Below are 114,334 nucleotides of genomic sequence, written 5' to 3' on the forward strand. Positions count from 1 at the left end.
TTTTTACCCATGCTGCCATTTCCAGCTTGGATAGCTGCTTTAACTCTCCCTGAGATGATAGGTTGAACTGTGAGAAGGTTGAATTGAATCACACAAACAGGCTGGTCCTGTCTGTAGAGAGTTTTTTCCTTCCTCTTTTTATGCTTTAAAAATATTTTGGTTTTATTTTTCAACTTCCCTGAAAAGTATTCTTGACATTTTCCATTTATTAAATAGCTTCCCCCCCTGGATGTTTCTACTTGCTTGTGGCCATCTTTTGGTGTTTTTTGTAGCTGTTGATGTTGTTCTTGAATTCACTTGAGTCTTCTGGCATTAGCGGCTGTTGACAGCTCAGCTAATGGAGGACTTGATGATTAGTGGGTCTGCACCGAGAAGCCCGGAGTTCTCTGGATGTACAGAACACTGGAATTTTTACGTGTTGCCTAGCAACAGTGTGAACAGGGGCAGGCCTGAGCGGGGTTCCTGCCTCACGGAGAGAGGGGAGGGATGGCTCTCCGAGAGGGCGCCTCACCTTTTTATTTGTAGCATTAGACAGAAGCCACTGCGGAGGTGACGGCTGGACGTTTTAGGGAGCAGCGGACTGCTCGTGATCTCTGCGTGGTTTTAGCAGCCACGAGAGGGTTGTTGGAAACAACAACAAGCCATCTAAAACGTGTCTTTGTAGCTCTGCGTCAGTCATTATTTCACTTCTCATTCCTGCCTTGTGCTATAAACAAGCTCCATTTGGTTTCAATACACGGCCGTCATTTCACAGGTTCTCTCTTGCTCGTTTTTGACAGACAGACTTGTTTTGTTGTACATATCCTTCCTCATAAAACTGTTTATTAGAAATCCCCTAAAAGAATGTTACTGAAGCAAAACAGTTTGTTTGTGTGAAGTTGCCTATGATGGCGTAAGTTATTGACTGAATTCTGTATTTGTTATTGTCATACTTTCTTTAAGTCTTTATTTAAATAAATATGTCTGAAGTTCACTTACAAGTCAGTGTTTATTTCTGCATTAAACCCATAAAAATAGACTTTTGATGGATTTATTGATGACGGAGTTAAGACAGACAGAAGAAATACACATTGTGAGGAAATACGAATAGCATTGTAAGACAAACAGGACAGCTTTGTCCATTTAAGTCAGTTTTTAAAATTCTGTATTGTCTTACAAACAGCACTTTGCAGCTGTATCAAATTAGAACAAAAGATTATTTGGGTAATTTGATCAAATACAGGCTCCCTGAGAGAAAGAGACTGATAGCTTGGCAGCACATCGTCTATTTTGTCTTAATAAAGAATGATAACGTATACTTATTTCTCATGTCAAGGGCACAGTCGTTCACACTCTTACTAATAAGTCCATGATACAGATAACACATTATGTCCTAATGAAAGACCAACTGATTTAACCTACAGTATAATTCCTGGTGGTTCTTAATTGTAGCTCAACAAAATAAGATAAATGGCACCAATATTTATACAGATTTCTGGGCATCAAACTGAACTTTTTTTTTCAGTCCTGAAGTCTGTGGCCTACAATTAGATGATGACGGCAGCGACACAGTATGGTGTCAAAACAAGCCTATGGATGTTATACCACTGAAGCATGAACACAGCCTTAAGGGATCAACCCTTCCCCCAACACACATACACACACACACACGTCCAATGCCATATACATACATCATGTTACATACATGATTATTTTTGAAAACTTGCCACTTTCTATTGTTTTGTTTGAAAAAAGGGGATTTGTTGTTGGATACCGTGTTGTCCTACTTGAGCAGCCCAGGATTGCCTTGCACCAGTCCTGAATCCTTCATTAAGTCCTTCTTAAGGTCTTAAACTACTATGGTAGATAGGCAAACTAGTGATTTACTAAATTGTGTCGCACCTTTCGTAACTATGTAAACGGGAATTCACTGTAGCATCACAAGCTATCATCTCCAAAAATAAACATTTTAGGAGGGCAAATTATATATCAAACTATATTAACAATATTAAATAAACTTAACTGCTAATCTGTAGGTATGACTTTGCTTTATTCATATATAGATATATTTCTCAGACATATGTGTGCCTCAGAGTTAGTATTATGTTATTTACAGTGAGAGGGAAATCCGATTAAGCTAATGTTATTTGGGCACGTTTAGTATTTTGAGGTATACTGTGTTTTTTGTCAAATGTAATTTAATGTTTTCCAGTTTATATCATTATTAAATCTATAGTCTATCTATCTATAATATGTTTATTTATAATTTATCTATAATGTTACTTTTATCCTCCTATCCCATGATTTAGAGAGATATTCAGAAAATGCAAAAACATTATCTAAAAGTATATCAAAAAGGGTAATGCAACGTTAGCCATGCAGCAAGCTAATGTTCTGTCAGTTAACTAGTTCAGTTAGCTAACAGTGTGTAACAGTTATACCTGAGAGTTGGCGGGTGTAAATATTTTATAACAATGTTTATCTCCACTTAGTTAACACTTGTGTAATGACTAGGCTAATTTGAACTTGATGCAATAGGCTCAAGCAGGGTATGCTTATATCTTAGACTTTGTGTTATGCTATGGGTAAAGGGTAAGGTAAAGCTCACTTGTGATTGGGACCATGAAAGATTCAGTTGAGTCATTTGAGAGTCTGAACAAAGTACACCAACAAGGATATTAAAACTTGAGCATTTCCTTTTCTCTCCTCTGCTACTGCTGTCTTTGCCGTTTCCTTTTCTCTTTCTTTTTCTTATGTAACCAACCATCCTCCCTGACCTCCATTACTATATTTGCTTAGTCTTTAACTTGACTGATATCGGCTTTTATCAGGATCTCCCTGGCTACGTCCTGCTGTCACACTCTGCCCACTGATGATACGACACGGACGAAGTGGCTGAATGTTTGCCATTCCTGAACTATCACACACAGGATACAGCAGTGACTCATGTCATGACCTCCTTATCCATTACCTTTGTACAGTAGGTGACGAGGGATTTGTGAGAATATACTCTGCATCACCAGTCTCAGATAAATTTAATCTCTTGTCTGCTCCAACATTGATTTTCTACAGTTGGAAATGGACTAGTGGTTTGATCATCTTTTGGATAAACAGGGCTGCCAGCCTGTCTGTCTACGATGTTGCTCTCTCTTATCTTTCTTCACAGTTTCTCGGTCTCCCGGTCTCTCTCACACGGATACATACATTTATCAAAAATTGGCCCATGTACATTACATGTCTCTGGAAATCAGATAAACCTCTGGGAAAGGCGTATTGAGCCTGTCATCCAAGGCAGTTTGCTCCAAGGCATGATTATACTGCACGGCCATAGTGGATGTGGAACTGCTGTGGTCCTTTGACAAAGACAAAGCTTTTTTGTGCTGGTGTTGCTGCAGACTATATTTAAAGGGATAGTTCAAAATACACGTATTGGCTTTCTTGAAGAGAGTTAGATGAGATGATTTACACCATGTCTCATGTCTTAGCTTAGTATAAAGAAACGTTTCTTGGCCAGGAGCAGAGCAAGGCTAGCTATTTCCCCCTTTTTCCAGTCTTTATGCTAAGCTAAGCTAACCGACTGCTGGTTGTAGTTGTATATTTACCATACAAACATGAAGGTGGTGTCAATCTTCTCATGTAACTCTTGGCAAGAAAGTGAATACGTGCATTTAGCAAAATGTCGTACAATTCCCAAAAAGTTGCTTTTTGCCACCTGACCCATTTAACAAGTTAAATGAATAGTTGAACAACATTTTGACTGTGTTTTCACTGGGAGTTATGTGTCTGATTATTTCTTGGCCGAGCACATACTTACCCGACAGATATGAGAGTGATTTCGATCTTCTTATTTGTATTTCCCAAAATGTCAAATTATTCCTTTAAATCAAGTTCATCTTTACGCTACATTGTCCCACACTTGATGAGAGATATATTGTTTTTATTTTGCTTTAATTTTGAAATTACATATTATAATTGTGTTATTGTTTTTATGTACTGAATTTTATGTACTGAATTTTTATGTACTGAATTTTCTTTCTTTTTTTTACTTGAGTATGCATAAAGAAAATAAAACCTTGAATCACAAAAAAGAAACAGAGGGCTGCTCTGCTGATTTATTGATAAAATTACCTTTCTGTCCAGGACAATTTCTGAACATCAGTCCATGCTTGAAAATAGATTTGTACGAGCCAACAATGACACATGTATGGCACTGACATATTTGATGTAAACTAATGAGCTGGTCAGCAGCAAGTGATCTGTACGATCTAGACATTTGTCCCTTCCTCCCTGGATGGATAGGTGCCTGCAGCAGAGACGGTGAGACTGTTGAGGATCAGGATCAGGAACCAGAGGGAGGATGATTTAGGGAAGAGTGCCGCCATCTGAAACCCTCTCGGGGGAGTCAGGGAAAATGGTTGCAGCGCAGTGTGGCTCATTACCACATAAGCACATCATCTATCAGACATGGCAGCGCAGACACACATAAAAACACACACATGATGCAGTCTCACACACGTTCACACAATCAACCTATCAGACCTCTGCAGCACGGCAGCAGCAGAGAAGGAAGCAAAGGAGCTGATGAGAGGATGGGGGGTTTGCGAAGATGCTGCCTGGTTACTGATGAGCTATCTGCAGACTGACATATAGGTTACATTCCCTTATATGCCCGCGCACACTGAACACACACACACACACACACACACACAAATCCACTATAACAGTGAGCTTTGCTATAGCTGCACTGACAGTATCATAACTCCTGTCTCCGGATGGAAAATGAGGTTATATGTCAAAGGCTCAGCTGGCTGAGGAGTGACATTCTCCAATGTCCCATGTGGGCATCTGCCTCTCTGTGGTTCAGTCCAGCAGACATGGCCACTATGATGTTTTTCCACATATTGTTTTTGTATAATTTTCCTATCTGCTGTATGTCTGCATCTATGTACTATAAAGCCATTGTTTCTGGAAAATACGTGTATTTGCTTTCTTGCAGAATGTAAGACGAGAAGATCAACACCACTCATATGTTTCTATGGTGAATATGTAGCTACAGCCAGCAGCTGCTGAGCTTAGCATAAAGACAGGAAACAGGGAAATAGCGAGCCTTGGCTTTGTCAGAAGGTTACAAAATCCACCTACCAGCACCTCTAAAGCTCACAAATTAACACTTTACAGTGGATTTTTTCTTGGCTGTGAGAATTGCGTGTTAATTAGTGAGCTTTAAAGGTGATGGTAGGTGTATTTGTTTTTACCTTTGGACAGAGCCACGCTAGCCGTACATTTACCTGACAGATTAAAAAGTGGTATTGATCTTCTCATCTAACTCTAGGCAAGAAAACAAACTGTTCCTTTAAATGACCCATTTATCTTCTCAAATACAAGCTGTCATCGTACTATATCGTCACCATTATGTTTATTTCTACAAAAGATTCTTTGTATGTCTGTCATCTGTCTTCCACACAAAAGACCAGACTGCAGCAGCCAGAACCGGCACAAAAATAATAAGAAAAAAAAACAGCTGAATTTGTCTGATTGTACCGGACTTATTGAAGTGAAGTTTCTTTCGATCAATCCGCCCCTCCCTGACTGATTGCTCAGTCCAAAGCTGTTCTGATGTGAAAGGTTCAGGCAGCAGGGCAGCTCTCAGTCTGTGTACGTCTCTGTGCTTTGGGCTACTCAATGAGGCACACAGACATCACCAGACAGCATACACCACAGCCTTTCTACAGCCCCGAACCCTGAGGACTGACTCTCATTAATATTAACCATATTACGCTGTATTAGCATTAGCATTACAGTGCTTAACGTCCTGAAAATCAAATATTCAATAAATATAAGGCTCCATCTTTATCTATTTTTTAATCAAATATATTTATTACTGCTGTAAATTCTTTCATTCGACCAAGTTTCTTTGTCTCATTTGTGTGGTAGTCGGTCAGTTGTGCCAGTGCAGTCCCGTTATCTGTTTGTGTGTGTGTGTGTGTCTGTGAGTGCTGTATTTGCAGTTAAGGGCATCCATGCGTGACGCTGTACATGTGAATTGGTGTATGAATGTGTGTCAGTGTGTGCTGTGTATGCTAAACAGTTTATCTCGTCTGCTCTGCATATTTTCTCGTTCCCAAGTGCAGCGAGGTGAGCCAGGTTCACACACACACACACACACACACACTGGTGCTCGAGCTCAGGTCTGATGGAATGATAAGACCTCTTGTGTCCCAGCCAGAGGTAAATAGAGTCCCCTGGTACAATGATCCTGCCCCCCCTCCCCTCATCCACCATATTATGACACCCCCAGAAACCCCCATTTACCCACAATGTTCACCTTCACCAGACCCCCCCCCTCCCTTCATGCCCACATGCCCTGCTTGGCACACCCTGAGGGCATGTCAAGAGTGAGTGCTCTTCCAGTGGTTTAATTAGGGAATATGGGGGGAAGGGCGCCAAGGCTGGGGCACATGAGGTGCTTGGGATGGGGGTCGAACCGTAGTTAGGAGTTGGGGGAGAGGGTTATTGTTGGAGATGTGTGTGTACATCTGGATAACAGCTAAACACAGTCATATCTGTGCCATCCAATCATGAGAGCCCAGGAAAAGGCTGTTTCTAGGGCTTCAAAACTGGTAAATATTTGCTGATCAGCGCAGTCATTTCCATGTTATGTCTTCAAATCGAAAGTGTTTTTAGCACAAGAATTGACCCTAACCAACATGATTTGTCAGTCCTCTAATATTGATCTATTTGCTTGCACAAGGCCTAACTTTAACAGTTATCAATACTCAGCTGTTAGTGGTCAGAATTAGGTAATCGTCATCATTACACAACAGCTGGTTCAAAGCAGGTCAGCTTCTGGACCTGAAGAATCTCTAACTGGCTGTGACGCAAACAAAACGTTTCGACACTTTGGTGGTAAAAATGCATTAAAAGTTGCATCAAGGTAAAATTTTAATATTTTTTAGCTTGTTTACAGAAATAATATATTTTTTCTTTTTCATTTTCCCCGGCTTTTAAGACTAAATGTTCTCCTCAAGCACATTAAACACACCTAATTAATTAAAAGATTAAAAAGAAAGTAGTTGAATGTGCTGGAAAATCTTTAATAAATTGTGCCTGTGTGTGTTTACCTCATGTCATGCCACGTCTCTCCTCATCTTGCAGCCTCTTGTCGTTGTACTTTTGCTGAATTTTCACTGTAGAAAACAACCAAAAATAAATGATGACAGAGTAACGATAATAAGCATATTTTCTGAGATCCAACTGGTGTAATAAATCCTCACTAACTCGCTAGGGGCAACTGTAGACATATTGTATAAGACAAGCTCCTAATGGCAAAACGTAGGGTAGTCATGGCAACGGTGAAGCACAAATGTATCAAGACAGTGTGTTTGTGTGTGAGTGAGGTATGTCAGCACTCGGCAGAGACACAAAATGTCATGCGCATTGAATAGAAATAACACCACCTTGATATTTCCGGTGCATGTGCAATTTTACCTTACGCTTCTGGCAAAATTATATAAATCATACACTTTCATGACTCATTCTTTAGTTGTGAATAAACATAATGCATAGTAAATCCACAAGAATAAGGTAATAGAAATTGTAAAAAAGTGCAATTCACTGTCTATATTAATGAACAATGTTTCTGTATTTTGTTTACATGAAATGCAGGAAATTTGTAACCATAAGTAATGCACAAATATCATAACATTACAAACAATATCATCATACAAAACTATGCTGTTTCTGTGCATATTATTCTCATATCAACATAAGCATTTGAAACGACCAAGGCCCTGCACACCCTCACAAGTGTTTTATTCTGGCTCATTAGGCCTCTACTTGTGTTAAGGTTGGGCAGGAAATATTATATCAAATATCATGCAAGGTCACCAAAGTCGATGCACTAAAAGGAATGATAAAGGTGTAAGTTGTCCCGCCCCTAACAGGTGTTACAAAACTGGAGAGTGAAGGAGATGTCAATCAAACACTCTCTGGACACGCCCACGGTCTTGAAAAGGGGTCTAAAAGTGAAAACACTGTGGATGTTATGGGTGTGTAGGGCCTTTAAGCGCTAGTGTATGTACTCAGTTATGAGCCACTGGTCAGGCTGTCTATTAACGCCTTAGTGGTCCAGTCATAGTTCTGTTCTGTCTGCCTTTTTCTAATAGGACATTTTCACAGAAGACATTTCCATTTTGCTGCTTCTGTTTCAGGCTCCTGGTATTGTGCATGCTGGCTCACTTTCACACTGTCACGTCTTACTGGGACACTTGAATAGCACAGAGCCACCGTTAATGTTATTAGTAACACCTGTGCTTGATCGTCAAAATGTCTGCTGTGAAAAAGGCCGGTTGGATTTGTTTGCTCAACCTTTAAGTTGCCTATTGTTAGCCTGCCTATAGCTGCTTATCAAACAACTCAAGACTGTTTTATCTCTGTTAGACTGTAACAAAATGGGTACAGTCAATCAGATCATAGTGAATAGTTAGTCCCTGGCAAGAGACAGCATATCACTTCTATCTTGTTGTTGGGAAGTCTCCAGCCAAGTGTTCAGAGGCCCTGAAAAATAATATCTTTAATATGTCAGTTTATCTAGTGAAATTAAGAAAAAGATTTTAAAAAGGATCCACAGAATAGACCCTTTTCATGGCAGATGTTTTGACATATCATAGCGAGAAAAGCACAGGTGTAATTAATGACATTAATAATGGCCGTATGACATTTAGGTGTTCAAGTTTCAGGGCCATGGTATTGTGCAAGCTGGCTCTCTAACATGGCCTAATGGGACACTTGAATAGATCCATCGTTAATGTTATTAGTTGCATCTGTGCTTTTCCTGCTATGACAAGTCAAAATATCTGCTGTGAATAGGGTGTGTGAGAGTAACCCTGAAACAGATTCCCTCCATGAAAGAACATAATAGCTCTTTGCACATTAGTAGTTACTGCATGAGATAGACGGAATTCATGATTTATTTCGTGTGCAGCTTGTTTTATCCTTAGACTTTTATTCAAACTTGTGTAGAATTATTTAATAAAAGCCAATCAGGGAAAACAAAAAAATGTTAATGACCACAGTTCAGTTTGGTTCTCTTACTGTCTAACCAGTCTATTGTTTTCTTCCTCTGTATCTTTCCCCTTTGTGTTTTTTTTATTTTTTCATGCCATCAACTTTGATCTTTTCCTACTGAAACTGTTTCACCTTCAGAAGGGCTCCATAAATCTCTCTTGATCTCCCCGTGGATAAAAAGGCAGGTCCGGAATATGAATCAGCATCGAGCCAATCCGGCCTGTAGTCAAGCATAGCAGCATCTAAAAAATGTCTTTTATCTGTCTGCAGGAGCATCATGTACACACACACGCACGCACACATGCACACCAGAGGATGGTTTAGATTACAGGAAAAACATAGTCTGGTCTCTGCACTAACAGCACTTCTTGAATGTTAATCTGCTGCAGTGATTTTAAGTGGTACTGAGCAGACAGACCTATTTCATCATGGCTGCACTGTACTCTATGATCAACAGTAGACTGATAGGTCTGGCTCCAAGTGCAGACCTTTTAGTCTTTTTCTTACGAATGCATTTCACAGTTTTCATTGTTTAAAAGTTTTTGTCTTTCTGTAAAGCCTCCAGATACGTGCTATTAATTATTATCTCCTTGCTGTTGTTATATGACAGACATAGATAGATAAAATGATAGACAGCTGCAATAACGAGCCATTAACTTGACAAAATCTGCTGACTACAGGAGGAAGGGGAGTGGGAATTTTAATTTACTAAGGTGGAGCAATGCAGGTCAGGCACAGAGGCTCGTCATTTCAGACTGAAGACATAGGCACAAGTTACGAAAAAACATCCTAAAGCCTAAAGCATCACGTTACTTCATCCATATTTAAAACACCCTGAATTGTCAACTGTAAAATGCACCAAAGTACTGATTTAGGCCAACAACATTGAGCGGTTAACTAAAATACGCTGAATAAACTGTGTGGCCCTTAAGTGTAAATTGACGATTATTCTATTTCATTTGTAAAAATCTAGACCTACTGTGTAGTGGCATGAAATTCTGCTAAAATTAATATAAAACTCAGTATTGTGCTAACTTGTAACACGGTTGCCACCTTGTGCCTAAAATGGGATACAGACAGCAGGCTGAGGCTGATAAAATTATTTTTGGTCAGGCACTTAGGTGTTCATGTGCCAAACAATAGGGGGCCTGAGAAAAAAAATCATCACTTTTGCCGGGAAATGTAGTATAAGAAGCCGTTGTCACCACTCTGTATGGAACGCTCAGTACTACGACTCCCACAAACCCTTGCTCGCATTAGCTCGTGTAGGGCGATATGGCGTCTTCTTGAAGCGTACATGAATCGCAAGTGTTTTGTTGACAAGTGATTACGGTAAGTTTTAAATGTTGTAAACCTCTCACACCACTGCTTTATAATGTGTAAAGGTTTGACTGGAATGAGGATTCAGTGTTGCATGTATGGGCAGTTTCTTGAACATGATTAGCCTTTTTGCTACGTTGTTAGCTAACGTAAGGAGCTAGGTTAGTTAGCTTGTTCACTCTATCCCATACGGCAAGGAAAGTTTTTTCTTAATTGATGTAGAACTTTTATGAAACGTTTACCTTAAAACAACGTTTCCTTCAAGCACTCGTAGGAGAAACTGTTTCATTAATGTAAAATAAAAGCGGATAAGCCAAGAACCTTATGGATAAAAGCTGTCATACATATGTCCAAGACTGTGGAGTCATTCGATTTTTCTATTTGAAAGACTGAGTGTTATTTATCGTGTTTTTTAGCTCTGCATTCTGCTCCGCCACTTTAATTGTATGGACTTGAGGGTTCAATAAAGCTGGAAGATAGAAAAACTATTGCATTTTGGGATGCTGACTGAGCAATGCAGTGAATATTATTGGTGGACTACAACAAACAAAGCAATACACCTTTCACTAACCAGACACAAACTGACCTAAATTGTGTCCAGTGTCTTATCTGTAAAAGGTACTCAGAGATGATCTTATAAAGAAAAACAGTTCAAAACAAATTCAAATGAAATGTAATGTCCCCCTACAGTTATGCTTATATGGCACTGTGCCGTATAAGCATAACTGTAGGCTGTTCATGTCCTCCCAAAAGTAATAAGGCTTATAGCAAAACCTACCTAAGTGAATGTCAAATAACTGACTGCACCAAAAGTATAAGTTCATGACAAAGTGCTCATTGTGTTTTCAGATGGCAGCCGACTCCACAGACAAGAAGGATGCTGAGTCCTCAGGGACCAAAGACAGGGAGAGGAAACGCAGCCGTTCACGAGAGCGGGACCGTAAACGCCATCGTTCTCGTGAACGAAATCGCTCTAAATCTGCAGAAAGGTAACAAAAATGCAAGGGCACAAACCCGTCTTCATCACTAGAACTTCTAATTTCTGTATACTTACAAACATGGATTTTGTCTCATTTTTGTTTTTTTTGCATAACTAAGCTTCAGTTTGTTGATGATGTTGGAGAAAACATTTTGTTACATTTGATCTCATTTGTTTTATAATAACAGAGACCGACGCATGAAAGACAAGGAGAGAGACAAGGAACGTGACAGAGATAAGGACAGAGACAGGAGCCGCAAGGACAGAGATGGCCATCGACGTGATAAAGATCGCAGCAAGAGGTCCAGGTATGTGAATGCAGAAATATATAGCTTTGTGAGATGAAGAAGGATCACGTAACGTGTAAATGCTAAACCAAAAAGAAGAGTTTTCATTGCTATAATATATTTAACTTTAAGTTATGATGTTTTTCTGAACTAATAAATATATGTATATATATATGTATGTGTATATATATATATATATATATATATATATATATATATATATATATATAGCATTGACATGTATGCTGCACTTATGTCATGTCAGAGTCATTACTAGTTTCCAACTTGTAAACAACATTCGCGCCAACCCCCAAGTTGTAGTTATGACTGGGAAACTGACAGCTCTGATATATCTGTCTTGCCGCTTAACAATGCAGAAGGGCCTTAAAACCAAACAAATATGGATCCCTCATGTGAGCCAAAGTCTGTCATTGAAGGTCATTCAACAAAATTGAATGTGCATATTGTTATGTTGTCAGTGCACAGTATTTTTCACCCTCACGTGACCAACCACCTTGTCTGGTCCGATGACGTGAGCGACGTCATAAACATGGGAATAGATCTCATCTCTGCCGTCTATCCTCTTTGACATGAATGCTGCATTACTTCACAAAATGGTAACAAGGCCGACTGCCAGCTGTGAGTTTTAGGAAGCACTTTGAGACTTCGTGAATAATAACCTGGCCAAATGTCATCACATTCATGACAAAAACATACAATACAGAAGTTATTACAGCCCAGTCAGTTAGGTTTCAGGATTCAGTCTTCTCGATTTGTTTACTTTTTATTAAACAATAAGCAATTTGTTTTTCATTCTTGTTTGTCATTTTAGAATTTTACCCTGAAATAAGAAAGTAAACAACGAATGAATGATTGTCATTTTACAAGAGATTGATAATGCCTGATTTAAATTCAGTCTGCCACTTCTGTTTATAGAAGTCTCTCACCCAAGTCGAAGGATGCCAAATTAAAGCGGGAGAGGGATATAAAAACAGAAGAAGAGGAAGATGAAAAAAAGAAGAAAGAGAAGGTAAGAATCTGGTCTGGTGGAATTTTTCACAGCATTACTTTGTTTCTTAGGTTGTTATTTTGGGTGTTTGACCTGTGTTGCTTTTGCCCAGGTCCAACCTTTGTCTTTGGAAGAGCTCCTTGCCAAGAAGAAGGCAGAAGAGGAAGCAGAGGCAAAGGTGAGAACTTTCTTGAGGTTCCCATTTTCTTTCTTTTTTTAAACCCAAGATAATTTTTTCCTCACTACTTTTTAAAATTACTTTTGTCCTTTTCAGCCCAAGTTCCTCTCCAAGGCAGAGCGAGAAGCGGAGGCTCTGAAACGGAGGGAGCAACAGACAGAGGAGAGGAGGAGGATGGTGGAAGAGGAGAGAAAGAAGAGAAGGATGTTCCAGGACATGGGGAGAAAAATGCTGGGTGTGTATCAGCGTCTGGTTCAGTCAGTTTGAAACGATCTGCATGCCGTTTGTAGAAGCGTGATGTAACTGAGAATGTTTGTTGCAGAGGACCCCCAAGAGAGGGAGAGACGAGAGCGAAGAGAGCGAATGGAGCGAGAAAACAACGGGAATGAGGAAGACGATGGGCGACAAAAGCTCAGAGAGGAGAAAGATAAAAGCAAAGAACTCCACGCCATCAAGGTTAGTCTCGAGAAATTGTACTATTGTGTGGAGCCGATGTGGCGGCTGTGACCGGCATCAAACTGAGTATTTATTTCTCTAGGGGAGGCGGGTGATTTTAACATTACTTGCGTTGGTCAGTGATTTTAATCCCATCCAGAGCGCATATTTTTCACCCCCACCCTGTTAATAATTACAGCCGCAATTTCCTTCTGTTTTTCACCAAACTCGTTGGTCCTCCCGTTGTTTAAATCCCACCCAGAGCGACATCCTTGTGTTTATAGACCAACCATCTCCTTTCTTATATTTTGAATTAGATTTGTGCCAACTCCATGAATGAAATGCTTACATACAGCTCACATGCTGTTATTTAAATTAAATGTGTCCCCATTGTCTTATCATTTACTGCCTCTGCACTGTCGGACGTTATAAAATAAGCAGAAGAATTTTGACAGATGAAATCGATGAGAACATTTATTTATTGTAAAGAAAAGCCAGGGCAAGCGTCTCTCACGATGAATAAATTAAGATACATTTTCTCAGTAGTGCCACCTCTCCATCTCACGCACCAGGTACCAAATATCGAGTGAGCATTGTGGCTTTTTCCTAAAAAGTCCTGTCATTAAACCATAACAAAGATTTACATAGCAGACAGCAGTGCCTGAACGACAAAAAGCCAATACAATGTAAAGTATTCCATGTGCTAATAGTAAACACTGTCGACCTTCAATAAAATAAAAAACAATAAAAACATTTAAATGATAATCGACAAATGAAATACCTGATCTTTACAGGAGCGTTACCTCGGTGGGCTCAAGAAACGCCGGAGAACTCGTCACCTGAACGACAGGAAGTTTGTTTTTGAGTGGGATGCTTCTGAAGACACTTCAGTCGACTACAACCCGATGTGAGTCAACAAGAACACATTTATCTTTTGAATTGCAGCAGGTCTTTGTTTTGTCAGAATGGGTACAAAGTCTGAACAATGTGATTTTTGTCTACCAGTTACAAAGAAAAGCATCACGTACAGCTGTACGGACGAGGCTTCATCGCTGGCATCGACCTGAAGCAGCAGAAAAGAGAGCAGTCACGTTTCTATGGTGACCTGATGGAGAAAAGGCGCACACTGGAAGAGAAGGAGCAGGAAGAGTGAGTAAAACATAGAAATGGTCAGCTCAGTTTGGGGCTTTAAGGAGTGTGCTGGTGATTTTCAAAAGCAACTTAAAGCTTTCAAACCTAATCCAAAAAGTATAGAGTGTATATTAAATAAAACTGACTGGAAGGCAGCAGTAGGGATTAGGAAGGCACCATTTAATCTTTATTCTCGACTCCTCTCAGGACAAGACTGAAGAAGATGCGTAAGAAGGAAGCCAAGCAGCGTTGGGACGACAGACATTGGTCACAGAAGAAGCTGGACGAGATGACAGACAGAGACTGGCGAATCTTCAGAGAGGACTACAGCATCACCACCAAGGGTGGAAAGATCCCGAACCCCATCAGGAACTGGAAGGAGTACTCGCTGCCCGCACACATCCTGGAGGTCATCGACAAATGTGGCTACAAGGTCAGTTCATTGAGTCTACATGTTGAAGTTTTCACCAGAGGAATACAGAGTGGTGGAGGTCCACTGTGAGAGCTTTGTAACTTTGATAAGCAAATACATGTAAATATTTTGTTTATATTGTTTTGGTTTTAGTTGTGCACAGAGTTAAATAAGATGTACATGATTGAAATAGTTGCAGTTAATTTATTTTTGACCTACTGATATCTCTTCACTGTCTAAGTCAATTTAATCACTAATAATGACTTTATTTCTCTTAACATAAAGGATCCGACACCTATTCAGAGGCAGGCCATTCCTATTGGTTTACAAAACCGTGACATCATTGGTGTGGCCGAGACAGGTAGCGGTAAAACAGCTGCTTTCCTGATTCCACTGCTGGTCTGGATCACCACCCTGCCAAAGATTGACAGGTAACGGGCTCTAATAATCTCAAATAAAGCCATTAATAACGTCTCAAAGAGTTTCTAACGGCCTGTACTACATTTATATTACTCACATAACTATCTGTTACATTCCTCTACTCTCTCTGATTGGCTGTTTGTGCAGGATTGAAGACTCTGACCAGGGTCCCTATGCTGTGATCCTGGCCCCGACTCGTGAGTTGGCGCAGCAGATTGAAGAGGAGACCATAAAGTTCGGTAAACCCCTCGGCATCCGCACGGTGGCTGTGATTGGAGGAATCTCCAGAGAGGACCAGGGCTTCCGTCTCAGGATGGGCTGTGAGGTGAAACATCCAGCATTGTGTTTCTTGGAAGAGTAGAAAAGCCACTGAAACAGTATCTAGACATCCGGCTAACATCAAATACCATTAAAATCTGACTGATTTTGACACAGTAACATCCAACCTCAGTTAAACTGAATTTATTTATACTGAAACATATATAATTACATTGCAAACACAAACTGCTAATAGCTAGTTAAGCATATTTGTAATGGTTTCAAATTTGACAAAATGTGAACAAATATTGGCTTGAAAACAGGGTTTAAGGTGTAGCCCACAGCTACTCCCTGACTCCATGGCAACATTATGCTTACTGTTTGCATCCTTTTTTGTAGTTGTAGTTCCAAAACATAGAACATGATCATCTCAAAAATGAGTAAGAAAAAGTCACAAAATCATTGATATCTAGGTTTTAAATGGCAAAGAACATGTCACATGCAAATTGATGACATTTCTAAGTATCTTAATTTAGTAATTTATTCAGAAAACAACCCTATTGGATTACCATGTGGTCTGTATCTGGATATCCTATTTAGATTACGAAAAACGCATGTTAATGCACCCAGAATGCATTGTGATTGGAATCCAATCACATGGTCGATCACAATGCGGGCAGAATCACTCTTAATAATACCAGGAGCAAATGCAGAGGCCCGTGGATCAGCTATAATCCAGGTAACACTCTAGCTAGACAGACATGTTAATACCAGGTGTAAATGGAGCCTATATGATGTGCCTGGCCAAGACATGGAGTGACTCTAAAAGCCTATAATGTGTATGAGTGTTCAAAAGGTTAAATTAATGTGACACTTCAATAGAAAATGTGAAAGGATTTTGGTTGGTAAAAGTGTTTCTTCGGCAATTTATTCATTGTTTCTAATGCAGCGTCTCTTGGCAGGAAGCCCACTCTGTCAGTACATTAATAACGATGCACAAAACACACACCTTCACCAACTGTGTGTTTTCCCTGTCTAACAGATTGTGATCGCCACCCCCGGTCGTCTGATCGACGTGCTGGAGAACCGTTACCTGGTCCTGGGCCGCTGCACCTACGTGGTACTGGATGAGGCCGATCGTATGATTGACATGGGCTTCGAGCCCGACGTCCAGAAGATCCTGGAGTACATCCCGGTGACCAATCAGAAACCAGACACAGAGGAAGCAGAGGACCCCGAGAAGATGATGATGAACTTTGAATCTGGAAAACATAAATACAGACAAGTATGTTTATCTGATGTCTCCAAACGTCGTTTTATAAACAAGACTGCTGTGTAGGTGCCGGCTGCCCTCTCTGTTTATTTGTGTTTTCAAACTCTTTTTTTTTTTTTTGCACCTTTCAGACGGTCATGTTCACAGCTACTATGCCTCCAGCTGTGGAGAGACTGGCCAGGAGCTACTTGAGACGTCCTGCCGTGGTGTACATCGGCTCTGCTGGCAAACCTCACGAGAGAGTCGAACAGAAGGTCTTGTTGATGTCCGAGGGAGAGAAGAGGTCAGACAAACGTGTAACTGTAAACATCAAACATCCAGTTTGTTTCTGTCAAAGTGTCTTACTGAGTGTTTTTTTTTTTTTTGATTATGTGTGGTGCAGGAAGAAGCTGCTGGAGGTGCTGTCGCATGGCTTCGAGCCTCCCATCATCATCTTTGTCAACCAGAAGAAGGGTTGTGACGTGCTGGCTAAGTCTCTGGAGAAGATGGGGGTAAGTCACAGTAGACTAGACCAGTGGTTGCAAAACAAAGCAACATTATTAGTTATTATTTATCAGAGTTTATCACTCGTAAACTCTGCCAATCTTCAATCTCTTTGTCCTGTTTTAATGTAGTGAACTACACTCTCATAAATGCCTCTCAGCGAACTGGATTTCCTTAAATACTGTAAATATATATCTCTTCTTCCCACAGTACAATGCTTGCACGCTGCACGGCGGCAAAGGCCAGGAACAGAGAGAGTTTGCGCTTTCCAATCTCAAGGCGGGAGCCAAAGACATCTTGGTGGCTACGGACGTTGCTGGTCGAGGTATCGATATCCAGGACGTCTCCATGGTTCTTAACTATGACATGGCTAAGAACATCGAAGGTAAGATGAGTTTCCTCTGTTTTTTTTCTTCACTCCCAACCTATTTATTTTGTGAGTCTTGTTACAATACATGTGACTAAATCAAATCTTCCTCCTCCCTGCAGACTACATCCATCGTATCGGTCGTACGGGTCGTGCCGGTAAGAGCGGTGTGGCCATGACCTTCCTCACTAAAGAGGACTCGGCGGTGTTCTACGACCTGAAGCAGGCCATCCTCGAGAGCCCGGTCTCCACCTGCCCTCCAGAGCTGACCAACCACCCGGATGCTCAGCACAAACCTGGAACCATCCTGACCAAGAAGAGACGCGAAGAGACAATCTTTGCCTGATATACCCCGGACTGTACCCACTGAACCCACACACACACCAACAAACACACACCTGGGTTTCAAACAGTTTTATATGTAGGATTATTTCTTTTTTTCTTTTTCCATCATTGCTAAGTGGTGCAGAAATCATCGCAGCATTGATGTTTGGGATTGTGAGGCTTCAATGTGGCCAGTTCTCATCGATGTGCGTGAATTTGAACATTTTTGCTCTGTTCAAAGATAAATGTAGATGTTTGTTTTGCTTCTATAAACAAGAGCCAGGATCAGTGAGCAGGAGCCCGATGATGTAACTGATCTGCACTGTGTAAATGCTACTCTTCAATTATCAAATGTGATAAATAACCTGCCGGGATGTGAGTGTAGATGAGTAGCAAGTGCATTTTTATTCATTTTCTGTGACCATAAGTAGAGTTTCCTGACTGTTAAAGAGACCAATGCCAGAAGTGATGCATCATCTGACTAAATTGCAATTCATTGTTTTCAATATAAACATTTGTATGAAGTGAATACAGCAAATTTGTCAAATTTCTCTGTAGTAAGAAGTTGTTGTTTTTTTGTCTAAAACAATAGTGGTGTGTTCAGTGGGTAAATGCTGGGATGCAGAAAAAGGGGTTGAAATCTTCAAACGTACAAAAGAGCAAACTTTCAGGCACTCGCATGTAGAGGAGCAGAAGTAGAGTTTTCATTAAAAATCCTTTATCGGTGGCGTGGCTTGCTCATGAAACAATTTTAAAAAACCGACCCGGTTTTGATGTTGGAAGCTTTTCATCAAAATTCAAAACAGGAGGTAATACTTGAGTCTGACCTTTTTTTTTTATGCATCATTTTTATATATATATATATTAATCATTCAGGTGTGTGTCCTGCTTTGTGTACTGGATCAATACTTCTGCTCCTACATGTGAGCGCCTGAAGTTTGCTCTTATGTACATGTTTCAAGGGTGGTTGTTTTGTGTTTTTACCTCTGTGTTACCAAATGTATGAATAACCAGTCCGTTTGTCTCCTTTTCATGGACAGCAGCCACAGCCACTATCTTTGTGTTTTAAAAGCCCTGAAAACACATTTTGTTGAAACCGTTATCGTTATTTCAAATGAGAGATTTTCATATTTGTCCTTTCTCAGCCATTTGGGGAAAATGTGATGTCAGAAAAGTAGATCAGATGAGCTTGACTTGATTTTTGCTTATTTTGCCATGAATACATATAAATACTTGAGATTTGAATGACCAGTAGGTATTCCCTGAAGCCAATGACATAATCAGAGTACAATTTTTGAACAGACAATATTAAGTATTACGAGCCCACCAAGCTCGTGGCTCAGTGAGGCTAACATGCTCACTCACTGACGTTTAGCACCATCTTAGTGTAGCATTTTAGCATGCTAACATTTGCTAATTAGTGGAAAACACAAATCACAGCTGAGGCTGATGGGAATGTCATTACCTCTGCAAGAATTTAGTCATAAAACAAAGTACTGTACAAATTGAAATTTTGAATCTATGATGGAAAAAAATTAAAAATCAGGGATCACCAAATACAATTTATCCTAAAGGGGAACATGTATGTCTATCAAATTTAGTGTCAATCCGTCCAATAGTTATAGTAATATTTCACTAAAAACCACAAATGTCAACTTCATGGTGGCGCTAGAGGGAAAAAACCCAGTCAGTGGTATTTAGCTTCTGGGGACCATGAACATGTGAACTAAAGTGTATTACAGTGAAACACAAAAAATGGACACAAACAATTAAAAGTACATAAAATGTCATGTTTATTTTGTTTAAGTCATATTTTACTTAGCATTGTAAATCTATTTTCAAATAGAAAGCATTCTATACAGCATCAGGCAGGAAATGTCTCACTTTTTACACATTTGCTGTCTCTTTTGATAAATAGAGGGAAGAGGCGTGTTGGGTCACGCTAGCACGCTGTGGTAGTCTGGTGGATACACGGTTATATTTAGTGCAGTTATTGCATTACAAAGCAACCATCCCAAAAAAAAGTAGTGCAATTTTTTTTTCTCTACTCACACAAAAGTCGAAGTCCAGATGGTCTAAGGCGTTTTAAAGTTTTTCAATGTTAGGCTTAGTATTGCATACAGAATAAGACAGAGGAAACTAAATTATAACCCTTGTAAAAATTGTGCTTCATAAATTGAAAAACCTCAACTGCTTTATCAGTTGCTAAATTGGTCCGCTTTGAAAAACATACTCTGCCAAAATATAATGGAAATAGCTAATTGGTGAACTAAGACATGCAGGGCTGAAATAATTCACTCATTCATTTTTATCACAAATTAAAAAAAACCCAAAAGAAATCGTAGGCCTGATCTGGGACCGGGACAATTCTTTAGTGAGTAACTTTTAAAAGTGCGTCAACCAAAATCCAGCTAATATTGTGGGAAAAACAAAATGTCCCCAATATTAAGGTTTGTGGATAAATCAACTGATGCATTCTGATTTTTAGTAATAGTGTTGTTAGTGGTGTGAGGAGTGAGTAGCCCCAAAGACAAGACTATCACTACAAGACAACGAGGAGAATCAGAATCAATGCATTACTAAAATACTTAACTGTAAAAAGAAACAATCAGATTTTCATGCAACACTTGCATAGATTTTTTTTCTTTTTTTTTTTCCCCAATCATGCTGATTTTTTTTTTGTCTCTTCAAAATATACAGAACACTAGATAAGAGAGATACCTGTGAGACATGGAAGCAGTAAACCAGTGATTTCCTAAAGCCGGCTGTTATCGACACGTGCGTGAACAGAAGCAGGTCGCTGCTCGTCAGCATCATTGCGTCCACACTCTTCATCGGCTCACGGACTGATAATGGTGCAGGAACAGAATGACGTTGTGTCACGGGTGCTACGAGTCCTTCGGGAGCACGACACGTTTGTAACGTGGAGTCAAGCGCGATGAGTGTGTAGGACTTAACACCTGAGGATCTGCCATGGTTAAAAACCTAATCAACTGTAAAACTGCAGTACACAAACAATGTTTGGCAAAGACGTATAAGAGGGGAGGAGGGTGAGATAAGTGTAGAAACTGTGGATGCTACAATCAATAACGTGCTACAATCGAATTACAGGGCGATCGGTTGGGTTGGAGACACCGGGTGGTGCTTTGGAGGTGCAAAAGGCATGCAAGCTTACATTCTCTGAAGCCTGGATTCGAAGAGGAGCTGCGGCTGTGCAGCGTGTGCTTGATATATGTGAATGACTCAATGTAAACAAGCAGTTTGGCAAATAATTCACCCTTTTTAAAAGATAACATTCCCTTTCTTTAATTGTGTTTACATTCTCTGTGCCCGTTTTTAGTTCGTTTTTTTTGTCGTTTTTTTTTTAGAGGTGTTAAGAGAGTGATTGTGCAACAGCAAAGACAAGCGATGCACAGTACTGTACTGTACTGTACTGTAGGTGACACTGACGCTGTACTGCAGCTCCGTACCAGCTTACACCGTGTGTGTGTGTGTGTGTGTGTGTGTGTGTGTGTGTGTCTCCCACATGCCAATCACCGTCTTCAGAGCACAAACTGACTGAACACATGGATGGCAACATTTCTCTGAAACAACAAACAAAGTCCATATTAACAAAGTCAAACAAATATAGTAGCAATGAAACAAAACCAGGTGCCCATTCAGTATATACACTGTAATCAAATGCATTACTATTTCCCATAAATGGATTCAACAGTAGACATTCCTACATTAGTTTATCTGTAAAGATCATTCAGTTCCTGTTCTTACATTAATGTGCAAATAGTCTTAAAATAATTATACTCATACATGCAATAATAAAGATAGTTTAAAAGTCTTAGGAATTTTAAGGCCAGTATATAAGACATCCTACAATAGAGAAACCTTAGGCAAAGCAGCTAAAGTTTGAGTTTGCGTACAGCTGGTAGCCTGAAACCTTTCCATTGCAGAGGTGAGTAGCCCTGTTGACTTTTATCTGAATCTGGAGAGGTCGTTACATCCCCTCGGTTTAGATAAACTGGGAGTCTGGAAGAGTGCGACTGGAAATACTTTAAAAATAGACCTACAGTTGTCTGCTTAATAAACTGGGTGTCTGATTAAAGTTTGGAGCTGATTTTGGGAAGTTTTTTCATCTCTAAATCGTTTATTTGGGAACGTACGGTGGTCGGAGGGTTCGGGGTGATCTCGGTGCTGATCTGTAGGCCGGGGGGTGGGGGTGGGCTTGTTCCTCAGTAGGTGTCTCGGGGCCAGGGGCGGCTGCGCTGGCGGTTGTTCCTCTGGTTGTGACCTTGCTGAGCTTCGCGTTGGAGCAGTCTGTCCTGTGACTCGTGCCCGTTGGCACTGTGGGCACTGCCTGTGTGCCCACGGTGAGGGGGGTACATGTCCCTGTATGTGCGAGCATGGCAGGGGGAGGCATACTCATCCTCCTCCTCCTCTTCCTCCTCCTCCTCTTCTTCTTCTTCTTCCTCCTCCTCCTCCTCCTCCTCCTCACCCCCCCTTTGGCACGGACTCCCCCTCCGGCCACGAGACAGGGAGTCGCTGGCCTCGTCAGATGGCATAAGACTGTCCTGCTCCAAGGGGGAGTGGGCCTCCTCGCCTGCCTCTTCGTCGCCCTCCAAGCCCACCGCCTCACGAGGCTGCGACTGGTTCTTGTTCTGGAGGATTCATGGAGGGAAAAAAAAAGAAAGAAAGAAAGAGAGTCAAAAGAAAAGTAAAGTAGCTTTACACTCTCTGGTAACAGCACAGACAGTTTTTCTGCCACAGCTAGACAGCAAATACACAGAGGGTGGACAAAATAATGCAAACACTACATCAAGAAGGACTTTGAAGGAAAGGTTCAAATCTATCTTAAAACAACACTCACATGCCCGTATATAGACTGAAAATGTTACTGGTTGCTGCACTTGTTCCTCCCGTCCACGCTGTCTACAAAGAGATTCCTTCTTAAAGGGTTTGCTGTGTAAGAGATGTGAGAATAAACCTGAAGTCCTGAAGTTAATACGAGGTTTCAGCAGACTTAATTAGTAAAATCAAGCAGGTAACTTACAGACTTTTATGCAAGAATTTCTCTTTTTGAGTTTTCAGACGGTGCTTCCTTGCTGAGCTGTAGCAGAGAGATATTTACACAAATATTTAATTTTATTATAAATTATCATTAATGTCTCTTATATTGGAATCGTGTTAGGAAGGGATCTTTTTACACCCAGTACAACCAGCAGGAACAACCACAGCCACCAGTAACTGTTTCAACCTAGATATGGGCAAGTCAGAACTGTTTTAAGACAGACTTGAAGTAAATATATCCTTTAACTCTTAAATTACAAACACTGCAACAAATATCACTTATGATGCCAAAATATACAATATAAAGGGGGTTGAGGATGTTATTAACTGGCGTGCAGCGGTGTTGGTCCTTTTTTAGTGAAGTGTTTACAGTGTTTTGTTTGTGTTGGTTAAACTAGACACCGAACAAAAGAAATGCCAGTGAAACAGTTGAATGGATGGTCACGAGGTTACTCTCGGACATAAACTGTTATTGTGCTGATGTTATGGTCTCTACTTATTGTTAAGTAAATTATGCATTTAGTTCAGGTGAATACATTATTTAAGCATTGATTTTATGCCTTTAATTAGCACTGTCATTCAAGATAGCACTGTGTGCCACTGTGAGCGGCGGGCACCATTCACAAAGCATGCTTGGAAAAGGATCAACGTCCAATGAAAATAGAGGTTTCATACAAACGTTTTATAATTTTCAAACATAACTTTCTCTATGATGATGTTAAATTGAAGCTGCTTTGTGAATTTTCTCCCAGGAAGCTTGTGGGGCAGCAATTCACCTGAGACCATCGACGGAAAGGAAAGGAGGCAGGATGCAATGAAGAAAAACACGTCATCTTTTCTGTGGCGAGATCTAAATGAACACAATGCTGTTCATTCATTGTCTCAGCCGCTGTGTCGTGTTCAGGTGTCAGGAGGTGTGTAAGACGGGATTGTTGGGGTTGAGAGTGCAAATATAAATATACATATATATATAAATAAATACATATAAACCCTACTACTCACCCCATTATGTAAGCGATCATTCAATTAATTCCTGTGTTTCAGAAAACTGCAAGAATGTTAAGCATGGATGAGTGAGAGGACAGACAAGACAACTGGAGACAATCAAATCAAAACAAAGGAGTGAGTATCTGAGATGGTAAACATAGTGACAACATACAACATGTTCAACAGGATTCCTACTCATTCCTGCTCTACTTAAAACAGTATCGAAACAGTACTTTCATGCTCTCCTGCTTTTCAAAAAGATGAAGACAAACTCACCTGTAGGCTAGAGATGGCAGAAGGCGGGGTCATCAGACTCTGCTCCAATAAGGGGTTGAGAGGGGTGTTTTCTGGGAGGTGAGTGGCACGCCAGTAGACCTCCATGTATTCAGCCAAATGCTCACAAGCATCTTCCAGCTGATTCTCATCCAAAATGACATCAAACATATCCTGCAAGTGAACAGGTGTACAACAGGCAAACAGTGTACCATGTTAATGGTAAACAAAAGGAATTTTTTTTTCATAATGTGTGTAAAGGATCATAGTTTCTTACACTATCTCACACAAACCAGCAACAAAATCTAATTTATGCCTCCCAGGGTGATGTCACTGGTGCATCTTACTGAACCTCGAGCGGATGTACAGTACATATCGTTGTCATGACAAAATGACCACTGTGGGGACCACTCAAGCACCTCGTATATATGATATGATATACTAGCTTCTCTGTGAGGCTGTACTTAAGCACAGCGGTGCTTTGAGCTAAAGGCTAACGCCATCATGCTAAGGAGGTATAATGTTATTAGCAACATTTAAAGTATGTACCAAATTTCATAGCAACCCATTCAATAGTTGAGTTATTTCAATCAAGATCAAAGGTTGATTAAGAACAACCAAACATTACTGTACGCTAGAAAGAAACCACTCACAGGGGGGCACTGAGAGAGTTTGTCTGCAGCCATCATCTGCACATTCAGGTGCTTGCTCTGAGACTTCCCCCTGGATTTGACCAGCCTCTGGAGCACCTGAGAGACAGGTAAAGGTAAAGGTCACGGAGGATGAGGCAGCCTGAATCCAACGTTAATGAGTGAGGTAACCTCCTGTACCTTTGGCGAGGAAACTTTCACATAGACAATGATGGGTGCGAGGGAGGTTTTGGCTAGCTGTGCGGGATGGTTGATGGTGTCCGCATCCAGAATCACCAGCTGCAGGGTTTTGGCGAGCTCAAATATCCTCTCGATCTCACTCTGAACCTCCGCTACACAGACAAGACACATTCCATTTTGTAAGTTTAAACTCATCACTTCCTCATACTAAAAGATTATTTTCATGCTGACGTTAGCATGGTCACCTAGGCTGGAGCGAGTGTTGGATCTCTCCATTATGGGTCTTTTGTTGAGGACAGATCTCTTGGCTAAAGACAGGTCGGCAGTTACACGGGTGATTGAGATCCTGTGGACAGTCGCAGATAAAAAGAAGAAAAAAAATATGCTGTGAAACCTTTTGATCAGATTTGCAGTCCTGACTTTCCGCAACTACAGAGATTATTCTGTAATCTCTCCATTTTACTGACCTTCCCTCAAATCTGTGTTTCAGGAAGTCAAAAAGAGCTTTCTGCATCATGTCCGTCACCTGAGAGGAAAGAAGCTTGTTTGACTTGTTTGAACAGACAAAACACAAACAGAACACACTTTTTTCTTTTTCTTTGGTTCTTAATATCCATTGTCAAAGGTCAACCTAAGCAGGCTGTATTAGTGTGTATGTGTGTATATATATATATATATAAAAACGTGGGTGGGTAGAGTAGCCAAAAGTGTAAAAGTTATTTGATCATCCAATAAAGTCAATTCTCATTCAAACAACAAATGCAGCAGAGCAGGAACAGTTTTAACAGAGAAGAGAGTGCAGTGTGAGGCAGTTATTTGGCCTGCTGGAGGTGAAATGGAAAGAGGCTGACCTCATAGCCCTTCAGCGATGGTCCCACGAGGACCACCGGCCTCATAGAGGGCACCACGTCGTAGGGAGGGACGTGTTCCTGACGAGGGGAGAGGGATGAAGAACAGAGAGAGAAGGTGTAAGGAACAATGGGGTTCGGGTTTGTTTGTAAAAAACATAATCTGGGTTTCTGCAGAGTTCCTTTTTCACATTCATAACAGTCAAAGAATGATGGAAAACCAACAGGGACAACAGGCCTACAATTATTCATTATGTACATGAATTAAATTTTTATCAATCACATTTTTGTCAGTACTTTCCAGATGAAAATTGTTTTTAGTAATATCATAAATCGATTGGCTGGATTGACCAATTAAAATATAATACATTTACTTTATTTAAGTTTTTCTAAAATTGACACTTGTTATTATGAGACAATGAGCTTCCTAGCTACTGCGGAAAGCAGTAATAATAATAATAATAATAATAAATAATATTAATATATAATACCGCCACACATGTACAATCCACTGTCACAACGGTTTCACTTGTAGTTTATAGAAGGTATAAAATCTCCCAACAGCTCGTTTATTAAATATATAACTAATGTTATATCAGAAGAAAAGATATTCAAGACTTAAATTAAATTCAAAATGTTTTAATACCGTATGTGACCATTTTTTTTGAGGGAATTGAATTCAATGTTTTTTAAGACTTTAAGACCTGCAGGTAACCCGATAATGTCCCTTAAAATCAAAAACAATTATTATGAGCACATGCTGTGTCAACATAAAGTACCAAAACCTACCTGTTTTTGCTTCTGTTTGGCTTGTGAAAACAAGAAAATAGCAATCAATGAAAGAAAAAAGATAGAAGACAGCAGAGGGAAAAGTTGGTTTCTGTTCCAGCATAAATGAGAAAAAGATTTGTAGTACTTACATTCACCTGCAGATGGCGGTGTGGTCCTCCAACTCCCAGTCACCATGTCGCCTAAACTAGAGGAGTTACCCCCTGTTTTCCTGTAACAACACACTAAATTATCAAACTTATACTGTGGAAATGAGTCCTCTGAGGAGCTTGATACTATTAACTGACCTTTGTTTCTGCTCCTGTTTGAGTCTCATTGACTCCAGTCGTAGAGGGCTGGGGATGAAGGTGATGTCTGCTCCCTCTTTTACTAACCGGCCGATCCACCAGTCATTATTATACTTCTGTTAAGTTCAGCACAACAACAGAACCGTGTCACGTATATCTGTCTTGTTTTAATGGGGGGTTCATCATCATTAACAACGACTCACTTCTTTGATGTGCAGGAAGTCTTTGGCATCGAAATTGACTGCAGCTCCTTGGACGGGACAGTCCTCATCCAGAGCTCCACAGTAACTCACATTTGTCTTTACTGCAAACGCTACAGGTTTGGACTGTAGCAACAATAAATAAGAACAAGAAAAACACTCGTCAGTGATGGAGACAAAGATATAAGACAGTGTGCACCTCGAGTCATGAAGCTGGTGACTTTAGACTCAACTTTGACTTTAACACCACTGACTCGTGACTTCACTTGGACTTGAATGACTTGATAACCTCCCCCATCCTTATTTTCCTGACGACATATACGCTTTAATTCAATCTGACAGCAGCCGACAGATGAGACCTCCCATATAAAGACATCTTGTGGACGCCAGCGTGCCAAACATTTGAGGCTACACAAAGAGCGTTAAGTTGAGGTTAGCGTTAATGTTCTTCAGACAGCTATGGCTTAAGCTAATGTTAGCTAAGAGCTTAAGTACTTAACTTTGCAAACGTCAATCAATGAGCCCTCAACACAGCCAGTGTGGCAACACGATCTTTGCATCCAAGATTTCTAAATGTTGTCTTTTAAAATCAATATGATTTTTCATCGATGTGTGGCCAAAAGTAAAATGACAACAGACAAAGTAACTTTTTTAGGACTTGGACTTGACTTGGGACCTGTTGGTCTAGACTTGGAGCTTGACTCTTGACTTTATAGCAGAGACTTGAGATTTACTTGCAAATTTTTATTGAATTGACAATTAGCATTTGTCACACCTCTGTGTTTTACTTGTGTAAATGAGTGTGTGATCTATGCATGGCGTGCGGAGGATACAGAACGGACCAAAAACTTTTGCATGTGCTCCTGACTGGGGCACAGCTGTTGTGTTCACTGTTGCTGGTTGATATGAACACCAACATGAAGCAGGACGAATTCAGTGAGTGCTGTTAATCCAGAATTTATTGGAGTCAATTTAACACTGAATATTGAGGGAGAAAATGAGTTTTCTAGATTTGATGACATGTCAAATATTTGGGGGGACAATTTGGAAACTTATTAAAACTGTTAAAACACTACAGTATGTAGTAGTATAAATCCCTTTATGACGTACCTTAGCTCTGTCGAGCTGCAGTTGTGCCTGGCGCTCGGCTTCACGCCGATACGCCTCGCGGTCCTCCTCTGCTGACAGGTCTGAATCCGACGGTCTACTGGTGTAGGAATCAGCCGACCCCTGTCAGGAGAGAGTCAGAGGTGGATATTATTTGTGGTACTGGAATTATTAACATTAATTCTTAACTTACATTAAGATCATCTCGTCATGCCAAGATTACTGTGGCGTATTACTGAGGTTAGATCTGCTGTTTCTGTTTATACTTCTGCTTTCATCTATCTTTCTGTTCCGCAGTCTTTGTGTGCAGGTGTGCATGCAAATACGTGTCTGTATTCATGAACACAATCATGTGTGAGCCTGTGTGTATCGACAACACAATGCTTTGCTCTCCCACACCAGCCATCTTCTGGTAGACCAAATATAGCACAAAGGAGGCAACTGCTTCCTCTTCTCTCCTGCTTGGCCCCAATCCATTCCATCATCCCCCACAGTGCAGCACATATACATCCTTTATTCCCCTGTTTATTCTCCAAGGACACCTCCTCATTAGCAAAATATATGCTGGCTATCATTTTTCACTGTAAGCAGTTTAAGGACATATCCCAGGGACGGCTAGCATGTTCTGCTGAAAGCGACAGATAAAGCACACAAAGAGACATTTTACATAAAGTAAAATGGTGTAAATTGCTTAATAAGTGCTGCTTCATTCAATTCCTGTGATTATTTTAAATGTTTGTGTCATATACTGTAGAGCTGGAACTATTAGTTGTTTAAATGATCAGTTGATCAACTGAAAAATCTATCACCAACTATTTTGATTCTTTTGATAATTTAAATATTTTCTAAAGCAAAAATGGCTAAATTTAACTGGTTCCAGCTTCTTCTCCAGTTTTTCCACTTTTATTTGTCTTATATAATGATAGCCTTTAGGTTTTGGACTGACATCTGATAACGACACCTTTGCATTTTACAAAACATTTTATATCCAAAACGAATAATCAATTAATGGAGAAAGGAATCGCAAAGTCAATCCTTAATGAAAAGAATTGTTAATTGCAGTTAAAATAATCATATTGCCGATACAGACATTAACCATGATGCTGATTTCCAAAGACAGAAACATGAAAAAACGAATACGAAGAATACGGTGCTCTAGATGCAGTTTGGATACTGAGTGTGTGTGTGTGTGTGTGTGTGTGTGTGTGTGTGAGAGCCCTCCTATATTTGGTATCTATTTGGCTTCCCTGAAGGAACTCCTGAATCTGTCAGTAAAGAGAACCACTGCAGCAAAAACAAGTCCAAGTCAGGCAAGAGAGACAAGTGAGACAGGAGACAAACAAAAAATAAAAAGAATAAAAGAAGTGACGAATGAGACAGACAAGAAAACACTCGGATAAACCTCTCACAGGTAACTCCAGTGTTCATAATGACATTCATATATACTGAGACGATCAAGCATGATGTAAAGGAACTATAACAACAGCACATAATACAGTTTTCACTTTGGGTTTCCTCTCCTCCAGAGTGCAGTGACTTGGTCCTGGTCATCCATCTTGCCAACATATACAAACGAATCCTCTGGAGGACCAATTAGCAACAGCATAACAAAACGAAATTCAGGCTCAAAATACAAAAAAAGTGCTCAGATATGAAAAACAACCGCCACCTTTGCGTTCTCTGCACTTCAGAATGCATACATATAATCCAAAATAAAATGTTATCTACAGTACCGCTTAAAGCCCCAGAGAAACAGCCAGCGAACACCTCTCCTCGTTTATTTTTTTGTGTATGTGTCTACGTTAGATAACTAGATCTGATTTCTAGCACTCACAAGCTCTGCAAGGCAACACTGCACCAGCGCCAGAGCAGCACAGAGAGAGAGAAAAGGAGGGTGAGGAAGAACGGGATAGATAGAAAGAGAGACTGAGAGGGGGGGGGGGGGGGAATATCGTTGACAAGATATACTGAAAAGAGAAGGATGTTTACGAGGACGGAAAGTGACTGAAGGATGGTTGGAGAGACGAGAGAGGTATAAACGATTTATACGACAAGATAAAGCGAGGCTATCTCAAGGGGAAGATGAGATTAGAACATAATAAAATGCCATGAAGGAGTGGAGTGAGACCTAGATATCTATCCTCATCGCAGATAGAAGAAAAGAGGGGAAACACAGCAGGAGGGAGGTGGGGGTGGGGGGGGGGGGGGGGGGGGGGGGGTGGAGGAAGAAAAAAGGACCGTGACCACGAGAGACAGAGACACACAGATAGAGACGGTCAGAGAGAGTTGCATACCTGGCTGATTAGGAGGACGGCGCTAGAGCCGGATAAAGACATGAATCTGAATTTCTCACTGTAACGGCTTCCCTGTCTTCACTGGGAGCGCACTCAAACACACACAGACATAAAAGTGGAATAAATATGGTGGTGGGCGCAGGGGAAAGGCGTTATGTCAGAGAGCTGTTTAATGATGTTAGAACACCGTGAGCTGCCTGGGCTATGATTGCTGTTTTACATTATTAATGTTTGGACATGAGGCTGCGGACCCCTGCCATACACACTCTCTGTCCCGGCAAACTGTCAAATCCTTCCCAAAAAAAAACCCCCAATGAAACAGAAATCAGTGTATTTTGCAGGTGAAGCTAAGCTGCAATGCAGAGTGTATCGGTGTGAGTACGTCTTTATCGTCTGGTCTGAGGATGTCTTGTTTTCGTTTTTTTACTGCTAATGTCCCCGTCTGGGGGCTAAATTTAACTGTTCCTTCCTATTCTGTTTCTGTGATTATTCTTCACACACTGCAACACTGATGGCCTCTACTCCACAGGGAGGGGCCAACAAGGAAGTGTGTCATCCAGTTAGTTGAGTCCTCAAGAGGGCCTCGAGTCATCTTACAGTCTAGGGACAGAACAGCAGGGAATTTTAGATTTTACTGATACATGGTTCAGTGGTTTAACAATTCACATTCAAATGTGTTCCCATTTTCTTTTGGCAAGACATGTAGAGATGTCTTCACCACTGCCACAAAATGTAGAGAAAACCCCACGAATGAAAATCTAAGTGCAAGAGTGGAATGTACCACTCTCAAATTGATTGACGGATCTTTTAAGGCAATGAATAACTCTAGACAACAAATCTGTTATTGTTTTCTGATGTTATTAAACGTGCGTAAAATTACTTTACAAAGTTGATATGGTGAAAGTGTTAGCAAACAGTTAATCACTTACACATTTAGCAGACACGGAGCAACGTTAGCATTCATTTGAAGACAAGATATGAACTCTCCTTTTAGTTCTGTTTTGGTCTCCACCAACCTCTGAGGGAAATCTGGCGCTGCTTTATGCTCCACTATGTTCACCAGCTAGTAGCTCTGAAAGCTGAAGAGTTGGGTGATAATTCTCTGTGGGTTCATCACTACAGTATGAGTAGTAATTTGATCCATTATTAATATAAATATATTGATAAAGTTAAGTTAGTTTATATTCATTATGTTTGTAAACCCTTTCATTTCTAACTCAAACTCTTTACTCAGTTATATACAGTATATAAGTACCTCCGATTTCTATAGTCAAAAAATGTCTTATTGGATACTACTGTACCAAAAGGGGCCCCAGGGACAGGTCTAGGTGGACATGTTGTCATTCACTTCCCTTAAGCTCACCTAAGTTCGATGTCACTGTGAAACCTCAGACAGACATGCAGCATTACATGGAGATGAATGTGTTTAAGTTCTCTACTTGTAGCACCAGCAGCACGTCTCTCCAGACAATTTCTAGATAATTCGAAAGTAGGAAACTTGTTGCTTTATAAACAAAAAGTTAATAATCACACTCTGTGAACAAAAGCTGCTCGTTGGAGGGCCACAACACTCTTGTTTCTTCTAGATAATGTTTTGTTCACAAACAAAAGGTTAAAATGATAACAGACAGCTAAAGAGAGAAGATCAAACTCTGCTTACTGTGTCACCTCCACACAGCTGGTCAATCGCAGTGCGACGTGGGATTGAATGTCGCATTGTCAGTTTTGGAAAGTTACAGACATTATCGAATGCAGCCCCCCGTTTCTGACGTTGCAAAGTTGTGGGGTTTTGAGGATGTTCGACCATCTGACAAGCACTTTTGACAAGCACACCGGTGCTTTGAGCTAAATGCATGCATGCTATGAATGCAAATTTGTTCTTAATGACAACGCTAACATGCTGATGTTTAGAAGGTATGTTTACCATGTCCCTCATCTTAGTATAGCATGTTAGCATGCTAACATTTGCTAATTAGCCCAAAAGACAAAGTAGAGCTGAGGCTGATGGGTATGTGCAAAGTATTGGACAAATTTAAAGTTTGACGTGATGATGGCACTGAATTAACAATTACAGGATCACCAAAGTTATTACAATTCATCCTCTGGGGACTATGAATGTCTGAAAATTTCATGGTAATCAACAGTTGTTCAGATATTTCAGTCTGGACCAAAGTGGGGGAGTGACCGACAGATGTTGCCATCCCTAGAGCCACGACGCTAGCATAGGCAAAACAATGGGTACCTGGATAGCAGGAAAACATGACTCAAAAATCTACTGCACGCCTGAAAGATTGTTGGTATCAATGTTGAGGATACATGATTTGCAACAAATGGATTCAAAATGCAAAACATTTGCTCCTCTGAAATGATGTAAAATAAAGTGCGGGGAGTGCATGCTAATGCTAAAATCAAATTTCTCTGGCTTTATTCGCAGGAAGGAGATTCTGCACAACAGCAGAATATATTATTCAGGAGGCTGAAACACCTTTCCCTCAGAGCAGAAAACAAAACAAAAAAAACCTGCAAGCTCCAGCGGTTTGGAGATCCAGTAGCCAAATATCCAATTTCAAAAAGTGTTCGATTAACTGTGCAGTCGTAATTCAATGTCAGCAAGTTACACATGCACAGAGCTCTCTGATACACAAAGCAATAAATCACTCTGCGGTTACATCAATATCAAAGTCAAGATCAGGCATACTGTATGTTAAATTGATCAATCACAAGACTCCGCGAGTAACTGTGAAGAGTGCACATGGGTAATCTAAAAGTACAGCAGGTGAAGGAATGACAGAAACAAAAGCGTTTGTTGAAGAGGGGAGGCGAGGTGGAGGAGGAAGACAAAGGAAAACAGAGAGAGGAGCAGCGACAATACGATGATGGAAACGCCACAAAGAGATGTGGAGGAGACAGGAGGAGTTTCAGACAGGGAGAAGAAGGAGCCGACTGTCAGGAGTCATTTGTACTTACTCAGTTAATGTGGTGATGCTGCTGCTGCCGGTCCCTCCCTCTCTCTATATACTACATGCTGTAAAATGCAGACAGACCATACTGTGTCCCATCCCCTAACCAGGGACGACCTGCACTGGAGCCGGCAACACCTTCTTTTCTATTCTTACCCCACCTCATCCCATCCCAACACACACAACAACCAACGCAGCTTTTGCGTCACTTCAAACCACCTCTGTAAATTTGCATCACATTCTTATTTATTTCCATTTAAGTCCAGTTCAACGTGCACAGAGTAGAGAGGAAACCGGGAAGAAACTGCTGTTTTATAGCTCAAGATTTCTCCTCCTGTTTCAAAGCCTCATGTCCTACATATCACACATACATCCACACTTATGGCAGCATACTGCTTATTGTATCCTGCTGCAGAAATGAGTCATACTCCACTGCTCCTCCATAGACACCCCACCCCTATCACAGACAAGAAACTATCTGCTCTGTTTGTGAAATTTACTCCTTCTGCATGAAACACTTTGTCGTATCACCTATGGGGGGGGGTGCCTGTTGTGCGTGCAGAGAGAAGGTAATGATTGAAAAGAAACTTAAAAAGGTGCTCGTGTGAACAATGAACCCACACATCACATCGCCTGAGGCCATCAAAATGAGCATCATGAATATTTTAAGCCATGCAATATTCTCAGGGAATCTGGAGATTGTCATTAAGCCCCCCGATCAGGATAACTAATGTCCCCTCCTGAAGAAGATGTCTGCTCAGCCCTTTTTTCCCCCCCTTCTCGCTAACATCTTTCAGTTACACTGCTCCACATTCCCTCACGGTAACAGTGTTTTGCATGAAACAGAGATATTATGTCTGAATCGCATGTTTGCTTTTAAACTGTTTTGTTTAAACTACTTTCTTTTCTACTACATTTTGATTAGCGCGGCAACGATAAGTCGATCAAAATAAAACTGATTGGCTTCTGTGAGCTGTTATAATCGATTCATTGTTTGAGTCATTTTTCAAGCAAGAATGCCAAATATTTGCTGGTTACAGCTTCTCAAACATGAGGATTTGCGGCTTGTTTGCGTCATATATGTAGGAGCCATAATATAACTGATAGACGGATGGTGCATCAGGTCTCATTGGGTTAATTAGCGCTCAGTTCTATAAATAGGAACCAATCTTTTTCTGGTCAGATGTTCTGCCAGGAAGGCAAACAGTTTCTGACCGCTGAGGCAGCTTGTTGCTGCAGTAGTTACTTGTGTTCTGTATGCTACTGTTTGTTATTGGAAATATGTTCGAGTTTAATGGACACTAAGATGTTTAACAGAAGACTGAGTGTTCAACTGGAAAGTTTGGACTATGATTCATCAGATACAGTAATCAGCGCGTCAATTAGGTAATCCGTGGTGCAGCATCAGTGGCCTCTACAATATATGATAGTAAATAAAGAGTTTTTTTGGTTTTGGACTGTTTGTTGGATAAAATAAGAAATTTAAGGACGTCACTTTGGGAAGTTGTGATGGGTGTTTTTCCACTACTTGTTGACGTTTCATAGACTAAACAATAAATCAAGAAAATAATCAGCAAATAAATCGTTGAAAATAATAATAATGAAAATAATCAATAGATGCAGTGGATAAAATGTATTTCATATGCATCAGTTTTGAATGTTGAATACAACAGGCTTGGCTAACGTTAACATTAGCTAACATTAGCCACGATTAGCTAAGGGTCATACCGAACTAAGTGAAGCTGGAGCAACAAAACATCAGAGTGTGCTGAACTGAGTTGAAATGAGTTTTATAGCTTATGAGCTCTGGTATTATTTCTCTATAAAGAAAACTGAACAATTAATCGACTAACCGTTTCAGGACTACTTTATTTTATTGAAGAGGCATTTCAACTTCTTCCCTATCAACGACATTTTTAGATTTTCAGTTTAGGCAAAAGCTGGTTTAAACACTTTAGGGCTTCAACTAACACGATCAATTAATCTACTGATTACTTTCTCGATTAATCGATTAATAGTCTGGTCTACACAAAGTCATAAAACAGTGAAAAATATCGATCGCATTTTTACTTAAGTGCAAGTTGATGTCGTTAAAGTGCATGTTTTGTACAACTAGCAGTCCAAAACCCAACAACTGATCAGTTTACTATCATATATGGCAAAGAGTGTTTGGTATATTTACTTGAAAAATTTCTGCAACTAATTGATTAATCAACTACTTCATGCCGTCAGTGTTGTTATGTGATGTGTGTGTATGTTTTAATGTTTTCATGAACTGCCTGACAATTTCCCACCTTGGCGAACAATAAAGTTTTATTCTATTCTAATCTATTCTATCCTGTTCTACTGGATCATTTCAGCTCTAGATGAATTAATCGGGACTAAATGGATACTTGGAACATATTCTACAGATGGTGTAAACGCCTGCAGGACTGTAAAGAGAGAGCCTTGTAGTATATCATTAGTATATTAGGCTCTTTTTGAGAAGGAATATTTGAAACCTTCCCAACTCCTGACTTTCCCTCTTTGATGAGGCTCATGAACCTTGGGAGATCTAGCGGTTTGGGATGAACTCTGCATGCACAGTGTCCGTCTGTGGCCCGGTGAAACCTCTTGACTCCTCACACCCTGATCTGTACAGGGATCAAGTTCTCCCCTCTGCTGGACTCTCTGTGAAACTACAACCAGCCACCTTTACACTGACACCCAAATCAAATACGCCTTCAGAAACAACACAGAATTGTTTTGATTACAAACCATCAAATCAGCCGATCTAGGTGAGAGGGTATGATTCACAACAGCCACGCAGTAACAGCATGAGGGGAATCTGAAGCTCAGAAATCTCTCCCCCACCCCCCCCAGTTAAAGATGGTCTTAAATAACATCAAATCTCCATCAGAGTCTTCCACACGTGCTTGACCTGAAAACATTAATTAAAAAAAGTGGGCTGTGTTGGGATTTTGATGTAACACTGCCACTTTGAAGCATTTTGCTGCTCTCTACTGGCCAAAACGACAACTGAAACTGTGGAGAGGAGCTCTGAGGATGAAGATGCAGAGCAGAAACATTTCATGTGTTGCAGAAAAGAATAACAGATGTCGTTTTGTAAATATTGTGAGTCCAAAAGAAGAGGAACCTTGATTCACCACAATAGCTTATACCTGAAAAATGATATGGGCGCTGCACCAACACAAGCAAAACAATGCAGAAACATCTGTTCTGATGAAAAAGCACATTTTAACCTTTATATTCACTTTATAGCACAATGTTCCTACAGTTTCCAGAGAAGCTACAATCCTTCCCTCCGACTGAAAATCAGTGTGATAATCTGCCTGTGACTGTGATGCATCAGGGCATGATGCAGCCTTCAATGCATGCGTAAATAAGGGAGGAGAAGCCAACAAATGGCTCAGAGGGCTTTTACCTGCCGTTTGATGAAGCTGGATGTTGTGTCAGAAGACGTGCTGCCATCTGAGCGTTTGAAGCGGCTCTTGCGTTTAGGCAACTTCCTGGGCAGCTGTGATGAGAGACACACACAAGTGATGGGGGAAAAAAAGACAGATAAATATAAAGATAAAGAAACCAGCTTGCACTATGCTGACCTTTAAGGCCTTTCTTTGTGATTTTGACAAACTATAAACCTCCATTTAGGGAGAACTGGTGTGAAAGAGCTGCTGTGTACCACAGTGACTACAATCAGCTGCAGCTTTGCCAATATCACAAATATTTCAGGACTGAATTCATCTAGCTGCACATACTGATCTGTGTAATGCAGTAGACTGATTTCCTCGGGCCTCTTGTAACATAGTCCATTAATAAGAAAGCGTGGATGTTGCGGTGTGAGAGCTGGCAGGCCCTGTAGATTCAGGCTACAGGTGAGTCAGAGTCATGGTCTGTCTGTGCCTTTACACCAGTAAAATCCAGCATCCTGTATCCAATCATGTTACTGGTTTTTCCTACATTGGTGTAGATAAATCGCAGGAGGAAATGCGATTGAAATAAATAATAAAACATTAATACAGAATCCACAAAAGGCCTGATTTCAAACAGCAAATGTATCAACATTTTGGGGAGATTTATTTATCCTGTTGGTGTTCATATGTGTGAATGAGAGGCAAAATAAGCATATGTGAGCCTACTTTATGATCGCACACGCTGGCTTTTCACCGATCAATCTGCAGTTTCAGTGAAGGCAGCGGTAATAAATTAAAGAAAGAAAGAAAAAGTACCTCGCTGCCAAAACGCGACGCCTCAATTTCAACAACAAGTAGCAAGACGTTAGCTAACCGTTTTTCTCCGCCGCTCTTTAACTCGGCGGTGGTGGTAGTTAAAGTGTGTGAATAAAGGAGTAAAGTGTGTGGATTTACCTGAAAATAGTGCGATTGAGAGCCTGTTTCCACAGCAGACAGTGGGTCTACGGGCGATTTGGACATTTTGACTTGCACCATCTATTGAGAGCGCAGGGAGGCGGGATACACACAGACATGGGTTACTGGAGGAACCAAGGGACACAAAATACATCTATATGCAGTGAAGACAGCGGGGAAGCGGCATGGCAGGAGCGAAAATATGTCGGAAAAGGCGATTAATATCCAAGCTGAGGTGATGGGAAGGCTAGCTTATCCTCCCGGGTGAAAACAAAATGTGTGTAACATCAGGGGGTGGGGGGCATTTAAAGCGGAGCAGGAAAAACACCGGAGCTAAAATAAACCGTTGAGACTGAAGCGTCATCGCTCGAGCAACCGTTCGGGTCCGTACTAACTGTGTGTCTCTGCCGGGGGTGTCAAGGTTGGGTTCACTGGCACAAAGATCTGTTCATACTGGGATACGGGAAGACAATTTGAATTTTCCCTTTTTTTAAAGGTGTGTTGCTTCATACAAACAGTGTTCCTTCACGTTTGTGAATAATATTTGTTTGATAAATGAGGATTCAAACAGAAAACCACTGTGGAATATTCAAACGGTGGATCTTTTAATTCATTTTACAGGGGAGATGGGGGTGAAACATTTTTCTGCACTTTTGGAAAACACAAGTGAGTAGAAAGCACAGATTTTTTTTATTTTTTGTTAACAGAGACACACATATAGACATACAAAATCATGAAAAACGTAACATTTCTTTACATTTATATTTAATAAATTATCTATGGGATGTAACTAAGTACATTTACTCAAGTGCTGTATTTAAGTACAATTTTGAGGTACTTGTTCTGTACTATAATATTGTACTTTCTTGCTCCACTACATTTATTCTGACAGCTGTAGTCACTTTGTAGGTTCAGATTATTAATACAAAATATAATTAATGAGTAAATGATGTAATATTATAGATTAAGCTACCCAGCAGTATATACAGTAGTTCAAATTAGCTCCACCTCTACCAGCTGCAACATTTAAGTGAGTACACATTACTCTGAAATAGGACATTTTGCAGGAGTTCTTTTACTTTTAGTACTTTAAGTATATATTGATGCTAATACTTTTGTACTTTAACTTAAGAAAGGTTTGAATGCAGGACTCTTTCTATACTGTGGTATTGCTACTTTTACTTGAGTTATTACACCACTGGAGTTAATTAATGTATTTGTCAACTAGAACTTCTCCTGTGGGTAGCAATGATGCAATATAAAAATAGCCCAGTATGAGCCTTTAAATTGTATTCCTTAAGTAAAAGTACATACTGGAAGTGAAAAGTAGTTGAAGTGTCAAAAGTTATAGTACTCATTATGCAGAATGGGTCCTTTTAATGTGTTATTATATTTAAGCAGCATTTTAATGTTGTAGCTGTTTGGAGTGGAGTTGATTTTATGAACTTTGTATAGTATTGATTATTCGTATCTATAGCAATGGAAGACATGTGTTTCATGTGTTTTGTATGTAAAATCCTTATCTGCAAAGTAGTTGTCAGGTATATGTAGTGGAGTAAAAAGTGAACTATTTCCCACTGAAATGTAGTGGAGTAGAAATATAAAGTAGAGGTAAAGTGAAGTACAAGCCTTCATAACTGTACTTAAGTGCAGAACTTGAGTAAATATACTTAGTTTCTTTCCATCACTGATGTGTGTATATTAAGTAGTGGGCTCTCTTTGTCAGACTCTGTACAGTGCAGCTAATGAGTGCTTTTGTTTGGGTGGCTTAATGTAGATGTAATTCTCTAACAAGTTAAAGAGAAAATGGTGTGAAGAAAAATTAGCTATGTATTCTTCTGTAGATATATTTAGAGGCTCTGTGCACCCATACAGGTGTTTTTTCATCTTCATTTAAAGAGAAAATGGCATATAAGCTATTCAGGCCATAATTAAATGTTAAAAAGGAAAAAGGGAACTGGAAAAGTTAATTGTACATTGAAATGGCAAATTGATATTGTGATAGAGCAATTTGTAATTACATATATTATATAATTATTTATAATAAATATCTGAGTATCCAGAGTACATTTTTCATTTTCCCTTTTGATTTGAATTTTGGGTAAAATGATCCTCCATACAAGTCAGCAATATAGTGAAGCAGAGAAATAACTAAGATATGTTTAGAAACATGGCAAGTTTGTTCACCAACGAGCACTGATGAGTTGATTTTTCAGCTATAAAAGATACCGCACAGTATCACTGAATCAAATCATTATAGTTTTGGTTTTACAGTCCACACTTGCTGTACGGTTGGGTCTCGCTCTTATAAACCCCATTCCCAGCAGCAAACGGCAGCTGTTTTCGGCAAAGAAGTTACTGTACGCTACCTGCCCACCACAACAGAAAGTAAGCGACTAGCTAGCTGGTGGAGAAAATCAAATGTCTAGCTAGCCAAAACCCCAGATATTTCCTCAGGGGCTTCTTGGAGATCAAAGAGCTAAAGGAGAGTGAATATTGGACTTACATTCATCAAGTGACCAGAAACGCAATGACAATGTTGATTCGTGTATGTTGAATATAAGTAACGGGAATTATTTGCTTACCTGTTAGCATAACAACTTTTAAGGCTATAATATGTCAGGACTGTCTGTCAGCTCGTTTTTGAGTTCTGCTGCCCCTGTTGGCCGAATGTGTATTAATTCACCTTTAGTGTCAGCAGTTAGGCTGTGTATAAAGTGAAAATACAACGTCCACCAACTCCAGAATCTGTCATGCACTTGTTAGCTAGCTAGCCAACACGACCACAACTGAAGTGCTAACATTACTGCAGTCACTAACTTAAGTCTAGAGTTGGTCTGGAAATAGCTCCAATGGGTAAGCAACTAGCTAACTGCTCTTCACACCATGTCTCGACTTTCATTTCTACACTTATAAAATGCACAAAACACGTGTAAACACGTGTGTTTAGTATTGTAGTTTTGACTGTGGTAGCTTAGTTGTTTCTTTATTCTAGTCAACTGTTAAGCTAGGCTTAACACGGACCAGACCTACTGTATCAATTTCAAGACAGCATTTAAGCACATTTCCAGCATTTTTCCCTATTTGTAACATTGTGTGGGGTCAGCTGTTTATTACCCTTCCTGACACCTGCTGTACATTACCTTGTAAATTTCTGTATATACCATCCAGTCTATTATAGTTAAACCTGAATTTTCTAAGCCTGACTGGTACACTATCAGAGGAGGGTGACATGGACAAATAAACATTTAGCCACAGACCTTGCTGATCGTCCTGCTGTAACTTGATTTTGATTTTTCGCATTCCTCTGGAAATCCTCTTAACTAATTTCCACAGGAATGTAGATGAGTATAAGAACATAACATCAGTTGCTCTGTGAATTGTTATGGCCACATCTAGTGATCCGTGCTGGGATGCAGCTGTCTGCATCACCATTCAGATGGTATCACTGAACAAATTGGAGATGTGGGCGTTGATTCAGAGGTCTGGAACCAGGCTACCTTTGTGCCATCTTCCTGAGTAACCCCACCTGTTGCTCGAGCATCTGGGCAGACCTCTGAATGGTCCAGCGTCCATGGCTCAAACTGCTTTCCTGAGCAGTCCAGCCTGTCTCGCCAGTCCCCTGGCTGCCCCCCCAAGCAGACAGGTTGTTCACCCTTGACCTGCCTCACAGCTTGACACCCCAGTTTGTGATATTCCTCATTACTAATGTTGTCAACCCTGCTACTGTGCACTTTCTTTGATCCGTGCACACTAATCTGTCCATTTTCCTGGCTCATGATGGGGTGGGGGTGGTCTTGTCAATAGTCACACCTGCAATGCCTCTCCCCCTTCTTCAGTCTCAGACTGGTGGGTCTGAACTGGAGACGAAAACAAACGTAAACATACTACATATAAGAATAAAATAAACAGCCACACTAACAAATACCCCTGTGCATGTTTGCCTTTGTGCAAACCAGAAACACTCAGGACATACCTGTCCACCAGATGTCCTCAGTGAGTTTTCTTTCTCTGTTGGTCAGCTGACCGCTTTTGTTATCTGCCACCTGCCTGAACACCTGTTGTTCGATTATTCATTACCCCCCCTGTAAATATAATGGGCAGTTTTCCAAATCCATTTACTAGATTGTCAATTTTGCTCTACTGCCACAGGAATGAAAGTGTTGGCCTGTTGTGTAGTTATTTAAATTACACCATCTGAGAAGTTTAGAGGGGAAATGGCCATCATAGACAAAATTAAACCAGGAGCCACTGGTTTCTTATTTTTTTTAACAATGCGTTGTATTTATAAGCTTATTACATATACATATAATAAGGTAAAATCTCCATCTGAACGCTAACTTGTAATTCCAGCTGTGACGTGTAATGGAGTAAAAAGTACAACATTTCTCTCTGAAATATTTTAAGTGGCAGAAAATATAAATACTCAAGTACAAGTCCCACAAAATTGTCCTTAAGTACAGTAGTATTCGGTGGATAAAAATGAGGGCCTAAACTGACTTTACCCTCTTCCACATCACTGTGCTTTCCTTCTGGGACGCATGCTGGAGATCACAGCTGGTAGTGTTTGACCGGCCGGGCTCACCGCAGACACGGTTTCACCTCTAGAGGGAGTGCCGAGTTACTAAAAGTGGGAATGAGAGAGTGGTGTGAGCAACGGCGCGCCTGGGCTGAGGAGAGCTGCGTCAAACCACCAAAAGTTATACAAACAACACCGGAAGTACGTGGTATTCGATTTCAAAATAAAAGCAGAACAATTAAGGAGAATATGGTGAACAGCACAGAAACTCCTGCTGTAAAAATATAAAGATGTATTAATCATATGGCTGTGCAGAGTAAACCTGTGCACTTAGTTTAGTCTCATTTTTATCTGTGAATTAGTGATAAACAATTGTATCATATAAACCAGAGTCTCATTAGTAAAATAAAAATAAACAATATGTAAAATGAAACGTTGATTTTCCATGAACAAATGGCAGCATAATAATACATTTCTATAGATACCCAAAGAAACACATAATAAAGAATTACTTACAATATATATAATATAACCATGTAATTATGAAATGTTATTTCATAGTAATGTATTTATGTTGTTAATTCTAGCACTTTTTATTGTAAAATGTCCTTTTTCCAAAGTGTGCTCGTCAAAGCCATACAAACACCAAAGTATAAAAACTACTAGTCGCAGTATTGTGGGGGGGCGTCATGTGCTGAACTATTTCTTGACTCTGGGCAGTTACCAGGCAACCAACATAAACATCAGAAAGTTACTGGTCCTGGCCAAAAAATAGTCCAACACAAACCCTACTGTAAAAAGTGTAGTTTTTACACTTCGGTTTTTGGTTGGACGTTTCCCCCTACTTCCAGTATTTGTGCTAAGCTAAGCTAATTGGCTTCTTGCTATAGCCTTTAATTCAACAACAGACGTGAAAGTATCAATACAATCCAACACATAACCCCCCATAAAATGGCAACGTTTAGTTTTTACATTTTGATTTCCCCTGTTTCCAATCTGTGCTAAGCTAAGCTAACCGGCTGCTAGCTGTTGCTAGCAGCTAGCAGCCTGTTGCCTTATATTTAGACTGACATGAAAGCATTGATCTTTTCATTAACTCTTTTTAAGTGACATTTTAATGCAAGCCTTTTACTCACGATCGAGCAGTTTTTTATATTGCAGTAGTTTTTACTTTAGGAGTACTTCATCCACCACTGATGGCTGCGAGGGTTTTAATTTGAAAACAACAACCGGAAGTCTGATTTCTGTATTTCCCCCACGTCTTGACAGTGGTGCTTGGAGCCGAGAGGGTCAGGGGGAGGAGAGGAAAGGGAGTGGAGCGAGAAGACGACAGGAGGAGATCCACCACAGGGTGACCAATTTAACCGGACCATCCTTGGACAGCTGAGCTACAAATGGTGCTCCACCCTGGCCGCTCCGACCGACAACCACACCGAATCGGATTGTCTGCTGCGGTCCAGTCGGGGAACAGAAACAGAAGATGATCACGGTGAGTCCGTCTTTCTGACTGTAACTGCTGCTGCACACTGCAGGCCGACATATATAATATATGTTCTCCTGTCACACGAACGTCTCAAACGCTGTTGCATTGAACCGTAGACGCCTCTGCCACTTCTCTGTCAATACACCATTTCTGCCGGAGTGAATGACATAGCTGGCGACAGTTGCTGTAAGGCCTCCGCTTCACACTGGTGGTGGTGGCAAAGGATACACGGTCGGTACATGTTTTCCACTGGCGGCCAACATTTCTGTGTGGGGGAAAAAGAGGATGAGCTGCATCACAGTGCGTTTATGTTTCGTATTACAGCTGACAGTCCTGAGGGGTGTTACAGGGGCTACAGTCAGAGGCTGGAGCCGTTTGCAGGTCGCATCTGACGCTCATAATGATTCACAACAGCCGCAGATAATATTTGATAACATAACTTAAAACTTAAACACCTCTATTTTTACCCCACTGACCAGTGTTCGCACACATGGGGTGTTGTAATGGTTTCTAGAGTATTATCTACTGCTAGTCCTTCATCCACTGACTGATGCTGAGGAATGTGCAGCAGCAATAACGTGTGTATATCTGTTTATTTACCCAAGACTCATGTTTGTCAATACACAAATCCTGCAAGCTGCAGGCTGAAGGACATTTGCTAAAAGAAAAATTCCAAATAAATCGCTGTCAGAGGCGTGTTTGAGTCTTAACTTGGCCTATAGGACGCAACGGAATGGTTTTGTGGTCCCCGCTATGGTTGTCACATAGGCCATGGTGTTATGTAACAAGAAGCCTACGCTGTTTGAATGCGGGCCCTCACAGACGGCCTGCCTGTGCATGGCACTTATACACCGGATCGCAAACATATCATCCGCACATGATTAAAACAGGGGCCGCAGTAAATGCAAAAATGCCCATTCAACGCGTTGCATACCTTTGATTTCCCCTAATTGCTTGATCTATTTTCGCATCTGTATCATCTGGATGACAACTGAGGCACAGAGAGCGAGAGAGGGAGAGGGAGATGCATGCACAGCTTTGGACTTGTTTAACTGGAACAAGCTCACAATGAATGACTTTATGCTTTGTTGTTTTGCTGTTTGTGGCTGTAACGCCAGTGTAGCTGCTGTCCGGTTGAAAATGTCCCCTAGGAATAGTCAGTCACCCCCGCCTTCCCTTCTCCGCTTCCCCGCCCCTCTCCTAACGCTTGTGGGGGAAACCGGAGAGTACAGCCAAGCACCATGCAAACACACACCAAGCGACTGGCAGCACCGCGACGTTTGCAAATGGGTACAAGCTGGTCGACCTTGTGCAGGGGAGTGAGGGACGCAGCCGGGGAGGTGGAGGTGGGAGGAGGTGGTGGAGGGTGGTGTGTGTGAGAGAGAGAGAGAGGGGGGGGGCTGGTTCTCCTTGAATCTTGTCGATCCACTGCCAGGGAGGAGGGATACGGCTTGGACGGATACGTGCCAGAGAAGGCGCATGCAGGCAAGATATAGCGAGGAAATGCTATTTTTGCTTCAACAACACAGCATGCCTCTCCGGTGAAAATGCCGGTCGAGGAGGCGGCGGCAGCGGCAGCAGAAGCGGCTGCAGCAGCGGCGGCGTTGCGGTTGCGCGTCTCTCTGAGCTGTGTGGAGCTCAGGGCGTCTGGAGGCCTGGTAAGATCAGCTGGTAGCAGTTGCTGAGGCATATGTGGACGTTTTATAATTAAATCAGGCCGAAAACGAACAGTGCTTACAATGAATATACTACTATTATTGTATTAAAAATGCTGTAGGGTTATTATAGTAAAACTGGAGATAAAAATACTATAAAATGTGACCACGTACAACTGAATATCAAAGAAATGCCCACTTAAAGTCTCTAGAGACTATTTGGGGAATATTTTAGAGATTTTCTGTCAGGACTATAACCACAATTACAATGTAGGGATGCACCGATACCAGTGTTGTCTTACTCCCAAATTTAAAATCTGTTTACCTCACTGTGTGGAAGTCGGGATCATTCTCTTGTCAGATAACGTGAAGGCAGGAACATTGCTGCAGCACTAAAAACAGAGTCAGCAGCCCACCATGACCGAATGAATGTAACACGAACAAACTGTTGGATTGGTCACGTCTGGTCAATACCCAGTCCACTTAATAAGGGCAGTATCGGCTCTCATACATACATGAATGAATGAATGAATGAATGTATGTCATACATCCAAAGGTGCCCAGCCCACATAGACTTACAAGACAGTACTTACATTACGCATACAGTGGCAAGATATCCATATGTCTCAAAACATAGTATATCACATAACAAATTAAACACACTTTCATACACTGATGGTATGCCTTTAAAAGTCAAACATGTGTATGTATGTCTGTGATGTATATGTTATAATACGCTAAAAGGGAAGTATTGGTAGCTTGGTCATTTCTAAACATCTTTTGGTTTAGTGCTGCAGGGCCCACAGATCCTGTCATGTTGTGTCTCCCATTACTATCTTGATATTTGTCTTGACAGTGTCCTGTTGTCCAGTGGCATTTATCTGTATTTATTGCTCGTCCTTTATCATTGATTGTGATAATAAACAGAGCTTGAAGGAGTCGTTCTTTATCTTCAGCCCAACTGACTCCAAAACGCTGTTGTGTGTTTATACCAGAGGGTGTGTTTTTGCACAGGGGTCAAATGAGAAAGTTCTGGTTCACCTTAAAAAACCATGCCTTCAAGCTATTTTGGGTCCTATCCCTCCCCCTCTCTCCGTCCTCATCCCCCATAGTTTTGGAAGTTGCATGTTCCTGTCCTATGAATCTGTCTCCGTTGTCAGACATGAGAAGAAATCTGTCTGTCTGAAGTGTGTCTGGTTATCCAGGAAATGAGGTTCATGTGCATTTAGTGGACAATGATGTATTTTATTCATTCAGATTTGGGGTGAAGGAGATCTTTGCTAACAAGTTATCAATGGAGGTAAATGTGAATCAGGCCTGTTCATTAATGTGAGCATTATTATCAACGATAGACTTGACAAGACAGCCACATTACTATCATGGGGTGTCTCACCTGAACTACTCACTGCTTAAATTTCTGCCATGACACCATCGCAGGTCTATTTGTGCACTGGATTTTCCTGTTTGTCACTCTACAATATGTGTGTGTTTGATTTTTCCTGTAGACCCAGCTGAAGCCTTGGAGATAGGCCTGGCAGCAGAGACTGGTCTTCTCATTAACCTCGGTCTCTGATCACTGGCTCGGACAGAAACATCTGGGGCTTTGTGAAGCGACTGGTGCACCTTTTGACCCCATCCAGTCCTGTGGCCCTGCGGTGTGGCCTCTACATACCCCTCCTCACTTCTTCAAAATTTTGTCCACGTGGATAAATGAGTGAACCGGCTGCAAGGGAAAGGGCTGGGACATGTACCAGAACCCCAACAGGTAAATGTGCAACTCCTACAGGTGGAAAGAGTGGATAGAAGGAAATGGTCCTCCCACATGATATCAGTGCTGTTATCTGTCTTTGACCTGTTCCTGTACTGAACGTTCCTCTCTCTACGCACACAGAATGTCCTGGTTCAGTGGTTTCCTAGTCGCCAGAGTGGACGACCGCAAGACTGCGTGGGGGGAGCGCAATGGCAAGAAGTCCAAACGGAAGGGAGGCTCATCTCTCTGCAACCCGCGTTACATGAGCTGTCTGCGGGACCCAGATGCTATGGAGCCCCCCTCTGGAGCCCCCCTCCATCAGCACCACCGCGGAGGGGTGGCGGGGGCTGTGGGAGGCGGGGGCAACTTCGGCGTCCGTTGCGGATGGCAGGAGGACCACTACGGCAAAAGGGGAGGGGCTCCCGGGGAAGGGGTGGGGCTGAAATCGGTCGACTTGGGCTTTGAGGACGGAGAGTTGAAAGGGAGGAAAGGGGGATGTAACGGAGGAAGCGGGGACATGGGCGATGATGGTCCCAACGGCGCAGCAGGAGTGGTGACGGCTGCGGACTGCTGGCTTAGGGTGGTGCGGGTGTTCCAGTCGAAAAAATTCCAGTCCCGCAAACTGGAGCGCCTATACCAGCGTTACTTCTTTAGGCTGAACCAGAGCTCCTTGACCATGCTCATGGGGGTACTTGTGATCGTGTGCGGCATCATGCTGACCTTCCACTGTGTCCACGCCGCCCCTCACGTGGCCTACTCGTCAGCCCTGTCGGTGGCCATGGCGCTCTTCATGGCTCTTATGGTAGTGTGCAACCGCAACGGCTTCCACCAGGACTACATGTGGATGGTCAGTTACCTGGTGATCGGAGTCTTGGTGTCAGTACAGGTGTTCGGGGTGCTCATGGTGGCGCCCAGGAGCGCTTCAGAAGGCATCTGGTGGTCTGTGTTCTTCATCTACATCATCTACACTCTGCTGCCTGTGAGGATGAGAGCAGCGGTGCTGAGTGGAGCAGTGCTGTCCATCATACACGTAGTCACCACCTGGCAGATCAACCAGGAAGACAAGTTCCTCTGGAAACAGGTAAGACTGTTTGACTGTTCTCTTTGCTTGTCTTGGTTGACCTGAACTGACACTGATGGTGAACAGGGCGGAAACTGTTTTGACAGTTCTACATTCTACATTCCCTTTCTGTTATTTCTGTTATGTTATTTCTCAAACAGCATGTGGCCATTTTATTCTGCAGTTTTTTAATGAATGAAGTTCAACATACTTTCATCAAGTTATGTTTAACCTTTTTTAACTCGGATACCCTTTGGTGGGTCAATCTGCACAAATGCATGTTGGTTAGCTAAGCATTCAAATCCAGATAACAATACTTTAGGTCTAGAGCAGACGGTTTTTAATATGATGTAGCAACTAACTTGCTTTCATGAGAGTAAGAAGAGGCAGTGGAAACATTTGAATAGCCTGCGTCCCACTGATAGCTGTCTCTCATAGGATCAACGGGTTCTAAGCATTGTGTGCGTCTTGCTGATGCCATATTGGAAATATACATGAAATACATAGAAAATAAGATAGATTCATCTCTCCATGTAGTCCACATGGTTCAGTTGTTAAACATCCAGCAGACACAGAGCAACATTAACATTCCTTTGGAGTCGTCTTTCTGGCCACCTGATGAATGTAAGTCCAATCTTTACTCTCCTTTTAGCTATGTTTTTGGTCTCCACCAACTCCTGAGGGAAATATCTGGCTCTTTAGCTGCGAAATCCTTCACTATGTTCACCAGCTAGGTACTAGCTTTGTCTGCCGTTTGGTGCTGGGCAGTACAATACAGTGTACAGTTGGTTTATCAAAGCTTTTTTGCTGAAAATAGCTGCCATCTGTGGCTGGAAACAGGGTCGATGAGAGCTGTGAAACAGAGCCAAAACATTAAAGTTGCGGGCCGAAAAAAAACAAAGCAATGAGCTGAAAGATGCTAAACGCACTGCTGAGCTGAGAGGGACTTCAGAGTCAGGTGATAATTCTCTGTGCGTCACTACAGGCGACACCTTTCACATACACATCTAAAAATATTTCATAGTGCAGCTTTAAATTCCTGCCAACTAAGATACAAATATGTCATGTAAGAAAATATACACTTAATCACTTAACATCAACCATAAACAAATGGCATCCAGAATATGGATTTTGAACTCACTAAGAAGTGTGATGTAGTCTCCAAAGTCATATTTCAAGCAAAAACACCAAACATTGCTTAGTTTAAGCTTCTTAGTTGGCAGGATTTGCTGCTTGATCGGACAAAACAAGACATTTGAAGTCGTTGTGATGGGCTTTAGTAAATTGTAACAGGTATTTTTTATGACTTTCGGTAGATCAAACGATTAATTGATTAATCGCCAAAATAGTCTTCAGATTAATTGATAATGAAAATAATTTGTTGCAGGCCTAAAAAATGTTTAATCAAAATTTGAAGCTGCTTTAAGTGGTACATTGGAAACATTGAGGTTAAAGTAGTTGATAAGTAATTAAATACATCAGGAAACTGAAAGTTGTGATATACAGTTATAAATTATTGCTGTAATTTGGCTGAACTTGACACAGTGTTGCTGCACGTCGCTGCAGGTTTGGGGGCATTTAAAATGTCTCCTCTGTCAAGATGTTTATTATAGGGTGATGTTATACCATGTGAATCGTCATCGCAGCCACTGCAGTGCTCTACTGTCACCATGCCACCATGTTGTATCTGTGTATTCACATGTACTTTGGGGCTTATGTTGTTCAGTGTGTTGTTTGTGCGTCATGCCAAGGACCAAGGGGCTCGCTGAAGGTCAGTGGGCTGAATGAACCGCCCTGGCTGGACGGCTCTGTGTGTGTATGTGTGTGTGTGCTGTTGTGTGACAGTGGGAGAATACCATGATATAAAGCAGTATCACTCAGGTCTCTGTGCTCTCACACAAGGGACGCTTTGTACTTTTCTCCAAGGGTGGGGTGACGGGTGAGGCAGAGATGGTGGGGGGTGGGCACAGTATGGTGGCTGCTTGATTTCTGTACTGGCATAGCTGTTCCACAACTGTCATCTCCTTGGGGAAAAGTTATGGAGAACATAATGGGAAGGCCATTACATGAAAACAATAGGGGGATATAGTACTTAATTATGAATCACTGATTGTCACTGCATTGTCTCTGCCATCACTATAAGGTATGCAATCAGTAACACATCCTTTCACGTGTTAGCAGAATCTATTCTCAGACAACAACCCAAACACAGATCACTTTGTTTTAATATTGTGATTGTTTATTATAAGTGAATTACTGAAGTACAGGACTAGGTTAGGGATTCGTGGGAACTACTGTGTGCTCTGTAACATCATGCATGATAAACCATAGTGCAATCCATCACGGGCTCCAACATTGTTTGCCATCGTTAAGTGAATGAATGTCATGAGATAGCTGCAGCCCGGCAATGCTGTTTATTCCTAAGGTCGTCTGTGTACTATGTGAAACAGTGTCATCCATCACTGCTTCACGCTTGTGTGCAAGTATTTCCTCTTTCTCCAATAACTCATTAACCTCACTGTTTTTTTTTCTGTTGGTGTTGATGGGTACAAGTTGTGTACGAGGAATGATGTAAATGCAGATCTTCTTTTTCTGTCTATCTTTTCGTTGCCGTCTTCTGTTTGCTGGCACTGCGGATTTAAACTGGGGATTGAGAAGGAGTTGAGTTGGGTTGAGCGGTTACTGTTGACTGGGACAGTAACTAGATTCTGGATGTCTGATTCTCTTCTCAAATGTGTGTTGATTTCTGAAAAAGTACAAGAAGCTGATTAATGAGGTCAATGGGTTAGGGTTAATTTCAGTGTCGCCCATGATCACCACATCTGGTGCTCGGCAGTTCTGTGAGACGATGTCACGTATGGTTGTGCACCAATCAGTTTAGAAAACATTTGTGATGACAGTTATGTGGTACCTTGCTTATGTTGCCAGGTCACTGTCAATCAAACCACACTCACAGCGGATTAACTAGAGCTGCAACGATTACTCGATATTTGATCGAAAGAGAATGAGTCAACTATTTTGATAATCGATAAATCGATTCAGTCATTTTTCAAGCGAAAATGTAAAACATTTGCAATTTGCAATTTGAAGGTGTCACTTTGGACTCTGGGAAATTGTGATGAGCATTTTTCACAATTTTATAGACTAAACAAATAATCAATTAATCGTGACAATAATCGGCAGATTAATCGATAATGAAAATAATCGTTAGTTGCAGCCCTAAGATTAACTGAGTTTTTGACTGTTAAACTTTTAATACATTCATCAGGATGTTTATTAACTTCAATTTTGACTGTTGTTTATCTAGTCATAAACATTTTATCCTACAGAGAAATATTTAAGATTTATAACCTGATTAAGTTAAGTTATCAGGGTCTATAATGATGAAAGGCCCTCACATTATCTAGCTTTGTGTTTATTTTGCAACGTAGCATTCAGTTTATATAATGTGTTGTTACTTTCTAATAAAATCTGGTAAATTCTGTCCAAAATGTGACAATAGCCTGACACGTGTTACTCTAGAATAGTTACTTCATCTATATAAACTGACATTTTGACTGGCAAGCTGCCCTGTTAAAGGTAAAATACTAAATTACATCAGCGGTGACTCACAGTATTAAGTGCAAAACACAAAACACAAAACAAGTGTTTCAAATCAGAGACATGAAAGACTATAATAAAAGTCCTGACAGAATGACTTGATGGCCAAGTCACAAAACTAAAGACCACCTTAATTCAAGACATGAACAAAGAATAAGCTGAAAACAGAACAGCTGTAAAATAGGCTGTTTACTTAAGTACTTTTAAATATACCATTATTATAATTTCTTGGCCAAAATATGCCATAATATAATCACAAAAATCTTAATATAGTATGAGCAGTACAATTATTTTCAGGGTTGTTATCCTGTTTTTATTCTCAGTTGTTGCTAACACAATCTGTCATGTAAGACCAGAGTAAAATGAGGCTCTTGCAGACATCTTGATGGGGTCTGTCTGCCACATGAGAACCATTTCATGTCCATCTCTTGAAATTTATGGCCCATAATCCCTTCAAACTTTTCAAAACACATGCAGTCCATCTGGTTGTTTCTTAACCTGTATTGCTCTTGGCGTCGGTTGCTATGTGTGTTTTTACAGCTGCATATGGTAGACTCGAGTGTCTGTTCTTAGCTTCACTTTCAGTGTCCTATTGTACACGCTCACACCATAAACTACAGTATATTGGAGTTTGAACCACCTCGTTACACACAGGACTGTATTCAAAACAAACACCAATCATATATCTAACATGTAAAAGTGGCTTGTAATGGAGACGGCTTGTTGCGTGTGAGCTTCACTCTGCTGTTCTCCTCGTGTTTTTTTGTGTCGCCATGTCTGCGATCCTCAGACTCCTCAGCTGAAATCAATTAGCCATAGCAGTACAGTACATACTCATGTGCATGTCCCACCCAGCCACCCATCAATACACACACACACACGCACACACACACACACCATCCCATGCTTTGTTATTGTTGTCACCTTCCCTTCAAGTCTCTATTGAATGTTTGTCAGAATTGCTGCTGTTTGTTATTCTTCCCAAAACTATTGTCCTGCCTCCTGTATGTGTGGGTGTACAGTATGTGCTTCTGTCCAGGATTAAATCAGAAAAATGCACCACATCACTCTGCTGGGCTGTCCTATTTCGCACGCATACTGATCACTGCCGATATGTTTGTCAATGAAATCTTTGGATTTTTGTCACTGAAGCTTCTCATAATTGTACATTCTTCACCCCAGCTTTATTTGCTTTATGCCCCCCCCGACAATGGCTAACATTGTTGTGTGGATGTTGTTGACACAAGTGCTGTGAGAGGTCAAAGACTGGTTCCTAAAAATACCCGGCCCTTGGCGTTTCTGCTAACTGTTGCGTCACATGGAACAGTCTTATCAGAGCCTGCGTCAGAGCAACAGGCAGGTCACTCTAACCCCCTTTTCTCTGCATGCACATGGGGCTGCATTTTCACATACCCTGAAACACTACACTGGTGTAGAGGCTAATACTGTATAGTCACATATACTCAAACGATTTCTTTATCTTTTTCTGTTAACGAAGCGTAACGTAATGCTTTTCGTGATGGATCTTTGATCTTTGACCACAGCAGAGATGGTGGGTTAAGCCCCTAAAAGCCCATTAAACAGCACAGGCCTCTATGTGGACTCTGGGTCAGGGGACAGTCAATATGTTTCACTGGTCTCCTTGTCAAGCTCCCACTAAGTGTTTAAAGTGTGTTTTTTATTAAGTAGATAAGATAAGGGAATAGAGTTTAAATAACAATGTGCTGCTCCTGTAGTAATGCTTTTAGTGTATATGCAAGTCCACTACAGTCTGACGTCAAACTTTCCAAATGGCTGTTTATTCAATTTTCAAATTTCCAGGATATTATACAGAGAATGAAATACATTTTAATCAGTGCACATCTCACACCGTATCTACTGTATCAGCTGTTTACAGTTTCGCAGCAGCTCGTGGTGCTGGAATAACCTTGTGTGCTTCGTGCATCGAGATGGGAGACTTGGATCCCAGTGGAGGAAGTGTCAGCCTGTGATGATCACCTGTGCAAAGCTGCAGCTATAGAATAAGACACCCTGTATAATGGAGGGAGGAGGCAGCGAAGCGGTGTGATCGGAGGAGAATCCGATATTCTCCCCACGCAGTCCTTCCACAGCCTCCTTGATAAATAATTTGTGTGTTTAACGCAGCAGCAGCATTTTAACGAGGATACCTGTCACATGTACACTTTGCTCACGACCAGGATTGGTGCTGACTGATGGCATCCCACACACACACACACGCAGAAAACATACCACAGCTTTACTCAAAGGATCCACATAGGTTGCAGATTAGATTTAGGCACTGATACACCTGAATGTCATATTAATTGATTCTCTGTGTAAATACACTTAACTTGCTTGTAACTGCCTGTTTCACTTGTATAAGAATCGCATAGATATGCACACATATACACACCCGCAGACACACATACCACCAATCTGTGGACCAATAAGAATGCTGGAAAATCAGTTTAGCATCACTTCTGAGAATGATGGGGAATAAACAGCATTGCTAAGTGTCTCCCTCAGTGCTTGTGTTCAGTTGGTCCAGCGGTTGCCATGGAAACAACTACGACTCAAGCAGCCCGAGACCCAGTTCAGCCTGCTGGTGTACAGTTTGGTAACCGTTGCTTCAAGTAAAGACAAAAAAAATAAATAAAAAAATAAAAAATCAGGTCAAAATTGATTTCTGCTGTTCACTTCTCCTTCTGAGAAAGTGAAAGCTCGAAGGGCGGCTGTTGGAGGGGTTCGAGCTTTCTAGACATGCTGCTGTTTGGCTGCTCGGATAGATTCGTGCTTTGTTTTCCTCCCCCCTGCTGTCGAAATGAGAAGGTCCATAATTAAACATGGCGACGACAGAGGAGAGGTCATATGAGTGGAGGTGGTGGGGAGTCGAGAGGGAGGGATGCACAGGATGCTGTTTGCCAGTTGTCTGGTTCAGGGAAGCTTATCTCTGGTCAGCTCGCTATGACTGTGCATGTTTGTAGCCCCAGTAATGTGGAGGCAGAGGCAGAAAACTCGCTGGCTTGAATCATTTGTATGGTTCTGTTATTTTCTGGCACAGATAATTGGTTTTATTACTAATTACAGCTCCTTTACATTCCTCTAATGTTGACATAACTTCTCTAACAGGCTTTTTGTTTAATCACAGCAGTTATCCCTGAACCTGTTGTCTGTCCACAGCATGTAAAGCCTAGCGTCGTGGCAGGGATCCCATGCGTTCCAGAAAAACTTGATAATATTGTGAAAAAAGGTTTTGATTTTCTCAAGCTCCGTTCTTTTTTTTATATTCAGATTTTTTTGTTTGTTCTTTAAATAAAAACACTTTTGCAACTCCAGTGCCAGAATACTTTAATAGTCACACTCTCTCCACAGTAGTCACACCCGTATGGTTGCCAGCAGAAATGTGTGTGGTGTGTAGTTTTTCAGTGTTAGGACCCCTAGCATGTCCCTGTCCGTGTTTATAGAAACAGGAAAAAGGAGTTTGAACATCATCAGTGTGATTAGAATTTACATTACAAGTAATTGTCAACGACGGGGCTGTACATTATTTATGTAATGTGTATGGTCTTGTGTTTCAGTGCATAGCCTCTAAGATGTTTAAAACAGCAGAAGGAAACACAGAACAGCCAGCAGATAGAATTATTAATAGAAATAGTGTGTCATCAGTCTTACTTTTATGTTTATAGATACGAAAAAACAGTTGACTTATCCAAAAACAAATACCAGTGGTGACAGGGAAAAGAGTTAGAGTGGCAGGATATTCAGTCTCTTTTAGCTTATAAAAACATGTTTGTATTGTAATAAAATATATTGTGACTGGCTGTCTGAATAAATTCCACTTTGGGAAGCATAAACAATTGCCCCATATTTTCACCATTTCCTGTTTTTAAAGAACATAGATATAATATCAGCTACACACTTTCTGCTCTTTTGTGATTTATCTAAAGTATCACACATTTGTGTATATTCATATTTTCTACTTATATACACAAAAAAATACACCACTTCCACAGCACAAAGATTGTAAGATTCCAGCTGCTAATGTAGTAAACCGCATCTATTATATGACTGAATTAGTTGACTAGAAAATAAATCTACATGTTTTATTGTCTACTGTTGGAACAAATCTCTCAGTAAATTACTTATAGATCTACTTCAAGTGAAATGTCAGACTGATGCTGTGTCCAAAATCACTCTCTACTTACTGTAAAGTGCAGTATATTTAGTCTTTATTTACTGTGTGTGAAATTTATGCTCCATATAGTGACTTTAAAAGTTCCCACGATGGAATAAAAAAGTAGTGTCCGTGTCTTGTACACTGCTTTCCGTGTAAACAATTGAATATTTATTATAGGGAATAGTGAATGAGGGGGTGATTTTGGACACAGCATAAGACAATCCGATCTGAGCAATGTTTTCCACGTTAACCTTAAGCATATTGTGTTTTTTTTCTTTTATGTTTCTTTACTAGAAATAGATTGAAAAAAACAAGGGTGTGTGGACTGGAGTTTGTCACAATCTTTCCATGTGAAAGAGGACCTTTTTCCGATCCATATGTCCATGATATTTACACAGAACATTTTTCTTCCCCTGGTATATGTGCATGTAAAGATCTATGATGGGAATCCGCAGACTGTCTGCATTCACATTTACAAGAGTAAATAAAATATCAAAAGTGGAAACAACTTTGAGAATGTGGAAAATATAATTGAAATTGAGGAACTAGAAAGCTCAAACACGTTAGAGCAAAAGTATAACGTTTAGTTTAAAAGACACTGCTTCATGTCAGTCGCAATGATGACAGATTTTAGAAACTAAGAATACCTTTAAACAGTTTGATTGATGTTGTCCTGGAAATGTCCTGGAAAATGATTTCCTGAGAAAGAACAAAACTCTGCCCTGCTGTTCATCACAAATTACAGAAATGACAAGACTGTACAGGTGATTGTGCTCCAAAACCTTTTTTCTCTGCAGCTTAAAAGATTATTTTTCATGTGAAGTTTTTCCACTGTAAGACACAAATGTCTGATTGTAGTGCGACTCCGTTAGACACTCACCCCCAGACGGTGTATAGACCACCACCACGACTGAGGGAGCATAGTGAGCAGGTGGGGCTCGACTCTTTATCTGCTGATGTGGTTCTGGTCATTTCAGATAAGGGCAGTGCGAGCTGTGTGTAGACATGAGACTCAGGCTGAGTACACAAACCCAGCAGCTGCCTGTAACTGCACACATGCACAGACTCTTTCACAAAGGCTCAAAGTGACAGTGAGCGCGAGTCAGAGCGGGAAGAGGCAGGGAAAAAGAAATGAAAGAATATGGAAATAAATAACAGACGCTCTCAAGGAAAGATAACGGGCAACCTACGGGGGAGACTCTTAGGGTTTGTCACGAATAAAGCACTGTCATTGTGTTTGGGGTGCTAGAGTGTGTTTTACAGAGCCTGATCTTACACAGATGCTCTAAGGAGTTCCAGATGCTCCTCAAAGGCCGATGAGCTCTGACTTGCACTCTCGCTGGCCCCGTTTCAACAACAATATCCCATCAGTCATTGCTCCCTCTGGGAAAAGGTCTTTAAATTCAGCATCTTGTTCCCCACACAGTTTTTATAGACAGTACTGTCCAGCTAAATGATTTTTTTTCCACGTCAGAATGAAATATTGTTCTCAGTGTATTTAAGTGACCTCAGTAGTCCAAGACAGCTCCAAACCTTCTGAAGTTAAGCAGTGCTGAAAGGATTAGTCGATTAATTGACTAAAACCCCTCCCTGAAACAGCGATTGTCCAATCATAGCTTAGCAACTGTAACTAGGCAAGGCAGCCCAGTCAATTTTTTGATTTCTCCTCTTGTTGAAGCAGTGTTTAGTATGAGCAATATTTGCCATTTCAAGAGTTTTTAGGGTGCTATCTCTTTTTTAACTTTTCCAAAACCAAAATCTCTTTCGTGAAAGTGTGAGAAATGGATTAAACAGTGTGTTCCTCTGCTGAAACGTCTGCAATCGTTAGCATGTCCGACTAACTAGCTTACTACCTACACTTGTAATCGAGTACTACTTCCAAGGCCAAGAGTTAGCATCTCATTAACTAACTACATTCATTTGTTATATCCTCGTTCATGACTTGCCCATGCACTGTTTGAAAGCTGGTCCTAGATGCTTTAAAAGTTTTGGCTAACATTAGTGGCTCTGTCCCACTCTTTGTTGGATTTGCGGAAGTTTAGACGGCAGTAACCCCAGCCAATGTTAGCTGACGCATTGCTTAGTTCTCATCCTCAAAGGCTTTTCTCTTACAATTCTCTGAATCATACTTATAATTCCAGGACTAACTAGCTCTATACTGCAATACAAGAACAATGTTGTTTCTTAATGTCTTCCTCATGGATCATCGAATGGTGAGGATCTCGACGCTTAGCCTGAGACATGCAGCTTTAGCCTTTTAACACCATTGAAATTGAAAACCTATTGTTTGAAAAATTACCAAGAATTGGTAAATCTACATACATGCGCAAGAGTGAAAGTGCAAGTTTGACAGGCTCTCTGAAGAGAGGCGGGGCTTATTGAGCAGTGAAGTGATTGGTTGGGATTTGGGCTTTGTTACCCTCTACATTTTATAGATTTAACAATTTATTGATGAAATAAAAAAAAGATTTATTGATAATAATAATTTGTTGGAAAGGGGCAAATACCGGGAATACAGTATGTTCTGACTGGTTCTTTTGGTGTAATGAGCCTGTAAGACAAAGTCCTCTCCTCCTCATTTGGTCCCCCACGCTGCACCCTCCCTGAACCTGGGTGGGGGACTGCAGGTCTTTGGAGGGAGGCTGTGGAATGTGGGTGATAGTTGCTAAGTGAAAGCTGCGCTGCCATCTCTGATAATTCACAGTCTTCGTGGGTGTGAATCTCGGGCCAACACTAAGCAGAACCTTTCACAAGACTGAGAAAGAAGCACACACACACACACACACACTCACACAGAGAGAGAGAGAGTGTCTTCAACAACATTGAGTTATATATAAAATCACCACCATCATCACATCTCCATCTTCCAAGCATAAGAGGTGTATAATGACTGCTGGCTTCAAAATGAGCTCTTTAACAGGAATATTAAGTCAGGAAAGTGAACATGCATACACCTGCACACACAGCAAAGCTTGTTTTTGCATATCAACAACTTCTAAACTGACTGGCTGACTGATGAGAGATGAGATGTATCGGATTGATTTTTTTTCTTGCTTACAGCTGAACTAAAGGGATTTAAAGTGTAAATTTCATGTCCTGAAAGAGCGTTTGGTCTGCAGCTTCAGTATTCATTTCAATCATTTCATTTTTAAGCCTCTGAACTTTTCATTCTGTCAACTGACTTGCAAAGGGGCCTGAGTAAATGAAGCGGTACAGAAGTAATACCAGGTGTCTGGGGAAAATGTTAAGATCTTCCCTGACCTGCTAATTTTGTGCATTTGCATGTATGCACACACACACACACACACACACACACACACACACACACACACACACACACCTGGCTGTGATCAGTGTCGGGTGTTGGCTGAGTACTGTTAAGTGGGATGGAGAGCAGGATGGAGGGATCAAAGGAGGGGGCAGGTCACCTACTGCTGTGCCGTGTGAACATGCTGGGAAAAAAGGAAAGAAATGCTGGGCTGACTCTCTGTAAGAAGGACTATGCACTACACACAAACCTCAGACAGTTTGATTAAGATTGTTTGGTTTGAGATGGAATTGGCTCGTGAGTGCTGGCTATTAGTCACATCCTACTGTCTGTTTTTGGAGAGGATTGTTTAGTTACTTTACTGCACAGATAGACTAAATTTGTTGTTCTGTTGATCAATTTCCCTTAGACAGAGTTTTTGGGCCACTTTGGGGACACAAACAAACATATTGCCATTAAAGTTGGTTTGGTGTTAGCAAACAGTTGCTTTTTTACACATCCAGCAGTTAAAGAGTAAGCTTAGCATTCATGTGGAGTCATGTAAGTCCAAAATTCACTCTCTTTTAGCTCTGTCTTTGGTCTCTACCAACTCCTGAGATTAATATCTGTCTCTTTATCTCCAGTTTGTTTCTTTACCAGGTAGCATACATTTTTTTGAGCTTTTTTGCTGAAAACAGCTGCCTACTTTGGCAAAGTGACGTTATGAGAGCGGGGAGAGTGAACCAAAACAGTAAAGTTGTGTGCCAGAAAACCAAAACAATGAGCTAAAAGATGCTATAAAGCTCTGCAGAGCTGAGGGGAGCTGCAGTTGGGTGATGATTCTCTGTGGGTTCATTGCGATGTCTTTTGCCCTCTTTCACATACAAGTAGCCATGTGATCCATTAATATAAAAATATTAATCTTATTTATACATTACATTTATGTCTGTCTTGTAGGATGCTGTTAAATGTCTCATTTGTCCACATTGCTCTGTCCTCCTCAAAGAACACTCTCTCCCAGTCTGAAATGGGGGCCTGATGGCCTTAAAAGTCAATGTTTATAGACTCACTGTCAGGACCACAGACTTCCTGCTGAAATAAATGGCTGCTGTACTATCCATCATAAAGGAAGAGGAAAAATTATAAATAAAGTTACTGAATGTTCCATTAGCACCCCTCTCATCATCCTCGCCTCCTCAGCCAACTTGGAGACGGTAGCTTCAGAGGGGTTGCATTAGGTGCAGAGTGTCTGGATGTGGAGTGGGAGGTGCAGTGTTGCTGCTGTGGCATTAACGATGAGGTGCAGGTGGATGTCATTGATGCATTTGCCTCTTCTTTGTTTAAACATCAACATCTGTACTGCCGACTTACACCACCACTAGCCAGGCTGAAATATCTCCACTGGTTGATGGATTGAGATGTTGTACAGACATTCATGGTTCCCAGAGGATGAATCTTACTGACTTGATCTTCTGTTTTCTAGCGCCACCACAAGGTTCACATATTTATAGTTTTGAATGAAACGTCATAACAATATAATAAGATACTAAATATAATATAAGATACTAAATCATAATGAAGAGATATTATATTTCATTAAAATAGTTAAAATATACTCAAATAAAGTATTTCATGATAGTATCTCATGATTATGAGGAAGTAAAGTTAGATGGATGGATTTAGTTTTTACAGGTAGCAGAATTGAACTTACATTATGTTTCAGGTAAACCACACACTTTAAAGCCCCACAACATATTAAACTCATATGATCATATAATGTCTCCAAAGTACGAGAAACCTTTTACACAAATATGACTCATCATCTCATAATGATGGTATTCTCAACATTTTGGCATTAATTATGATTAAAAAAAAAACGTGCAATTATTAATCCCTTAACATCCAGTTTTCCACTTAAATCCCCCCACTTAAGTAGTTTTAAGGTTGTTAAAATCATTTTATTTCACACTGACATCTGACAGCATGTATTTCTGTATCAGCTTGTTCCAGCTCTTCATTGAAGCTACATGATGTTTACGCTGAGTGAAATATTTAAACCTAAGACTCCACAAGAGTTTAAAATAAAGAGTAAAATAAAGAAGAAAACATCAAGGATCAGTCAAATGTACATTGTTGGGTTGTTTTGCAGTTTGTGGAGACTTACTAGTTAAGCATAGAGGTGGTCATTTATTCAGCAATGCATCCGTAGAGCGATGTTGATCATTTATTGATTAAGCCTGCATATCCTCCCTAAGCTGTTTGGGGGCTTTTTGTGGCAAAATACATTTTAATCTATGTTGTGCTGAATAGCCAGTATTAGTGCTGTTTTGCCTGTCCTGTCTAGATCAGAGCAGCTCTTACATAATGCCATTTTGATATCCAGGGATTAGGCCGAGGTCCACAGACTGGCTGGCTGCTTCCATCATGTCACCCCGGGGGAAAATGACGACCGCTTTTATGGCAAAAAAGAAGTGATTTTCCAGTGACGTGACGTTCAATTCCTGGTTTATTTTAGACTTCAGAAACCAAACATAACCCTTTCAGTAGGCCGTAATCATATTGGTAACTCAGTCACTCACTCCCCTGACAGGGAGTGAGCAATGAAGATTATAATGCGTAGTGGTATGATTATAATGGTGCTGGACCAAACCTGCACAGGAAAGGCCTGCAGGATGTAAGTGATGAGTTAAGATAAATGAGTATGTTGTTGAGCACAGAGGATGTGAGCAGGTGCAGTGGCCTTACACTGGGAGCGTGGCGGTGTGTACAGGTAGCAGGTAAACGCTGCCAAGCAGAGCTCCTAAAGAGGTGGAGTGCTGTTGCGTAAACACAGGACCTTACTGTGTACTCTGTAAACCCACTAGCCCTTGCCCTCTTGAGAAAAGCAAGCAATTAGTTTTGAGCCTGTGAGCTCAGACACATGGAGTGTGATACGCACGTCGAGTGTATCTCAACAGATAAATACTTACACCAGCCGAAGCTCATTGCATGTGCAGAGAAAACACATATTCACACATGACAGCCTTGCCTGCACACACACAGACGGACAGGAGGCGTTCACCTGCAAGCGCACATCGTGCTACAGGTTTCACTTTTGTCTCATGGCTGTTTTTGCTTGATCAGTGAGAGTAATGTAAACAGAGCTGAGCGCTCTGAACCATCTGCCTAATGTCACTGTGGCCCATATCTGTCCTGCTCTCTCTCTCTCTTTCTCTGCAGATCTCTCTCGCTCATACTCTTCTCACTCTTGTCATCCTCACATTGTGTTTTTCCTTCCTCATCCTGCTCCTTACCACTGATTTCCTTCCTACCCTCAACATCTGTCAGTCTTCCACTTTATCTGTGTTGTCCATTATGCTGCTGTTCTATTTTTTACCCCACCCCTTGTTTGCTTTCTTTTTAAACTCATCTGTCCGTCACCCATCTGTTTCTATTCTTGTGTCTTTGTTATTCTGTAAACTGTCACTTTTATCCCCTATTGCTTTTGTCATGATTCTTTTGTAGACAACTTTATATATATATTTATTGGTTTGTGCTTTCCTGTTGACATGCAAGACAGTAGATTTCAAGATTGCACCATTTTAGCAAGTATCCTAAATGAATCATTTCTGCTCACCTTTGTTCTACCGTATACACTATATTAACAGTAAGATTGATTAAAAAAAAAGCTCCAAAGTGGAGCAGAAGCACATGTAAATATATGCACAGACTTTTGTCTTGCTCAGATAATTTCAAAACCTGAAGGCTTGAAATATAACATTTAGACTGCTTTTATACATCTTTGGATAACCTTTCCAGTGAGATTTTAAAAAGAAAAGGAAGCGCGGTGATCAAAACACTTGAGGATCCGCAGTGACGGATTGCGGAGGAAGAACAATGGATCTTAACAATGAAAGGTACTTAAGAAACCCAAAGTGACCTGGATCCTGCTGAGAAAGGTGTCGGAAAAAGACGATTTTGTAAAAAAGCAGAAAAAAGAAAAGTTTATTTTTGTTAGGCCAACCAAAAATGTCTGAAGTATTGTATATTCAACACAAATGAGCTATGTAGATGATTTAACTTATCTCCAGAATCTTTAGAGCTTTCTTAATTTCAGAAGTTTCACTACTACTAAAGTTTTCTTTATTATTTGGATTTGTAATTTATGCAGCAACAGTTCTTGCCAGTATTCACCTTGATGATTTAAATATAGATATCTTTAACAAAGCCCTTAAATTAATATATCAGATTTAAAGGTACCGCTAATATCATAATAATTAGGAATTAGGAAGGGCCATAAAAGTATTCTTTCATTCCTGTTGAATTTCTGCAAGAAATGTATCTTTCAAAATAGATGGCAAACAAACCATAATTTATGTCCCATACAGTGATGATTCTTGATGAAAATGTTAAAGGTTTTTGAATAATAGATTTACATTAGCATATTAGAGAGGTCTTATGTTCATGGTAATATAGTCAGTTACTTTACCAGAGTACAGAGATACTGGAAATTGTATATGTATTTAACTAAAGATAAAGAGTTAAAATGTACACTAAAAGTCTGGATCACAAATTACGCGAGAGAATAGTGATTATTTAAACAAGTACTCCACCACACAGAAACCACAGAGAATAAATAGAAAACAGTTGGTGGCCACTAACCTTAATTTTGACACTAATAAAAAATAAAGGATGTAAGTCAGAATCATTACAAATTATTTGGCAATACACTAAATTAATTTATAGTTTATCAGTCAAAGAAGAAAGTCAAGCTCAAAGACGACTTCAACAAGGAATTTGTTCTTATGACACTTTTAACTTTTGCCTCGAAATGGGAGCCAACATATGAATCCAGCACGTAACATGTTAGACAACAGTGGCAAAGATCCTTTTACACCATTGAGTTCTTTGGACAAGTTATATATTAGATTATTAAGATGACTAAATAAATATAATACATTAATTAACCTGTATTCACTTGGTTAAAAAAAGATAATCTGTTCAAAGAAGTAGACAACTTCTACCTCTGCTTTCACGTCTATCCTCAGATGCAAAACTTTCTCTTTAATGATTTGCATGAATGTAATATGAACTACGACTGGAGCAAAACAATACACCAAAGCATCAGTTATTACTAGTGGAATATGTTCAAGCTGAGACATTAGACAAAGATGCCACTTGTCACCATTAGTGATGTAATTGAACTTTTAGCTTTATGTGTTGAAGAAAATGCTTATTCCAGAATTAAAACGTGGTACTAGCGAACATGATAATATCTGTCCTTTCTATTCATGTGTTATGTTGTTTGTGGTGTTTACTGTATCTTTACAATGTGAATTGAAGGTAACTGGACCCCTTGGCCTTTGTGTATTCCCATTTTTACCCAGGAGATGTCAGTGTGTAAAAGATTCTGGCTACATACCCACATATTGTATGTATTGATCATAAACACTTGAGAAAGAAAAGAAGTAGAAAGATTAAAAAGGCTTCAGATTAGATGTGAAGCCATTTTCTTTGATCCTATTGATACAGGATGTATTGTCTCTGGGCTTCCTTCAGGTGCACGCACAACTCAGTGTAATCATTGAGTTTTGTGAGACATTAGTGTATGACAAAGCAAAATTAAACAGGTTTATTTAAAAGAATGTGAATGATATTTCATATTTATAGAAAGCTTTGACACAAATGTTTAAACCTAAACATGTTTCTGTTTTCATTTCATTAACTGATGTATGACAGAATGCATCTTCTGAATACAGTCCTCTAATCCTGTTAACATGGTTTAAAGGCCTTTAGACTTTATTAGACTTCAGTTTATTGCATGTCACAATGTGTGAGATGGGTCTTTTAAAGTCTTGGTCGCTGCGTCAGACTGTACGTTGTCAGTGTGAGTTATGTCAGACTGTGCAATGACTGTGGTGAATCGGAGTGCTGCCATGTAAATATAAAAAAAAAAGCACATGAGAGCAGATACACATACAGTATGAGATCACTGCACATACAGTATGTCTTGAGTCTCTTGAGAGAGATGGGGAACGAAAATGTTTGAGAAAAACAGGGAGAAGAGATTCATGCCACCAGTATCATAGAGTGCAATAAAAGCTTGTCACCAGTTCTTGTTTTTATGTGTTTTGGATTTTCCGGTAAAGTCAAGCTCTTGAGCTGTACTGTGGGCCCATCTCCATCTATCTCCGTCTCTGTCAGCATCACTGTTACTCTCACTGTCAATGAAACCAGTCAACCAGACAGTTTTACTATGATTTAAGGTTAAACCCACAGAAAGAAAAGACATCCTGGCTTTTTTCAAAGATAAAATCATTTATTTAAATGTGTACATATTATCCTGTGTACTTTTTTTTATTTGTCTTCCCTTTTTGATTCATGAAACGATTTCTTCCCGGAAACAATAACAACTACATTGGCACATGATAAATGAATCATGTGCAGCCAAAGCAGTATCGGTGATCTATTTTATACCTGCTTACTTTTACGCTTAAATTGTTAATTCTTTCTCCCTCTGTTATCTCACAGCATTAGCAGTATCCCCCGTCCTTCCTCGTATCTTAAGCTTGACGACCTCTTCCTGCCTCCTCTCTCTCTCTTCTCTCCAGGTGAGCGCGAACGTCCTGATCTTCCTGTGCACTAACATCATTGGAATCTGTACCCACTACCCCGCTGAGGTTTCCCAGAGACAAGCCTTCCAGGAGACCAGAGGATACATCCAGGCCAGACTGCATCTGCAGAGGGAGAATCAACAACAGGTACAGAAAACATATACACATTTGTCTGTATGTATATATGAAAATATAAGACGGCTCCCACTTTCCAACAAAAAGTGTTTCTTTTTTTAGAAGCACTTGAAGCCTTGTCTCTTTTATAAATGAAACATGAAATACTTCCAGCTCTGGCAGTTAGCATTTGTCAGACATTCAGTGATATTTTTATCATTGGACAGATGATTCGGTTCCTTTTCTCTCATCAGAAATGTATTTCCTTCCCGGTAGCAAAGCACATCACACGAGCTGTCAGAAACTCCCGCAGGTTAAACTGATTTAACGCTAAAAGACACACTATAAATGGGCTTGAACCAGCTTGCCTAGCAACATCAGGGCTAGAAACAACCCATAATGCAACACACTCTCTGTTACACCAGTACTATCTCCATTGAAAAAGAATATCTGATGTTGTGAATAAGTAAATATCGAGGATTCTTATACAATATGACCGTTATACGAACATTATTTCCAGAACAAATATCGTATTGTATCAAGTGTCTGATCCAATACTAGTGCTCCTTTTTTTTCCTTTTGGAACTCACTGGAATCATTTTAACCCGGATGCCAGGGATTGTTGCGGCACTAAAACCTGAGTTAGCATCACTAAATGACTGTAACTGATAAAGGGATTTATAATGACATTGACAAAGAAACTTTATCAAAGAATGAACTGCTCACGTCATGGGTAATACCCAACCTGCCTCATCAGGTCAGTTAACTCACGTAGAAAAGTTTATTTACATGTGAATGCATATTAGATGGTTGAATCCCTAATCTTTCCTTTTCTATGATGGTTTTCTCCCCGAGTGGTTGCAGAATATTCTAGAGATTCTGGATGATTCTGAGTCATTTACTGCTTCCTGCATATTTTAAGTAGATTGTAACTGAAGGTTTTCCGCAGTTTGATGTGATGTCTCATCTTTTGTGTGGTCTAGAGGTCGAAGTCACTAACCGTGTATTTGCCCGGTACTTTGTTCGCGTCCGGCTAGAGACCCTCGTTGCATGTTGTCTCTCTTCATTTCCTGTCACCTCTCCATGTAGAGTGTGTGTGTGCAGGTGCCAGTGGTGGAAAGTAACTAAATACTTTTACTCATGTAGTGCATTTAACTACAATTTTGTACTTGTACTTTACTTGAGTATGTCCATTTTACTTTTTACTACTCCGATACATTTAAGAGGAAAATGTTTTACTGTTCACTCTGCTGCATTTATATGACAGCTGTAGTTACTTGTTACTTTGCAGATTATGATTTTACAAACAAAACAACTGATGAACTCATAAAGTAGGATGCATTGTTGTAGTTTGAACTACCAAACAGTATACAAGTTAGTCAAAATTTTCTCCACCTTGATCTGTTATATGAAAATGCTGCTTACATGTTAATACATCAATAATGATAGTAAGCCAATACTATATTATATAATAATATTGTATGTATTATAGTATTTTGTCAAATGATAATATAATACTCTGAAAGGGGCCATTCTTCATTATGAGTATTTTTATTTTGGCGATAATACTTGTACTTGAGTAAAATTTTAATGCAGGAGTTGTAATGGAGTATTTTTACACTACTGTATTGGTACTTTTAAGGGATCTGTTCTCTGTACTTCTTCCACCATTGCACCTCTTTACTGTTGTATGTATGTCAAATAAAGAAACAAGAAATGAACGAGGAATAACACAATCAATAAAAAACACAGTGGCCTCAGAGATAGAGTGTGTCATAGAATTCATTATTCTTAAACTTAAAGGAAAAGGCTGGCGATGTTTTGTCAACAATTCCCATGAAAAGACCAAAACCAACAACGTGTTCGCCTGTTTCTCAGTACTTTCTGACTTCCCAAAAGCCCATTCCTTCGGACTGAAGTTGTAAATCTTTGAAAACGGGTAACAAATATACAGTACTTATATACATTCATAGAGAGGTACATTTGCTGGCCACTATTTTCACTCACAAATTAATACACATTAGTAGCGGTGAGTATTTACAGCAGCAGGGCGGTGTATGTTGGATCAACAACTACAGTGCTCGTGTTCATCATAATGAAGGCTCATGTCACCCGGTGTGACAGTGCGGCTCATTGATGTGTTTTTCATAGTTTTTGGACAACAGTGGAGCTCTATGACACAGAGGAATATCAGGCTTTGGATACACAGACAATACTTGTAAGAGGATCAGTTCATTGTTGGTTTTTGTCTTTTCATGGGATTTGTTGACAAAAAGAAAGAAAAAAAACAAAGAACATCGCCAGACTTATCCTCATCCTAACACACACACACATGTGCGTGCACACTTGACACATCGACAGTAATATTGTGGATGACACAATCTGCATTTTGTTCCTTTTTTTGTGTGTTTTCCAGGAGCGTCTGTTGCTTTCAGTGTTGCCAAGGCACGTTGCCATGGAGATGAAGGCTGACATCAATGCGAAGAAGGAAGACATGATGTTCCATAAGATCTATATCCAGAAACATGACAATGTCAGGTCAGTCGGGACACTTGGCACTTTACTCCATGTTTCACCCATGAGTTTAAATTTCGCTTACCTTGTCAACCTTTTAGTCTGCGTAGTAGAGTGAATATTTTGTGTAAGACACCACTAGAGTGCATGATGTGATCTACTATGATGTATCATGTCATCCTCAAAACATAGAAAATACATGTTAAGATGTATTTTTCAATCCCATAAATTTAAAACAACAAAACAAGCATTTTTCACATAACTCTTCCAGAGAGTGATTCACACACACACACACACACACACACACACACACACACACACACACACACACACGCACACACACACACACACACACAGAGTCAGAAGAGGGTAGAGTGGTTTGGCAAAGTGGAGGCTAATTAACACTAGTGAGGGAATACTTAATCACCAGCAGCCAAGATAAGATAATCCCCAAAGATGGAGAGCTTCAGCACACATTCAATTACAGCACTGAGCAAACACACAACACACAGCACACAGTCCCTCTGTCCCTCTCACACACACACACACACACACACACACACATTACACTGGCACAGATCTCCTTCAGAATACTTTAAGGTCAAACTTCCTGCCTCTCTCAAGGTCAGCACATAGTAACATATAGTGCTGCTGCTGTGTAGTGATGAAAATGTAATCAGTGTTGCATAGAATTGCTAACACTAAAACTTCAACGCCAAACCTAAATGATGCTTGATCATAGTTGAGGTTTCATAGTGTTTTTTTCTTTCTGTCTCTCCACCTCTTGATGTCGTCCTCAGTATTCTGTTTGCAGACATCGAGGGTTTCACCAGCCTGGCCTCTCAGTGCACAGCTCAGGAGCTGGTCATGACACTCAATGAACTCTTTGCACGTTTCGACAAACTGGCGTCGGTAAGGAGGAGCGCACACAGTGTCCTGTCTCCTGTGTCTGTGTCTTCACATGACTTCTTGTGTTTTCTTAAAGGAATAGTTTCACTTTTTGGGAAATAGAGGTGCTAATAGTCCAGATCCAGGTTGTCATCTCCTGGCAGACATGACAGTGGTATCAAACCAGCTAACTCTCTGCAGCAATACAACAATAAGCATATTTCCCAAAATGTCCAACTGCTCTTTTAATTTTTTCTCAGATACCTTTTGGACACATGGCAACTTAATTTGCTTTTCTTTTGTCCTCTCTTTTCTCTCTCTTGCTCTGTGCCTCCCTTTCTCAGGAGAACCACTGTCTTCGTATTAAAATCTTGGGTGATTGTTATTATTGTGTGTCTGGGCTGCCTGAACCCCGGGCTGACCACGCCCACTGCTGTGTGGAGATGGGCGTTGACATGATAGAGGCCATCTCGTGAGTAGAAAGTAGTGTTTGCATATGTGTGTGGTTTGTTTTGGAGTTAGTTTGTTTGATGTATTTTGCAAAGTTTTGTCCTGCTGCTGTGTGGAGGAGACGCTGATCTTTTGTGTGTCTGCAGGCTGGTGCGCGAGGTGACGGGGGTCAACGTCAACATGCGTGTTGGCATTCACAGTGGGCGTGTGCACTGCGGCGTGCTGGGACTCAGGAAGTGGCAGTTTGACGTGTGGTCAAACGATGTCACGCTGGCCAATCACATGGAGGCGGGAGGCAAAGCAGGGTGAGGGAAATAAGCACAGGTTCTCACACACACACACACACACACACACACACACACACACACACACATTCATAAGTTTGCATATTAGAAAAACCATCACGGTGTACAATAGTTATCAACCCAACACCATTTACTGGTTAACCATTAATAGAATTTCCTTTAATTGATAAAAACATGTTTACAAACACCCTTTTAGTTCTTTATTATCCATCTAACTATAAAGAGACATGTTATCAAAACCTGATATATGTTTTATCAATTCTATTATTGTTCATGTTTTTCATGTAAATTATTTCTTATAATGTCCCTGACCGATGTTATACGGCAATTCTGGAGCTGCTATGTATGTTCAGAAGTGTGTCTGGCATTCCCAAGTTCTGCATACACCAATGAAGTTGTAAAAAAAAAATAAATAAATAAAATTCAAACCATCATCATCAAACTCAAATACGGCCACACACACACGTGCAGGTTTTATATGGAAGTCCTTGTCTTTTTGTCTCTGCAGACGGATCCACATCACTAAGGCCACCTTGCAGTATCTTAATGGAGACTATGAGGTGGAACCAGGTTTTGGAGGGGAGAGGAATGCGTATCTGAAGGAGAACAGCATCGAGACCTTCCTGGTCCTTGGCTGCAGCCAGAAACGGGTCAGTGCACAAAAACACTCACAGCTCAATGAGGATACAATAGGTTTGTTATGGCATGCCGTTCAGGACAAAATACTTTTAAAGGAAAATTTTAATGTTTCACACTTTTCCAGTCAGTAATTTCCTGATAGTTTACCTTGAAACATTGATCAAGGCTAAAAGAGCCGCATAACTAAGTGGGGTATAAGTGGAAAAGGAAGCAGAACTGTAGAGGAATAATCTTAACAGATGAGAGTAGACAGATTTGTGAATGAAGTAATCTTCGAGATCCTGAACTGACAGTGCGCTTCTCCCTTGTGGGCGTAACAAACGCCAGAATGTAAAAAAGACTTCTCCTGGTCTATTCAGTCACTTATATTGTCATTCACTGTGTTGTTTGAGAATAGTTGGTCAAGCTTTCATGTTCTTCCCTCTGAGCAGAAGGAGGAGAAGGCGATGATGGCTAAGATGCAGCGGACGAGAGCCAACTCTAACGAGGGTCTGATGCCACGTTGGGTCCCAGACAGAACCTTCTCCAGGACCAAAGACTCCAAAGTCTTCAGACAAATGGTGAGACTCAACATCAACACAGTGCTTCATGGCGATAGAGCCAGGCTGCCGCTGTTCAGTGAGTCATAGATTTCTTCTCTATTTCTTTTCAGGGGATTGATGAGACCTCCAGTAAAGACAAGTGAGTACTTACTCTTGATGTTTAAACGTGTGAAAACTATTTAAAACTTTACCTGACTTTGTTAACCCCTTTTATGTTTCTTGCAGCCGTGGTGTTCAGGAGGCCATGAACCCGGAGGATGAGGTGGATGAATTTCTGGGGCGAGCCATTGACGCTCGCAGCATTGACCAGCTAAGAAAAGACCACGTTAAGAAGTTCCTGCTCACCTTCCAGACCTCTAGCCTGGAGAAAAAGGTTCAAATCAAGACCCCTGATTATCGTCTGTTCTTCTTCTTCTTCATTATAATTCACATGTGGAGGGAGGGACCTGCTCATATCTGACACTCTTCTTCTGCTTTTTCCTGCTGCAGTATTCCAAGAAGGTGGACGATCGTTTTGGAGGCTATGTTGCCTGTACTCTGCTAGTGTTCTGCTTCATATCCTTCATACAGATTGTTATCTTTCCACAGTGAGTACTTCACAGATTCACATAATTTTGATCCTCCAATATGCACTGTTCAAGGTTGCGTTCACACCTGTAGTTTGGGTCATTTGGTCTGGAGTGAAAAAGGTACATTATTAGTTATTAGTACAGACTGCAACAGGACCTCTTATATCTGCAAGTCCTTGTAGAAACAGGACAAATATATAACATAATATAATATTAGAGGTCAATAGTTACTGTGTGGCTGTGTGGCACTTTTTATTGAGGAACTGCTAAAATACAGTGGGACACAATCTCAACACACCTCTGTTTTAACTTCTTTTCGCTTTCTGATCAATAAGGGGAAATCCCCACGCATACGTGTTACCATGGTTACCAAATAAATATATACAGTTCATCACTTGCAACACTTCAACAATCAGCAGATGGAGTAATAGAAGTTTAGCTTTTCGAATTCATGCTAAAAACATAAAAACTGTGTGAGAATCCAGTTGGAAGCGGACCCCCTTTTCAGGTGGTCTTGGTCCAGTTATTTGGTCCGCAAAAGAGTTTGATTGACAGCTTTCACACCAGCCCAAATGAACCAAACCACACAAGTTGGTTAGTTGTGAAAGCTCCCGAAATGTTTCTCTGTAACTGTGTTTCTGTCTCCCTCCTTGCAGCACCCCAGTCATGCTGGGAATCTACATCAGTATCTTCGTCATACTCGCCAACATCCTTTTCATCTGTGCCATATATTCGTGCATCAAGGTAGTGGAGCTTGTCAAAACACAATAACAGATATTTTGTCCGTGCATTCACTGCATGTTTAATGTATTCAATCATTTATTTTTCCTCTTGTAGCTCTTTCCAGCTGCAATGCAGACTGTTTCAAAGAAGATTGTCCAGTCGCGCACCAACAGCACTCTGGTTGGAGTATTCACCATTATCCTCGTCTTCATCTCTGCCTTTGTTAATATGGTAAGTGATGGCTAACCCAAACAAAGCAACAGTGTATCTGTACAGTATACCAACCATACATGTTGATGATCATGCTGAATACATGCTTGTGTGTGTGTGTGTGTGTTTGGCTTCTCTGCAGTTTGCCTGTGACACTAAGAGTTTGGCAGAATGCGTCGCTGAGAAGCTGAACACCTCCGCGGCCCTGGTGACGCCCTGTCTGATCCGCAGCTTGAATGTGTCTGTCGAAGGGGGTCTAGAGATCTGTCCTAGCCAAGGCCCCTCCTGCCCCTTTCCTGAGGTGAGTTCATTGTGTGTCACTGTTTGTGTTCCCTACGCAGCTGGTCGAACTATTTCAAAAGGGAAATGTCACATTTGCATTTGTGTTTTTTTTTCTGAGATCTATTGTTGATAATACCTCTTTGTGATGCCGCTCTCCTGTTTGTGCCAGTATTTCAGCTACAGTGTGCTGCTGACGCTGCTGGCCTGCTCGGTGTTCCTGCAGATCAGCAGCATAGGGAAGCTGGCCCTTATGCTGCTCATCCAGCTCACTTTCCTGCTGCTGGTGGAGTGGCCACAAGTAGCACTATTTGACAACGCAGACCTCTTTGTCACCTCCAATGCCATGTAAGTGCCACAGGCTGGATACTAATGCAGAGAAGGCGCAGGATAATGTTGTATGTATAAAACTAGGCAGCATGTCTTGAATATACGGCTGGGTATTGAACCTCAAAACTATTTGGATACCAAGCATTTCCGTAGCACCGACTATCAATAGGTTTAGATATTTACTTCTTCTTGTATTAGACATTTCCTGATCTAAATTAGGAAACTTTTTACAACTTTACACTACATGTTATTAAGACAAATGTTTTTTATTATCCCTGATGCATTCTGCAGTTCTGCAATGAAAAAAACGTTTTTTAACATGCTCATATTCCCTAAACTAAGGTATAAAAAAAAGTATTGTTTTGGTATCAGTATTAAAACTGAGGTCCTATTTGGATGTCGTCCCTATTTGTGTTATGAATTAAAGCATTTATGACTTTGAATATACAATTTTATGTCAGAGTTTATTATATTTCAATGTTTGTTCTAATGGTACATTTTTCCTTTTTAGTGATTTGAATGAAACTAGTGCTCAATGGTAAGAATTTAAATTTGGAGTTAGATTCAAAAGAAACACCTTTAATACATTAATATTATAATGATTATTTGCTTTATTTGTAATGACCAGAATTATTTTTTTTATGTTTGTACTTTTAGGTCCAGTTTCAATGAAACTACAAACCAGTGGTAAGATTACTTTCAGTGTTATTTTTATCTCTTATTCATTTCAAGGCTTTTTTTTCCCAGTTCACAAAGCCTGCCGTCCGTCAATCTGACTCCATCTCTTTGCAGCCCATTTGTTGTGACCAAAGTGTCCCTGAGGGTCATGACGCCGGTGATCCTCACAGTCTTTGTCCTGGCACTGTACCTGCACGCCCAGCAGGTTGAATCTACTGCACGCCTCGACTTCCTGTGGAAATTACAGGTATGTACAGCGTCCACTAGAGGGCCTCATCTGACCATGTTCACTACAAACAGAATCTCTTCACATTTCTGCAAAAGCCATCAATATACAAGACGACTGAGCTGGTTTATTGATGTTATAAAATAATTTCTGCAGTCTTGTCTACACCTGCCTGACATTATATTATACAGCGTTCATAAAAGCTGAATATATCTAATAAAGAACCTTCTCTCCCAGGCCACAGAGGAGAAGGAGGAGATGGAGGAACTGCAAGCCTACAATCGTCGCCTCCTCCATAATATTCTGCCTAAAGACGTAGCTGCTCACTTCTTGGCGCGTGAGCGGCGTAACGACGAGCTATACTACCAGTCCTGTGAGTGTGTGGCCGTCATGTTCGCCTCCATCAGCAATTTCTCTGAATTCTACGTGGAGCTGGAGGCCAACAACGAGGGAGTGGAGTGTCTCCGGCTGCTCAACGAGATCATCGCTGACTTTGATGAGGTAAAGTTTGTTGAGGCACGGCTGTAAAGCTCAGTGTGTCTGCATTTGTTTCTCTCTGTGAAAGTGCAGATTGGGCCTTTGCTTACAGCTGCTTTTAAAAAGAAATGTGATCATTTGCACAAATGTAATCACTATCTGTTCTCAGATCATCAGTGAAGAGAAGTTCAGGCAGCTAGAGAAGATCAAGACCATCGGTTCCACCTACATGGCGGCCTCCGGTCTCAATGACTCCACCTATGACAAGGAGGGCCGTTCCCATATTACTGCACTGGCTGACTACGCCATGAGACTGAGGGAGCAGATGAAATACATCAACGAGCATTCCTTCAACAACTTCCAGATGAAGATAGGTAAGCAAAAGTTACTGCAAGTTGAATAAAACAACAACAACATAACAGTTTCAGCTTTGTTGATGCAGTGCAATGTTTTTTAATTCCCAGGTCTGAACATTGGACCAGTGGTAGCAGGGGTCATTGGTGCACGGAAGCCTCAATATGATATCTGGGGAAACACGGTCAATGTGGCCAGTCGTATGGACAGCACAGGTGTACCTGACCGCATACAGGTAGGTTTCATGCAACTATTAAAACAAACAGGTTTTGAAAGGGCAACACCAATTATACGTTTTTAATGTCAAGCTGTCAATAGAATCAGTTTGGTGTCAATATTTGATAGAATTAATTAATAGATTACAACAACAATATTTATTGCATTACAATCAGTGGCCACTTTATTAGGTACACCTGTACAATGTATTGCAATTCAATGCAACAGCTCTGCTATAAATTCAACTTTTACGAAGTTTATAATGTTGAGTTTTGAATGTGTTAGCAAACAGTTGCCTGTTAAGACAGCCAGCAGATATGGAGTCAGATTAGCCATCATTTAGAGTTGTGTTAGTGGCCACCTGGTGAATATAACTCCAATGTTCACTCCTCTAGCTGTGTTTTAGTCTTGGAGTAAAGGTCACTTTACTACCCCGACCCACAGGAGGAACTATAGCGCTAAAAGAGCTGAAAAGAGTATCCCTCCACTGTCAAATCTTAAATGAAGATGAGACAGCTAAAACATTTAAACAATGTACAGTCTCCGGTTCAGTCAGAATTGAGCATTCTCTGTGACTCCCTGTGTCCCCCATGATATTTTTAAAATTTAAAGAATCTATCAGCTAAATATTTACTCAGCTTCATATAAATCTGCCCTTTTCCTTTCTGCTCACAGGTGACTACAGACCTCTACCAGGTGCTTGCAAGCAAAGGGTACGTGCTGGAGTGCCGTGGTGTGGTTAAGGTCAAAGGTAAAGGGGAAATGACAACGTACTTCCTGAACGATGGACCGCCCAACAGTTAGCAGCCATGGCAGCAGCAGATGCTGGGACGATCCCCACTGCAAGGACGCAGCACCACTGAGCGAGGACTCACAGTGCGAGCGAATGGCCAAAAACTAGAGACGCCATCACTTGAATCCCAAGCAAAGAGGAAAAAAAACTTTTAAGACTTCAAAAAGGAAAGTGTTCTTGATGAGAGGAAAATGTTCTCGTTCGGCAGCCATTTTGGCCCACATACATGTTGAAGGACAAGTGTTTTTCTCATGTCTAGCCTCTCTCTCAGGCTTCTTGAAAGATGCAAAGTCTGTTTATTTAAAACAACGCCTTTTAGCCTGTGTCAAAAGAAGATTAACGCTGTACATAAGGCTACTTTTTATTTTACTTTGTGTTTTTATTTTTTTCTTTCCGGTAATTTTTATTTCACATGAATTATGAACAGGTACTCATGTTTTGTTTCTGGATTAATTATTTATTTTGATCTCAATGTTTTGTGCAAAAGGTCCTTTATGAAAAAGTGTGAATACATACGTGCACAAATATCCAGTTTATTACACGTTTATAAGTGTGTATGTACATGCATATTTGTGTGTGTATGAATATATGTATAAAATGAGGATGAATATATTGACCAAAGACTAAAAGTATTTACTAAAAGCAAGACAAGACGTGTTTGATATGTTCTCGCTAAAGTCAGCAATGAACACCGCCTCTGTTTTTCAGACAGAAGGCCTGAACCCAACTGCTGGAAGCAAAGGCTGCTTCATTGTTTTCATAAAATATGTACAAGTAATTTATTTTTTCTGTCATTCGGGCAGCAAAGAGCTGATCACTTTAACTCTAAATTATGATATTGTCCTCAACCTCTAAACAAAATCACTAAAGACGACTAAGGATGTTATTAGAAGGTGATATCTCAAATCTATATTTTTATCTCCACTCTCTGAGGAGTAGAAGTAGCTCCAGCAGGGATCATCCTCATTTCACATCAGATTGGTTCCTTAGAGCTTGAGCTGGTTTCGGCCGTTACAGTATATTGTCATCGACTGCTCCTCCCCTTTTAGAGAAGTATTTTTTGGTGCAAATGGAAATGAAGGAACTTGGATCAGCTAGTTGTTCCAGAGCCATCGGGGGGGGGGGGGTCTCGGATTTCAGCGCAGTGGTACCACACAGCCTGATTCTTCTATGAAGAAGAAATAGATGAAGGAAAGAAATATATATTGATTTTGACTGAATACTGTGCTTTGTAATCCTGAAGGGGCATAACTATTTTCACTGTGAGGTTTTTATGATACAACAAAACTGCTTTCTTGCCAAACATAACCGCTTTGAAGCATGTCTGAGTGTGGTATCTTGTTTTCATTTTTGTTTGTTTTAACGTAGGGTATTTTGTATCACTTCTGTATCCATCATTTGTATATTCTTAATGTTGTTGTTATTATTATTATGATTATGATTAATTATTATGCTTATTATGATGATTCCATTCCAATGAAAAGGATCAAAGACCAGCACGCTTTCTTGAAAAATGCCAGTTGTAAAGCTCAAGCTCACTGGTACCAACTGATCAACTGCAGCCAATGGATTCTGCTGTTCAGTCCTAACGTACAACACAGTATTTCAACTGGCGATAGGTGTGATCATGTATAGTAAACCATCAGCTGCCTTTGCAGCAGAGCCCGAGGGGTGTATGCTCACATAGCAAAGCAGTAAACACACATACAGATGATTCACTGTGCTTTTTTTATTTATGCCACTACTGCAGTATTGTAAATCTCAGTCAGGCTTTAAGGTGACCTCTCCTTTCCACACATTAACTTCTCAGTACTAACAAAAGACATCCCTGGTATTTACCCTGTGTGAAGAGGACAAGGCAGAATTAGACCTACACATATATCTCTTGTATTACCCCCCCCACACACACACACACACACACACACACACACACACACACACACACACACTCAGTCTTTCAGTGAGAAGTGGAAGTACTAATAGCTGAGTTTGATTGCCTTAAGTTAATATAAAACAAATCATAGAATAACACTGAACAGGAACTGTGCCTGCTTGCCCTGCCTGGACTGCTGATGTTTGGACCGAGAGAGAGGGATAAGGGCTTGTCGAGAATCATTTTCAGTAAACGTTCTCATCATTGCGATGATTTCTCCAGCTTCAACTTTTGTAATTTGGGAGAATCAGCCCTGACTTAGCTCTTCCGCCGCACTCAACAATGGCAACCAACAGTTGATCATGTTTGTACCAAAGCCAGCTCACGCAGCCTTGTGCTATTGGTCCCTCCTGTGCAATGATATTTTGGCCTCGGGGCATGGTGGCAGCACCAGAGGACAGTAATGTAATGGAGATCACCAACTATCAAGTGAACTGTGACCAATGAAGAGTGATTCATATAAGCAGAGAGTTTATAGAATGGACATGAGTTTATAAAAATGTGCATTGTATGTATTCTATTTCTATTGGCTGTCCATAGACTTGTGTTGATTGTTAACTCTTGGGATGTTTTGGGGGGAACAGGAGAGGGGAGGAAGGTTGTCCCCATACTACTGAAACAGTGTTTTGCTCAGGCCTGATGAATCCTTCCGTATTTGTTTTTGTTTTATTTGTATTTTCCCTGAGTTGGAGGAGTTGAAAGGGGAGTGTTTTGCAAAGTTGAAGGACAAGAAGAGTTGAGGACTATGACAAAGAGAAAAATAACATTTCCCCTTGAAGAAAAAAATAAAAAAAAATCAATGGCTGTTTTGTGTAGGTTCATATATTTACCAGGGTAACTATGTATTACCTGTGGCTTGTAAGAACAGGGGCCTGATTCTAGATTTTTAAACTTTTAAAGCATCCATTGAGATTCTGTGCTGTAATATTATATTATAATACGGACTATCAAATGACGCTATTACTGGAAACAACATCCCTGCTTTGGATGTGTTTAGAGTTAATCCGCACAGGCCACTACATGTGCACAAACTTTTTTCACGGAAGCAAACCTTAATAGCACCATTACAACGTACATTACACAACACAAGCCAGCAAACAAAGATATTCTTTAAGGTAGATGACAGTAATTGTGAAAAGTGTAAATATGAGATGCCTTCCTGAGGCTTTTCACCACGTTGTTTGGACTCGTGGGGGGGTGGACAAAAGTAATGGACCACCAAAACAAGGACACTGCCGCTGATGGAAAGCACCTGAGACCAAACCAAGCCGACATTATCGAGTTGCAGAGCTGCAGGACCAGCAGTCTCCATCCAACCTGTACCACTGATGTACTTGTGCCACTTTGCACCATCTACAGGCAAGTTATGGTAAGTAACTTGCCTGTAGATGGTGCAGTTGCGTTTGGTGCTTGGACCCCAGTATACCTGCTTGCCCACCAGTTTTCACCTAACTCCAAATCCTAAATCCAGTTCTCTCCTCTCTGTTTGAACAAGATGACCTGAGAAAACAAGCCTGCATCCATCATGACCCCTTCAGAATTAAATCCTTCTGCACTGAAATGTCAGCGAAAGATTTCTTCACGAGGAATAATGTAAAACATGTTCTTTGCAGCTGATGTTCTCGCACAATTCAGCATTTTTTGATTTGTGCTGCTTGATTCTGAAAACACTTCCTGTTATGACCCCTGATTTTAGACCCTCAGGGCACCTGCTGTGCATCAGGTCAGGAACTTCACATGGTACAGTTACTAAGCTCAACCCTGGGAGTAATATAAACTCTGATTTCAACTATTCACGTGAAGACAATTATCTTCCAAAATTCAGTAGTAGTAAGTAGTTATTTTCAATTCCTCTAGTGGGCAGCACAATCATACTATCTCTATGGACCTTTGAACCTGCAGGTCTGGACACCTGGTGAGGTGGCAAGATGAGTATGTCAAATTGACTTGTAATATATAAATGTAGTAATTAGTTTTAAAAAGGTAAAAACAGCCATAAAGACAACAAGAAAAAATCATTAGTGAAAAAATTAACAAAATGAAGCATGAACATTTTGAAAAAGTTGATCTGTTATCAGTTTAATCTCAAAAATCCCATTGAAACTGATGCTGATTCTGGTGTGTGTGTACTAACTGAAGAAGAAAACAGACGGAAATGGAGAGGGCTGTCAGAACAGGCTGAACTCCCGGTCTGTCACGGACATTTCTTTAACAAACCTGCAAAAGCAACAAGTAGATTACACTCACAGAAATCTAGACTGCATGTTAAAATAATCCAACATTAGTTTGGGAAATGCTACCTACTTTGTCATCTCACTGTTCTTTCGAGGAAACCGTTTGACTTGGGTCCATGGTTCAGAACTCTTGGATATCATCCATCCATACTGCTGGCTGTCTGTTACAGGCATCATGTACAGCTGGTTAGGGGCTGTAGAGGAGAGGAGACTTTCACTAATCTCACTTTAATTCCTCCTCAATTTAATGTACTTGTCAGCAGGAATACAGCTGTGATTTGGACCCAACGTAATTTTCTATGTCTACTCACATCTGGGTGTTTGAACCCGTTTGACCATATCTTTGTATCGCTCATGGCTCCCATGGTGGATGTCAGTGCTGTAGGGAAGAGGCTGGTGGTAAACGTTGCATGTGTCCGTACATCTGAGCAGTCCCTGTTGTACTTGAAGAGATGGCGGCAGGCCAGCTCTGATGTTAATCCCACTACCTCTAAAGAGAAATGTTACTATAGTATAGACTGATCATTATTTTGATTACATTAATAAACGTGGCTTTTACAAAGGGCACAAGAGACGCAAAACCTAACCTTGTGTACTTGTGTACTACCATGAGTGTATTGCTTGAGAGTTCATTAAAAAGCCAAAATATAGAATGCTTTATACAGTATCAAGGGCCCTAAAAATCATTGGAACACAAAGCCCTAGTATTTGCTGAGTTTTATGCATGACAACCCCAAATGAGAAAATGTTTATAATTGCACCGGACTAGTTGCAGAACTGCAAGGAAGATAACATTAAGTTTATAAGGATTCAGCTAAATTCTTTCCTCCCCCTTTGAGAGTTTAAAGCTTTACTATCTGATGTACTCTATGACTGTTGAAAGAGTTGTTTTTATTAACGTGTTTTGTCGCTTCATTGTTGGTTGTCTGACCTTATGTGTTGTTCTTGTATGCTGGTTGTGTGAATATGAATGGTTCTCGTTCTCGGATCTTTGGGTTTTGAACTGTTGGTTGAAAATAATCACTAGTTGCAGCCCTAAAGAGATTTTGATCTCAATGGTACTATATATAATTAAGTACATTTTTAGTGTGACTGAAGTCTTCCACATTTTGTAAAAGCGCTGCAGGGCAACAAACTAACTTCTTAGCTCATATTAGCTAACATTGCCCTGTCCTGGACGATTTACTTATTAACATTTATGCTAACCGACATGTAACCGCTAGCCTGCTGTTTTTTTTAAAGCCTGAAGACTTTTGAAGAATTAAATATGTATTTAGCCATCAGTAAGATAAAGGCTCTGTGGCTTCAACTGACTTTAGGTTAGATGAAACACAATCGTGAAGCGATCAGACCCTCACTGACTTAACAGTTAACTTAACCTAACGTCGGTTAGCTAAAGCAAAGTCCAGCTCCTCTTACCCTGAGGTTGAGACGCTCCTCTGGGATTCACTATCATTTTATCGCCTAATGGATTTTGATAACCCAGGTGTGTTAAACCGAAGAAGGACATAATGAGGAAAAGCTCGCCTCGGTCCGATAAATAAGCCTGCAGCCGAGAGACAGACTGTAAATAAATCACAACTTTTGGTTTAGGCGTAACCACGGCAACAAGCCCCGCCCAACCGAGGTGTCTCCTGAGGGAAACGTTGAAACTCAACTAAACTATAAATAAATAAATACACAAGCAAACATACAAAACCGGAATAAATACACATTTAATATTAACAGCAACAGTTAACGTCACTCTAAAATAGATTTTTTTTTTCAGCTTCCGCTACCGTTACTGCAGCAACCCAATAACGTGAAGTGAGTTCGATTCCGATCAGACGCCATTTTGTTTTTTCAACATGTGGTTATAACGGGACAACAGCTGTCTGTAATTTCACTCATTTTCAAGGTTACAAATATTATCACTGTTTTGGCTGCCACTTTGAAATCTTACCATTGATAGTTAAATATGATGTGTAATGCAGTGGCGGACGAAGTACTCAAGTTAAAGTAGATCTTTAAAAGTAGATATTTTACTTGAGTGAAAAGTACAAAAGTAGGCTATTCGCATCAGAATATACTTAAAGTACAAAAAGTAAAAGCACTTATTATACAGAATGGCCCATTTCAGAATGATGTATAGTATAGCCTATTATTGAATTATAATCATTATAATGCATTAATATGTACATCACTTTCATGTGGAGATCATTTTAAATCCTTTATATGCTGCTGGGTAGCTTGTGAATTTCACCAAGGGATCAATAAAGTCTTATCCTAACCTATAATTAATCTGAATCTAAAGTAGTGGAGTAAGTAGTACAATATTTCCCTCTGAAATGTAAATTAAGTATAGTACTGAGCGAAAATGTACTTTCCACCACCTGTATAATGTGGTATAATCTGGCCGGTTTGTTACAGTTGTGGATGTCACAAGCATTAGACCGGTTTGAGCAGTTACTGCTCTTGTTGATTTTGTTGATTGAATGCGCACTAGGCTCTGTGGGTTTATTTGAACACCTGAACAGACCTTCCTTCATGACTGACTGACACATGAGGAAGAAGATACAAGCGGAGGGACGTGTTCATGTCCTGCATCCAAAGTATAGTAAGTACTGATTCAAAAGGTTTTTAACAATCGTTTTAAAAGTGTGTCCCTTGCTATATAGCTCAGAACTACGCCTACATAGGCCTGTTATGACAATGTATAATTTATTTGTTTATTAGGCATTTTACCTCCATTGTTGTAAAGTTTAAAAGTAAACAACTTTCTGCTTTGTAAACCAAAACAATGTCTAGCATGATTATGGCCACTTTCATACAGATGTTAAGTCACATTTGACTACATTTTTATATTTTCAAGTATCACACACTTAATTATATACAGCTTGCAAACAAAACACAAGTATGATGTTCTATGAAGCCTGTATGGAAGTGTTTGTAATCATGTAAGACAAAAATACACAAACACACTGTGAGATGTGTTTATAAATCATATACAAAATGTGTGAATTTCACATTCATTTTACAACCTATATGATGGTATTTTTTAATATACTGTACAATAGGCCTATTGTACATGAAAATAGAGGGATGTGTGTGCAGTTTTAGCAAGTAAATTCATAAATAAAATGTCTTAATTTGTACATTTTACACAATAAGAAAATCTACTCTTACAGTAAGCTATGTTTGCTAACATTTTGCACTATCAACAAGTAGCATACTGGTGGTTTCCAGGTGTCTTATTTGAGGAAATGTTTACACAACAGAAATGTAAAAATTGAGGGTGCGTCTAATACTCCTTTGTCACTGCTGTTAGACACATGGGCCATTAAAAAACAACAAAGACAAAAAAGCAATTAAAGACAATATTAAATCAGATAATTGCTTTATTAGTAATTTTTTTATAATGATGTATTATATGTGATCTCTTTTCAGCTTTACTTTGTTTCAGGTTCAGTTCTTACCTCTGCATACCATGCCTATAATTTGCCGTCGACTCACCCTTCCAGTAAAGGTTGCAGTTTCCTGCTTTCTGGTTTTTCTTGTTATTTTATACTACAACGCCAACTACACAGCATTTCCACAACCATCACACCTACCTGTGGCGGGTGTGGTGACACTAAGAGGAAACATCCTCCAGCATGTTGGCCCGTTGCCAAGACCCAACTGTCCACCTGGCTTTTATACTGAAGAGGTGCTCAAGCCTCACCTTCAGAGGCCTCTCCAAGATCCCAGGGCACCAGGCGCCAATGGTAAACCCTTTGTGTCACACCGAATGACTCCTGAAGAACATAAAGAGAAATTACGTGGGTTTGACAAAAACCAGTTCAACCAGTTTGCCAGTGATCGTATCTCTCTGCACCGTGACCTAGGCAAAGACACACGGCACCCAGCGTGAGTATACCCATTGTTCATCATCTCAGTACACCACTTTCATGTGATTCTAGAGGAAATGTACATCTAGTTAAAAACCTGATACCTGTTAACTTTCAGTTTCACTCTGTCAGCTGCTTGGAACAGAAGTTTCTGCGTTGTCCTGGCCTCCCTACCACCAGTGTGATCATAGTGTTTCATAATGAGGCCTGGTCCACTCTGCTGAGGACGGTCTACAGTGTCTTACACACAGCTCCTGCAGCCCTGCTCACAGAGATCTTACTGGTGGATGATGCCAGCACAGATGGTGAGTGTCTTCACGGTGCTGCACGTCAAGATGGATCCAAATGAAAATATATTTCTCTGATATTGTGCATCATTGAATCCTAAAACATCCTTAAAATCTAAAATACTTTCCATTCATGCACATACTGTATATCAGTGGTGGAGGAAGTGTCCACATCTTTCACTTAAGTAAAAATAGCAATACTACACTGTTAAAAATATTCTGCTATAAGTAAAAGTCCTGTTTTAAAATGTAAAGTAAAAGTACAGTAAGTATTATTAGCTAAATGTACTTGAAATATTATATTGATTATTATTATTATTACATTATTAATGCTGATGCATTAATCTTTAAGTAGCATTTTATTGTTGTAGTTGTTAGATATGGAGCTAATTATGACTTTTTTTACAGAATGTTTGGTAGTTTAATCTATACCTTTTTATCATGTTTTATAAACTTATCACATATTTTGTGGGTACAATCCTAATTAACTACCATAAGTGAAGTAAAGTAACTAGCTGTTAGATATTTCCCTCTGAAATGTAGTGGACTAGTGTGTATAAAGTGACATAAAATGTACATACGTATGTACAAGTACCTCAAATGTGTACTTAAAGTAGCTATAAAAACAGTGTTTACTTGTATGTAAAATGTCATAGTGATGAACTCACAGATATTATCACCTGACACTGCAGTTCCTCTCAGCTCTATGGAGCTTTGAAGCATCTGTCAGCTCATTGTTTTGGTTTTACAGCCCGTGACTTCACTGTTTTGGTTCACTCTTACGGCTGCAGGACATACAGTTTTCTGCTAAAAATCTCTAAGGCTATTTCCCTCTGAAGTTGGTGAAGACCAAAAACAGAGCTAAAACAGATATATTACCAAAAATATCTGAGATAACAGTCATTGCTCTACAACTGTGCTGCTGCTATCCACTGACAATAACATCACTGAAATAACTTTCCTCCTTCCCCTAATATACTCCTCTTTCTTTAGATCAGCTCAAGACTCGCCTGGATAACTATGTGCGGCAGCTGAAAATAGTACGTGTTTTACGCCAGAGGGAGAGGAAAGGCTTGATCACAGCCAGACTGTTGGGGGTGCAAGCTGCACAAGGAGAGGTCCTCACCTTCCTGGATTCCCACTGTATGTATCCCATAATGCCATGCATGCCATCTTTTTCATGCAGGATTCAGTCGGCTGTTTTGAACAGGTGTGTGTCGATCAAAACAATAAAGGTAGTGCCTAAAATTAATATCTGGTGGTGTGTTTTTCTGAAGGTTGGGCATTTAGTGGGGGTGGAAAGGTAACAAGTGACAAACTAATGGGGGGCCTACAGTCACCACTTCCTGACTGTAATGACTATTTTTACTGACTGGCAAATGTCGCTCCTATCTTCTACATTCCTGCGCAGGTGAATGCTTCCCTGGATGGCTGGAGCCTCTTCTTGCTCGGATAGTAGAGCAGCCTATTGCTGTGGTGAGCCCAAAAATCACCATTATTGACCAGGATAACCTAAAGTTCGATAAGCCAGTCCCTAAACCGCATCATCTCAGTCGAGGGAATTTTGACTGGAGGCTCAAGTTTGGATGGGAGGTCGTCCCTGATGAAGAGAAGAAACGAAGGAAGAATGAGACATATCCTATCAGGTAGATCTAAGTATACATACACACAGATCTAGAGGCCACCTGTGCCATGACTATGCAACTGTCTTTGGAACATCTAAATGAGCTATTTTAATGATAATGAAATTCTTGGTTCTACATCTCACAGTTCAGGTGTTATGAGCCAAAGTTCTGTCAAAATGTCCACATGGTGGTTCTACTCACACCAAAGTCTAATCAGTTCATTCACGGACCATGGCCTGTTTTTACAAAAATTGTAAAGATACAAAGTGAGCTGATTTGAAGGAATAGTTTGACTTTTTGGGAAATACACCTATTTGCTTTCTTTCCGAGAGTTAGAGAGAAGCTTTATACCACTTTCAAGCCTGTATGGTATATCTGTAATTGAAGCTAGCAGCCAGTTAGCTAGTTAGTTAAAATTACAATTTGCAGTTTTACAGGGGGTTACATGCCAGAATATTTCTTAGCAGGGAGCAGTAACTTCCTGGAATATCCACTGGGAACACCCCACAAAAAACCCCAGCAAATTGTTATTTCTACACTTGGGTTTTAGGACGGATTAAACAAACAAGATAACGTGCTTTAGAGGTGCTCGTCAGCGGATTTTGTTACCTTTGGACAGAGCCAGGCTAGCTGTTTCCCCATTTCTCCAGTCTTTGTGCTAAGCTAAGCTAACCAGCTGCTGGCTCCAGCTGCATGTTTACGATAGAGATGTGAGAGTAGTGTTGATTTTCCCCATCTAACTCTCAGCAAGAAAGCAAATAAGAGTATTTCCCAAACTGTTCATTCAAATGAAATCAGTTCTGGTTATTGGTCATGACTGATTTGTCTCTTTGTAGAACTCCTACTTTTGCTGGTGGCCTGTTCTCTGTATCTAAATCATACTTTGAGCATATCGGGACTTATGATGACCAGATGAAGTTCTGGGGAGGGGAGAATTTGGAAATGTCCTTCAGAGTAAGATGTTTTTCAATACATATATATGCTTTACAAAGTGTTAACCACTTCAGTCTTACCTTGTGTTGTGCTTCCTGTCTACTACAGGTCTGGCAATGTGGGGGTCAGATGGAGATCATTCCTTGTTCTGTTGTAGGGCACATTTTCCGCAAAAAGAGCCCCCACAGCTTCCCCAACGGCAGCTTTATGGTCACCCGCAACCTGGTCCGCCTGGCTGAGGTCTGGATGGACGACTACAAATGGGTCTTCTATCGTACAAACAGAAAGGCTGCTTCCATTTTTGAAAAGGTTAGTACAAATTTACAGCATCCTTACAACCAGGGAACTTAGTCACATTACATTTATGGTGCTGCATGTCCAACCTCACCATATGTTGCCCTTCTTTTGTCTTTTTCCCCTCAGAATTTGTTTGGAGATGTTACTGAACGTCATAAACTAAGGGAGAGATTACAGTGCAGGAACTTCTCTTGGTACCTGAACAACATTTATCCAGAGGCCTACGTGCCTGACATCTGGCCAGTCATGCATGGGGAGGTAAACTACTTTTATCAACATTTGAACATCATCTTCAATGGGATGTTACAGCTTGTATTTCTAAAACATACAAGTGTGCATTTTTGAGAAGTTTTCCAATTCTAATTCAAAATTTCAAATAGGGTTTTCTATTTATTTTAAAATACACATTATATAAACCTGACAGTTTCACATTTTGTTTTTTTTTGTTGACATAAATTACATTCATTAATGTCTTAACGTTAAATCAACCCACAAAAATTGGGTTGATTTGTGTTTTCTTATTTTATCTAATCCTCAAGACAAAAGTTACATGTGATACTCTGTTGGCTGTCAAGTACTATATTTCTATTTTATTATTTTTTTATTATCTTTTCTGCAGTTGGTAAACATTGGCTGGAAGTGCAGCCTGGATGTGGGGAAGACAGAAAAGCAATGGAAGTCTGTTGAAAAGTTAAAATGTACAAATGGAGGTGGAGCACAGGTACGCTAACTTCTGTTAGATCAGTTGCTCCCAACCTGGGGGTCAGAAAAATCTGAATAATGAATGAATAAAAAAATTGTGTGCTCTTAGACAAAGTTATGTTTACTTTTCAGATTTTGCACTTTTCTTGTATTGTATTATCTTGTATGTATTGATGGGGATGCAATTAGGGATTGCTTTTACCCATCTTAAAAATACCATTTGTCTGTCTGACTTGTAGTATTTTGAGTACACATCCAAGCAAGAGGTACGGCTCAGCACCGACATTGAGCTGTGTTTACATGCATCCCTTGGAAGAGCTCTGGTGTCTCTTAAACTCTGTCACCTGAAGGGAAAAGTAACCACAGCAGCGCCTGAACAAGAGTGGATCATCACACAGGTACAACACGTATTTCCACATCAACTTAAACTCTGCTGCAACTGATGTTTCAACATTGTCCCAAGCTGCACCGGGAAATTCTGAGATTTCCATTTCCTCAATCTTGTCACTCTACCTCTAAGTTTGTTTCACAGTCTAAATGTGACCCTCTCAAACACAACAGAAGATATTATACCGTTTACATTGTTGTTGTTTTCAGACAAACCAGCTGAAGAACCCGTCATCAGGCAAGTGTTTGACAGTATTAGGAGGATACATGATTGTTGCTGCCTGCTCCTCTACCACACTCAACCAAAGATGGGTCTTCATCTGAATCTCATCATGGATTTGAATATGTGGACAGCTGTTCCCCAAGGATAGGTGCAGATTTTTTTGGGTCTGTCTTAATACAATTCTCATGTGCCCTTATGTACATTCAAAGAGTTATTGGTCCCTGTAAGTGTTCCTCCTGTCCGTACTGCCTCTGAAGTGATCTCTCCTTGTGCAACTCCAATGTAAAAGATGGGGAATAAATCCGCTGTCTTCGTTCTGTGCAAAAATGACCTTTTACAACCGCATCAAGTGTTACGGTCTTTTTAGCACACAGTACTTTCTTTGTGTTACTATCCCTCTGCCACAACTCAGAAAGGAAACACAAAGAGAGAATTTTGTGACTGTGTGGAAAATACCCTCTTGATTTGGTTTCGGCTGAACTTTAAAAAGGCATTTTTATACAGAATGAGGACTGTGGATTCTGACCCCCATCTCTTACATTGGAGCCGCACCAGGTGAAAAGTGAAAATAGTGCCCAACAAATGCACTATTTACTGTTATGGTTTGAGAAACGTTTGCTAAAAACTGCTACTACAGTACTTGAGTAAATGTACTTAGTTACTTTCCACCACTGCAAAGATATAGATGATCACCTGCCTTTTTCTTTATAAAATGTGAAGCTATCCTTTAAAAGTATTTAAAAATGTTTCTTGTAAAAGGAGTACCTAATAACTGAGAGATTGTATTTTTCTTAATAAAGATAAAAACGATTGAATTGTTTCTTTATTTCCTCTTTTTTTTTTTGCTTTGCTTCCTCATACTCATCCACATTGTTGGGAAGAATGAACTGACTCCCAATTGTCCAGTTTTCATTATGGACAGTGTGTGTGTGTGTGTGTGTGTGTGTGTGTGTTTGTGTGTGTGTGTGTGTGTTTGGGGGGGGGGCAACAGTTAGGCCACGCCCACCGGCAGAGTCTGTGGCGTCACTAGATTCGACAGTGATGGGAACTCGAGCGAGCGCTGGTGAGTTTCTTCCAAACCAATAAAATCTCGCAATTCTTCGTTGTCACTTGAACAGGGAAGTAGGCAGGACAAGCAAATGCGCACCACCAGCCTTCACTGGTTTCGCCGTGAGTGTGCATAAAGTCTGCGTCCCGTCGTCGGCTTTGGTCAGGGTTTAACTGCCAGGTTATCATCTCGTTAACGGACTTGTGAGTAGTACTAGTCTTGGCTTTACTTCTCTAACTGAACCGTTCTTTTGCACTCAGCTAACGCCAGTTGTAAGCTAGGTGCTGTTTGCTAGCAGTACGCGGCAGTTTGAATTTGTTGCTTGTCAAGTCATGTTGTCATAACAGCATGTGAAGCTGAGGGCTGATAACAGTGCGGTTTTAGCCCAGCATTCAGTCAGCGAGGAAAAGCTTTGTTGCTCAGTTTAATAGCAGCACAATCTGAGCTCGTTCACCCTGGATGTTAGCAGCTAACTATCCGCGGAAGAATCACTCATGAGCATCAAAATGTCAGCTTGTGTTATCTTGATATGTTAGCCAGACGTATCCAGCTTTACCAGGTATTGTGCAGTAAGGTTTAGCCCTCTATATACGGGATTTGGTGGAGGATTTGACTAATATCATTATAGTTATTTGTGTGTGTGTCAGGCTATTTCTGGGAGCTTGTTAATGATCATCTGACAGAAATCCACATGCAGTCCTACTGACTGTTGGGATGGTATGCATATGTGACCTTACATGACTAACTTGTTCATGTTTGACAATAGGCCTTTTCAGAGTTTTCATGATTAAGCCTGCAGGCTTAGTTAAGGATGAAAATAAAGAAGTCAGTGGTGAAATTACTGAAAAAAGAAGTAACGTACTTCCTGATTTGGCTCATTGTTATCTCTTGGAATGAGTCACAAGGAAATCTAAGTTTATCTCTCTCTCTCTCAAATATGCCACTTCTTATCTTTGAATGTTGGATAATGGAGGAAGTAAAGGACCAGAGCCAGTGGTTTTGCCAGGTATAGCCCATTAAGTAAAAATCACATATACTTTACATTACCGCTGACCATTTTCAAACAATAATGCTGTGTTTTAATCTTTTATTTCTTACTGTCAGGCATCCATTGGTTTCCATATACTAGGGCTGCAACTTATGATAATTTAAGAAGGTGGTGCAAATGTCTTGTTTGTCCGTACAACCATCCAAAACCCAAAGATATTCAGTTTACAACTTTATAGAACGGAGAAAAGCTGCAAGTCTACACATTTGGGATGCTAAATTTTGATGATGCTAAAAATGACTTGTTGACGATTAATTTTCTGTCATATAATTGATTAATCACCTAATCGTTTCAGCACCATTCCATTTATTTTCATTTGGTATGAAAATCTTGTCGCATACAATACACTTGAAACTTGAAAGTTGTGAAATTGTACACAGTGACCAATGTCAGTGCAGACAATCAATCAAACCTGAACTGTAATTATATTATATCACATTGACATGAATACAAACTTGATGGATTACACAACTCATGCAAGCTTCAATAGGCTCTTTATGCAAAGCAAAGGGAGGAGGAGGGGGCTCTACTTTTATATTTGGTCTCTTTAAACCCTTTAGGATGCTACCAGCCAGCCTATCTACAGTCCACTGCGATATTCAATAGGCCGCTAACTAATTTTCATACCGTACAGAAAAGAATGGAAATCAATGGCTTCCTGGAACAGTAGGAAAAAAATATCCAAAATACTGTACAGCATGCAATTGACAAAGGACAGCAGAAATGTAAAGTTAAACATGATTTGTAGGTATGGAAACTTTCCTGCACATTGTTTTCTTGTTGTTGTTGTTGTCTTTTGTGTACATACTAATTGTTGTGCAGGCCTAGAGGTGCTGGTAAATTCCTGTTAGGTAGAGTATAGTCTGTATTTGTCTTTGTGATGGTTGGTGAAGAACATTGGTAACTTTTGTTTTACTGGATGTTCCTTTTGTCTGCTTTTTAGAAAAAATGACCAACATCCCCCTCTCACGCTCTGAGGTGTTTGGGGAGCTGAGGAAGGAGCTGCATGAAGATGAAGAGTTCCATCAGTCCGACGCTCACATCTTCATCATCATGGGAGCATCGGTAAGAGCAGGGCAGGGCAGGGGAGTCATGATGTAGTCAGTGATTATATAAATATGGTGTAAAAATGGGAACTGATAATGAAATGAACAGTCTTGAGCAGTTCTGATCACACATTTACTATGTGATTCAAAAAATAATTCACTTTTTAAGGCCTAACAGGAGCATGTAACTGTTCTCAGCGTTCCCTAATTATAATTTGTGGCACATTTACAGTGTAGGCCACTTAGGCAAGAATTGTTGGCCACAATTACAAAGAAAGTGTGTTGAAATCCTTGAAAATACTGCAATAATTGCACATGATGTGATTAAGGAAATGTTGAAACTGATTTCACCAAGCTTGTGCAAACAAGCACCACTCGGTCGTCCGAGCTTTCAAAAGCCTAAAATTAACAGAGTGAAAACCTCAAGGTTCCTCGTTGCTTATCATTTCAATAATGTGTGATACCTCTGACTGGATATCACTGGGTTTAGTATATATACATTTCTTGCAGAAACCTTTTTTCTGTTCATTTAATGAATTAAAACACACCCCTCAGATGTATCATGGTTTATTATTGTATTAACACAAACTATTTCATGACAACTTTGCTTAAATGAAATACAGTAAATAAATAAATAAATACATTTTATTTATACATTTTGCAGCTCTGCAAAGAATAAGTAAACCAGCAAAGTAAACCAAGCTAACAATCTGACCAAGCATAAGATATACAGTTTTCAGTGACAGTTCATGACACTCACTTTGGTTAGTACCAAAGCAAAGTAAATTTCTTTTACTGCTAAAATAAATTGAGTAATAAGTTGATCCATCCCAGTAACGTGATAAGAAATGTCCCTTTTTCACTGTTTACTATTTCCTCATATTTTTGAGGCTACAACTATTTCAGGCATTCTGAAACTTTTGAGACCCATTTCCTCGTTTCTATATTTTCTAATTTCCTCATTTGTTTTCTCAGTGTTCTCCTTTTCTAACAGGGCTTCAGTCTGTCCAAATGTGTCTCCTTCTCGTTCAAATTGTTTCTGTAACTTAGATAAGACAAGCCACACTATTATAACACTATTGTAAATGAAAACACATTTTACAGAAACATGGTTGTATCTGTGAAAACATGTAAACTTGCACACAAACTCACATTTTTGCTGTCTGCAACAGCTGTGTTATCACTGCTCAAACCATATTTCCTACAAAATAATAAAAAAAACACTTCCACATCTTTTTGTTATTCTTTAAGACGCTATTCCAATAACTGTTGCCATCACGTGTGGACAAAAGATGATGTTGGTGTAGTTTTTTGAAAGTTTTTTTTTTTTTGCTATTACACTACCGTATGCTTCTGTAACAATACAAATTTCCCCGCTGAGGGATTAATAAAGGATTAACTTATCTCATTTTATATAGCCTGGCTGCAGTAAATCATTGGCTATGCTTTCTCTTGCACGGTTTGCTATTGGGAGGGGAGAGTGGCGCTGTTGCTGATTTTTGCAGTGTCACTGACTGTCAGCGTTTTTCTTTCAATGTGGCATACAGGCAGGTCAGGGGAAGGGCTGGGCTGTGTTCAATCTCCCTCTGGCTGTACATAGATATTTGTATTCCTGCTTTACTTTTTTAAAATAGCCCTCAATACAAACAGTCACACCACATTTCCAAACATTTACTTACTGCTGCTTAAAGTTATGGATGCTCAGCTTCTAGATGATATGAAAAGTTTGACTTGACTTTGCTAATGTTGTAGAACGCAATACCAGATCAAATAAAATGTCAACTTCTTAACCTAAGTGTGACATTAAATATTACCACAGAGTTACACATCTCTGTTCACTTCATCATTACTTTAAACACACAATCTTAAACAATGTAGCAGGGTTACAAGTTGAGGAATTCCCAGCTGTGGAATAGAGTGTCTTAAAGGAATATGTCAGATTGTGATGTAGGTCAACAGCATACTGTTATGGGAATTATTTTTAATTAAGTTGACTTCTAATGTCCTCTCGTCCTTGTAATGATGTTTGCCTCAGGTCATCCCTGATTTCAGAGTGCCTCGTGCGACACTGGTCCATGTGTCATCTTGTGAAACATGTCAAACACTTATCAAGCGTTGATTCTGTTTCATTAGCTTGTATAGTCACGCAGCAAGTTCTTCAGCATGAAGAACAGTCTTTTGTCTCCAGTGGGATTACTAAGGTTGTGTAATTCTTGAATAAGCCAAAGCAGCTGACTTACCTGTTGCCAGACGGTGTGGCCTGTAGTACTGCAGCATCTTGAGACTTTTGTGTCATGGAAAATAATTACCTGGTTTACACTGGTTTAATAAGCAGCACAGTAACTCCAAAACATGGCATCAACACTTAATGATTGTGTACGTGACCTATGTTTCAATCATATTTCTGATTGTGTGTTTGCACCTGTAGGGAGATCTGGCTAAGAAGAAAATCTACCCAACTCTATGGTGAGTGAACCTCTGGCCCCAGTGAAAGGCTTTACCATCAGTAGCACAGAAGAGTCCGAGGAAAGATACTCTTCTAATCTGGACTGGAGCTTCTGAAGTTGGCTGTAATGAACCATATGTTTCTCTGTTCTCTCCCAGGTGGTTGTTCAGAGACGGCCTCCTTCCCGAGCAGACGTATTTTGTGGGCTTTGCTCGCTCTGACTTGACAGTGGACGCCATTCGGACTTCTTGCATGCCATACCTGAAGGTAAAACTGGACCTTTGAAATGCAACTTTCCTTTTAATCTTTTACTTACGCATAAGACAAAATATTACAAACAGAAGAAACAAATACAGAACAACTGATGGGATATAACAGAGAAGGCTATGTTACATGGTGTGTTTCCATGAAGTCCCTAACTATGTCCCAGTGGCCGCTCAGGCCTTTATCAAAGACTTTAAGAAAGACTGCTGCTCTCTCCATGTTCAACAGGTAAAGATAGTCCCCTGACCAGTTATTTATCACGAAGCAGGATGGTCTGTGCTCTTTCCTGTTCATCAAGATTATTCTGTCATCCCAGCGTGAAAAGACAATGAGCAAACCGCTTTAAATTTCTTGTCCCACAGAGATACAAACTGGAAAATTAGAATGTAGGATCTCATTCATTTGTGACTGAAACCAACTTGGACCAATTTGCACTTCTGAGCACTCCCACAATAAGATGTAACAAACAACCCCTCCCCAAAATGTTATACTGAATTGCCTTATATCGTTTGCATGGGAACGGGATTTGAACTCCACCCTATCTACTACAAAGCATGAGGCAGGGGCAAAGCCATCCTTAAGTTTCTTCTTTATCAGTAATGATAATTGAACCATTTTAACATCTCAAGACTTTTTATTATTATTTGTTGTTGTATTTTTGTTGACACGAGATAGAGATATTTACAATGGATAGTAGAAAACTAATATACAATCAGAATCAGTTGCTCTCGATGTACATGTACAATGTACAATTTTTTAGGAAGCTAGAAATAGACATACAGCTAAAAGTAGATACACAAATGCATAATATTAAAAAAATACCTTAACTTTTCCAGTGTGTACCTTTGTTGTTCCAACAAGTCACCCAAGTCGTCTTCCCCCTATTAATTATCAATGTGTCTTATGTTATTTTAATAATTTAATATAACACAAGTGGATCTGCAGTGTCACACGTTGTCATTTGACATTTCTATCTTCTTGCCCCCCTGCACCTTTTCCTCCTGCCTCATCTGTTTCCATCCCTCTCTTTTTCTTCTACATTTTTTTTCTTACGCTCTCCTGTGTGCCGGCCTCTCCTCTATTCCTTCCTCCCATTTCCTCTGCTCTTCTTCTTCCCTCAATTGGCTTAGTCCTTAAAGCAATGATGAACCTACAGAGAATTATCACCCGAACCTGCAGCTTCCCTCGGCTTTACTTTATAGCAAGTTTCAGCTTGTTGTTTAGCTGTCTGGCCCACAACTTTACTGTTTTGGTTCACTCTCACCGCTCTCACTGCATAGTTATCGGCCGCAGCATCAGCTGTTTTCAGCAAAGAAGTTCTAAAAACCCTCTGTACACTAACTGCTCAGCACCACACAGACACAGTTAGCAACTAGCTGGTGAACATAGTGGAGCATTTAGCAGCAAAAGAGCTAGATATTTCCCTCACGAGTTGGTAGAGATCATAAACTGAGCTAAGAGAGAATTAATATTGGATTTACATTCATCAAGTGGCAAGAAGCATGACCCCAAATTAATGATAATGTTGCTCCGTAACTGCTGGATGTGTAAATAAGCAAGTTCACCATATCAACTTAAAAGGTGATAAAATGTCAATGTTTACAGCTTGTTTCTGCTGCCCTCAAGTGGCCAAACAATCAGTTATTGCAGGTTTACACTAAGTCAGCTCATAGTGAGGTAATATAAGCCACAAGTCTTTTTAGAAACATAGCAAATCTTTCCATCACATGTATTTTATGTATTGTCCAGTCCTCAGTTTCTGGTACCTCCGAATGATGCCATTTTTTCGCACACATGCACTGATATTTTCAAAAACCCTTATTAAATCCATGCATGCGTAAATGTTCCCACCCTCTGACCCAGGTGACAGATACGGAAACAGATCGGTTGTCAGCCTTCTTCAGCAGGAACACGTACATCAGTGGGAAATATGTAGATGAGAGTTCCTTCTCCAAACTCGACGCACACATCCTATCTCTGCCCGGAGGAACTGAGGCAAACCGTCTCTTCTACCTGGCGCTGCCACCCACCGTCTACCATGATGTTACCAAGAACATCAGGCACTGCTGCATGAGCACAAAGTCAGTACACACACTTCTCTTACTAACTGAACTGTTGTTGTGTCACACTGTTTACTTGTTGTTTTGCGAGCGTCTGTTTGTCCGTTGTCCTGCTATGTCTGACCGTCTGTAAACACAAAGAACTGATTCTCTGCAGGCAGCGAGTGGAATGTCTCAAAGCTCCATGATGTCCCTGGGTGCACTGTTATTACGTTTTGTATCGTATTTTAGGGCATACATAGAAATCCCTCCAATAAAATGTGATCATAGATTTTACATCACAGGAGACAGGTCTGCATTTACCAGCAGCAGCACTAATGGTTCAGAGGTGTTTATTTGGGTGTCTATTTGCAACATTACCAGCATCACTGGACGTTCTGGGTGCTTCCACAGGTGCAATCATACACCTGGGTGTTCCTGTTGTTTTTTCCACCCCATTTATATCCAAATGAGGGAGTGATAAATAACAGAAACTCTCAAGTTAAGTCAATTCCAAGGCAAAAAGGCCTAACCCAATATCACGATTTAAAAGGAAATCCAATTTAAACCCAATCGTCCGACTAATGCGTTTTGATATGTTCATTTTCTTCTGTGTGTGTGTGTGTGTGTGTACATGTATGTTGCGTAGAGGCTGGAACCGGGTGATCGTAGAGAAGCCGTTTGGACACGACCTTCAGAGCTCCGAGGAGCTGTCCACTCACCTCTCCTCCCTCTTCACTGAAGAACAGATCTACCGTATAGATCACTACCTGGGCAAGGAAATGGTGCAGAACCTCATGGTGCTCAGGTGAGAGAACCATCTTCAGATAAAGTTGCTTTTATTTCTTATATGATGCCTTGTAAAGATTATAATTTTCAAATAATATATTATTATATTGTCATTCTATAATCATGGACACCATATTTCAGCGAACACTCTTTTTGGAGCCAGAGCAATTACTACTGGGTATAACACCTCAGCTGCTCTCTCAACAAACTTATCGTTAGATAGTCAGAATAACAAGAATTGTAGCACTTAAGCACATAAAAAAATCCAACTGCAACACAAAAAGGCAAATGGAAGGACACAATCATTTCAGAATTTAGTTAACTTGTTTGAAATAAGATGGAAGAAGATAAGAAAAACAAATATTATACAATGAAAATTGTACAATATACAAATATATTCCAAATCTAAATTTTTTTAAAGGATGCAATGGTGGCGACAGACAGTTATTGTAATTTCTTGGGAAATAATTATTGTAATGGGTTACAACTATCAAATAAAGACTATAAAAAATATTTATAACTGAGTGCCCATGGCATCCTAATGAATAAAACTCAAAACACACAATAGTACCAGCACATCTTTCTTCTCAGAATTGTTGGCTCCCTGTGTATTGTAATTCTCTGTATTGACAAAGGAGAGAGTTTTCTATTTTAGTAAGGCAATTATGCAACACTTCAGTTACAGCTGGTTTGTGGTTTAGAAAAGCCTCTGCGAATATCATACAAAGAAAACACACATTGGCCTCCAAACAAGAACAAAACAGAGGAAAAATATTTATGCGTGTTGTCATGAACGGCTGTCTTTTCGTGCTGTGAGTGCAGCTGAGCAGAGAATGATTACATGATGTTCATTGCAGGTTTGGGAACCGTATCTTCGGGCCGATCTGGAACAGGGACAGTGTGGCCTGCGTTGTTCTCACCTTTAAAGAACCGTTTGGCACTCAGGGACGAGGAGGCTACTTTGATGATTTTGGCATCATCCGGTGAGAAAAAATAAATCCCTGAAGTTTGTTTTTGTATTATGCTTTTGTACCCAGGGTTAAAGTGATGTTATATAAAAATGAGCCGTAACATTTTTAGTTACTGTATATGTAGTAAGTACTTTCATCAGTAACACTTTAAGTGCCCCTATTTTGCATTTATAAACAGTACATAAACATTTAATTAATGGTTTATAACACTATAATGTAGTTGTAAGCAGGTACGTTTATTACTGTATTTGTCAACAACTATAACGCCTCCTGTGGGCACCGGTAAATGAAGGTTGGTGTATAAACAGATAAGGAATGATAATATAGTAAAACTACAGTTGTAATAATATAAAATGTCTTCATAGGAGAAGTTATAATTGTTGACAAATGCTGTACATTAACCTTATATTTGCATACAACTACATTATAGTGAGTTATAAACCATTTATTGATTGTTTATATAATGCCTATAAATGCTAAATTGGGGGGGTTAAAGTAAAATGTTACCTTTTCTGTTAGACGAGCAATAGATGATGGAGAGATGTTACCAGTTTTAACGGTACATCAGCACCAAACATAACATCAGTTACAATTTTAATGAACACAATCATAGCCATCACATTCTCCTCTCTGTGTTTTGTTTGGTCACCTGCTCCCTTTTGTCATGATCAGCGATGTCATGCAGAACCACTTGCTCCAGATGCTCTGCCTGGTTGCCATGGAGAAACCAGCTTCAACCAGCTCTGATGATGTCAGAGATGAAAAGGTACAAATTCGTCTCCCAGAGACCCGGCCCTCTCAACAGCTCCTCCAACGCTATAAAATACGGAGAGATATGTTATGGTTTGTGTTCTCTCGTGTTCTCTCGTGTTGTAGGTGAAGGTGCTGAAGTGCATCGCTCCAGTGTCCATGTCGGATGTGGTCCTGGGTCAGTATGTGGGGGATCCAGAGGGTGAGGGAGACGCCAAACTGGGTTATCTTGATGACCCCACAGTACCTAAAGGATCAACTCAGGCCACCTACACCAGCGCTGTTCTCTACGTGCACAACGAACGCTGGGATGGTAAACAGACTGTGCCCTTTCCAAAACAAATCCTCCTGATCTCACTTTTCCCCTTGCTCTTTCATAATGCATTAAAATGTTTTGCTCCTCAGGTGTTCCTTTCATCCTTCGCTGTGGAAAAGCTCTGAACGAGAGGAAAGCTGAGGTGCGGCTGCAGTTCACAGACGTCCCGGGGGACATTTTTGGAAATCAGTGCCGCAGGAATGAGCTGGTGGTGCGCGTGCAGCCCAACGAGGCCGTCTATGCCAAGATGATGAGCAAGAAACCTGGCGTGTACTTTAGCCCTGAGGAAACTGAGCTGGACCTCACCTACAAGAGTAGATACAAGGCAGGTTCAAGTTGATTTAATTATGTAGTACGTACTACCTAACTAGAGCAAGTGATTTAAACAACAGGACAAAGAAAGATAACAAATCTATCTAGATCACATCTTCTATATTTTTCTAATTAAAAAAAGTAATAGTGTAACATTCGTATCTTGTGTTCAGGATGTGAAGCTTCCAGACGCTTACGAACGCCTCATCCTGGATGTCTTCTGCGGGAGTCAGATGCACTTCGTACGCAGGTCTGTCCTTGTTTTCCATTACAGTCGTCTCATGTTATTACTTGTAAACTTGTGTTACATGTGAGCTAACAGTTCTTCCCACTAGATGGCGACACAGTGCATATTTTTTCTGCCTCAGCTGCCTGACAGCTTTGTTGTCATGTCCTCCACCACATGTCTGATTGTTTGTCTCCACAGTGATGAACTAAGGGAAGCATGGAGGATCTTCACACCTCTCCTTCATCAGATAGACAGAGAGAAGCCCAAACCCATTCCTTACAAATATGGAAGGTAGGAAATGTTGTCCACTATGCCCTTCACTGGAAGAGGAATTGAATGCAAGAGCGTTGATTATGATTGTTTCCCTTTTTTCTTCTCAGCCGTGGCCCGACAGAAGCAGACAACCTCGCAAAGAGAGTTGGATTTCGCTATGAAGGCACTTACAAATGGGTCAACCCTCACAGACTTTAAATCATGATGAGATGAGGGAGTATTAGAGGTAGGATAGGAGGAGGGGTACAGCAGGGTAAGTGAGCCGTGTCATGTTCCAACACTGGAGTGTCTTTGAGGAAGGAGGTGTTTCCACTATGTGGATCCATCACAGTAGCAGCAAAGAAGAAAGAAGCTGTTTAATAAAATAGAGTATTTCTCAGGTATAGAGAGTATTCCTTGGAGCTAGTTCATCAGACATTCAAAAGATAATTATGAATTCATGCTGTCATCATGGGCTTACACCAGTTTTTTATTCATACATTCACATCGACTGTCTATGTTTTATTTGAGAAGTGGGACCGAGTCAGTTGGAGAGGGAACAAAAAAAAATCTGAACCAGGATATTCCTGTGAAAACAATGACTGTCTGATGAACTAGCTCCATGTCCCTGTCTCCGTTAATTAGGACTTAATTTCTCAGGATGGTAAATGGAATAACTGAGTAACAAGAACAGTGCAGAGCAAAAACAAAACACTCAGCTGAGTCACCCAGTGTTAGTACTGTACCAAAGATGGTAACTGAACACAGCAGAGATAAGGAACAATAGGAATGATTGTTAACCAGCTGTTACTCTTATAGGCGTTGTGATTGTAATGCCATTATGCTTTGACTGCATTTATTAATCACACTTAGCGAAATTTCTCTTTACAACTTGCATACTCTCTTTTTGCCTCCTCTGCTTGGGACCAAGGACATCATGGCTGTTTTAAGATAAATACACTCTGTGGTTTACAAAGGGCAATGCAGGCGGTTTCTCTTCAAAGCATTCATACTGGAATAGTCTTAAGTGTCCTTACGGACAAGCAAAACAAGCTCTCTGTCTTGTTTAGTAGCCTCCCTCTGAGCTTCATTCCCTTTTTTGTTTACATTTTTTCTTTCAAGTTTATTTAAGTTGCCGATGTTCATTCCATATTTCAAAATATCCAGACAGCAGCAGTGTCTACCACAGGTCAACAGTGAATGTCTTTGTAATGACCCACTGTATACTGCTGTTAACTGCACACTCACGTGTAAAGCTAAACATTTCCACTACTTGTAATAAACTAGTTTTGCTTCTGTTAATTTGTCTCATGCTTTTTGGTACTGGTGGTTTTTATTGCTTCGAGCACTGATGTCACTAAATTATGTTGTGATAGGTATGCTTGTCATCTTTTATATTGACATCAGCATTTAAATAGTCTTTTAAAGTAATCTTTTAAAAGGAATAGTTCGGCAATTTGGGAAATATGCGTATTCATTTTCTTGCCGAGAGTTAGATGGGAAGATCAATCAATCAAGCTCGAGCCAGCAGGAGGTTAGCTTAGCAACATCTGTCAAGCTCACTATTTAACATACTATATATTGCTTCTTTAATTTGTACAAACCGAAGTGTAAAAAGTTAGAAACGGTCATTTGTGGTTTTATAAGGATTTTTGTTGGCCAGTATTTCCACCAATACTCCTTACACACGTTTTAACCTTATTTTCTGAGTAAGGGAAAAGAGTTTGGTTGATGTTAAGAGCAATAAATGTATTTGAAGTGAACCATTTTGGATATAATGTACAGCTAGTATTGTCATAATGAATCATACCTTTCATCCTCCGACCACCGCAATACTTTGTCTTGTATGTAGAGCAGTGAAGCATCAGTTTTCTGTCCTTTGTTATTCAGTGTTTTTCAGTGTTTAAATTTGTCACACACACAGCCAATACCTGTAATGAAATGCAGTGTGGCATACTCATTAAAGAGGCCCAGTGGAGTTTTTTTGTAAGCAAACATGTTGAATGCATTTCCTTCCTCAAAAAACATTTGCAAAGCCAGTTTGGAGTATTTTTAGAAGCATTGTTGACTTGCTGTGGAATAGTGTGAAACCATAGGCAGGACTGTATTGTGTCACGCGCATGCATGTGTGTCCTCGTGATCGAGAAACAAAACGGGGACCCACTCATACAAAAACAGCACTACTAGAGGTCAAAAACTCCACAGGGCACCTTTAAAGGTTGTACTAAGAGTAGTGTGAAAAATAACCATGTGTATATATACATATATTTATATAGATATGTATATCTATAGATATAGGATTCAAAATTAAAAGATAAAAATGTACAATTGTAGGCAAACAATACAATTTGTTAATTTACTCTTTAAAAAACAGAATATTCTGGCAGTATTCCTACTAAGATTCCCACGGTGGTGCTGTGTAGTTCAAATAATAGATGATTGCCTTTCTAATGCGTGAGAATGAAAAATGATTCCAGCGATGACTTGATGACAGAATTAAATTTATTCACAGACAAATGTTGATAATTTTAACACACATTAGCCGTAACTGAGTGAAAACGGGGACAGACAGGGTCACAATAACAAATGGCATAGTGGACGGACGTTAAGTTGTTAAGTCTTTGGTCTGACAAAAAAAAACCAACAATGGTCAAGACTTAGCAACCATGCACCTTAAGGCACTTGCATTATTTAGTTAAAAACAGTTGCTGTGCGATCGACAGTATGTTAATATACAGTACAAGACAGGAAATATAGTGAATTATATAAGACACTTTAGAGTATACAAAGACATAACGAAGTGAGGTATTACATCTATAATTAAACAACTGGTGGTGATGGACAGGCATTCACTGGACGGCAACATGAATGTTAGATAACGATAATTCCCTCTATAGGAGGATGTCAATAGGTCTTTTCCCTGAGTGGTTGGCCCCGCCAAAATCTGAATGCATGATGTAGAGCCATATAAATATTGAACTAACATGTTGGTAACTGAATGGCAGTCAAGGGCTGAGACAATGTCATCAACAAACGCTTATCTAAAAATTCTTAAAGAATTGAATCGGTTTGATATCCTGTGAAGTCTGATTTCTGTATTAGTGTTTTCAATTTGGCTGCTGTCTAAAAAGTGACACCATGCATTCTGATTTCATCTGGGTAGGAAAAAAAATCTCAGGAAAAAAAGAGCTATCTGTCAGTCACATGGGGAAAGAATCCCCCCCAACAATCATCCTTCAAGTTTCAGAATACGTCAGGAGATAAAAGAAAGCACTTAAAAAGATGTCAGAAACGTAAATGTTAAGGACAAAGTGGTCGAAGTAGAGCTGAACACACACACACACACACACACACTCAAATGTTATGCAACCTCTTCACTCGCAGGCTGGAGCCATTTAGTTGCATGACAGCTGTAGAGTGACCGGTCATCTCCCATCTACTTCTGACAGGTAACAGATGAAAAATAGAAACGTTCTTCATTTAGAAGGCACTTGGTTAGTTAGATGTGTTTACATGTGCTCTGGGTGGTTCTGCAAGCAGCTTATGAACTCTGAGACTGGAAGGCCCTGATAGCAGATCTGATACACTGCATTGAACAGTGGGAACCTGGAGGAAGGAAGAGGTATCGTTGAGTGCAAAAAAACAAAGCTGCATTGATGTCTTTTCTAACTGGCGCACATGAAAAGAAAAAAAGAAAGATTCTGTGTGTTGCTGCTTCACTTACTTGTCAATTAGGTTTTTGTGCTTGAGGATGAGATAGACCTCAGCTGCTGTCGCTGGTCCCTGCAGCTTCTGACCGTTCAGCATCTCTTTCTCCAGATCCTCAATGGACTGAGAAGAAGGGAAAAAAAGAAACATGATGTGCAGAAGGGTGGACTCTTGTTACATGGAAAAAGAAAGATGGTCAATACACTTTATTTCTAAGCTTCCAACACTCACATAATTCGGGACCAAATAAATTTCAGTATGTGGCGGATTGTAAATGACCTTTAGTTTGGTCCAGCATGCTTCAAGGAGGTACTGCACACCTTTTTTTGAGCTATAAACTGAATTATGTGACTGTACTGTGATGGAACACACCAATGCTGGTGTTCATATTGACATTTCTTACCAAAAATTGGCATTTCATGCGTTGAAAATGGCTCAACATGCCATCTACTGTTTAAAAATCAGCCCTGAACCTTTCAAAGCCAGTGCTGACATTTTCACACCTATGGTTTGTTTGCTCAAAATCAGTTGATAAGTTTGTAAACTTGAAGTGTTTTTCCCTTGTTTCACTTTCTTTTCAGAACCAAAATGCATCACTACAAACCATGTGAGAACGTTCACTCTGCTTACCGGTCAGATAAACAAACCAAGAGCAGTCATGTTCTTGTTTCCTTGTGTCCATTTCTTAAAAAGCGTAGAAGTATATGAAAGTCTGAGCTCTCACCTTCCCCGTCTTCACAAAAGCTTCGGCTACTTTGCGGTTGCGGCCGCCATAGCAGGTTGTGATGAGGTCGGCCACGCCGCAGCTCTCCAGGAAGGTTGCAGAGGACACGGGCCCAGCAGTGCAGAAAATGCGGGCGAAGGCAATCATCTCCATCAGGCCCAACCGGATCACTGCTGCCTTCGTGTTGTCACCAAAGCCCAGACCGTCACAGAAACCTGCTCCAACCGCAACAATGTTCTGAAGGACGGACGACGAGGAAAAGTATAAGCAAATACTGCAGATGAGAGCTGAGGACGCTCCTGGATACTTTGGACAGGATGCAGACTATCTGGATCCAGATACAGCATCCAAATACTGTAATCAATGAATGAACTTAAATGCTCAACTTTCTAATTAAATTTGAAGCATTAATCATAGTGCATCCCTTTAAGCGTTTTAGAGTTTTTATACCAGTCCAACACCAAGTTTGATTGAGCTGAAAGTTAGTAAACTCCCACCTTCATTTTTTACCTGCATACACCAGATTTCATATATCTCCGCAGCAGTAATTGCATAGATTGCTCATTTGGACAAACATCGTCGAATCACATAGAAGCATAGCCTCAAACTACATTGTATATTGTATTTGGTACAGGGCTGCAACTAACATTCATTTTCAATATCAACTAATCTGCAGATTTTTGGATTAAATCATTTAGACTATGAAATTTCCCAGAGCCCAACATGACGTTTTGTTTGACAAACAGTACAAAACTTATATTCCACTTAAAAATCATATAAAAGCAGAGAAAAGCATCAAAACCTCATGTTTGAAAAGCTGGAATCAAATAATGTTTTGGCATGATGAATCAATTATTGAAATAACTTGTGTTTCAGATCGTATTTGGTACCCAGACAACTTACATCTATTTTATTAATATTTATTGCGTAATGTAAGCCTATGAAATTATAAATGTTGAACGGCTTTTAACTGACAAGCTAAGCACCATGAAGCATATTCCATCCTCAATATGCATGCCAAATTAAATGTAAATCTGGAAATGCAGGGCTAAATGGCAGCACTTTGACTGCTGACTGTTCACAGCAGTATAAAACAAAGCAAAAGAAATAGTGCCTGTAAATATTGTAAGTACACTGCATTATGTTTTATTAAACATTTGGAGCTGGGCCTGTATCCCAAGGGCAGATTTAGTCAGTGCTGCTGCTTAGAAGCAAAACTACATGTCACTTCCTGTGATTTGTCAGCACTCTGCATGATCTTGTGTTTATAATAAAGTCGTTTACTTTACAAAGATGCATTATATTTGACAGATTTGACAGGACTGCAGTGGTGGAATGTAACTACATGCATTTGTTTTATTGTCTGACTTTTGCTCAGTGTACAAAGACAGAGCTGCAGATAGTTTTGCAGCGGTCATGCTTCCTAAATGGACACTTGTTGAACTTGGCTAAACTATTTTCCATGTTGCGTAGTGGTAATGTTGGCAAACTGCTGTGGACATTCGCTCAGTGGTGGTCCTTGTTAGAAATGGAATATGTTGTCATAATTCCTCAACCTTGAAATGTATTCTTAGCTAGATGACCCAATGTAAGACCTAACAGGCATGAACTCCACTTTTGCTGCTGAAATAAAAAGCTCACCTTCAGGGCTCCACAGATTTCCACCACATCATACTCCTCTACTACAGTAACCCGGAAGTTGTTGGTCTGCATGAGTTCCTTCAGGAGAGCCCCGTGGTTTTTATTCTTACATCCTGGAAGCAGAAAAAACAATATTTTGGCATCTTGTGGCAGTCACCACCATTTAAAATGAGAAATATATAGAGTCATGATTAATACACAGTGACGCTGCATCTTTTAGAGCACAGCTGTAATACTCCAAGGCCTCAAACAAGCTACATTTCCCAGCTCTGATCCAACAAATATTAATCCTTTCAAAACAGGTTAGTGTTCTAACAATACACTAATAGTAAATCCTATGAAGCATGCTGTGCACGTCAGACAAATGTCAAACTGAACCAGCCCACTCTGTCATTTACACAGCAACTACAAAGCAGATTAAAATGTCACCCTCATGCCAACGATGCAGAAAGCTTGAGAACACAAACTGTGACATACTTCCTGCCTCCTACCAAGGCTCAAACCGGCTTTTTGTAATTTTAAATCTTGATCAAAGTGCAACTTTGTCCTAATTAAACAATAATCCTTTCTTTCAAAACAACAACCCTATTCTAAGCAGTCAAAAATATATCAAGGCAAGAAATAAAAAAAATAGAAAAAACTAACTGTGATCAGACTAACCAATGGTGGTCTCACAAAACTTCTCATCAGCAACCTCGTTGGCAATGTTGGCCCCCATCAGCACACTCATGGTGATGCCAAGCTTCTCCTGGATCACATCAGAGATGAGTTTAAGTCCATCAGGCCCCTCGTCTACACCCTGGAGGAACAAACACACACTCATGAGAACTGTATTTACATTAAGCCATACCGAGCTGGTATTTGGGTCAAAGATCACACTGCACAACTGGTGTTCAGCTCCTTTAACCTGGTCAAAGACCGTATCAGTGTGGCATACGACAGCAATTAAAAATCACACCAGAATTCAGAGACCAGAGGTGAACAGTTCATAGAGTATTATAATGATAATGCAGCACAAAGAGCAAAGTCGAACCTTGATGAGGGATATTCCCAGTGCATCACTCTTTATCTTCCCCTTTATGGTGTCACACACTTTCCCAATGAACTGATGCGGGATCACAAACACCAAAATGTCTGCATCACTGGACGCCTCCACCAGATCTGGGACGGCCAGCTGAGGAGGGAACGACGATGTTGTAAGAGGTAGGACATACATTAAAATCTGACGCAACCTAAAGCAGAGCTGGCATAACAACCTGCTAACTGATATTACAGTGTTTAAAACTGTGATTAAAAAGACGAATAATCTACTATGGAGGAAGCTATTGAACACAACCAGAACAAATGCAGATACAAATATATATATATATATATATGTCTCAAAGACCCAAAATAATAAACATTTTGGGATCACAGTACATCCATGTACTAAACAGACAGCAAAGCAGGCAGAACACTGAAATACTGTTTAATGGTGAGAAACTGGCAGGTTCTTACCACATTTGCTGGTAGCTTGTGCCCAGGAAGATACTTCACATTTTCATGGTCAGTGTTGATTATTTCAGTCAGTTTGCGCCCGTTCACCATCTCCTCAAACACCCACATTTGTACGGAGTTGTCAAATGTTGAATTCTGAGCAGCATTGGCACCCACTATCTTGGCAATGGCAGAACCCCTGTATTGTTAATGGTTACAGGTTAGTATTTAATTTACATAAGAAATAATGTTGAACTGCTTTTAAAAAAAAAAAAAAAAAAAAAAAAAAAAGTAACATGGCAACACAACAGTCAGTGTGGGTCCAGAAGAGATCCACTTATTACAAGGTGAGGTGCTCTTGATGATAACGCCTCACAGATTTATTGCGATCATGTAACTGCTGGTGAGATCACCAGGTCATTACTAATCATGGCTCTTCATGCTCTCTCTACTGGTTCACTTTAATGACGACTATAATTGATTCAACTGCTGTTTTCTGAGCAGGATGACCTGGCAGGCTGCACTCGTGATAAGCTGAAATATGTGGCCATCTACCCACGATTCCTTGGGTGTGGAGACAACACTGTGCCAAACTCCATTGAGAACTCTGCTCATTTTACATTCGTTTACTCAACAGTAATGTTACATAGGGGTTAAAGTGATTGTGAGGCATACTTCTAAACAAACGGGGCCAACACATCAATTCGGCATATAAACAATGCATCAAGCGTCAACGAGTTTATTACACTTTAAATTAAATTTCTTTCCAACAATAGCTACAATCCTACGCAAAAACTGTGTATAACAGAGGAATAAGATACATTTGTTTGATCGATAAACTGCAACTATATGCCGAATTTACAAGATGACTTTAAATATTAATTCATGGTCTGAAATTATGTTTTCCCACTCGGGTTTTAGAGTCGACTCGCTAACTTTAAACTGTCAGCTTGTTGAATGGAATTTGGCTTTTGTTTGCACCCAGACAAAAGCACCCATTGAGGGCTTCTGTTGGCAAGAATGTAAAGCCTTGTCTATTGTAGATGCGTGATTTAGACGATGGCTGTAAAATAACATTAACATATTTCTACTGTAGAGCTGCTAAGGAGAGTTGTATGGCACAGTATGGCTACATGACCACAAAATCCCATTAATCGTGACTGACATGTGGCCAGTCTTCTGTAGACTCAGCCAGTTTCTTAGCATGTGCCTCTAATCAATGCAAAAACTGGCTCGTGTTCCAGCAAACAAAACGTTATATATTAGTAGTTAATGGTATAAAGCCTGCTAGACGGTACCATGGGAAATGCTGCTAGTTAACGTTAGCTGGCTGTTTGCCCAGTGATGCTAAGTTGGCTAGCAACGGTGCACCGGGTTGACAAGCAAGCTGTAACACACAGAGATGGCAACGCACTCCAAAGTTAGCCATGTTTAACGTCCCCTCACTTTACTGTTCAGTACATTAACACATCAGCTTACCAATTTCCGGAGCCAATGATGCAGACTTTCTTCGGAGCTGCCATTGTGAAGAGGTAAACCGATGAGTGGAGGTGAACCTACACTGACTACCTACGCTGTGGACCCGCAGTGTTGTTATGTAACGCACAGACCGAGCCGCAAGCTGCTCTCATGTTTTATTGGCCTGTCCGAGGGGAAGGCACCGGCCCGCCCATTACAGCAAAGGCCACGTCTGGTCATTCATTCATCGAGAGGACTGGAGGTTGTTAGGCTCAAAGTAAATAGGACAAAAGTCCCCGTGAGACTGCAGACTTACATTGCTTCATGTTTTATGGTGTAAACACCTCTGCTTCATGTGTGGGTCAAAACAAGAAGACACTTCAAGTTACACCCAGTGGTGGAAAGTACTTAAGTACAATTTTGAGGTACTTTTACTTTACTTGAGTATTTCAATTGTATGCTACTTTATACTTCTACTCGACTACATTTGAGAGGGACATAATGCTTTTTACTCCACTTATTAACCATTTATTTGACAGCTGCAGTTCAGATCAGATTGAGATTTTACAAGCAAAACATCTGATCAATGTATAAAATATGATGCTGTGCTAAACTATCTGTAACTGTAGGCCTATAAAAAGCAGTTAAAATGTGCTCCACCTCCAGCTGTAACATTAAAATACTGCTTATGTGTTAAAATGTGTCTCTGACAGGGACCATTCTGCTTAAAGTGTACTTTTACTTTAATGCACATTTAGCACATTTTGCTATTAATACTTTTGTACTTTTACTTACATTAAATCTTGAATGTAGGACTTTTACTTATAGTATTTTTGCAGAGTGGTATGTGTACTTTCTCCACCACTGTATACTTATACTTTTACTTCACTTTATTTATTGGACAACTATAGTAGTACTGATTAAAATTATTATATAATTATATAATGATTACACAAAATATGTTTTTTTTGTTTTTTACATACAGGACATGGAGTTATGAAAATGCCCAACACTATATAAAGTAGGTAGAATCCCCTGCAACAACAAGTTAATGAATACATTATAATTATCAAATTATTAAGTATAATATGTACAATAAAATAAACTTATGAATGGGACCATTCTGCATTTTGAATACTTTAATTTTGATACATTTCGACTACTATTTGAATATTTTTACATTGTGGAATTGCTACTTTTACTATTACTATTTTACTCTCACTATTAACTATTTGTTTTTAGAAACACTTCTCATGATAACATATAAACTGGCAGCTGAGTGTATAAAATATGCATAATATGTGTACAATATATATATAATATATATATAATATGTATAAAATATGATGCATTTATACATTAAACTAGCTAATGTTATGTAAAGTAGTAAAAAGCTGCACCTCCACCAGCTGCAACATCAAAATGCTGCTTACATGTTACAGTACCTTTTGCTTAAAATACTTCTGTACGTACTAAAATTTGGAATGCAGGACTTTTAGTGGTAACGGAGTATTTTTATTCCATGGTACTGCTACTTTAAATAAAATAAAGGATCAGAATATGTCTGCCACCATAAAAGCACTGGGGTTATGCCTGACTTGTGCCCTACAGACTTTCAATTAAAAGTCTTCTCCCTGCTTCCTCCACAGTATACTGACAGGATGTAGCTTGAGTTGAATTTTCACTGTGCAGCACATCAAATGTCATGAGAGCGATCACAGAGAGATCACTGTGGGAGAAATTATTTGGTCTGGAGGACTCGAAACAAAAGGGGAACTTGTTGCATAAGAGTTGGAACTAAGAGAAGACAAGGAAGGAGCAAAAGCCTGGTTTCTCTGAGCAGGCAGAAATTGAGAAAATCCAGCTCACTTCATTGAAAAATGGGTTTGCAGCCAACGTTTTCATGATTATATCTCCACCACAAACATTAGTATATTGAAGTGTTTCCTCTTGTGATTACATTTGAGTACTTCAACACTCACTCAGCAGCCACTGAATTGCTGTCACTTGTCTTGTTAAAGATTAAGTCAGTGACTTTGGCAGATCTGAATATATTAATGAAGTGATGCACTCTAAGGCCTCAGTCACTGTGCCATCTTGCAGCAGTGTGTTTAAATTAGACAGAAGCAAGTCTATAGACATACCAGAAGCTCTGTGAGGCTGTACTGATGCTAACGTCAACATGCTAACCTAACATGCTCAGAAACATGCTTATGTTTAGCAGGTATAATGTTTACCATGTTCATCATCTTAGTTTAGTGTTTTAGCATGCTAACATTTGCTAATTAGCGCTAAAAACAAAGTACAGCTGAGGCTGATGGGAATGTCATCAATTCTGAAGGTATCTGGTCATAAAGTATTGGATACATTTAAATTTTGAGCTGATGATGGAGCTAAATAAAAAGTAAGATATTAACCAAAGTTATTACAAGGGTTAGGGTTAGGGGTAGATGAATGTGTGAATAAAATTTCATGGCAATCCATCCTGTAGTTGTTGAGACATTTTACTCAAATCCACAAATGTGAACCTCATGGTGGTGCTTAAGGAAAAGTCGGGAGATTATCAAAGTAGTTACATCTCCTCATCTGGGAACCATAAATATCATATGTACAAGATTTCATGGAAATTGACCAAAAAAAATTTATTTCAGAAAAGTGGTGGACCAAGCCACCCCCCAGAGTCTCACAGCTAGCATGGCTGAAATGCTAAGCAAGTGGAAAACTGTACAGAAAATGATATACAGAGAAAAGAAAGCTATTTTTGTAGATTCATCGAATTTGTATTTCACATCCAAAGATTCAGACTCAGAGAAGTGTCGGCTCTCCTTCAAAACTGTGGCTCTTGATTGTGTGTTCCCGCTCTGTTTTACACAACATGAGTATAAATGATGACACAGAACACCTTGAAGTGAACAAAAGATTAGTAAAGTTAGCATTTAATCTTTAATATAACAACTGCTTCAAATTGATTATTTATCTATACATCACCAGACTAAAATAACCATCCTTTCATATCTCAAATGAAAATGTAAAATGTAAAAATGGAGGCAAAAGTATGACAAAACCTGAAAGCACGGCGGCCAGAGACGCATGACCTCATGCAGTGGACGCTGGAAAAAACAACAATCCAGCTGTTCATTTTCATTTACTGATAAATACAGTATAATGGAGCTGTGACTGTAGCAACACGAACAAAAAAGAAATAGCCTCACACTTTAATATTGTCTTTGATAAATATACTTTCGATAAATAAACCATCTACAATCCTATGTACATAAAAATGTAGTTGAGACACAACTAGTCTATATTATAAATAGTACAACATCACAGATCAGACTATGCTAACACAATTAGATTATTATCAGTAGTCATTGCAATATTTACATTACATTACAGTTGATGGTATGATTGTGCTTGATAATAACACGACACAGCTACACAGCTATACAATTCCCATTTCCTGTTGAGAATAACATGGAGCTCAATGGAAACGAGTGCAAGTAGATTAACTCCAACAGAATATTGTAAAATGGTTTGATTGTTGTAAACAAGAGTCAGAATAAGAGACAGCACATGAGACAAACCCTTAAACATGCACATGACATGTTTACAGCCCGACTGATAACAGATACAGTGTTTTTTGGATATGAGGGCAGCAGTTCGAGTTTTCCTTTATCAGCCTCTGAGTGAACACACACAGATAAATACATGCTCACAATATACAACCAAACACGCGGACAGATGATGGCACAAACTGCAGTTAGACTTGCGGATTAGCTGTTCATCGGCGCCTACTGTACAGTGCTACATGCAATTTAGAGCCCTAGAAGATGGCGAAACACATTCATCATATTTATACTCATTAATATTTATCTTGCCATGTTAACACACCCAAAGTTAAATTCTCCTACAGCATCTACATGTAGCCTGTATGTAAAAATGTATGACCTTCCCTTAAATTAATGTATAAAAGTCTGTTTTTCTTGCCAGGAAATACATCTTTTTATTTCTAATTTCTTCTGAGGTCTACAGTGATTGTCAGTGAAATCATACAGTATGTAGCAGCTGGCTGGTTGACATGTAAAAAGCTTTTTAAAATTTTATTAATATAAATATAACCATAATATGGTTTGTGTACGTTGAATGCTGTTGCTGTGTATCCATCCATCTCTTTTTCAGGTTAAAATACTAATTTTAGCTAATTTACTGTATGTTCTTCAAAATACTGTTTGCGTTTTAAAGCAAAAGTTCTTCATTTTACAGTTACTTCCTTACTTTCTTGTCAGTTATGACAGGAAGTCATCCATAAAACCTCAAATTGTTGTTTCTACACTTTGGTTTGTGTAAACAAATGAGATATAACGTGTTGACTTGTGAGCTTTTGTTATCATTTGACGTAGCCAGACTAGCTGCTTCCCCCTTTTTTCAGTCTTTGTGCTAAGCTAAGCTAACCGGCTGCTGGCTGTCGCTTCATATGTTACAGACTAACATGAGAGTGGTATCAATCCTCTCATCTAACTCTCTGCCAGAAAGCAATTAAGCTCATTTCCCAAAAGTCAAACTATTTTCTATTCAATTTAATACACTCTGCTGCAGGCTTACTTGGTCTGGTATGACCAGTGGCTTGTGATTGCTGATATTAGCAAACTTTAGTTAGATATTGCTGTATAATGGAGGTTCCTGACTTAATGACTCTCCTTCTTGTGGTTCTGTTACTCTACATAATACGAATACCATTATTCCTCAACTGTGACCTTTTTCACAGCAGACATTTTGACCTGTCACAGCAGGAAAAGCTCAGGTGTTAATAACATTAACGAGGGCTCTGTTCTGTTCAAGTGTCCCAGTAAGCCGTGGCAGTGTGACACTGAGTCAGCATGTACAATACCAGGACCGTGAAGCAGAAGCATTATTCATTCTATTATTTACACCTTTGATTTTCTCACTGTGACATGTCAAAGTGTCTGCTGTGAAAAAGACCTATGACTGCTCTTCTGCAAATGTTAGGAAGGCAT

The 114,334-nt window shown here is 40.1% G+C and overlaps 7 protein-coding genes across 12 annotated transcripts; 4 read left to right on the plus strand and 3 right to left on the minus strand.

Moving 5' to 3' along the window:
• Positions 1–10,311: 10,311 nt before the first annotated feature.
• ddx23 (DEAD (Asp-Glu-Ala-Asp) box polypeptide 23) lies at positions 10,312–19,711 on the plus strand. Of its 2 annotated transcripts, none has more exons than XM_070910928.1 (17): positions 10,312–10,377; positions 11,215–11,354; positions 11,533–11,652; positions 12,568–12,661; positions 12,753–12,818; positions 12,915–13,053; positions 13,141–13,274; positions 14,048–14,160; positions 14,259–14,402; positions 14,592–14,817; positions 15,082–15,227; positions 15,364–15,541; positions 16,517–16,759; positions 16,879–17,030; positions 17,130–17,238; positions 17,441–17,615; positions 17,720–19,711. In XM_070910928.1, exons 2-17 carry the CDS (start codon positions 11,215–11,217, stop codon positions 17,941–17,943), a joined length of 2,403 nt encoding a protein of 800 aa, XP_070767029.1. In that variant the 5' UTR covers positions 10,312–10,377; the 3' UTR covers positions 17,944–19,711. The 2 variants fall into 2 exon arrangements, with proteins under 2 accessions (XP_070767029.1, XP_070767031.1); XM_070910930.1 differs by having other exon boundaries at positions 12,571–12,661.
• Positions 19,712–22,147: 2,436 nt separating this feature from the next.
• Positions 22,148–30,639, minus strand: LOC139289347 (voltage-dependent L-type calcium channel subunit beta-3-like). 2 transcript variants are annotated; one of them, XM_070910931.1, is made up of 14 exons: positions 30,598–30,639; positions 28,307–28,426; positions 27,200–27,322; positions 26,997–27,112; positions 26,847–26,920; positions 26,710–26,729; positions 25,924–26,001; positions 25,540–25,598; positions 25,318–25,418; positions 25,073–25,224; positions 24,896–24,991; positions 24,246–24,416; positions 22,429–22,555; positions 22,148–22,371 (listed from the first exon to the last, which is right to left on the minus strand). In XM_070910931.1, exons 1-14 carry the CDS (start codon positions 30,637–30,639, stop codon positions 22,148–22,150), a joined length of 1,503 nt encoding a protein of 500 aa, XP_070767032.1. The 2 variants fall into 2 exon arrangements, with proteins under 2 accessions (XP_070767032.1, XP_070767033.1); XM_070910932.1 differs by lacking the exons at positions 27,200–27,322; positions 30,598–30,639 and having other exon boundaries at positions 28,307–28,420.
• A 16,661-nt stretch (positions 30,640–47,300) lies between these two features.
• On the plus strand, positions 47,301–76,326 carry LOC139289526 (adenylate cyclase type 6-like). The gene is made up of 22 exons (XM_070911143.1): positions 47,301–47,346; positions 47,473–48,412; positions 66,006–66,155; positions 68,539–68,660; positions 69,437–69,548; positions 69,869–69,996; positions 70,121–70,279; positions 70,788–70,929; positions 71,350–71,478; positions 71,571–71,599; positions 71,686–71,833; positions 71,950–72,047; positions 72,686–72,773; positions 72,867–72,983; positions 73,105–73,263; positions 73,414–73,589; positions 74,229–74,258; positions 74,364–74,496; positions 74,713–74,976; positions 75,122–75,326; positions 75,417–75,541; positions 76,198–76,326. The coding sequence occupies exons 1-22, from the start codon at positions 47,327–47,329 to the stop codon at positions 76,324–76,326; spliced, it is 3,603 nt and encodes a 1,200-aa protein (XP_070767244.1). The 5' UTR covers positions 47,301–47,326.
• A 3,972-nt stretch (positions 76,327–80,298) lies between these two features.
• LOC139288645 (sperm microtubule inner protein 11) lies at positions 80,299–84,233 on the minus strand. Of its 3 annotated transcripts, none has more exons than XM_070909998.1 (4): positions 84,069–84,233; positions 80,794–80,966; positions 80,553–80,676; positions 80,299–80,465 (listed from the first exon to the last, which is right to left on the minus strand). In XM_070909998.1, the coding sequence occupies exons 1-4, from the start codon at positions 84,104–84,106 to the stop codon at positions 80,417–80,419; spliced, it is 384 nt and encodes a 127-aa protein (XP_070766099.1). In that variant the 5' UTR covers positions 84,107–84,233; the 3' UTR covers positions 80,299–80,416. The 3 variants fall into 3 exon arrangements, with proteins under 3 accessions (XP_070766099.1, XP_070766100.1, XP_070766098.1); XM_070909999.1 differs by lacking the exon at positions 84,069–84,233 and adding an exon at positions 83,938–83,985 and having other exon boundaries at positions 80,794–80,970; XM_070909997.1 differs by lacking the exon at positions 84,069–84,233 and adding an exon at positions 81,902–81,992 and having other exon boundaries at positions 80,794–80,970.
• LOC139288644 (polypeptide N-acetylgalactosaminyltransferase 6-like) lies at positions 83,034–89,576 on the plus strand. The gene is made up of 11 exons (XM_070909996.1): positions 83,034–83,078; positions 83,909–84,367; positions 84,481–84,653; positions 85,629–85,778; positions 86,047–86,281; positions 87,097–87,214; positions 87,302–87,502; positions 87,617–87,748; positions 88,110–88,211; positions 88,432–88,590; positions 88,790–89,576. The coding sequence occupies exons 2-11, from the start codon at positions 83,949–83,951 to the stop codon at positions 88,901–88,903; spliced, it is 1,803 nt and encodes a 600-aa protein (XP_070766097.1). The 5' UTR covers positions 83,034–83,078; positions 83,909–83,948; the 3' UTR covers positions 88,904–89,576.
• Positions 89,577–89,799: 223 nt separating this feature from the next.
• On the plus strand, positions 89,800–101,614 carry LOC139288734 (glucose-6-phosphate 1-dehydrogenase). Its single transcript, XM_070910131.1, has 13 exons — positions 89,800–89,865; positions 91,842–91,963; positions 94,373–94,410; positions 94,549–94,657; positions 96,518–96,735; positions 97,343–97,501; positions 98,340–98,465; positions 99,126–99,219; positions 99,330–99,516; positions 99,609–99,844; positions 100,005–100,081; positions 100,259–100,351; positions 100,441–101,614. Exons 1-13 carry the CDS (start codon positions 89,844–89,846, stop codon positions 100,529–100,531), a joined length of 1,572 nt encoding a protein of 523 aa, XP_070766232.1. The 5' UTR covers positions 89,800–89,843; the 3' UTR covers positions 100,532–101,614.
• Positions 101,615–103,821: 2,207 nt separating this feature from the next.
• Positions 103,822–109,385, minus strand: LOC139288895 (glycerol-3-phosphate dehydrogenase [NAD(+)], cytoplasmic). Of its 2 annotated transcripts, none has more exons than XM_070910347.1 (8): positions 109,341–109,385; positions 107,883–108,060; positions 107,419–107,490; positions 107,046–107,184; positions 106,386–106,498; positions 104,745–104,981; positions 104,037–104,143; positions 103,822–103,918 (listed from the first exon to the last, which is right to left on the minus strand). In XM_070910347.1, exons 1-8 carry the CDS (start codon positions 109,382–109,384, stop codon positions 103,822–103,824), a joined length of 987 nt encoding a protein of 328 aa, XP_070766448.1. In that variant the 5' UTR covers position 109,385. The 2 variants fall into 2 exon arrangements, with proteins under 2 accessions (XP_070766448.1, XP_070766447.1); XM_070910346.1 differs by having other exon boundaries at positions 107,419–107,559.
• Between the last annotated feature and the right edge of the window lie 4,949 nt (positions 109,386–114,334).

The sequence above is a fragment of the Enoplosus armatus genome, chromosome 8 (assembly GCF_043641665.1).
Source record: "Enoplosus armatus isolate fEnoArm2 chromosome 8, fEnoArm2.hap1, whole genome shotgun sequence".
Classification (NCBI taxonomy): Eukaryota; Metazoa; Chordata; class Actinopteri; order Centrarchiformes; family Enoplosidae; genus Enoplosus; species Enoplosus armatus.

Coding starts and splice junctions, on each gene's coding strand:
- ddx23 (XM_070910928.1), top strand. CDS start 11,215: ATGGCAGCCGACTCCACAGACAAGAAGGATGCTGAGTCCTCAGGGACC. Junction 13,275..14,047: donor AAGAACTCCACGCCATCAAG/GTTAGTCTCGAG, acceptor TGATCTTTACAG/GAGCGTTACCTCGGTGGGCT. Junction 15,228..15,363: donor ACCCTGCCAAAGATTGACAG/GTAACGGGCTCT, acceptor CTGTTTGTGCAG/GATTGAAGACTCTGACCAGG.
- LOC139289347 (XM_070910931.1), bottom strand. CDS start 30,639: ATGTCTTTATCCGGCTCTAGCGCCGTCCTCCTAATCAGCCAG. Junction 26,921..26,996: donor AAACAGGAGCAGAAACAAAG/GTCAGTTAATAG, acceptor GTGTTGTTACAG/GAAAACAGGGGGTAACTCCT. Junction 22,556..24,245: donor CTGCCATCTCTAGCCTACAG/GTGAGTTTGTCT, acceptor AACCAGTCGCAG/CCTCGTGAGGCGGTGGGCTT.
- LOC139289526 (XM_070911143.1), top strand. CDS start 47,327: ATGTACCAGAACCCCAACAG. Junction 71,479..71,570: donor CCAAAGTCTTCAGACAAATG/GTGAGACTCAAC, acceptor ATTTCTTTTCAG/GGGATTGATGAGACCTCCAG. Junction 73,590..74,228: donor TTTGTCACCTCCAATGCCAT/GTAAGTGCCACA, acceptor TTGTACTTTTAG/GTCCAGTTTCAATGAAACTA.
- LOC139288645 (XM_070909997.1), bottom strand. CDS start 81,992: ATGTCCTTCTTCGGTTTAACACACCTGGGTTATCAAAATCCATTAGGC. Junction 80,971..81,901: donor AGGAGCGTCTCAACCTCAGG/GTAAGAGGAGCT, acceptor TTCTCTTTAGAG/GTAGTGGGATTAACATCAGA. Junction 80,466..80,552: donor AAGAACAGTGAGATGACAAA/GTAGGTAGCATT, acceptor TTGCTTTTGCAG/GTTTGTTAAAGAAATGTCCG.
- LOC139288644 (XM_070909996.1), top strand. CDS start 83,949: ATGCCTATAATTTGCCGTCGACTCACCCTTCCAGTAAAGGTTGCAGTT. Junction 84,654..85,628: donor GGATGATGCCAGCACAGATG/GTGAGTGTCTTC, acceptor CTCTTTCTTTAG/ATCAGCTCAAGACTCGCCTG. Junction 88,212..88,431: donor CAAATGGAGGTGGAGCACAG/GTACGCTAACTT, acceptor TCTGACTTGTAG/TATTTTGAGTACACATCCAA.
- LOC139288734 (XM_070910131.1), top strand. CDS start 89,844: ATGGGAACTCGAGCGAGCGCTG. Junction 94,411..94,548: donor AAAATCTACCCAACTCTATG/GTGAGTGAACCT, acceptor GTTCTCTCCCAG/GTGGTTGTTCAGAGACGGCC. Junction 100,352..100,440: donor ATTCCTTACAAATATGGAAG/GTAGGAAATGTT, acceptor TTTTCTTCTCAG/CCGTGGCCCGACAGAAGCAG.
- LOC139288895 (XM_070910346.1), bottom strand. CDS start 109,384: ATGGCAGCTCCGAAGAAAGTCTGCATCATTGGCTCCGGAAATTG. Junction 108,061..109,340: donor ATCATTGGCTCCGGAAATTG/GTAAGCTGATGT, acceptor TTAACAATACAG/GGGTTCTGCCATTGCCAAGA. Junction 107,560..107,882: donor ACAAGCTACCAGCAAATGTG/GTAAGAACCTGC, acceptor TTCCCTCCTCAG/CTGGCCGTCCCAGATCTGGT.